The sequence below is a fragment of the Vitis vinifera genome, chromosome 16, assembly GCF_030704535.1.
Source record: "Vitis vinifera cultivar Pinot Noir 40024 chromosome 16, ASM3070453v1".
In the NCBI taxonomy this organism is placed as follows: Eukaryota; Viridiplantae; Streptophyta; class Magnoliopsida; order Vitales; family Vitaceae; genus Vitis; species Vitis vinifera.
In genome coordinates this window covers 23,555,656-23,677,551 of record NC_081820.1, presented here as the reverse complement: position 1 = coordinate 23,677,551, position 121,896 = coordinate 23,555,656, and the positions used below count along the sequence as shown (strand labels likewise).

Below are 121,896 nucleotides of genomic sequence, written 5' to 3'. Positions count from 1 at the left end.
CCATCATTCTTTGAAATTTTCTCATTTTGTGCCAACAGAATTGCTACTTCTTTGCATGATTCTAGCTTGAACTTCTTGAGAATATCAACAACATATTTTCTCTGTGAAATGAAGATACCCGAGCTGCATTGGTATATTTCTATTCCAAGGAAGTAGTTCATGATGCCAAGGTCAGACATCTCAAATACATCTTGCATTTCCATTTTGAACTCAGCTAGTAATCGTACATTGCTTCCAATCACTAGCATGTCATCAACATAAACTAACACTACCAATTGCAAACCATCCTCATTTTGTTTCAAATACAAAGTAGCTTCATTTTCACTCCTTCTAAATCCAAGTTGGATCAGGTGAGAGTCAATTCTGCTATACCAGGCCCTTGGTGCTTGCTTCAAACCATAGAGAGCCTTGTGTAGCTTGTACACTTTCTGTTCATGCCCAGTAACCTTAAAGCTTTTTGGTTGTTGAACATAAATTTCTTCAAGAAGTATACCGTTTAGAAAAGCTGACTTGACATCTAAATGGTACACCTTCCATCCCATTTGACCAGCAAGTGCAAGTAGCAGCCTTATAGTGTCATGTCTGGCTACTGGTGCAAATGTATCACCATAGTCCACTCCAGCAACTTGAGCAAAACCCTTCACAACCAATCTAGCCTTGTACTTGAAGATTGAACCATCTGAATTGAATTTGGTTATGAAAACCTATTTTACACCAATTTCCTTCTTAGCTTCAGGTAATTCTATCAACTTCCAAGTTCCATTTCTTTCAATAACATCAATTTCAGCTTTCATAGCCTCAATCCATTCTGGAAATCTTGCAGCTTCTGTGTAACATGTAGGCTCAGCATGTACAAGATTGCACCTCTCATACACATCAGATAATGGCCTTACCTTAAGCACTGGTGTGTTTGAAGTTGCTTCAACATCAAGTGGATCTTCAATACTTGTACTTTCTACTATTGGTTAAAGAATAGATGGAGTGGTTTGATCACATTTATGGACTTTCTTCAAGTCCCAATTCTAGTAGGAATTTTCATCAAAGTGCACATTTCTACTTATCACAATTTTTATTCTACTCTAGCTATAAATTATGTAACCTTTTGATACTGAACAAAAACACCTTTCTTAGCTCTTTCATCAAGCTTGCCTCTCTTGATAGATGGCACAGGAAGGTAACTCAATGAGCCAAACACTTTTAGGTTCTTGACAAATGGTTTTACACCAGACCATGCCTCTATTGGTGTTTTGCTCTAAACAGACTTAGTTGGTAGTCTATTAAGCAAATTTACTAAGGTGCTAACTGCTTCAACCCATAGAAGCTTTGGTAGTTTCTTCTCGAATAGCATGCGCCTTGCTATTTCCATTAGCGTTCTGTTCTTCCTCTCAAAGACTCCATTATGTTGTAGTGGTATTAGAGCTCTGTTCCTACGGGATGTGAGACGAAGTTTCTTTAAGTGTTTTGAGTACTAAACATAGTGAGGTTGAGTGATTTTTTTTTTTTCAGGCAGTTGTGGTGCAAACATGTCTACTTCCAACAACATTTCCTCTATAATTCCAGTGTTTAATGGTGAACACTATCACATTTGGTCTGTCAAGATGAGGCTTTACTTAAGTTCTCAAGGTTTGTGGAATGTTGTGATGTCTGAAGCTGATCCACCACCATTAAGAGAAAATCCTACAGTTGCTCAGATGAAAGCATATGAGGAGGAGAAACTTAAGAAAGACAAAAACCTAAAGATTTTGATAGTGGTATTAGAGCCTGCATTTGGCTGAAGTAAGGGAGAGAGCCATCTAGTCCATACCCTGAGAGATTTAGGGAGGTTACTCTTGGAGGGTCATTGCCTATACAGTTTAGCCACTGCCATATGGTGTCACTAGGGAGACATGGATCCCCACTCCACTTCTCAAGCTGCTCAAAGGTGCTTATCAAGACTGCCGGTCCATCCACTGTTTGAACAAACTGCAAACTCACATCATCAACATATATATTCTTAGCTACTATAAGATTTTATTGGCACTACTTCTACTAACTGAAAACAGAAAATTATGGAGCAAGAATCTGATATGAAACAATAACAAAGACTAAGTTTAACTAAGACTTTTTCAAAATTCAGAGGTAAACTCTCATGAGTTCTAACACTTACGACCTATAGGATCTTGAGAAATGCTATATATTTTTTTGTGAAGGACGATGCATAGTTGAGTGGGATTTATTGAAAGGGATCATTTAACTGAAAAATTATTAAAATAAAGAAAAGAAAAAGAAAAGAAGTGGGATTTATGAGAAACAATCATCTAGTGGAAAAATTATTAAAAAAAAAAAGAAAAAAGAAGTGGAGGATAACTTGATTTAAAAATAATTAAGAAAATTTTGAATTAGTAAATATTTTTGGAATTTTTTAATTATGAAATTTAACTATTTTTTACCTTTGAAAATATAACTAGAGAGGAATGTCACATCGAATTTGAGCTTAAGCTTCTACCAAATATTTAATTAATCGTTTTGTTATATACAACTAAGAACATAGCTACGCACTTAATATGCACAAATAAGAGGAGTGAATCAAGGGACTAGATGCATGTATTTAAAAACATTTGATTTAGGATCCACTTTGATACCATTTGAAAGAACTCCCTCCTTGGTGTGTAGTTATTGTCAACTTTATACTTAAAACTCATAGTACGGTATCAACTTTGATACTATCATCTATAACCTGTTATTTCATGTGTTGATATTATTTGCTTAAGACACATGACTTTAAAATACATTTATATAGTTAAGATGTATCCACTACATAAATGTTACAAATTTCTTTCCCTAATTGTTGTTAAAGTTTACAATCACCCTCCATATAGCTACTAACTTCTTACCATATCTCATGTGATTGCAGCATAGGCAAGCACATTTAGGTGCATATGCACTTACTTAGGGATTGACTTTAATATCATCTATAATAGTTCTCTTTGTTGTGTATAGATGATGTATAAAATGTGATACAATTAATAGGAGTACACTAAATATGAAGTGTGAAAAACTTCTCTCTCTAATCAATATCTATAATGATCTATTCCCTTGTGTGTTGTGATATCTCACATTGGATTGGATAAGAAAAGAAGTTTATAATATTATGTATGTAGTGAGTTACTGGATAAATATTTTTTATTATATAAATATATATATATATATATATATATATATATAAAAAGAAGTTTATAATATTATGTATGTAGTGAGTTACTGGATAAATATTTTTTATTATATAAATATATATATATATATTTCATTTGTAAATATTATTTATTTGGGGTTCACCTACTCTCTCTAGTCAACAATCATCCTTTCTACTTTTAAAAATATTTTTTTTCCGGGAAAATTGTTTCGTTATCATTATTTAATAGACTATACTGTGCATTTTCTTCTTTAAACGTGGAACTTACAGTGAGCTGTTGAAATTACAAAGACAATGGTGCCGTACTTGCACGGCACTGAATTTTCTTTGCATGAAATCATCTTATTAGGAGTCAAATATCTGAATTATGTTTTTTAAGTATATTTATTTTGTTAGGTGAATGTCAAGCTTGCAGAAAAATGCTGATTCCAATTTTTGTTTCGAATGTTGTAATCACGCTACTGGTGAGATTGTGAAAGTCACATTACAATAAATTCAAAGCCTTCGACTTTGTAGCAAGGATTTGTAATTTTTTTTAGGTACATAATCGCCAATAAAAATTTGGTCCTTATTACAACTTTAAAATTGATGAATATGCAGATTTAGATTTTCATTTTGTGTTTCTTTGATAGAAGTTATTAATATATTTAGTTACTATATATTTATTCATTTAGTTACCATATGTCTTATTTATTTAGTTATTATATTATAATTATTTTCACTTTTTTAGAAGTAAGGATAAATTAGTCTTTATTTCCTTTTATTAGATCAATTTAGATTCTAATAGTGTTGTACCTATTTTTAAGAGAATTCATAATAAGAAATCTTAGATTTTCTTTTCTCTTTTTCTCTTTCAATCTTTTTTGGATTTTAATATTGTATTAAAGCAAAATTGATCTTTAATGGGACTTTTGATTTGTGATATCATAGAAGAGAGTTTAATCTCATACACTACTTTTATATCTGTTTGATCGTGGGATATCGTAATAGGTAATTACATCGTTCTTTTCTTGTTTGATCCTAGTATTTGATTTTGTATTCGTTTTGCTCAATTTATATTTGCTTTATTTTGTTTGGTGGTTATTTGTTGTTTATTTGTCATGGTGGGTGAATGAGAAGATTTCTTTCGATCTATTAGTGTGAAATTGAATGGAAAAAATTATTTGTATTGGAGTTATGTGATGATTTTTTTTTCTCTAAAGGGCAAAACAATGTGGGCTTATATTATTGATACTCTACACAAACCTATGAATGAAAATGATGAAAAATATGCATAACTGTTAGATGTTTAGGAAGTAAGCAATTTGAAAATTATTGCTTTGATTAATAACTCCATTAATGATTTGATAGACATACAATTAGCGAAGTATGAGACTGCTAAAGAGTTATGAGAATAATTGGAAAGATTGTATATACAATCTAATTTTGCATTTCTTTTATTTGTTTATTGGATATGAATCTAAAAAGTTGCTTGTCTCTGTTTGTTGGATATGAATCCAAATTATGTGTGTCTTAATTTGTTTATTGGATATGATCCAAATTTTGTTTATCTCTGTCTATTGGATATGGATCCAAATTCTATATGTCTTTTCTTTTTCTATGGTTTTGTGTCTTCTCCTGTCCCTATTTCTTGATCTCCCATTCCTTGATAGTTTTACTTTTATGTCTTCTACTACTTCTTTGAGCATATGTCTTATTTTCTCGTCATGTTTTCTTTCTTGAGCATATACCTTTCTTTTCTATTCATATTGAATCTTATAATGTCTCTAAGTCTGAACTTGTTAGCGTTGGACATTTCTTTGATGATATAGATAGTTTTCATGCAGATATTGGTATTGTGGTTTTTGATTATCATGCTCTTCCCTCTTCTTCTACGATTACTCCAACACCTTCTAAATTTGTGGATTTTTCCCCCCACATTCTAATTCTCAACGTCTTTTCTAGGGTATGACTAAGGAACTTTCTACTTTGCATAAGATTGATACTTGGTATTTGGTACTTTAATTAAGTGATACAAAGCTTAATTGGTTGCTAAGAGATTTTCTCAATAGTATGATGTACTATGATAACAAGAGTGCTATTAAGATTACTCACAACTTCGTTTTTCATGAAAAGACCAAATATATTGAGATTGATTGTCACCTCACTGGTCATCACTTTTAGCATAAGAATCTCACTTTGCCTTTTGTTTTTGTTTTTTTTTTCTTTTTCAAATAGATTGCAGATTTATTTACAAAGTTACACCCACTTCCATGTTTTTGATTTTTGGTTGGCAAACTTTTGATGCTTCTTGCAATCACATCGTGAGTTTGTGAGGGGATGTTAGAAGTTATTAATATATTACTATATTAGAATTATATATTTAGTTACTATAGGCATGTTTCATAAGTGTTTTCGAAAACAATTCTGAAAAACTATTTTTGAGAACAGTTTTTGAAAATTGTTCTATAATATTTTGTAGAACAAAAGTCTGTTTGGAAATCTAAAATGGTTTTAACCTATTTTAAATATTTTTAAAAATAATTTTTATGTCTAGTATTTTATTTTTAATAATTCTATATGTTTGTATAATTATAGTTTGAAACAATCTTTATAAAAAAAGTGAAAATAATAGAAAAAAAATGGAAAAAACTTATTTTTTTATTGTTGGGACTTGAACCTAGGTCTTTCGGGTGAGAGCCGAATATCCTAACCAGCTAGTCTATAATGAAGATATCATTTGATTGTACAATTAATAATTTTATGGGTTTATTACACTTTACCCCCCCTTTCCCCAACCTATATTGCATTTTGCACATTGCCCCATTGAGTTCAAAATCGAGTAATATACCCTCCATGCTTTATAATTGCATGTAATGTGCATTTTCTGAATCATGATGTTACATTTTTTGACAGAATGACATATGCTTTCCACATGATTGAGGGCAAAACGATCATTTTTAATGAGGGCAAAATAGTCATTTCATTTTAAAACCCCAAAACCCTGACTTAACCCCCATTCTTCAACCTTCATTCATTTTCTTTCACCACATTTTCTTGACAACCAAACAAGCTTGACTAAACACATTTGCAGTGTTTTAAAAAATAGATAAATTTACAAAAAAAAACATAACTAAACTGTATATTGATCAATTCTAATACAACTTTAATCCAAAATCTCTTTTACCTAGAAGTTAAAACACCGAATCAAAACACCATCATGATCCAAAACAACCAAATTCAAATTGTCAAACAAAAAATGATCGGAAAACAATATAAAAATCTAAAAAGAAAATCAATTCAAAATTCAAATGAAAACTTTACCAAATCCAATGAAAATGATTCAGAAACAAAAATCCAAAAATGGAAACTTTTCTTAAGCATTTTTAATCATTTCTCTCATTTGAATTTCCACGATGATTTTTTTTTTTTTTTTTTTGGGATTTAAAGAAACTGGAAAATATAAGATTTTGCGAGTTTGAAGCAATTGGTAGCTTTATCATGGCAAGGTAGGTTTCATAATTGTGGGCAAAATTAGGATGGGATTTTCAAGCGTGGTTGAATATTTGGAGAGTGAGGTCAAGGTCAAGCTTTTTATGGCGGCTAATCATTGAAATGATATTGCATTTGGGGGAGATGTTGGGGCTAGGGTTTAATTGGGAGAGTGACAGTGTAGGATTTGAGGAGGGACTCCGTGACGGTAAGGTGGTGGTGTGATGGGTGGTCAGTGAAGGGATCCACAGCAGCACCAATGGTAGGGAAGACAAGATAGATGTCGAAGATTGAAGGAAAGAAGGAAGGAAGGAAGGAAGAGGGTGGGTTAAGGTTTTGGGGTTTTTAAAAAATGAAATAACCCTTTTACCCTCATTTAAATAGTTCACATGGAGAGCATTTGCACCTTCCGTCTAATTAAAGTAACATCGTCACTCAAAAAATATATATTGCATGCAATTATAAAGCATAAAGGGTACATTATTTGATTTTAAACTCAATGGGGCAATGTGCAAAATAAGCTATAGGTTAGGGGGGTAAAGTGTAATAAACCCTAATTTTATTGTGCAATCTTATCATACTTTGTCACTAGAGAGATTTTAATTATAGTTTGCTTAAAAAACTTTAAAAAACTTATGACATATTAGATAAGTGTTTTTGAAAACAGTTCTAAAAAACAATTTTTGATAATTGTTTTTTGAAATTTGTTCATTAATGTTAGGTAGAACAAAAAGTTTGTTTGGAAATCTAAAATGTTTTTAACTTGTTTTTTATATTTTAAATATATTTGAAAAATATTTTTGATGTCTAGTGTTTTATTTTTAATCATTCCACATGTTAGTATAATTATTTTTGAAAACAACTCTAAGAGAACAAGTGAAAGCAGTGGAAAACAGAAATAGGTTTTGGTACAATTTTCGAAAATAGTTGCCAAATAGGCCCTTATTTTTCCGTTGTCGGGACTTGAATCCGAGCCTTTTAGGTGAGAGCCGAATATCCTAACCAACTAGATTACAATAGAAATATTATTTGATTGCATAATTAATAATTTTATTATGTAATCCCATAAGACTTTGTCACTAGAGAGCCTTTAATTATTCTTTGCTTAAACTTTAAAAACCTTAGGGTCTGTTTGGTAAGTGTTTTCGAAAAGAGTTTTGAAAAACAATTTTTGAGAATGGTTTTTGAAAACTGTTTTATAATAAATTTTGTAGAATAAAAGTTTGTTTGAAAACCTAAAATGTTTTAAACCTGTTTTTAATATTTTAAAAATAATTTTTATGCCTTGTGTTTTATTTTTAATCATTCTATATGTTTTTATAATTATTTTTTAAAAAAGGTCTTAAAAAACAACTAAAAGATGTCATCTAAAAACACCCTATTTTCTGTTGCTAGGACTTGAACTTGGGCTTTCGATGAGAGCCGAATATCCTAACCAATTAGACTACAACAAAGATATTATTTGATTGCACAATTAATAATTTTATTGTGCAATCCTATCAGACTTTGTCACTAGAGAGCCTTTAATTATAGTTTGCTTAAACTTTAAAAAACTTGAGCTTGCTTGGTAAGCTTTTCAAAAATAGTTCTAAAAAATAATTTTTGAGAATGGTTTTTGATGTTTTGTAGAACAAAAGCTTGTTTGAAAACCTAAAATATTTTTAACATCTTTTTAATATTTTTTAAATATATTTTAAAATAATTTTTATGTCTAATGTTTTATTTTTAATCATTTTAGATGTTTATATAATTATTTTTTAAAATAGCCATTAGAAAAGAAGTGAAAACAACAAAAAACAAGTAAAAGATGTTATCTAAAAACACCATATTTTATATTTTTAAGAACAGAAAACAAAAATTTGGTTTTGGTTGCTAAACATGTTTTTTTGATTCTTTTGTTATGGAGAACAAAAAACTGTTCACTAAAATAGTTGCCAAACATGTACCATATCTTTTGTTTTTTTAGTTACTATATTAGAATTATTTTCTTTCATTTTAGAAGTAATGATAAATTAGTCTTTCTTTTCTTTTATAAGATCTATTTAAGTTTTAATGATGTTTTACCATTTTTTTAAGATAATTCATAATAAGAAATTATAGATTTTCGTTTCTCTCTCTTTCTTTTTGAATTTTTTTGGATTTCAACAACTCAAATTTCTTAGTTTTCTCCTTGTTTACTACAAATAATTTGTGCTTAAATAATAGAAACCAAAAAGAAAAATAGGACAACGATTTTTTACTCATGTTAGGATTAATCATTACCGAGAGATAGTTGATGTTTGAACAAACTTTTATATAAAAAGTTGTGGTTAAAAAGGATAATATTTGGTTTAGAATTTCTCCTCCTAAAGATGTAGTATTTCATGAGCACCCTCTAACGTACTAGTATACGGTTCTCTTGTGTCTCATGAAATATACACCCTTTAGGAGGGTTAGGTGATTAATTTTAATAAATTAGCAAACAGTAATTTATTCTTAAAAATGGAAAATATAATACTTTTAAAGAATATTTTTTAGTTATTTTTAATTATTTTTACTTTTTTTATGAGAGTTGTTTTTAAAAATATTTATACAAATATAGAGAAGGATCAATTAAAAATAAAACATTATAAAATTTATTTTTGTAACAAAATTAAAAATATAAAAATATTTCAAATTCCCAAACAATTTTTTTTCTCTCTATAAAACATAAGATAATAGTTTTAAAAAATATTATCAAAAACTATTTTTCAGAACTATATTTTTAAAATAGTTATCAAATAGCACTACTACAAAAATAATATATGATGTCACTATTTATGGTGTCGCATTTAAAATAATGACACCATTGAACTTAAAATTTATAAAGGTGACACATCATATAAAAAATCTTCAATTAGGATAGTTAGATGATGCTAATTTCAGATTTACGGTGTCATTTTTTGGAAGTGACACCATATGAAATAAAAAGTTTTAAATTTTATAACTTAATGGGCCCTTTTTAAAAATAGTGAGTAGGAACAATTTATGAAAAGTCCATTGTTTCCATATATACATTAACTAATATAAAAGATCTTATTGCTTAACCCTAACCATCGTTTTCTTCTCCTTCTTCTCACACCCATGGTCGGCACACCCATAATTGATATTCTTTGCTTCGTAAAATCTCGGGTAAGTCAAAATCTCTTATCTACCATCTTCATTTTTTTTATTAATGCAAAAAACTTTGTTAGTATAATTGTTTTATATCTCTTGATTTAGTATATCTATGATGTGGGTTTTGTAAATGGTGTTTTTTATCGAGTTCCAGGGAAGTAAAAACTAGGTTTAACATTCTAACATATTTTTTTGTTTCATTGCTAATAAGCCCCAAAACAAATGAAAACAAGAAAAATGAATTATTTTTAAAAATTTTGTCTAATTGAGAATGAGAGATACACTAGTTTGTAGTAATTTTTCGCATGAAATAGTATTTTATTGAAGACTTGACTATATTTGATACTTTTTTCCACCTTGCTAGGAGCTTTTTGGTGAAGTCTAACAATAGAGATTGACATCTACTACAAGATGATACTCAATTAATCCAGAAGCACTTAAGTTATTTAGGGTTTTCTTCGGTTAACCTAAGAAAACATTCCCACTTTCTTTGTATTGAGTCACCTAAATAGAATAGAATATTGGGTATCAGAGTCGTAAAGGGTATTATAAATATGACTTTTTTTTTTTTTAGAGTCACCTACATGGAATGAATTATTGGTAGGTGAACAAAATATTGGGGTGATTGTAATAGTTGAATTAGTAAATGGAAGATAAGTGTATGTTGCTTTGTTTATTCTATAAAAACAATAATTTTAGTAGTTGAAATTTACGTGCTTTGTTGTTTTATAAAAACAATAATTTAAGTATTTGAAATTTTAAAATGTGAATGAAATGCCTGAAAATATGTTTTGAAAAATAGGATTGTAATAAATGGAAAATAACTCATTTCCTAAAAATATTTTGATAAATTAAAATAATATGTGGTTAAAATATATTTTTGTGAAAGTATTTAAAAATGAATCAAAATATTAATAATTGTTATTTTGTTTGAAAATAATTTAGGAATATAAAATAATATTGGGGATAATTTTTGAGTTTAAATTGGGTTATAAATGGTTAATTTTTTTAGGATTGTCCTTTTTGAAAATAATCCAATGATAATTTTTTTAAATAAGAATGTTGAAAATAATTTTAAAAATAAAATTTTGTTGGCAATGATTTTTCTAAAAGTATTTTAGGCATAAATGGAAATTTCTTGTATGAAAATAAGAGAATTTATATATATATATATATATATATATAATAGACATAAAAATAGACTTCTTTGATATTTAATAAACAAGTGAATTTTTCTCTAAAAAAAGAATAAAATAAGAATTTCTCTATATAATAAAATAATTTATATATGAGATAGTTTTCAATAAGAAAGTTTTGAAAATAAATTTGGAATAAAATTTTTTTTAGTAAGTTTTGTTTAGATAATTCAAGAATAAAGTGGTTTATTAACTTTTCTTAAAAAATAACATTCTTCTTTCTTTTTTGAATTGATCAATTTTTTTAGAAATAAAATTGTTAGATTCTATTTTTTGTAAATGTTTAAGAAATTCTAAAAAATTCTTTAAAAATGAAATGACCTTTCTACCACATTCCTTGTAATAAATAATTGTTTTTTTTTATACATATTGTAAAGTAAAAAAAAAAAAGTCTTTGTTTAGTTAACCTAAGAAGACATTCCTACTTTTCTTTGTGTTGAGAGTCACCTAAATGGAATAAAATATTCAATATCATAGGAGAGTAAAAAGTATTGTAGAAATGATTTTGTTGAGAGAGTTATCTAAATGGAATGAGATATTGGTAGGTGAATAAAATATTATGGTGATTGTAATAGTTGACTTAGTGAGTGGAGGAGAAGTGTATGCTTCTTTGTTTATTCTATAAAAACAATAATTTTAGTAGTTGAAAACGTGTATGAAATGACTGAAAATATTTTTTGAAAAATAAGAAAATAATAAATGGATAATAGCTCATTTCCTAAAAATCTTTTGATAAATTAAAATAACTTGTAGTTAAAATATATTCTTATGAAAGTATTTAAAAATAAACCAATATATTAATAATTGTTATTTTGTTTAAAAATAATTTAATAGTAAAAAAATAATACTGAGTTCAAATATGACTACTTTGTTATGAGATTCATTAAAGAAATAATTGTTGATTTTACAGTTATTGCATCAAAGGTTTTACTCGTTTAATGAATTGTACATAATTTCATACTTTCAATTATTGTGATATTAATGTTATTCTCATTTGATTTCAGTTTGATGACAAATAAAACATATTCTCAAGTAGAATTTGATGAAATTAGAGAAAAACAGATTACTTTTGTGTTATAACTAATCATGAATCATATTGATGTATCGTGATCATTCATGGTAAGTCCCTTAGTTGTTATATGATTGAATTTTTCATTGATATTGTATAACATTACTTATTCTTTACGAACTATTTTTATACCAAAATGAGAAAAAGAAAAAAGAAAAAGAAAACATTAGTACTTAGATTTGTTTATTGTTTATAACATCACATTTTTATTTTCAATAAGAACTCTAAAACTCATTAAATTATGAAATGCAGGTATACACTCTTGGGAGGACAATATGAAGAATAAAAAGAAAGGAGAAAGAGGCAACAAGATTTAGGTTTTTAGATATGACTCTTATGTCATACATTATAGGACATAAATGTTACTTTATTTGGAATTGAGAATTTTGGGTTTTTGGATGCAACTCTTGTGTCATTTTATGGTTAGCCGGTTTTATGCATGTGAAATGCAAGTATACATGAATGTTGGGAAACTTAACATTTCTAAATCATGTTTTAATGTGTATTCACTTTTCTTTTTTAGTTTTGGTGGGTTTGATGTATTTGATGTACTATCATTTTGTGAACATTTGATATACAAATATTATTGGATGATGTAATATGTTACAAATTAATTCATAAGCATTATGAAAATATAAGTTAAATGTAATATGATTATTATATTTATGGACAATTTACACAGGTTAGTCTTATTTATTAATAAGCATTACAAAAATCTACAAACTAATCAACAAAAAACAACCATATCTTCCATAATCATTTACAATGATGTGACACCATAAATTAAAGGTGATATATTTAACGTGACACCATAACTCAAAGATGATGCATTTAATATGACACCTTATATATCTCATACAACTCTATATCAAATTAAGCATCACTAAAAATATATGGTGTCTCTTCTGAATGTGTCACCATTTATCTGCTTTGGTGTCGCTTCCAAATACGTCACCAATTGATACCCTCTATGGTGTCAGTGGATAAGGTGACGCTATGTTGTAGTGACACCCTATGTTTATAGTGACTTATTATAAATGTCACCATATATCTTTTTCCTTGTAGTGTAGGGCATTATTTTATACTAAAACCTTATTTTGGATTTATAGAAGTTGATATTAAGAACAATGCTCCATCATGTAAATACATTTGAGACATTTTGGTAGCTACCGAGGCTTTTTACCACAAGAAATGATTTGATTTTCATTTAAAAAATAGATAAAAATATAAACGAAACATGTTTAGTATTAACATAGCTTTAAAAAAAATGTTTTCATCTTTTTCAACATAAGTTATATATATATATCTTTAGAAAGTGTTAAGCTATATATACAATTGTGTTTTTGAACATGCAAAGTTCTGAATGATAGAAAAGAATTCAAATGATATCCATCCACATTATTTCTAGCTTTCAAGTACAAATAAATGAATAAAATCTCTAATACAAAGATGCAAAAAGAATTACATATACATACTGCACTAAGCATCTCTATTCCACTATTTCTGAATGTTACATAATAACGACAATAGAAAAAAAAAAAAAAAGAATAAGAACACATAGATTTACATAGAAAACCTTATATGTAGAGGAGAAATAAATTTATTATATCAAAAGAAGAAATTCATTATATCAAAAGATTTGTATGAGAGGGGAAAGACATGAAAAGGAGGGGGCGGGGGTTTGGGGTTTGAATAGGTGTTTTGACCAATTAAAAGAATATTCCCAACTCAAATTAGCAAACCTTGAAACTTTTTGAATATTTTTCTTCTCTTCACACATTTTCAAAAACTCAAATTATAAATCACATGCATATATAAATGCAACAACACTCCCTAACAATATTAAAATGCAATTCACATGCACATGATCCAACACTCCCAAACTCAAATCAACTTAAACTAAATTAAGATAAATACAAGATCAATATACCTCAAAATGTTAATGATCAACAATAAAAAACAACTTCAAAGATGATTCATAGTCATTTCTCTTCATCAATCAATCAAGTAGTAGACAATCAAAATTCTAATAAATTGCTGAAATTAAAAAACGGATGCTAAGAAGAGAAAGAGAGACAATGTGACACCACAAATTTACGTGGAAAATCTCTAAAGAGATCAAAACCACAGGCCTACCATTGATTGAAAAACTCCACTATGAAGAATAAAAACTGAGTACAAGGTTTTACCTAACTCAAGCCAACCAATTTTTCTTGGACCACTTGACTAGTACTTTCACTTTTAGTTTCTCACCTTCATTTTCTAGAGCACACTTGGAGTCTGCACCAAGCTCAATCTTGGCCTTTTCTTGAATTCTCACAAGAAGAAAATGAGTTTTTGCACAAATCCAAGAAAATGAAAGATGAATGTTTCAAAAATCAACCTATGTTCATTTTCAGAAAATTCATTTTAAGAAAAATTTCTTGGAAAACTAATGGGATTTTCTTAGGAGGCAAACACACTCAAAATGGAGAGGAAGGAAAAACTCTCACACGGTTGCAACTCTCTCTACTTCCAAAAATGGGAGAAAGTTTGATTTTAAATGAAAATGAAACTCTTAATTCAAGGGTTGGAAATTGATCTTAGAATCAGATTAGTTGGATCAATTTGCCCCTACACTTGAATCGATCCAGAAATAGGGGAATAAAAGCCTTGCACCAAAAACTGTTTCTCCTAACTTTCTTAACTCATTTAAAGATAAAAAATATGGTTGATTCACATTCAATCACCACATACTCGGCTACACACCTTGGCCCCTTAACAAAGTCTTAATCTTCAAAGTCAACTAAATTGAAGATGAATTGGTAAATAGAGTTAGGGGACACTTAGGAATTTTGTCTAGAACTGCCAACCTAGCTAAACACTCACAAGACATCATCATCTCTCTCTCTCTCTCTCTCAAATCGAGAGCTTCGGTCACCAAACTCTAAGCTAACTACACAAAACTCTAAACAGTATATTACACTTGAGAATCAGACATTGACGAGCTTTAATTGCAGTTCCAATCTTGGATCTCTTTCTTGACCAAATCAATGTTGATGTTGCAATTCATTTGTGGGGCTTTCTTCTTCTTGAACACCTCCATCAGATGCACCTTCCCACCAAACTCTAAAACAGTATATTACACTCGAGAATCAGACATTGACGAGCTTTAATTGCAGTTCCAATCTTGGATCTCTACACACACACACACAAACCGCGAGCTTCGGTCTCCAAACTCTAAGCTAACTACACAAAACTCTAAACAGTATATTACACTCGAGAATCAGACATTGACGAGCTTTAATTGCAGTTCCAATCTTGGATCTCTTTCTTGACCAAATCAATGTTGATGTTGCAATTCATTTGTGGGGCTTTCTTCTTCTTGAACACCTCCATCAGATGCACCTTCCCACCAAACTCTAAAACAGTATATTACACTCGAGAATCAGACATTGACGAGCTTTAATTGCAGTTCCAATCTTGGATCTCTTTCTTGACCAAATCAATGTTGATGTTGCAATTCATTTGTGGGGCTTTCTTCTTCTTGAACACCTCCATCAGATGCACCTTCCCTCCAAACTCTAAAACAGTATATTACACTTGAGAATCAGACATTGACGAGCTTTAATTGCAGTTCCAATCTTGGATCTCTTTCTTGACCAAATCAATGTTGATGTTGCAATTCATTTGTGGGGCTTTCTTCTTCTTGATCACCTCCATCAGATGCACCTTCCCACTCAGTTCTCCATGGCTGGTCAGGGTCAAAATCCCGGAATTTAAATCACTGGCCAAGTTTGAATTAATTGATGCGTTGCTTGAAGTCACATCCACAGTTACCTCAATCTCTTTGGTGGATCTTGCCCTTGCTCTACCTTTGGAAATCAAGGCCTCTCCAACCTTGGTGCCTCTATAGGCCAGTGTAATGGTGCTGTTTTCGTACTTGTAGTGACCAAAGTTTGTGTTCTTGACAGCTAGTTCTGCATCAAGTCTCATGCTGAAGGATGGAGGTGTGGTGGAGGGGCTCAAACTGAGATCCTCAACGTCAATGGAGTGGAGCCTAAACTTAGGATTCTTGATATTCATGACAGTTACTGCCAAGGCTAGTATAATGGCAGTCAGGAAAATGGCGAAAGCAGCTACATATGCTAAGCATTTCATGCCCTTCTTGCGGCGGCGGAGCTCTTCAGACTGCACACTGGCCGACCCTACATCGGTTTTAGGTTCAGCTGTGGTTGGCTCCATGGGGTGGACCTGTTGATCCTTCTCTGCGATTGTGGTTGGCTCTTCGGAAGTACAGAAAGAAGGGTTTTTGCTGTGGAGCTATTGTTGATGGCTTAGCGAGGAGATGATGGTGAGATGGGAGGGCTGCGATGGCTATTTGTGAGGTAGAAGCCAACTATGACTCATTTGACTCAAGTGATGCCGCACACCGTTGCTGAAAAAGTTCCAAACGCGTTAGTCGGCTTTTAGCATTTGACTCTAGCAATCTTTTGACTTTTCATATGGTGCAATTAATAGTTTGGGTAAAAGTATAAGAACACAGATTTTTATTGAAACAATTAGTGGGCACCATGCTCATGTCTTGTGGGAAGAAGCTGAAGTACAAAAATAAGGGTAAATTAATTTCATTCATCTTTTTTAAGGTTTGAGTTAAATTTACGTTGTTGTAATGAGTTTAAAATTTCGTTAAATATCCTTTTTATTCTAAATTAAAAAAGAGAGAAAAAAATAACAAATGAGAAAGAAGAAGATGTACTTAATGAAATTTTAAAATTAAGATGACTAGATATATTTAGTCCAAATCTAGATGGAACGTTTTCCTGTATGTTTCTTCTCCTTACAATGCTGGTTGTATGAAAATTATGGTTGTTTGTGGCTTTGATGGTTGTATTGACATTAGATTTAGTTGTTAGTAATATCAAAGGTATAATACCACACATAAAATGTCCAAAGGTTGAAAAGTAGTTTGAGTACGTAGCAGACAGGCGCAGTCCCAAGTCTGACTATGCATGGGGTTAATACAAGGCAAGCAGCTACTAAGAAATGTCATTGTAGGAGGGGTTTTATCATATGGTCCCGACTTATACATATATATGAAAATCCAGGGCCGCCCCCACCCACTCCCCCCACCCCCAAAAAAACAAAAAAGAAGAAAAATTACAAAAACCAAAATCCCCAAATTGGTTTTTGCAACAAGGTTGTCATCCAATTTCAGAATAATTGAATGAACGAAATGACTATAGATCTAAAAACAATTACATATGAACACGTTATTCAAGCATATATACAAGTATACATGGAACATTGCCTTTTAATTGCAGTGCCAATCTTGGATCACTTTATCCACCAAATTAATGTTGATGGTGCAATTCATTTCTGGAGATTTCTTGGTCTTGAAAATTTTCAGTAGATGCACCTTCCCATCCAACCTGACATGGCTGGTTAGTGTCAAAATCCCGGTGTTTATATCACTGGCCAAGGCTGAGTTACTTGATACATTGTTTGAACTCACACCCACAAGTACCTCAATCCGTTTGGTGGATCTAGCCCGAGCTTGAGCCTTGGCAATAATGGCCTCTCCAACGTTGGTGCCCTTATAGGCGAGTTTGATGGTGCTATTATCAAACTTGAATTGACCAAAATTTGTGTTCTTGACAGCTACTGCTGCATCAAATCTCATGCTGAATGATGGAGATGCTGTAGAGGAATTAAAGGTGATACCCTCAACCCCGATGGAGCTCAACCGGTGCTTAGGATCTCTGACTCGCATTATAGTTAGTGAAAATAGAATTATAATTACCGTCAGGAACACGGCAAAAGCAGCTACATATGCTAGACATTTCATGCTCTTCTTGGGACGAAGCTCTTCAGAATGCATTGTTGTAGACTCTACATCACTTTTCTGTTGAGCAATATTGCTGGGCTCCTTCTCTGCCATTTTTTGGCTCTTCAGAAGTTGAGAAAAGAGTGATTTGTTTCTGTAGAGATTTTGTTGATGATTACTGATTGCTGTCCGAGAATGTGAGGAGGTGATGGTGGGATTTGAGGAATTTAATGGGTCATAGGTATATATGGATGCAAAGTAGCACCTGATTGAGGACTGAGAGATATAGTCCACCATTGTTGAAGGGTTTGATGGCCTTAATTTTTTACTCACGGAATCTTTGGCTTTTGGTATGCTATAATAAGAATAAACTATAAACTACAGACTCCCACATGGAAAATGATGCCATTCCTCTGCCGCATAACCTAGAATATGGACTGCCCTAAAGTTTTTGGAAGAAGTCTTTGTCTTAAAGTAGTGTAGTCTCATCTCCTGCTACAATAGTTTTATTTCATTGCTGCATTATAAGATTTCTAGTTTCTTTAAGAGAGACAATGATGTCTTTCATATGCTAGTTTCTACCAAAATCTTTTTTGAATTATACACATAAACATTCACATGCTATGCCAGTTTCTCCGAAAAGACATTTAGAACTTTTTGAGGTAAAAGAACGATTTTATGAAAACCACAAATAAAAAAGGGACTGAATCCAAGTACTTAGAAAATATACAAAATGACAAAGGTTGATAAACAACAAAAATGAAACATATTAGTGCCACCCCACCCATAAATGTGACAATATTTTTCGCCTTTCCAAGCTCTTTTGTAAAGATTTGATTGAAGTTTATCCATTTCATTGTCTCTATGTAAGAACATAGGGTCCAATGAACTGTGATTCTCTCACACACACATTACTACGTGCTGATCACCAAAATTTAACCTAAATTCACTTCGTCATACTTCTCTGGCCCAATTTCTATAGGGTCTTCAAGTTAGAGTTAGGATCTCAAGGCCACCAGTGTTGACCTGTCTACATGGCAAGACGCCCATATATGGTCGAATGAGCTTTAGATTCTCACATTAATTTCCCAAAGCTTAGGTAACATTAGAACGAGATTTTGGACATCTTTTGAAGAGAAGCTTTTATTGATCTAGTCAAAATTAATCAACAACTTAAGTATCATGGAAATCCCTATAACTCAAGACTCTAATTTACAATGCCTCATTCCGAATTTTCTAGGTAAAGTTATGACAAATTTTTATAAATGGTTTTGCTTCATTCAAACCTTATGGAAATTCCTAGTTTACCACCATTTCTTACTTTCCTCAATTTCCTACGTGAAATTGAGAATGTCAATGGGTGCTTTCGAAACCTATGCTTGGAGGGTTTGTTCCAAGTGGAAACTGTAAAGTCTTTTAACTTGTCTTGATCAGGAGTTTTTTGGCTAGTTGAATAGAAGTTACCTTTAGTTTATTCAGAGTGATTTCTCAAAAACCTTGTATCTCTTTGGAGGATTCCATTGAGTGGTGATGAGTTTCAAGTTTTCATTGGGCTTAAAGGATGGTGATTTTTATATCCATAGGAAATACATCTAGTGACAAGGGAACTTGTGGCAACCTTCTCTCGGACAAGATGATATTCAAGCTCAATGTATTTTGATCCAGCATGAAACATGGGATTAAATGACATATGAAGTGCACTAACATTGTCACAAAATAACTGAGCTAGTTTTTGAAGTGGAATGCCATTTTCTCTCAATAAAAATGAAATCCAAGTCAACTCAATAGTTGTAGAGGCTATGGAGCGACACTCTGCCCCGGAGCTAGAGTGCGCATTTCTACACAACCTATTCCAACCATCATCATTCATATTTTAGTGTCTAGCACTCTCACCCTCAATGGGTTCAAATAAATCCTTACAATAAGGGATGTCTTCCATTTTTGGCTTCCAAATGAACCAATTGGTATTTGTAAGCTTAATCACTATGCTAGAAGATCCTTCCATCACAACCAACACAGGCTTTGATACTGCTTGTTGAGAATGACGAGAGATGGAGTAACATTTAGACGATAGCAAAGCAAGCTAGGACTTAGGTGATGCAATGACAGTGGTTGGATATACAACTGATGAGCTGGGAATGCTAAACCGTACTGGGGGATTGCAAACGACAGTGGGGGATAGTTCACTGATGGGCAGAATATAGCCTTTGTCACCTGTACAAATCAATTCGCTTTACAACTGCAACAGAACAGAAAGCAATTATAGCCTAAAAATATATCAACCAAGAGTCATCGCTGCAATGTGGAAAAACTCGCCAAAGGAGGTAAAATTAAAACCACAAGAAACCTTCTTCCATTTCAAATAAAATACGAACACAAAGTCCTCACTAGCTTCTTTGGCAATAAAGAAGAGTGGAAATGCACCAATGCTTGAGATGGAAAACCCTCATCTCATAAATACAGAGAAAGGGAAGATAATGAAGAGAAGATATCACAAAAGAGCTTCTATAATGGTTGAAGTTAAAGACCTTCACACTTGGATCAACCCCCCATGAGCCTTGAAAACAGCCCTTATTTTCTTCCGTTCTCTCTTTTTCATTTTCAACAATCTGCCCTCAAATCTGGTCTTCTCTACCTCCAAACGCAGCTTTAGATGCTGCCAAATCGGGCCCATAAACCAGTTACAAGAGCAGTCCAGAATATGAGCCTTTTCAAAAGACCACTCTCATGGGTTGGAACTCATATATGGGCTAGCCCAACATTTATTTGAATAATAAACAGGCATGTGAAATTTTGGACTATTGTCACTTTATATGGACCCATTTATAGATGGGAGCAGCTGATTTAACGACCACGTTAAAATTCAGTGATGTGGAAAACGTCCATGGAAATCTGTTAATCTAGAACAGCGAGTGGGCTTCCTTTGGGCTTCTCAAACGCGTCCAATGTCTTTGATTCTTGACTCTTCCACTCAGGAAAGAAGCGTCTATTGGTGGGTTGTGAGGCTTATGATCTTATTATATAGGATTATAGAATAGAAGACGCGAAAATTGTATCATAAAAAATTAACAAATGAAACCCAAGTCAAAGTTTCTAGATTGAGATATTTTAGAAATGAAATCGTTATGCTTAAGAATATAATGGGCCTCCCAGAAAGCAGTGGCCTGAAATTTCTATGTTTCCTACACTTGCAGTCAAAAAGCAGCATTTTGGCCTTCCTCTCTTTAGGGGACGAGCTTCAATACCACCCCTCTTATCACATAATCTTTATAGTGGAATGATGAAATAGGTGGTGCTACCAGTTTCATTATGAATAAGGGAATGAAAATGAATGTAAGGGTTCAATAAATGTAGAGACTGAACTCAGCATTTGGTACACAGTACCATTTCTAATGGAAAACTAACAAGGACTCCTAAGCTTTTAATTGCACTTCCATTCTTGGATCACTTTGTTCTCTAAATTAATTTTGATGGTGCAATTCATTTGGGGGGATTTCTTCTTCTTAAACACCTTCATCAGATGCACCTTCCCGTTCAATTTGCCTTGGCCGGTCAGAGTCAAAAACCCCGAATTTATATCACTGGCCAAGTTTGAATTACTTGATACATTGTTTGAAGTCACGTCCACAGTTACCTTAATTACTTTTGTGGATCTTGCCTTTGCTTCACCGTTAGAAATAAAAGCCTCACCAACCTTGGTGCCCCCATAAGACATTGGAATGGCAGTTTTGTCATACTTGAATGGGCCGAAATTCTGGTTCTTGACAGTGAGTTCTGCATCGAACCTCATGCTGAATGATGGAGTCGTGGTGGACGAGCGGAGGCTGAGATCCTCAATCTCAATGGAACGAAACCGGAACTTGGGATTCTTGATATGCATTACAGTTAGTGCAAAGGCTAGAATAATAGCAGTCAGCAACACGGTGAAAGCAGCTACACACCCTAGGCGTCTCATGCGCTTCTTATGGCGAAGCACTTCAGAATGAACCCTGGCAGACTCTTCATCAGTATTGACTTGAGCATTAGTTGGCTCCATAGGAAAAACCTGTTGATCCTTCTCTGCCATTCTTTTGGCTCTTGAAAAGAACACAAACAAGGGTTTTAATTGTTCAGTGTTGATTGCTCAGTGAGGAGATGATGCTGGGATTTGAAGATTGAGATGGGTATATATAAGGTAGAATATGATAGATGACTTAAGTGATATGGCACGCCTTTGTAGAAAAGTTCCTATCGCGTTCATTGGCTTTAGCTTTTGGCCCTTGGAATATGTGGATTTTGGTATGGTATAACTACCATTTTGAGGAAAGTATAAGCATACAAACTTCTACAAAAAAAAATAATTCCACGCACTGCACAAGTTTCCACTGATTTGCACCTAATAAAGTTGTGTGAACTTGGTATCTTCCATAGTCAAAATCTCTCTCCACAAAATCATCTCCGACCATAGCTAACAATATAATAATAATAATAATAATAATAATAATTTTGAAGCTTCCATCTTTAGATTATTCAGCATCTGTACAAGACAATGCAGTGTTAGATATTGTTACACGGTTTCCACATTGTTAGAAGTTTCTAAGCCCATTGATAAAAAATCCCGCGTTCTAGGTTTCTGTATACTCTTCATTTATACTTCTTTCCTGGGTAGAGGATGGAGTTGTGTTTAAAACCCGAAAAAATTGGACCTAAAAATATTTACTTATGGGGACTACTCAATAAATGTCCGTTTACATTGATTTTTAATTTGCCATAGCTAGTTGTGTCAAATTCCCCTTGAGTTTATGCTATTGGCCAAGATATACACATTTTTCTTGAAGTTGCATTAACCTTAGGACATGTTTATTATGAAGAAATTAATGATGAGTGGAAATGAACATCTCATTTCTTTTTTTAGTTATTTCTATATTTGAATAACTTAAAATTCAATGAGAATGGAATTAAAAACGATTTGAGTAAAAATCTCACCCATAAATAGGATTTCAATTGATTTCCAAGATGAAGTATTTTGATTTTCTTGATATAGAAAATTTATTAGAAGTATTATTTTACCATTATATTTCTATTAGGTTTTTATGACTTTTTGTGATTAATTTTTATTTATTAAGTAAATTCTATTTTTCTTAATCTTATTATTTAGCAAAACTACAAAATATGTGTAAGCATATTATTATTAATTTATTTTTTATATTCATATTCTCATTGTTATCAAATACTGAAATAAAAACAAATAAGCATTCCAGTCATATATTTTTAGACGTATTCAAATACAATAATTGAAATCATCAAATTTATTCATATTAAAAAAAAAAGTACAAAAACAAAATAGTCATTTTCATTTCCCATTCTCAAATATTAAAACCACTAAAACTTAATAATGTAATTGCATGTACCGTTGTCAAACTTTAAGTCATCTAAATTGCTTGTTCTTGAGGCCTACCTCAGTATGGAATGTCATGATGAGTGATGCTCTCAACCTCAGTAATATGACTCTGCTGCACATACTAAAATATGGACTGACCGGCCAAAAGGTTTCATAAGTATTGATTGGTTTTCAATTGCACAGCGGCACATTTTCTGAAATCAAGATTTTTCCCTCAGTTAGATCTTGTATCAAATTGCAGTGGTTTGAAGATTTCTCCTCTTCTTAAAGCTCTGCTGTAAAGAATTTGAAGTTAGTTTGGAAAAGGCTGCCTTTTCAGGTTTCTTTGCTGCCTAGCCTCCACATCAAAGTGAAGCATATGGGGGTTTTCTGTTTCTAGCCTCTTAGTAAAAATACAGTACACTTTTGGGATTTTTTCCTGGGTTTTTCTAGGATTTTTTCTTTTGCTGTTTCTGTTTCTAGCTTCTTGGTTTTTCCGGGATTTTTTTTCCACTTCATTTCTTCTTCTTCTTCTTAGTGAAAATGTCTATATCAAGGCCACATTTCACAAGTTGCTTAAATCCCAATGCATGGCTGCTTGCTGCTTCTTCTTGGGCTGCTTGCTGCTTCTTTTTCTTCTTAGTGAAAATGTCTATATCAAGGTCATATTTGACGAGTTCCTTAAATCCCAATGCATGGCTTTAAGATCAAAATTAACATGATGATTGCTATGATTATTTTCTTCTTCTTCTTCTTCTTCAATCCCAATGCATGGCTTTAAGATCTAAATTAACATGATGATTGCTATGATTCTTCTTCTTCAATCCCAATGTATGTCTTCTTCTTCTTCTTCTTCTTTTTCTTCTTCTTCAATACAATGCATAGTTTAAGATCCAAATTAACATGATGATTCCTATGATTATTTTTTTCTTTTCTTTAGTTATATCCAAATTAAAGGTTGAGAACACTCATAGAAGAGCTCAAAAGTTGCAAAAGACCAATTTAATCACAGCCGGATCCAATCCCAAGTTTGATGTAGAAGTTTTAAGGGCAACCAGATCAGTAGAGTAGAGATTGTACAAATCCCGAAAATGGAAGCCTTAATCCAGCATATCCGTTCTTGATGAACTTTATTGAATGTTTGATCAGAACTGCAATGAGAAGAAAACAGTAGTACTTTAATGTAGTCAAGCTGCTCGATTGTGCGTATAGGTTGTTGTGCTGGGGACTACATCCCACAGGACCTAATTAGCACTAAGTACTGGTTTTGTTCTAAGTCCTAGTCCTACAGGATTCAAATAAAATTAACAAAATATATGTAATACAATATAAAATAAACAATTCCTAAAAACAGAAAAATTAGAAAAAATAATAGCAACAAAAGAGAGATATATCATATTTATCAGTTTCGATAAGAATATCTTACCCATGTCATCAGGCAATGACAACCAATTCATTACCTTCAAATCAGACAATTACAAGAGTTGGAAGAATATCAAAGTTAGAGGTTCTTACTTGACAAAGAGCCTTCTCTGCACTAATGTTTGCTGAAGTTACTAACATGCATTGGTTTATAAGCCTACAAGCCTAGGCAACACTAACATATAATGGATGTGGGACAAAGAGTCAATAGAATCAAAAAATACTAAGTAACCCAAAACCCAACAAATCTCCACCTTAGTGAAACTAATTATCCACTACCAATTTCAAGAATTGAAGTATTATTTGATAAGTGAACTAACTATCACTTCCTCTAAATACACCTCAAATGCACACATACATGCACCTAAAGGTGTTCAAACTCGCATGATATTAATTGAGTCTAAAAAGTAAGAAAAAGGAATATCATCATTGACTGCCAAATGTGCATATGCCACCATATCAATCAATCGAGTAAGCATTCAAATCTCTCCTTTTAATCTACCAATTGCAATCAAAATTTGCTATTGTGAAAGTAGTTAAGTTGATGCATCTTCTTCACTTATGATACCTTCATTGGTCATTTGAAGACAAAATCTAATCCATATTTCTTCACAAAAAAATAAAAAAAATAAAATGCACTAGAGCAAAAAATGTGTTAGTAGTCACAATTGTTTGTAGGTTTGTAGACCATACTTCTATAAAATTTTTGCTCTCAATTGCAGTTGATATTATATGATTGATGAAATGGCATGCATAAGCAACTCCCTTGGCTCAAAGCTCCTCGCTCAAAATCCAACATTTAAAAACATACATCAAACCTTTTCCAAGAAAGTTCAATTCATATACTATGCTACTCAATTCTAATGTGGTGCACTTGTAACTATGAAGTCTCAAATAATATCCTCATTTTGACATATTTGGGAAATGGATTACTTTTGTATTCATCACCATTATCTAGTCTCAACTATTTGATTTTCTAGCTAGTTTGAGTTTTAACCATTTCATTCCAAAAACAATTCAATTAAAACTTCATCCTAATAAGTTTTCAAGACAAACACCCAAATTCTTTTGGAGAAGTGGTCAATGAAAAGTAACAAAATAGTACATACTTGTCAAGAAAGCTACATTGGTTTGTCCCAAACATTTCTATGGGTATATCCAAGATATCTTCAATATGATGGATTGGTAGTCTCAAATTTCATTCTTGTTTGTTTTCGGAAAATGCAATGCTACAAAATCCTAGTCTACAAGTTTTTTTCACTCTTTAATAACCTTTAATTGCTTCACCAAGCTTGATTGGTGAAGTCTTTTCACCTATATGTCCCCAACGCATATGTCATAACCTTGTACTTTCTAATCTTTCATCAACTTTAGAGTTTGTAACCACTCGTTCAATAATTATACTTCCTTAAAAGTAGTACAATTTTTTCTTACTTCTTTCATCACCACAAGTGCACATAACATAATTACTTTCATCTCATGGATTTTAATTAATACTTTTATTGAGATTTTTTTTTTTTTAAATTTGGTTGATATTGAACATCTATCAAGCTTTGATTGATCCGACATGTATGAGTTTTTAATTGGATTGTACATATTCTTGTTGTCTTATAAGCATTTATTACTAATAACTCCACCATATATATATATAACAACTCCACCATGTACTTCATCTAAGTTAGAAAACAACTCCTTGAAGAAACACATTTGATAAGTGGATTTAGTATAAAAAATCCATTCATCTAAGTTGCATACCAAAGATAAGCCAATCAAAGCAAAGCTTTACTTATCATCTCCATACTTGACTACATAAGCATCAAACACTATCTTGTCTTTATTCTTCTTTTGTAGTTTATGATAATCTTTCTTTCAATGCCTATTTTTAGGGCAAAAAGCACATTCCTCTTTCACAAGTTTTCCTTAGATGAAGAGTTCTCTTTTTCCAAGTTTATGACTTTGAGTTCAACTTCACATTGTTAATATTTCTTATGAAATTTTCCTATAAACCTTTTGGAGCTTCTTGTATTTAGAGTTTAGTAAAGTAATATGCATAACATGAAAAGTCACCTTATCTTTGCCATAAAATAAGGTGACGGTGAGATGTTCATATTCATTTAGAAAATAATTTAACAATGACAAACTTTACTCTCATCTTAAATATTTTCATCCACATTCAACAAATCTACTATTATTTGTCAAAAGTATGCATGTGATCATTCATACCAAATTTGGTTCGTATTGGTAGTGAAAAAGTTTCTTCTCCAAATCCACATTAATGTTGATTAAAGCCACTAAGATACCTTAGCAAAAGGATGCGGACTTATTTATAAGCCCTCATGCCTAGGCAAAACTAATATCTAGGTGAGGTAGGACAAAGAGAGAATAAAAAAATAATAATAATTAAGCCAAAAACCAATATATGTAAATATGGCGAGATAAATAGGATTGATGGTTCCTCCTAGATATCTAAAATCTATCCTAGAAAAAAATATAAAATATACTTCATCTAAAAATTATTACACATGGTTGAAACATCATTCAACATACATCTTCAATAGGAAAAATACATACACAGAGCAAAACTTTAATCCAATCCCTCTTATTAGTAGAATTCATTTTTATCTGCATTTTAAATCTTGGATGCGTCTACGTACTAAGTTAATGATGATAGTGCAATTCATTTCTGCATATCTCCTCCTCTTCATTACCTTCATCAAGTGCACCTTCCCACTCAACTTCCCTTGGCTGGTCAGTGTCAAAAACCCGGAATTTAGATCCCTGGCTAAGTTTGAGTGGCTCCATACATGGTCTGAATTAACATCAACTGTTACATTCATCTTTTTGGTGGATCTAGCCCGAGCTCGAGCCTTGGAAATCTTGGCATCCCCAACATGATCACCTCTGTAAGCTAGAGTAATGGTGCTGTTCTTGAATTTGAAGTGTCCAAAATTGGTGTTCTTGACAGCGACTTTGGCATTGAATCTAATGTTAAATGAGGGTGAAGTTGTGTCGGATGTATAGTTGAGATTCTCAATAGAAACAGCACGGAACCGAAACTTCGGACTCCTGATACGCATCAGGGTGACTACACAGACCATTATAACAATGGTCTCGAACAAAGCAAAAGCAGAAAGATATGCTATATATCTTGTGCATTTCATGCGGCGAAGCTCCTCAGACTCTACATCAGTTTTGGCTGGCCCACCAGTGGGTTCAATGGGATGGACCTGTTGCTTCTTCTGTGCCATTTTTTTTGCTTTGGCTCTTGAAAAGTTAAGAAAATGGGGATTATTGGAGAGAGAACTGGTTGGTTTGAGGAGACCAATTGTGAAGGAGATAATGGGAAGTAGGGGGGGCGGCAATGACCTAATGAGCTATATATATATATACCTGTGAGCAGCTGATATACTTAAAGAGGCTAAAGTAGGACTGCTGGTGGGCTTCCTAGACCCTTCTCAACCGTGTCCAATTCATGACTTTTCGGCTCAAGTTTGGACTTTTATACGTATAAGCACAGGAGCTTCTATTTGTTGGATTGTGTCACGTGCTTTGTATAAATGATAAGATGTGGAGTTGTCAGACTGAAAAAATGTATACCAAAATTTCTAGATGGAGGATGTAACAAGAAAACCTTATCGATAAAGTACAGGGCCAGGTGAGAAATCACATTTGTGATCTTCATTTATAGAGCTTTTTTCTTCTACCTTGTTATGGTTTCTCGGCAATCAACTGTTGGACTCTCTTCCTATCGCAGCCAGGGAGAGAAGGAAAATTGGAAAGAACTTAAAATCTTGCATTCTGTTTAGCATATGAAGTAAGAAAGTAAATCAAAATATAAAGAAAATTAAATGAAAATTTATACAATTTTAAATTATTCTTTTTTTTTTATATATAAGGGAAAAAAAAAAGGAGAACCATGTGAGTCTATCAATTTCAAACCCATATTTTATTATTTTTAAATTTTTTATTACTATTTTCTTTGTCCAATACTTTCCCATAAAACTTTTGAATATTTAAATAAAGCCTTAAAAGAAATGATGAGCAAGGAAAATGTCTACTTTGAGGCTTCTAGTAGTTTTGTATCTCTTTACAATTTGTGATCGACAACTTCAAAATTAAGGCATTATTTTATTTCTCGTTATTCCATATTATATGTTGATTTTTCTTACTTCTTCAAAAAAAACTGTAGTGTATGTTCATTTCTATTCCATATTGACTATTGACTATATTTGGTTATTGAAAATTTGAAGGAAAATATAAAAGAAATAAAATAGAGAGAGGAAAAAAAATTAAAAATTAAAAATAGATCCAAAATCAATGAATTGTTTATGTCATTAGGTAATTTCAACTTCAAATCAACTTATTTCTTATATTTTTGTACTTTTTATAGTAAAACTAAATATAATAAAATATTTTTTTTTAGTTCTTTAGTATTTTCCTATAACGAAACATAACCATAATGTTTTCTATAATAAGATTCAAATTGTGGATGATAGGATTTGGTGGAGATAACAAGTTAAAAATAATCCTTTTCTAGGTCTTAGAAGAATTTTTTTTGAGTTTGGGGCTTTTAATGTTTAGATTAAGGAAAAAGTTTCAATACTATGCTAAATGTAAATAATTATATTAGTAATTCTAGCATTGGTATTTTTGATTGGGAAAAACTAAAATAAATAATATCATAACAGAGAGAAGAAAATAAGAGAACAAAAACAAAAATAAAATTAATAAAGAAATCATGTACCTGTTGTGCTTGATCCTAAAACATATATTTATGGTTAGCATTCTTAAATCTCAAAGCCCTATTTTTTTTTTTCAGTCAAAATATTTTCTAATTGACTAATTATTAAAAATACCTATTCATATAAGAGAATGTTATGATAAAATATTTTTCTTATAATAATAAGAAAGTCCTTATAAGAATATGATAGAAAATTTTTTTTACTCAAATGAGATTTTAAAATAATTTCAAAAAATTTTCCACATAAAATCTATAATGAAAACTATGTTGAAATAGTACTAAACAACAATCCATGCAATTTCCATGAATGGAGCTAAAAGGCAGAATATATAAAGACTTCAACGTTTGTATCTTTATATACACCATATGTAAAGAGAAAAAAATAACATAATGTCTACCATAATATTCTCTATCTTTGTCTTATCTCATAATCTTAATTTGTTTTTTAAACTGTTTCTCTACCCCAACTTTTCAAAATTTGAAAGCATTTTAGTGCTTCAATTTTATGATAAAACAAATAAACATGTAATGATTATCAATAAAGGAGATGAAGAATTGCACACATGAGTGTGTAAGATCTCCAAAATGTCATAACTCCTAGCATCTTTTATTTGTCATGTTGGTTTACTTTACTTTAATGCTGCCTATGCAAGTACTAAAATTAGTCATTAAAGTCAAGAAGCTCAAGGGCTGATTCATTTACTAATCTATTTTTTTTATTTAATCCTTTTAGTGGAGTTACGACCAAATCTTCCATGCCACAAAAGAGACTAATTTCTTATTTATAACACTTGTTTAACACCAACATTATTACCATGCATAGTGATAAGGTTAATCAAAGGTGGAATTTAAATAAAATGTAAAAAGGGCATCATCCAAATTACCATCACCAACAACAGTCTTTCAACATATGTAAAGAGGTTCAAAGAAATTAAACTAAACCCCTGAGATGAATTTTAGAAATTGAGATAACTAGGTTTCTTGGGAAAAATGGAATATAAAATGTCTTATTACGGTCTAAATCAAACAACACCATATCTAAGAGCAAGTTTGTAGATTGCAAGAGCTTCAAAATGTGAATATATCCTATATTTAAAAAGATGAAATATTCACTTTCCCTTACTTCTAGTGTTTTATGAAGTTTTGTATGGTTTGCAATATGAATTATAAAACTAGAATCAATCCAACATATGTTGTAAGAAATATAACTCGTATTAGATTCATAACACACTTAGAGATTGGATTCCATATCTTCTCAAGAGAATTCTCATTTGGGGTAACCCTTCTTTTCAAGTCCTTTCTTCTTGTAGCAAAAGAACTTAATAGCACTCTTATCAACTTCAATAAAAGTCGATAGTATTCTTTTTATGAGCACTTTCCATCCTTTCTTAATCCAACCTCCCTTCCTCTTGCACACACATAACTAGCTAGTAGTCCATGGATACACTTTTTTTCTTATTTGTTGTTATAAGAAATTTTTAATGGTTCATATTTAAAATTGGAGTGAATTGAGGATGAAGTGAATATAAAAGGACTCAAATATCTTAATCTCTAATGGTTTGAGTTGCACTCTTATATTCCTTATTTCCACAATGTGTTAACACACTCCTTTGGTGCCAAATCTTCATGAATGACAATTTATTAATTAGGATGCAAGCTACTACCTTGTTAGAAGCCTGAATTTACTTCTCAGTGATGGATATTTTTGTACTTGATTAGATCTTTTACAGAACAATGGGATATGTAATTAAATTATTAGCAGATATGAGATTTTATTTTAAAATCTTAGGTCTTTTGGGTTTTAGCTTTTATAGCACCCCACTCAATAAGGAAAAGTAAAATTACATAGATTCCAGTAATAAAATTTTCGGTACTTGTAACCAAGAGAAAATGTCACAGGAGAAATTAACTGCACTTTTTTAAATTTAGTATTATTGGACATTTTTTTTTTTTTTTTTTGTATTTAATAAGCCAAAAAGTTTGAGGATTGCCCCAATTTTGCATTAATAAACCAAAAGATGAGAGTGTAAGAGAAGATGACTATATTTTAATTTTCTTCTCAATTATGGAGAAAGGAGAAGTCATAGAAAAATAACAGAAAAAAAGAAGAAGATATTATTAAAGTGGATTCTGTCTTGAGCTTTTGAAGTATTTAGTTGATTAAAGAGTAGTAGAAAAATTAGTATGGTCAATAACTTGATGGAAGATATACAGCACAAGGACACTAAAAGAGAATTACCAAAACACTGCTTCCAAGGCAGGGTTTAGTATACAATAAAAGCACAACCAAGCCGAGAAGTTCTACAAGGAAACAACTAAAAGAGAACTACCAAACCACTGCATCCAAGGCAGGGTTTATTATACAATAAAAGCACAACCAAGCCGAGAAGTTCTACAAGGAAACAACTAAAAGAGAACTACCCAACCACTGCATCCAAGGGAGGGTTTATTATACAATAAAAGCACAGCAAAGCCGAGAAATTCCAAAAGGAAACTAAAGTACCAAATGAATAATAGCGCAAACCAAACAAACAATTACATAGTAAAACATAACCAAAGAAACTTACAGCCACAATGATCATTAAATACACCTAGTGCTCCTAAGACGGATAAGAGGAAGGCAAGCTGGAGTCCTGCAACATAAAGGAAAAATTATATTCATCGATTTGAAATAGTTGGAAGGAAATTTTGAGCTATTGCTCTTGGTTTTCAGTAGTTAATAAAAGGGGGCTTGAGTAATAATGGAACGTACTTTCCTTTTTAGTGATTAGCCTTCCCTACATATGATTTTTTTTAGAAATCATGTAGATAAATAAAGAGACAAAGAAAGAAAGGAGACGGATGTTACCATTTAGTTTCGTGCAATCCTTAGTAGGTAATCTTTTGCTTTCGTCACAAATTCAAAATACGCAATTCTCCATGAGGTTTTGAGTATTAAAGTGCCACAGACTCCCCAAAATCCTATTATGAATCCAAGTACAATGCTAATACACAACCATAAGTCATTTGCCGCTTCTCGAATGTACCCTTCAATGGTGGGGGAATCTTTCCTTATTTCATCTCCAGGACACTTTTTCAGAAGGGGTAGACCACAAAGTTGAGGATTTCCCTCATATGTGGAAGAATTAAAACTCTGTAGTTGAGTGCCCAATGGAATTCTATCAAATAGGTTGTTGTTTGATAGATCTAAGACACTTAGGCGAGTTATTTCAGAAAGACCATCAGGAATTTTACCTAAAAGCTGATTTCGAGACAAGTCAAGAACATCCAATGCTTTCAATTGACCAATTGTAGGAGGGATTAATCCTATCAAATTATTTCGTGATAAATTCAATGAAACCAATTCTAAAAGATCGGTTACCTCCCTAGGAATCTCCCCTCCTAGTTTGTTACTTGAAAGATCGATACTCTTTACAAGTCCAAGAGTTCTCTTGTACTCAAGTTCTCTTCCTTTCCATTGAAGCAACTGCTCATCAATATAAGAGCTTCGACGTGACAACTCTTTGAAATAAGGGATTGTATAGTTGTATCCAATGACTAAATTCTCCTTCTGATCCATAGCAGTGAAATTGTTGAAGCATCTTGGTATCATTCCTGAGATATTATTGATAGAAAGGTCTAATATTTGAATTCTTTTGAGTTGACACAAATCCAAAGATATACTTCCAGTAAATCTATTGGATCTTAAATTAAGAATAATCAAATTTGATAGACTTCTTCCTATCCAAGAGGGTATTTCTCCTGACAGGCTGTTTTTTCCCAAATCAATAACCCTTAAATTTGTGCAATTCTTCAAAGACAAAGGCAATTCTCCTATTAAATTGTTATTGCGCAAATGCAATGTTTGAATTGCTTGTAAGGAGCCGATTGAATTTGGAATTTTCCCAGAAAAATTGTTACCTTCTAAATTAAGAACTACTATTCCTTTCCATCGTGCCCAACAGTCGGGTAGCTCTCCTGACAATAGGTTATTTGAGAGGTCGAGATAGGCCACAGCTCCACAACCAACTGCACACAATAAAGAAATTGACCCTGAAAACATGTTTTGGACAAGTCCAACCATCCAGCTCGAAAAAGAAACAGTGGTATTGAGCCCTCAAAACGGTTCGAACTCAAATCCATTTGAGCAAAATGAGCAAATCTTAATGACAAATTCGGCACAATTCCAGTGATCTCATTGTTGGAAATATTTAATCGATACAAGTGGGAGCTGAAATTCCAAAACCAATTGGGTATGACATCCGAAATTCCAGAACCTGAGATATCAAGCCAACCAACACCTTTCTGAGATCGAAGCCAACCTGGGAAACGTGGTCCCAGTTTGCAAGAGGCTAATAGTATTTCAGTGAGTTGAAATTGGGGAACCCAGTCTGAGCTGAAATTCAAAGTCAACAGGGAGTTGAAAGCTAAGTCAAAATGTTGCAATTTGGAGAGATTAAAGAGGTGGGCTTCAGAAACAGTGCCTTGCAATGAATTCCAAGGCATATTCAAAACTTGAAGCTGAGATAGCTGTGCTATACTTTCAGGTAAATTCCCATTTAATTGATTGTATCCAAGTTCCAACCTTGTCAACGATGAAAATCCAATAAAATCAGGGAATGATCCAATAAATCGGTTACGAGATAAATCCAAAATCTCCAATGTGTCATTTGCACAAGGCAACAAGTTTTTTGCAAGCACTCCATCAAGATTGTTTCGACACAACTCGAGTGTTTGTAACTTACATAAATTGTTGAAGGATTTTGGAATCTCACCTTCAAGTTGATTCGAACAGAGGCAAAGAGTTCTAAGAGAGGTCATGTTCCCAAAAGTGTCCGGAATTGAACCTTGTATCTGATTACCAGAAAGGTCAAGATAAACAAGGCTACTACTCAAAGATTTTGGAATCTTACCTTTAAGACGATTCCTAGAGAGACCAAGAGATGCCAGAGAGGTCATGTTCCCAAAAGTGCCCGGAATTGAACCTCGTATAAAATTATTAGAGAGCTCAAGATGAACGAGGCTGCCACTGAAATGTGTTGGAATCCTACCTCCCAGTCGATTCTTGGAGAGATCGAGATATGCAAGAGAGACCATGTTCCCAAAAGCACCCAGAAGAGAACCGCGTAGAAGATTATAAGAGAGGTCAAGATGAACAAGGCTGTTACTGAAGTTGAACAACCAGGGGTATATGGAAGCAGTATGGAGCTGATTAAAAGAGAGATCAAGGAGAACAAGGGATGCAGAAGAATTAACAAGGGAAAGAGATGGAGTGGCGAGGGAAGGAAGATCACAAGATTTTAGGTGTAGTTCAATGAGAGAAGGAAGTTTGGTAATTGCTTCTGGCCATTGGATGACTTTACTGAGGTTAGCGCCATTCAGGTTAAGGTGTGTTAAAGAAGAAAGGTGTGAAAGCCAGTCAAGATTTTCAGAACTCATATGGGAATTACCGCTGAGATCAAGAGAATTCAAGTTTGAAAGATTTCCAAGTTGACAGGGAAGAGTTCCAAAAAAGTGGGTGGAAGAAAGATTGAGATATCTCATTTTGGTGAAGGAACCAATGAATTCAGGCATAGACTCCCCTTCAAAATTGTTGCCGCTGAGGTCCAAATGACGCAAGTGTTGCAATCCAAGCAACGAATGACTAATCTTACCTCTTAAATACCGGCTCTCATTGTATCCATACGCGCCAAGATCAAGCATAACTACATGACCTGTTAGATTGCTACACTGGACTCCTTCCCATCTGCAACAGTCTGTTTTGTCCTCTTCATTCCCCCATGAAGAAAGAATCCCAAAATCATCGACAATGCCTTGTTTAAACTTCAGGAGAGCTTGTCTCTCCCTCCCTATACACCCAACTTCAGCATCACCCTCGCCAATACTGGATCCGAGGCCAGGTTTAACACACAGCAAGAGCAAAGTGAACCCTAGAAGTGGTTGAAAGGACCCTCCAACCATCTCCAACATGAAGAAAGAAAAACACTCACAAATAACTGAGAATTTGCAAGTACTTCTGGTTTTGAGTTCTCAATACAGCAAGCACTGACCTAAATAATATGATGTCCTCGGAGAAATTCCCAGAAAAGAGATAAAATTTAAAATAACAACAATAAAACAAAAAAGAACAGCGAGGTCGCAAGAAATTAAAGAAAAATGAAAGATAACCAACTTGAACGATACTTCACATTTTTTTGTTCAAACAAGTGAAGCACTCATAAGTTTGACTGGCAGGTGGGCATTAAAATATGCATACTTCCATGGGCAATTGAGGAGTAAAGTTCCATATGCCTTCAATTCAATAGCAATGCTAATATATATAAAACCATGAGTCAGTCAATTGCTCTTTTTTTTTTACTCTTGTCTTCACTGAGCGGCCTAGGAATCTTCAGTCAATTGCTTTTTCTTTTATTCTTTTTTTAAATCTTGTCTTCACTACGAGTGATCTAGAAGTCTTCACCATGAGTGACCTAGTCTTTTTTTTTTCATTCGATGAACATTATATATATATTTTTTTTCCATTTTTTTTCCCAAAGAGTTGGACCACAAAGTCGAGACTCTATGAGTAGCTTAGATTCTTCACCATGAGTGGCCTAGGATATAACGAAAGCATCCTCAAATCAAGAAAATCCCTCAAATCAAGCAACAAAAATGACTGTAGATTTTTAGCCTTCATTCAAGGATGTAACAACCCGATTTCCACTCCACCATCCCTAACCAATATTCCTCTCATTGCTCTCAACATCTCTGCTCAAATAAATGAAAAACTCACACCATCAACCTTCCCTCAATGGTGTGCCCAGTTTGAAGCCCTCTTAATTGCCTACAATCTACTTGATTATGTCATAGGTGACAATCCTCTTCCTCCTCCTCCGAGTGATTCCTCCACTACCAATCCACAGAAAACCCATTGGATAAGACAAGATAAACTTATCCTCAGTGCCATTTTGGCATCCACCACCTCCACAATCACCCATTCATTTCCGCTGCACAAACATCACAACAGGCATGGCAAAAATTGCATACCATGTATGCGAGCAAATCTCGTACTCGGGCCATGCAATTGAAGGAGGAACTCACAATGATTAAGAAAGGGAATCAGACAGTTCAAGAATACCTGCACACTGTCAAGGCTCTTGTTGACGAAATCTCCCTTATTGATCATCCCATTGTAGATGATGATCTCACCTTATACATTCTCAATGGACTGGGTAGTGATTTTCAAGAAATCGCGGCACCTATACGAGCAAAGGAAAAGCCACTCACATTTGAAGAATTGCATGATCTGCTCATAGGCCATGATGCCTACCTTTGACGCCTTGAAACCACCACACAACAACTGGTTGCATCGGCCAACTACTCTAATTGGCGTCCTGCTTCTTCATTCGGTGGCCAACACTCTAAAGGTAACTTCAAAAATGGGTATGGCCGAAATGAGGGTTCCTCACGCCAAGATTCCAATAAGGGCTCTTATCGCCCATCTGAAGGCCTAAATAATTCCAAGAAATCTAATGGGTAGTGCAAATACACTCCAAAGTGCCAAATCTGTGATGAACTGGGCCACATTGCAAAACATTGTCCACGTCTGCGCTTTGCTGAGTCCACTGCCAATTATGTTGCCACTTCACCTGCAACAAACCCAAAATGGCTTATTGATTCTAGAGCTTCACACAACATTACTGGTGATTTAGCCAATTTATCTATTCATTCTAAGTATGACGACATTGATGAAGTTGTCATAGGTGACGGTTCAGGTTTGCATGTCTCGCATGTTGGCTCATTGGTTCTCAAATCACCCACACGTACTTTCATTTAAATGATACTCTTTGTGTTCCTAATATTCACAAAAGTCTCATTTATGTCCATCACTTCACCTCACAAAACAATGTTTTTGTTGAATTTCATCCCTTGTTTTTCCTTGTGAAGGACAAGATCACGAGGACGGTTCTACTCAAAGGTGCGTGTGAAAATGACATTTACACTCTCCCGGAATTGCTGGTGCAAGCTTCTCCAAAAATGGTTGCCAATGTGCATGAACGTACCTCAATCAATGGGTGGCACAAGCATCTTGGATATCCCTCTCAAAAAATAGTTCATCACCTTGTTAAGAATTTTTCTCTTCCAATAATACAAGAAGAACATAGTTCTCATCTTTGTACCTCTTGTTCTATTAGTAAAGCGCACAAACAACCATTTCGGACCAATAGCCTTCAAAGCCATGCACCTCTTGATTTAATTTATACTGATGTTTGGAGTCCCTCAAATACAATTGGTATTGATGGATCACAGTATTATTTGATTTTGGTTGATCATTTTACAAAGTATATTTGGTTTTATCCAATGGAAACCAAATCTCAAGTAAGCATGATATTTCCTCAATTTAAACATCTCGTTGAAAATCGATTTCAATCAAAAATCAAAAGTATCTACTCAGATAATGGTGGTGAATTGGTTGCCTTAAAAAAAATATTTTTTTATACATGGCATAAGTCATTACACCACAGCTCCTCACACACCACAACAAAATGGTGTATTCGAGCGTCGTCATCGTCATTTGGTAGAAACGGGTCTTACCCTTTTACATGATGCTTCTTTACCTCTCTCATATTGGCCTCATGCCTTTTCAACGGCTACTTACCTCATCAACAGACAACCAACCCCTCTTCTTCATAACAAATCCCCTTTTGAAGCATTATTTCATCAACCCCCCAACTATCTTAAACTAAAAAAATTCGGGTGTCTATGTTTTCCTCTCACTAAGCCCTATAACACACATAAGTTGCAACCCAAGGCAACACCATGTTTGTTTATGGGCTATTCCCCAACCCAGAATGCGTATAAATGTCTTGATCCATAAGCCCATAAACTATATTTATCTAGGCACGTTCTGTTTGACGAAAGTCAAACCCATCCTCTCCTCCGTTAAGTCGAAACACAGGTACTAGCCATGTCCATTTTGCCTGTGCCGCTCACACTTTTGCCGCAACCACCGCCAGTTCCAATGAGAGGTAATGCCATTTTCGCCTCATCTCCAGGTAACTGCCTCGACTTCTCTTCTTCTCCTTTTTGAGATATGCAATCCTTAAATTCATGCCCTAATTCCTCTCAATCACATGAACACTTGCACTCTAACTCAAATTCACACACCAATCCACTCTTAGAACCCATGGTTGTCCATGATGACCATCACAGTGACCCTTCATTGCCTCATTTTCACCGCATCCACACCATGACCACTCGGTCAATGAATAACATTCATAAACCCAAATAGTTCAACTCCGTGACCAAACACCCACTCCCACCAACCATTGAACCAACATGCGTGGGCCAAGCACTTCGTGAACCTCACTAGAGACATGCTATGTCAAATGAACCTACTACTCTCATGCGTCATGGCTCTTGGGATCTTGTTTCCCCGCCTAAAAATTGTAATCCTGTTGGGTGCAAATGGGTATTTGTGTGAAACGAAACTTGGATGGTTCAGTTGACCGCTTCAAAGCGAGGCTTGTCGCTAAAGGATTTAATCAACGAGAAGGGTTAGATTACAAAGAAACCTTCAGCCCAGTTGTAAAACCTACAACCATTAGGACTGTCTTGACAATGGCTGTAATACAGGGTGGTCATTAAGACAGTTAGATGTTAACAAAGCTTTTTTGCATGGTGACTTGACTGAGACTATGTATATGACACAACCACTAGGATTCAAAGATGTTAACAAGTCAAATCATGTGTGCAGGTTATGTAAGGCTATCTATGGCCTTAAACAGGCCCTAAGAGCTTGGTATTCAGCTCTTAAACTGGCAATTATGGGTCTTGGTTTTCAAAATTCCAAAGTTGACTCATCTTTTTTTATCTATTGTCAGAACTTTATCATATGCTATTTATTAGTATATGTGGATGATTTGGTTATCACTGACAATAACTTGTGCTTTGTGTCTGAGATTGTTGCACAACTTGGTAATCGATTTTCCTTAAAGGACATGAGACAACTCAACTTTTTCTTGGGAATGGAGGTTATTTCTACGAAATCTGGGTTTTTTTTTTTTTTTTATCTCAATATAAATATATTCGAGACTTATTGTCCAAAACCAATATGATTGGTGCTAAAGATGTCTTAACCCCATTGTCCACCACCACGTCCCTCAAATTGGTTGATGGTACTTCATCTACCAACAGTATAGAGTTTTGAAGTGTCATTGGTGCTCTTCAATACCTGTCCCTCACTAGACCGGATATCTCATTCTTTGTAAATAAACTTTCTCAGTTTATGCATAAGCCTACGGTGACACATTGGACAGCTGCAAAGCGACTTCTTCGCTATTTAAAGCACACTATATTTCATGGACTTCACATAAAAAATAAAAAATAAAAATCCAGCTTTGAACTCATTACATATTTTGATGCAGATTGGGCGGGCAACTATGATGATAGGACCTCCACCTCCGCATATATCTCATTTCTTGGTGTCAATCCTATCTCCTGGAGTTCAAAGAAGCAAAGGACAGTGGCACGTTCATCCACTAAAGCAGAATATAGAGCCCTTGCCAATGCAGCCTCCGAGACATCATGGCTTCTCTCATTATTCAAGGAACTAGGTCTGCCTTTATCTAGACAACCCAAGCTGCTCTGTGATAATTTGGGTGCAACTCACCTCATTTTTAATCCAGTCCAGCACTCTCGAATGAAACACATTCAAATTGACCTTCATTTTGTCCGAGATATGGTTCAAAGTGGCGTTCTAAATGTTCATCATGTTAACACCCAGGACTAGTTGGCTGATCTTCTCACAAAAGGCCTCTCACGTCAAAGGACAGAAATTTTAAGGGACAAGATTGGCTTAGCCGATGGCAACTCCATCTTGCGGGGGCGTATAATGGAAGCATCCTCAAATCAAGAAAATCCCTCAAATCAAGCGACAAAAATGACTACAGATTTTTAGCCTTCATTCAAGGATGTAATAGCCCTTATTTTCCTTGTAACCGATAGCCTTAGGAAACTTACTTAGAATAGCCCTTGTTAACGTGTATTTATTTTTTCTCATACAATCTCTTGTGATTGTGCAATATTTTTCAAACAGAGCAGTAATACATTATTGAGAAATTCTCAAACTTTATCATAGGAGTTTTTTATTTATTTTTTTATTTCATTGGATGAACATTATATTTTTCTTTTCTTTCAATTTTTCTTTTTAAGAATTGGACCACAAAGTCGAGACTCATGCGTGGAAGAATTAAAGCTCTATGGTTGATTGTCAAATGAAACCTTAACAAATAAATTATTATTTTAACAGGACTTTGAAAAATATTTTGAATTTTTTTTATTATCTATTTTTAAGTTTTTATTTTTATTTTTTAATAATATTTTTATTTTTTTACTATTATTGTAAAAGAAATGTCCTATAGTTATTTTATATATATATATATATATATATATATATATATATATATATATATATATATAGAAACAAGTTTATCCCTATTCTTAGGAAATTAGAAAGAATATAGAATGAGATTTTAATTTGAACTGGTAAGCCATTTTTTTTTTTTTTGTAATTTGAGACTTAGAATTGAGATCAAATTTTATGATTGTAACATAACATCGAATTATGTTAAATCTTATATTTTTGTACAATTACTTTCATGTTCATTGCTCACTTGCTTTCACATAACAAGGTCTGGGACACTCAAATGATCTACTTGAGAAAGAATATTAGCTGGAATTTCACAAAAATATGGGCTCTCATGTATCCATACGCACCAAGATCAAGCATAACTACATGACCTGTTAGATTGCTACACCGGACCCCTTTCCATTTGCAACAATCTGTTTTGTCCTCTTCATTCCCCCATGAAGAAAGAAATCCAAAATCATCCATAATGCCTTGTTTAAAATTAAGGAGAGCTTGTGTCTCCCTCCCTATACACCCAACTTGGGCATTGCCCTCGCCAATACCGGATCTGAGGCCAAGTTTAATACACAGTAAAAGCAAAGTGAACCCCAAAGGTATTTGAAAGGACCCTCCAATCATCTCCAACATGAAGAAAAAACACTAACAAATAATTGAGAATTTGCAAGTACTTCTGGTTTTGAGTTCTCAATATATTAAGCACTGGCCTATAGAATATGATGTCCTCAGAGAAATTTCCCATGCTAGAAAAGAGAGAGAAAATTTAAAATAATAACAATAAAACAAAAAAGAAGAACGGTGAGGTCGCAAGAACTTAATTTAATGCCGTCCTATAAATTTTGTTATTTGAAAAGTTTTTAGGTTACTGAGAAAATAATTATGAAACTTGAAGCCAGCCTATGAACAATATTCTCTAATAGTCTGAAGTCTGCAGTAAAAAAAGAAAGATAACCAACTTGAACAATACTTTTTTGTGTTCATTGCTCAAACAAGTGAAGCAACCTCAAAAGTTTGACTGGAAGTGAGCATTCGAGCTCTATTTTTTAAGAAAAAGAAAGAGGGTTTGCCCAAAAGATAAAACAAAATTTTTTCTAGACTTAGAATGGACATTTTTGTAATTGATTAGATCTTTGATAGAACAATGGGATGTGTAATTGAAATATGGATAGAGAAAAGATTTTATTTTAGAATCTTGGGTTTTTTGGGTTCTCGCTTTTATAGTACCCTACTCAATAAGGAAAAGAAAATTAAATAGGTCCTATTTGGTAACAGTTTTTGTAAATCATTTTTTGATGTTTTGTAAAACAAAAATCTGTTTGAAAATTTGAAATGTTTTTAATTTATTTTTAATTTTTTAAAATATGTTTTAAAAATAATTTTTATATAATACTTTATTTTTAATCATTCTACTGTATAATTATTTTCAAATTAAAAACTCTCCCATCTTTAAATTATTCACCATGTTGTAAGACCATGCAGCTTTATATGTTTCATGGTGTCCAAATTGTCAAAAGCTTCTCAATCAATGTCTTGTTTTAGGTTTGTTTAAAACCCGTGTCTGCAACTAACCCGTTGAAACTTCTAAAATGAATACATAGATAAAAAGACAAGACTTATGGGGACTAGTAAAGACATTTCTACTCACAGTCTTTGAAAATCTAAGAAAACTCAAAATAATAAGTCCATTTATATGGTGTCAAGTTTCTGGTGTTGTGTGAACAGATATAGTGAGGCAATAGGACTGATAGTTACCAACGGATTTACTAGCTAGGAGACTTGGTGATATCTGAAATCCAATTTCCAGAAAATATATAAACAAAAAAAAAAAAAAAAAACTATATCTGGAATTAATTACACGTGATGGAAACATCACCGAGGACACAATTTCATAAGTAAACACCCAAATACGATGTCGTGCAAGAACATATAGACTTTGAAGACCAAAATATGAATCTTTTTATTGGTCTTAGATCAAGCTTTTGTTAATAAAATTTCATGTCTTCTCCATTAACACCAAAACACACATACAGAATATATTCAACAATCAGTCTTTGGATAGGAACCAACCTGAATCCATTTTTGACGCTTTTGATGAAGAGGTATCGATCTTCTAAGGCTGATGGAGGGCACCACCTTTCTATGGATTCTCTCAGGCAATGGGAGCGGGAGAGAGAGCGGTTCAGTTCTTTCAAAAGGATGTGATTATTACAAAAGACACAAGCCAAAGCCCTTTTATACCCTCCTGCCTTAGGGACCATACCCATTGGTTATTGGGCCTCACGGGCCTTAGGCCCATCATCTAAAGCCCGTGATGGCATTGGGCTCTACACATTAGGTGGCCCATACTCAAGATTAAATCATAAATTGCATGTGAAAAGATAGATTAATCCTGGACAATGTTTAATATATTGTCGGTCCACATTTATTCTATCAATCTCCCACTTGGACCACATATATATTACAAACAATGTTCATGATAATACTTTATTGAGCTCATCTTTGCTATCTTATTCAAAATATCCTTAAACAATCCGGTCTACTAATTATGCTAACATAGGATTAAAGAGGCCTTCGTTAATCATAATTATAACTTGACCTATCATCAATCACAACATTAACAAAATTAGCAAAATGGATCAAGTATGGATGTGTAGCATGGAAATTACATAGAATATGATCTTTAATATGTCTATTTCCAATTGGTCCTATTTTATGACTAAAAGATAGTCAAATAACACTTTCAACACTTGATGCTAAACTGCTTCTGAAAGTCATCATTTCAATTCAGAGTGTTCAAATACAATAGTCTTTAAAATCAAGGTCTGTACAGATAACACAACATAATATCACATCAAGAAAATAAACACAAAATCTAAATACAAACTCCCACTATTCTGACACATCATCAATGTGTACAACACCCATATGTGTGACGTGCTCATGATATACTTTGGGTGGCAAACCCTTAGTGAGTGGATCAGCAATCATGGAGTTTGTACTTATGTGTTCAATCGATACTTGAAGACTCTGAACTCTCTCTTTCACAACCAAGAACTTGATGTCAATGTGTTTGGACTTTGACGAACTTCGGTTGTTCTTAGAATATAATTCTGCGGCCTTATTATCACAGTTGATTCTCAATGGTTTCTCAATCCCATCAACTATTCGTAACTGAGTGACAAAATTCCGCAGCCATATCCCATGGTTTGATGCTTCGTAACAGGCTATGAATTCTGCCTCCATGGTGGAAGAAGCAACAAGTGTTTGTTTAACACTTTTCCATGAAACTGCTCCTCCAGCTAACATGAAAATGTAGCCTGAAGTGGATCTCCTACTATCAAGACATCCCGCGAAATCGGAATCCGAATATCCCACGATCTCTAAGTGACTTGATCTACGGTATGTGAGCATGTAATCTTTAGTTCTTTGTAAATACCGCATAACCCGTTTTGCCTTTTTCCAATGATCCATACCTGGGTTACTTAAATATCTGCCTAACATTCCAACAATGTACGCAATATCCGGACGCGTACAAACTTGTGCATACATGAGACTTCCTACTGCCGAGGCATAGGGAAATCTCTCCATATCTTTCTTCTCAAGTTCATTTTTCGGACATTGGTGCAAACTAAACTTATCGCCTTTTGCTACAGGCGTGTCTCCTGGTGCACAATTGCTCATGCCAAATCTACTCAACACCTTATCGATGTAGGCCTTTTGTGATAACCCAAGTATACCTCTTGAACGATCCCTATGGATCTGTATACCAAGCACAAAAGATGCATTACCAAGATCCTTCATGTCAAATTTACTAGACAGAAATCGCTTGGTTTCATGCAAAAGTCCCACATCACTGCTTGCAAGTAGAATATCATCAACATATAACACCAAGATAATGAATTTGCTCCCACTGAACTCAAGGTATATGCATTGATCAACAGTGTTCTCTTTAAAACCAAATGAAGTAATCACTTGATCAAACTTTCGGTACCATTGTCGGGATGCTTGCTTTAAACCATATATGGACCTTTTTAATCTGCATACAAGTTGCTTTGAATCATTAGACTCAAAGTTCTCCGGTTGCACCATGTATATTGTCTCATCAATGTTGCCATTAAGAAACGCAGTTTTAACGTCCATTTGATGTAGCTCTAAATCATAATGAGCTACAAGTGCCATGATGATTCTAAAGGAGTCCTTTGATGAAACTGGTGAAAATGTCTCCTTATAATCAATGCCTTCCTTTTGAGTGAAACCTTTTGCAACTAGGCGTGCCTTATACCTAACAATATTGCCTTTTGAATCCCGCTTGGTTTTAAAAATCCATTTACAACCAATCGGTTTTACACCTTTAGGCAACTCTACTAGGTCCCAAACACCATTGTCTTTCATTGATTTCATCTCATCCTTCATGGCTTCTATCCACTTTTCAGAATTAGAACTTTGTTTGACTTGACTTACTGAAATTGGATCGTCTTCCAGACCCATGTCAAACTCATGTTCTTGGAGATATACAACATAATCATCTGAAATTGTACTTCTCCTTTCTCTAGTGGATCTCCTTAGTGGCACTTGTACTTGAGGTTGTTGAGTTACCTCTTGATGAACTTGAATCGGTTCCATAACTTGAGCAGGAGGAATCTCAGGTGTGTCTTGAATCCCTGTTATCGACTGTACATTCTGAATAGTGTCATTAAACATAATATGACCATGTCCAGTCGTAATAATAGGAATATTAACAAATTCCTCTTCAAAGACCACCTTTCTTAATGGCTCTCTCCCACTTAACTCAACATCCTCAATGAACTTAGCATTGCCCGTTTCAAAGAAGGATCTAGTTGAGGGATCATAAAATTTGAAACCTCTTGACCTTTCAGAATACCCTACAAAGTAGCAGCTCACTGTTCTGGAGTCCAATTTCTTTTCATTTGGCTTGTAAGGCCTAGCTTCAGCTGGACAACCCCAGACATGCAAGTGCCTAATACTAGGTTTCTTGCTAGTCCATAACTCATATGGGGTTTTGGCTACTGCTTTGCTTGGTACTCTATTCAAAATATAAACTGCAGTTTTTATGGCTTCGCCCCAAAGTGATTCTGGTAAGGTGGAATGACTAATCATACTTCTTACCATATCCTTAAGAGTACGGTTTCGCCTCTCTGCTACACCATTTTGGCTCGGAGTCCCTGGCATGGTGTATTGAGGAACGATACCACACTCCATCAAATATTTGGCGAATGGCCCTGGACGTTGTTCTCCGGATCCGTCATATCTACCATAATATTCACTTCCACGGTCAGATCTGACGGCTTTTATTTTCTTGCTTAGTTGGTTCTCAACTTCAGCTTTGAAATTCTTGAAAACATCTAATGACTGAGACTTTTCATGAATCAAATAAAGATAGTCATAACGCGAGTAATCATCAATGAAAGTGATAAAATATTGTTGTCCATTCTAAGAAGGGGTAGGAAATGGACCACAAATGTCTGTATGTATCAATTCCAAGACGTCACTGCACCTATTGGCATTCTTTTTCTTCATATTTGTTTGTTTTCCTTTAATGCACTCTATACAGACTTGAAAGTCTGAGAAATCAAGTGGATCGAGAATTCCATCTGACACAAGTCTTTGTATTTGTTGATTTGAAATATGACCCAAACGCTTGTGTCATAACATTGATGAATTCTCATTCATTAATTTTCGCTTAATGCCATAATTACTTGAATGCAAGGTTTCATTTCCATTAGTGGCCTTTATGTTCAATTTATATAGTTTGTCTATTAGACTACCTGTACCAATAATATTTGAATTTAGATAAAGACTAACCATTCCATTTCCAAATGAACAACAATATCCAAATTTGTCCAAACATGAAACATAAATTAAATTCCGTCTAAACGACGGTACTACAAAAGTCTCTTCCAAATCCAATGTACATCCAGAGTCTAACTATAATCTGAAAAGACCAATAGCCTTGACTGCAGCCTTGTTGCCATTTCCCACATAGATGTATCTTTCACCATCAGTTGGCATTCGGCTCCTTAGGCAACCCTGCATAGTGACACTTATGTGAGTAGTTGCACCCGTATCTATCCACCAAGTGTCAGTAGGCACTACATCTAAATTAATTTCTGAACAAACAAAGTTGAGAAGTGTACCTTTCTTTTCACGCCAAGCAGCGTATTTGGTACATGTCTTCTTCATATGACCAGCCTTCTTGCAAAAGAAACAAGTGATCTCCTTATCTTGTTTCTTTTGCTCCTTTTGCTTTGATGTCCCAGAAACTGCAGTTTGTTTTCCTTTATTGTCCCTCTTTCTTTTCTTGTTGGTACCAAATCCCTGAGATGTGGAAGCCAAGTGAGCACTTTCTATCTTTTCTTGCTTCAATCTCTCTTCCTCTTGCACACATTGAGCAATAAGCTCATTCAAAGTCCATTTTTTCTTTTGTGTATTATAACTGATTTTGAATGGACTGAATTGTGTAGGCAGAGAGATCAAGACCAAGTGCACGAGTATGTCTTCCGACAACTCTAACTTTAGTGCCTTGAGTCTCGTCACAAGATTAGACATTTCCATAATGTACTCCCTGATATTCTCTTTCCCTTTATACCGCATAGAGACAAGCTTACTAAGAATAGTGCTTGTCTCAACCTTTTCGTTTGCAGCGAATCGGTTTGCTATTTGGTCCAAGAATGTCTTGGCTTGGGTTTCCTCAGGTATTGCACCCCTTATTGCTTCTGGAATTGAGTGCTTCATAATCATTAGACTCATGCGATTGGATCGCTCCCATTTTTCCATAGTAGACCTTTGCTCAGCAGTGCTGGCACTAGTAAGATCTGAAGGGCGATCCTCCCTTAATGCAAAGTCTAAATCCATGCACCCGAGCACAATTATAACGTGCTCTTTCCATTTCTTGAAGTTTGTGCCATTAAGCACAGGAATGTTATTAACATTTGCAGATATAGAAGATGCTGAATTCATAATAATAAAGCTCACAATTAGTCACATAAGCATCATACATACATGAATAAATATACATCATGCAAGATACCTAGCACAAACATTAATATTCAGTCTTTGGACAAAAATATTAACTTGTAATTGATATCCTTATACAAAATTAATTCATAAATATTGACAATAAAACCGAAAAACAATATGTTTGTCTTTGGACTAACATATCGAATGCAAGATAAACATTATATGTCATATATTTATGATTTCTTTATTTATTATCATATAAAAAATAATCTTCCTTTGGGCCAATTATTTTATACAATAATACCATGTTTCATACTTCAAAATGAATAAAATTGTGTAATATAAGTCACTTTGGCAACAAATATATAGATAATCTATTCAATTTGAAGCGTTAAACATAAACGCAACAAGAAATAATAAATTCTAGAAAAAGAATACAAAAATTCATCAAAACTATAGTTATATAATAGTACAATATTAAAAAACATAAAGAGTCCCATAGCCTAGTTGGTCAAGCACAAGGTTGAAAACCTTGTGGTTGTGGGTTCGAGACCCACTGGTGCCCTCTTTTTTTTTTTTTTTTTTTTTTTTTTTTTTTTTTTTTTTTTTTAACAAAAACGCCATTCATGGCGTTGGCCTCCAACAGCAGTGCGCCCTAAATGGCGCTGGAGACGATGCCGGAAGTGGCGCCTCAGAGCATGACCCCGGAATGGCGTTAGAGGCCATCCCTGCAGCGCGCATAGGCCACGCCTGAAGCACGCGGCCTGAAGTGCGCCGCCTGAAGTGCTTAAACGGCGCTGCAATGACGCCATAACGGCGCCTCCGTTGGTGCAATGACGCCATAACGGCGCCTCCGTTGGTGCCTTAACGGCGTCAGAAACGACGCCTAAAGCAGCGCCCTAAACCGCGCCAAGATAGGCGCCTGAAGAGGCTCTTTAAACGGTGCCTGCAATGGCGTCATCACGGCGCTTGGAGAGGCGCCTTGAAGAGCACTGCATAACAACGTCTTAATGGCGTATGAACGCCGCTGGGACGGTGTCTCCACTACCTCCAGAACGGCGCCTCCTGTGGCGCCTGGGATGGCGCATTCCAATCGCCCAAAGCGCACTGCAAATAGCGCCTGAAATGGTGCCTCAGCGGCACCAAAACGGCGCCGGAAGTGGCGCTTAAAGCGCGCCCTGAATGGGGTTGGTATGACGCCTGAATGGTGTCGCAGTGAACGCCACAAAATCGCACCTGAACGGCACCTCCAGAATTTTTTTTTTTTTAATTCCTAACCCGATTGCAAGTATCAATACCCATTTGTTCTCAAATGTATTTAGATCAATTCCCAACGAGAAAAGGAAGATCTAAAATGTGGGTTTTGGTGAAAATGGAACCATGGCTCTGATACCAATTGTTAATAAAATTTCATGTCTTCTCCATTAACACCAAAACACACATACAGAATATATTCAACAATCAGTCTTTGGATAGGAACCAACCTGAATCCATTTTTGACGCTTTTGATGAAGAGGTATCGATCTTCTAAGGCTGATGGAGGGCACCACCTTTCTCTGGATTCTCTCAGGCAATGGGAGCGGGAGAGAGAGCGGTTTAGTTCTTTCAAAAGGATGTGATTATTACAAAAGACACAAGCCAAAGCCCTTTTATACCCTCCTGCCTTAGGGACCATACCCATTGGTTATTGGGCCTCACGGGCCTTAGGCCCATCATCTAAAGCCCGTGATGGCATTGGGCTCTACACATTAGGTGGCCCATACTCAAGATTAAATCATAAATTGCATGTGAAAAGATAGATTAATCCTGGACAATGTTTAATATATTGTCGGTCCACATTTATTCTATCAGTTTTTTCTTATTTTAGTCTTTCCCTGTTGAGATTCTCAGAAAGACTCAATGGCATGTCCTATCTTGGATATTCTTGTTCACCAAATTAATATTAATGGTGCTATTTCATTTGTGGAGATTTCTTCTTCTTGAACACCTTCAGCAGATGCACCTCCCCGTGTTGTCTGCCATGGCTGGTCAGCGTCAAAATCCTGGTATTTATATCACTGGCCATGATTGTGTTACTCGAAACATTCCTTAAAGTCACATCCACAGCTAACTCAATCTCTTCGGTAGATCTTGTGTTTGCTCTACCTTCTGAAACCAAGGCCTCTCCAACCTTAGCGCCCCTATAGGCCAATGTAATGGTGTTGTCTTCATACTTGTAGTTACCAAAATTCATGTTCTTGATGGCAAGCCCTACATCAAATCTCATGCTGAATGATGGATATATGGAGGATGAGCTAAAGTTGATATTCTCAACCTCGATGGAGGCCAACCGGAACTTGGGAATTTTGACATGCATCACAGTAAGTGCGAAAGTTAATATAACAACAGTCATGAACACGGCAAAAGCAATCACAAATGCTAAGATTTTCTTGCGCTTCTTGAGGCGAAGTTCTTCAGATTGGACCCCGACAGACTCTACATCAGTATTTGTTGGAGAAATTACAAGTATGAAGCTGCAAGTATAATGAAGAAAAAAACTACAGATATGATAGAGAGAAGCTGATGAATTTTATTCCATTTGAGATGAGATATTTATACAAGAAAAATAACAAATTCTTCCTATCTTTCCTACATATTTATTTAGGCTGTTACACCTGTTTTGAAATTTAAAACAAACGAAGTCATAACAAACTTGAGCTAATCTTTAGCAAAGACTAAGTCTTCAAGGCTTGGAATCTGGAATGCCAACAACTGAACACTCCTCCTTGGCATCCGGATGACAAACACCTATCTTCTGCTTAAGAGCTTCAAACCTTTCCATTGGTAAAGTCTTTGTGAATATATCTGCGAGTTGATTTTCAGAGGAACAATGAACAAGTAACACTTCATTGGATTGTTGAACTTCTCTAATAAAATGGTACTTGATCTTAATATGCTTTGTTCGACCATGAAACACAGGATTTTTTGAAATTGATACTGCAGAAATGTTGTCACACATAATGTTGGTTGCTTCAACTTGCTCTTGCCCCAAGTCTTTCAGTATTTTTCTTAACCATAAATCTTGATTTACAACAGATGCGTCAACAATGTATTCTGCCTCTGCTGTGGATTGGGTTGTGGTTTCTTGTTTCTTTGAGCTCCAAGTGAAAAAACCTGAGCCTAGGGAGAATAAGTACCCTGAAGTACTTCTTGAATCATCAACACAACCTTTCCAATCGCTGTCAGAGTAACCTAGCAGCTTCAAACCACTTTCTGTAGATTTTGAAAATTGAACTCCAAGAGCAATAGCTCCCTTGATGTACCTTAATACTCTTTTAGTTGCCGAAAAATGTTTCTCACTTGGTGAGTGCATGAACCTGGAAAGCACACTAACAACAAACAGTATGTCAGGTCTACTAGCTGTTAGGTATAAAAGGCTACTAATTAAGCCTTCATCTATTTTCTCGGAGTCGTCATCCTTGCTTAACTTCTCGCTAGTTGTCATAGGAGTAGACACAGGCTTGCAATCTTGCATTTTAAAATTTTTCATCATATCCATAGCATACTTCAATTGGCATATGAAAATTATTGAACATGACTGCATCACTTCCATTCCCAAAAAACACTTCATGACTCCAAGATTGGTCATTTCAAAGACTTTATTCATCTCATCCTTGAAGCTTTGAATTAACCCGGGCTGATTTCCTGTTACAAGCATGTCGTCTACATAAAGAGAGACTATTAAAATCTGGACATCATCAGTTTTTACATATAAGGTTGCTTCACTCTGATTTCTAACAAAACCAAGTTTAGTCAGATGCTTGTCCATGGTTTCATACCAAGCCCTAGGGGCTTTTTTCAAGCCATACAATGCCTTCCTTAGAAAGTACACATAGTCCTCTTTGCCTGGAGCCACAACCCCATCTGGTTGCTCTACATATATCTCTTCATCAACAAATCCATTTAAGAAGGCAGATTTAACATCTAACTGATGAATATGCCAAGAATTTTGAGCAGCAAGTACAAAAAGTAGCTTGATAGTGTCATACCTTGCCATAGGAGCAAAGTCTCCTGATAATCAACACCATACTATTGAGCATATCCCTTCACCACTAGCCTAGCTTTGTGCTTGCATATCAAACCATCAGGATTGGGTTTTGTTTTGAAAACCCATTTCACTCTGATCACCTTGTGATTTTTGGGTCTCTCCACAAGTTGCCAGGTTTCATTCTTGTTAATCATCTTCATTTCTTCTTGCATTGCTCTTCTCCATGCTTCAGAATCTTTGGCTTCTACATAACTTGTTGGTTCAATTATTACTAAACTGCACCTTTGATAGATGTCCTCCAAGCTTCTTGTGACTCTCACTAGAAAATCATCTACAAATTTAGAAGTTTGAAAATCTTCATGATTATCGAAGCCAACATCAGATTGCGCATCTTTTTTATTTTGCCAATCGTTGTCATTTCATCAACTTTTACATTCTTGCTCAAGACAACTTTGTTGGTTTGCAAACAGAATATTCTATAGCCCTTAGTTGATGTCCCATAGCCAATGAGAATGCCCTTTTGAGCTCTATTGTCCAGTTTGCTTCTTTTAGGTTCTGGTACATGATAATAATATATGCTTCCAAATATTTTAAGATGATTAATAGAGGGCTTGACACCATACCATGCTTCATATGGTGTTTTGTTCTTCAAGGATTTTATAGGCAATTTGTTCAGCAAATATACTGAGGTGTTAACTGCCTCTGCCCAAAAATTACTTGGCATTTTTTTCTCAAATAAAAGACACATGGCCATCTCTATTACATTTTGATTCTTTCTCTTTGAGACACCATTTTGATGTGGAGTGTATGGAGTTGTTAGCTGATGTTTGATGCCTGTAGTGCTACAAAACTCAACAAATTGATCGGAGGTACATTCTGTACCATTGTCGGACCTTAAGATTTTAATGCTCAAGTTGCTTTGATTTTCTACAAGGGCTTTGAATTGTTTGAAAGCAGAGAAAACTTTATTCTTTAGTTTGATAAAATATACCCAACACATTCTGGCATAGTCATCTATAAAGAGAATGAAGTATTTGTTACCACTCAAAGAAGTTGTTTTCATGGGACCACAAACATCGGTGTGTATGAGTTGAAGCTTTTTGATGGCTCTCCATGCTTGATTATTTTTGAATGGCAACCTTGTTTGTTTGCTTTGTTGACAAATCTAACATATTTGAGCTTCATCAAATACGTTTGCATGTCTTCCACTAGCTCAAGTTTTTTTAGCTCTACTAAGCTCCTTTGGTTATAGTGTCCAAACTGTTTATGCCATAGGTCTGAAACACTTTGAGTAACTCCAACATATGCATATTCAGTAGTCTCCCAATTGATGGCAAAACTCTTGCTTTTCATCTTCATACAAAGCAATTTCTCTCCATAGGGATCAAAGATGATGCATTAGTTGTCTTTGAATTGCAGGGAATATTGCTTTTCAAGTATTTGACCTACACTCAATAGATTTTAACTAATATCAGGTATAAATAACACATCATAGATGAGCTTGATACCTAAATTTGTTTTGACAGCAATCGTGCCCCTTCTCTTGACATCCACGTATCCACCATTGCCAACTTTCACCGTAGAGTTGTAGGTTTTGTCAAGGTCCTTGAATATTGTAGCATTGTGACACATGTGGTGTGTGCATCCACTATCAATGAGCCAAGCATTATAAGAGTCTTGACTTGAGAAACATGATGCTACAAAGAGTTTCTCTTTCTGCGAATCTGCATCAGTAACTTATGCTTGCTGAGATTGAGGACCTTTATTTTTATATTTGTAGACTTTGGTAACATGCCCAAGCTATTTGCAGTTGCCACACATTGCATCTGGCCTCCACCAATAGTATTTCTCTAGATGCATAGTCTTCTTGCAATGTGAATAGGTTGGATATTTCTTCTGTTAGGGCCTTTCTTTGCTGCACTTCTCTCTACTTTTACTTTTACTTTTCTTCTTGCTGAACTAGTTTTTGTCTTTATTAGATTGTAGGGTTTGCATTTGAAAAGGACCTTATGTGACGTTCTCTTGCCTCAAAGCTCTTCTTTGCTCTTGTGCTTGGAATGAGTTCATTAGTTCAACAAGTGAAATTTGTGAAAGGTCACAGATTCTTCAAGAGATGAAATCTTGGACTCAAACCTCTCAGGAAGTGTCACAAGAACCTTCTCCATGATCCTTGTATCAGGAAATTCTTCACCAAGCGACCTGATTTTGTTAACAATCAAAGTAATTTTGTCAGACTACTTGGTGATAGTTTCATTTTCTTGCATGGTTAGAGACTCGAAGTCCATTTTCAAATTCAACGCTTGCATTTGTTTGGTTCTATCACTTCCTTGATACTCCAATTTAAGCTTGTCCCAGGCTTCTTTGGTTGTCCTACAATTCATAATTCTATGAAATATTGAGTCAGCAACTGAATTTTGGATTAAAGTCTTAGCTTTAAACTTTTTGGTCTTTTTGTCAGTATGAGCTTTGATTTGTGCTAAGGTAGGATTCGCCGAAAATGGAGCTATTGGTTTGTCTTTAGCTACAACTTCCCAAAGATCAAATGCTTCCAGGTACATTTGCATCTTTGCGGACCAAATTTGATAGTTTTCTCCCGCAAAGATTTGAGGAGCTAACAAAGTGATGTTGTTGGTTGCCATTTTCTAGTGTGGTTTCAAATGGGTTATGAAGTGAACTTTCTTGGTTTTCTCTCAAAACACAAGTTTTGTAAGACCAACTATGGCTCTGATACCACTTGTTGTAGAAATTACAAGCATGAAACTGCAAGTATAATGAAGAAAAAAACTACATATATGATAGAGAGAAGCTGATGAATTTTATTCCATTTGAGATGAGATATTTATATAAGAAAAATAACAAATTCTTCATATCTTTCCTGCATATTTATTTAGGCTATTACACCTGTTTTTGAAATTTAAAACAAATGAAGTCATAACAAACTTGAGCTAATCTTTAGCAAAGACTAAGTCTTCAAGGCTTGGAATCCGGAATGCTAGCAATTGAACAGTATTGGCTTTAACTGTGGTTGCCTCCATGGGATGAACCTGTTTGTCCTTCTCTGCCATTTTCCTTGGCCCTTCAAAAGATGGGTTTTCTAATTGTAAGGTTGTTGATGTATCGTTGATTGCTTTCAGAGGATGATGGTGTGATATTGGACATCTTTATTGAATATTAATATCTCTTGAAAGACATATTTCCCATATGCCTCTGGTGGCTCTGACTTCTTGTTTTTAAATCAATAAAAACATTGAAATGCCAGGTTGTCTAAATCTAGAGTTTTGAGTAAAAATAATTTATTTGACAAAAAAATTCCATGAAGTAGAACCTCCCAAAATAATCTCTAAACTAGTGTTTCTCATCCAAGTGGGTATCCACTTCACAAAATCGTAGGTAATCAAGTGTTTTGAATTTTTTTCTAAACCATAATTACCAATTAAGACTTTAAATTTAAGTTTAAAACATAGCTGACAACTACGATCTCAAAGATAAATTTAAAACTCTGGCATCATTTATGGTTTTATGTATTAAAAAAATTCATACTCGTGGTTAGCAGTTATAGTTTTGTGACCTAAAAAAATAAAAAATCTCAGGGCACATGATGCCTATGTAGTTGAGATGCACTAATTTAAGAATTATTTTGATAAAAAATCTATTTTGTAGATTTTTTTCTTCAAATATATTATTTTTGCTCAAGATTTCAAAATCTACTTAAGATTAGCTATGATCCCAAGTTTGGTTGTCGGGCATGTCTAGACACTTACCATTAAAAGAAACAAATACTGTCAATTTTTTACCAGTATATTAAACGTGAAATCAAACCCTATGAACTTTTTTAGAATGGTAGCATGTACAAATTAAAGCCTAAGATAATTTACAAATAGACTTATGTTAAGGGACAATTGTGCTTTACATCATGCAATAATATATAACCTAGACACATGTTAGATGACCGACATTAATTTTTTTTTTTCACATATAAAGATAATGAATAGTTTATTAAATATTTATTATTATTATTATTATTATTATTATTATTATTGTTATTATTATTGATAATTGATATAATAGTTTATTTATCAATATAACATTTGATTTAAGACTTTTGAATATGACTGAAGATATCTTATTGTAAGTATCCTCTCATCCTATTTTTGCTAACAGAATTTCATAATAAATAAATGAAAAACATTGTTTACACATTTACAAATATGTTACACTCATTTTTTTTTCTTATATTTTCACATTATATATGAGACATTTGTATTAAATATTGTTCTAGGCAATTGTACTAGTTGTACAAGGTATCTTATTATGAATGTCCTATCATTTTTCCCCCTTAAAAGTTGTTTGAATTTCTTGTTAGACTTTTGAAAAATACCATCTGCTCATTTGCAAACATGTTATATTCATTTTCTTTACATGTCCACATTATGTACAAGGTTATTGTACTAATGTTATAAGATCTATTCATGGCACCCTTTTGGGTTTTAACTTTTATAGCACTCCACTAAAAGTAAAACTAAATAGATTCCACCACAAAATATTTTAGTACCTTTTAATAAAAAATGTCACAAGAGATAATTAACTGCACTTTCTAAAATTTTGTTTTATTCATTATATCAACACTCTTTTTATACTCAATAAGCCAAAGAGCTTGAGGATTGTCCTAATTTTGCATTAATAACCCAAAAAAATAAGAGTTTAAGAGAAGATGATTATGTTTCAATTTTCATCTAGATTATAGAGAAATGAGAAGTCATAGAAATTTTGGTGAACTAAATACACCTAATGCCCCTAAGACAAATGAGAAGAAGGCAAGTTGGAGTCCTACAACACAAAGGTAAAATCATATTCATTAGTTTGAAAAAGTTGGAAGGAAATTTGGAACTATTGCTCTTGGTTTTTAGACAAGGTACTGTTTCATATATTACTTAATGCAGTACTTTAAATACATTTATGATATTTAAAAAGAACTAAAGTGAATTCAACCACACCAAGGGATAAAAGTACTAATTACAAAATGATTTAAAAATTCAACATTTTTGTTTGCTTTTTCACTTATTCTTCTTCTTCTCAATATTTTTGTTACTAATTACAGAATGACTAGAAAATCCAATATTTTTGTTCATCTTTCTTCTCTTCTTATATTTCTTATTCTTAACATTTTTATTACTAATTACAAAATAAACTCTTCTTCTTCTTCTTCTTCTTCTTCTTTTTTATTATTCTCAACATTTTTTTTACTAATTACAAAATAGGCTCTTCTTCTTCTTCTTCCTCTGACTCTTCTTTTTCTGTTTCTTCTTCTTGTTCTTTTCTTTTTTCTTATTCTCAACATTTATGTTACTAATTACAAAATAAACTTTTCTTGTTCTTGTTCTTTTTCTTCTTTCATTTACAAATCTTAGTTTACCACAAGACCGTGGATGCTAATTAGCAATTAATAAAAGGGGACTTGAGTACGTAATAATAGAACATGTGTACTTTTCTTTTTCAGTCATTAATTAGCCTCCCCTTAAAATGATTTTTCTTGAAAATTATGTAAATAAAGAGACATAGGGATGTTAATTAGCATTGATAAAAAGGGACTTCAATAATAATACAATCATTAACCTCCTTTAAAAATGATTTCTTCTTGAAAATTGTGTAGATAAAATAGACACTAAGAGAAAGGAGATAGATGTTACCATTCAGTTTCATGCACTCCTTAGTAGGTAATCTTTTGTTTTCTTCAAAAATCCAAAATAGGCATTTCTCCATGATTTTTTGAGTAGTAAACTACCACAGATTCCCTAAAATCCAATTATATATCCAAGAATAATGCTAGTATAAAATCATTAGTCATCTGTCACTTCTTGTATATCTCCTTTAATGGTGAGGGAATCTTCCCCTATTTGATCTTTTGAACACTTTTTCAAGAGTAGTCCGCAAAGTTGTGGATTTCCCTCTTATGTGGAAGAGTTGAAGCCTTGTAGATAAGTGCGCATGCCCAATGAAATTTTACAAGATAAATTGTTATTTGATAGGTCTAAGATACTTAAGTGAGGTATTTGAGAAAGGCCGGCAAGAATTTTACTAATAAGCTGATTTTGAGACAAATCAAGAACATCTCATACTTTCAATTGACCAATTGCAAGACGGATTAATTCTATCAAATTATTTCATGATAAATTCAATGAAATCAATTCTAAAAGATTACTTACTTCTTTAGGAATTTCCCCTCTTAGTTTAGTGTTTGAAAGATCAATACTTTTTATAAGAGCCTTAGCATTACAACTCTTTAAAATAAGGGATTGTATAATTATATCTAATGACTAAATTCTCATTCTTATCCATGACACTGAAATTGTTAAAACATCCTGATATCATTCTTGAGATATTATTGCTATGTGAATACTTTTGAGTTGACACAAATCCAAAAGTATACTTCTATTAAATCTATTATATCTTCAATTAAGAATAATCAAATTTGATAGACGTCTTCCTATCCAAGATGGTATTTTCTCTGTTGATCCATTTTTGCCAAATCAATAGCCCTTAATTTGTATAATTCTTCAAAGACAAGCAATTCTCCCAATAAATTTATATTATGCAAGGAGTTTGTCTGATATCAATTTTCCCGGAAAATTTGTTCTTTCAAATTAAGAACTACTCTGCGCGTGCTCAAGAATTAGGTAGCTCTCCAACAATAGGTTATTTTAGAGGTCGAGATAGGTCAAAGCTCCAGAACTAACTGCACACAATAAAGAAATTGACCCTGAAACATATTTTTAGACAAATCCAATCATGCAGCTCGAAAAAAGTAGTGGTATTAAGCCCTCAAACTCATATCCATTTGAGCGAAATGAGCAAATCCTAATGAGAAATTCAGCACAATTTCAATGATCTGATTATTGGAAATATTTAACCAATAAATGTTGGAACTGAAATTCCAAAACCAATTGGGAATGACATCTGAAATTCCACAATTTGAGATGTCAAGCCAACCAACACCCTTTTGAGTTCGAAACCGACCTGGAAACGTCGGGCCCAATTTGCAGGAGGCTAAGATTGTAAAAGTTGAAACTGGGGAACCCAGTACGAGCCCAATTTGCTCCCTCTCACGACATATGTGGCTTTGAGGATGAGAAAGGGGCTGGGCCTTACTTCGTTTGGATTGAGTAGTTCACCGTTATGGTCCGATGCTGAGTGTTTTTTTGTTGAAGACCCCAGATATTTCTTGGTTAAGACGCCCATTCGATTCTAGTTTTTGGTCCCTTTTATTTTGGGTTCTATTTAGTAATGTTTGATTGTGAGTTTTATTATTTGTGCATTTGATGTGTGATAATATATTTACATAGCATAAGTTTGTATTATTTTTTTACTATTTTATTTGCAATATTTTCTAGTTATGGTATTGTGATTTCATTTTTAATATTTGCATGAAATATTTTTGTTGATTTTTTGTAATTATTTATGGGAGCCTGCAGATATTTCCCTACAATATATGAAGCCATATGAATATGGAACAAAGGTTATGTACTCCACATGATCAGCAAGAATCCAACAATTATTTTAATAACAAATCCTTTTAGGATTCTTTTAAGCTTATAAAAAATAAGATCCAATTACAATACTAAAGTGTATATATATATTTTTTTATACGTATAAATGGCTCATATATATTAGGTGGTGCCATGCCCCATTGTTTATACATCGGTCTCATTTGTTTATACCTTTATACATTTTTTTTTTTGTTTGTATCCTTATTTACAATCTAAATTTTATCATATACATTCAATGGTTCACAAATTTGGAGTTTAAAAGGTACCACTTCGTAATCTTAGTATTTTCCTAAAATTTGTGGTGGAGAATCTTTTATAGCCATCTTAGCCTTCATTAAAGTAAAATAGAATAAAGCTAGCCTACATATTAGCTTGTGAATCAAATCTTTAATCAAGTTTTTGAGAATTGAACATTAACAGAAGGGTGGATGCTGAAAAAATAAGAATGGGAATATAGCTTCAAAAATTAGAATATGAAAGTTTTTTTGGCTAAGTTGAAGAGAGAGAGAGAGAGAGAGAGAGAGAGAGAGAGAGAGAGAGAGAGAGAATCATGTATGCCATCCGATGAGGGTCCAACTGAATTTTAATCATCTGGAGTTAGAAAAAGATCCTTCTTTAAGAGCCTAATGTACTTGTGAAATTATGGAGAAGTTAATATCACCTTTTCCTGGATTTGGGTGCAGAGAAAACATGGGAAATGCAGGTAGGAAAAACAAAGTTTGAGTCAAGTTGAACTCAGTCAAACCTAGTGTTCTATTAGAATTCAGAGCTCTGATTTCTTCTCTTTCTATGTTTTTCTAAATTATCGAAACAACCAAATGGATGAGATACGACCTCTATCAAATCCCATAGAGTTCCTCTTTGTTTCTCCTTATGAATTAATGATGCAAACAGCATTTCTCTGTTTCCTGTCTTCAGGTAGAGAGAAGAACATTACAACTTCTCAATTCATTTTCCAGCAGTCATAATGCATACAGAAGATGACTATATATGTGAAGAAATAAAAATAAAAAACAAATGAGGGATGGTTTCGAAGAATTCTATCATGAACAAAAATTCAACATTAGTTTCCATATTTTATGTTCATCACTTATTCATTTTGATCAATTCCATTCTCTGGGTATACCATAGAATGTATAAAGAAAGGGAACTTTGTTCTGCCTAGCTAGTGCATTAATATCCATAGAGAGAACAAGAGAGAGTTTGCAAGTGGATACAATGTTAAGTTACCTTCCATCTAGGCTAATTGTAATATTAGCATTACATGAGGAAATTGATACATCAACTGGATTGTTCTCCCGATCCTCAGCTGACATTTCATGAGAATAAAGAGTAGGCTTAGGAGGCATTTGCAAGAGCTCAACATCACCTTCTAGCATCTCTAGTGCTTTGCTCATGGAAGGACGGTCCATGGGCTTCATCTGCACACACCACAATGCAACTATGACCATCTTCAATATATATTTCATATCCTCTTCTTTGGCATCTCCAATTTCAATGGCTTTTCCCTGCTTGATTTTGTCATAAATCCATGATGGGAAGTAAATTTCATTTAGATTCTCTTCATGTACACTCACATGTCTCCGTTTTCCCACTATTTCCATCAATAACATTCCAAAACTATAAACATCAGCTTTATGCGACACACCTCCAATATTTTTATAAAACAACTCTGGAGCAATATATCCTAAGGTTCCTCGAGCTACAGTGAGAGACACAATACTTTCATATGTTGAATACAATTTAGCAAGGCCAAAATCTGAAACTTTTGGAGTAAAGTCTTCATCCAAAAGAATATTGTGAGGCTTGATATCAAAATGTAGAATTTGCATGTCACACCCTTCATGTAAGTATTCAATCCTGCGTCCTACTCCAATTGCAATCTTATATAATCTATCCTAACTCAAATGAATTCCCTTTTCTCTTTCAATGAAGATGAACTTATCAAGAGACCCATTTGGCATAAAGTCATATATAAGGGCCCATTTTGATCCTTCTACGCAAAACCCAACAAGTCTTACCACGTTAACATGGTGAATTCTTCCAATTGTAGCGACTTCACTAATGAAATCTTGTCCATTAGATTTTGACATGATTAACACTTTTACTGCTATAGCACGACCACTTTGAAGCTTTCCTTTATATACAGAACCAAAACCTCCTTGGCCTAATTTATTCTTGAAATTATTGGTCATATTCTTTAATTGTGAATACGAGTACTTGATAGGTTGGAAATTTCTCTGATTTTGTAGAAATTCTTCAATATTATTGTCTACTGACAAGTGCCTCTGTCGAAACATGTAGAATAAACAGCCAAACAGGCAAGATATCCCAAGCACAGTGCGCCCTCCAATGAATATTATGACTAATAGATCAACATAAAAAGGAAAAAAATATTTTAGGACAAGCTTTATAACTTGTGCTCAGTTATCAAATCCAACAAAGTACAATGGGAAAGAAAATAAGGTGCATTTGCTTGCACAAACTTTAATCCTTGGATTCCTTAATTCCAATTTATATTTCATCCTACCGGATGTAATTTATTTAAATGAAGTAGAACTGCAAGTTCAATTCAAATCCAATTTTGCACAACCAAACACAGAGTAATCCTCTATTCAGGCAAAAGAATTTGACAAACTACAATCCTGAACGCAAGAATTCTAAGGATTTCTACTAAAAACTTTATCTTGCTAATTCTACATGAGAAAATGAAAACTTGGGACGTGGAAATCTTACCAGCCTTTTGAAGAACCCAGACTGCCAAAAAGAGACAAACATGAATTGAATTAGAAATAGGACAGATAGAAGAGTGTTACTAATGAAAATTTCAATTTGTAAAAATATGGAAGATAATAAAGAACTAGTAGAGCCTTACCAATCACATAGTAAGCAGAAGTGACATCAATATATTTTTTAAGTCCTGCATCATTAAGAACAATTATATAATTGTTCGAGTAATAGGGTTAATAGAGAAACACAAACAATTACGAAGAAGATGAATATATAATCTCTCATTTATATTCAATATTGCATTATCGATCTCTTATATTCACATTTAATTTTGCATTCAAAGCCAAGTGCAAAATAATCCTTCATTTCAAATAAAAAGAATTCTAAACAAAACTTCTATCCTACTTTACAAGAAATCCATGGTGGGAACTAGGAAATATTACCTTGGATTGTAAAGGAAGTATGAAAAATTGTCTCGACTGTTGACAAGAGAAGATATAAAATTCAAATGAGAAAAATATTAGTGGAAATTCTTATGATTATTGTTATGAAGTAATTGCTATATTAATGTAAAATTTAGAAAAACTCAAAATGAAAGATGCTAAAAGATAGAACGTACTCCAAAAGTAGACCATATACACTAGGCCTTTCAACAACGCCAGAAACGCTGCATGATTAAATCAAACAACTGAAATTAGTCATAGAAGGTGAAGACGCTTATTTGACTGAACTGCATATTTCGGTTTCCAGCAATTTTTTTTGTTCTCTAAAACTGAACTCACTTAAGCCAACGCATCGTACAGTGTGGTCACTGATATTTGGAATGCACCGTAGATGTATATTGCATTTGCTGCAGAGGAATGAAAACTTAATCCCCATAAGCAGCATTTCTTGCAAATCTGACATTGAACTAATGGGGGACTCTGACCCTGCCTGGAATTTATCAGTAATAACAGTTATGCCGAAGGTGCATGAATAGGGAAGATCTCTCACCTGCTTGGAGTCTCCAACTAGAGCATAAGCATACGATTGTGAAGAAAAGGAAGAACCATTGGTGCTTGTGTTGCGAAGAGTAATAGGAATATAGTTGCGATCACTGATCACTGGCCTGGTGCAGTTCATCAAAACTATAGCATTGTGCCCATAAAAAAGTCTATATGGATTTACATCATATCCTGTCAAGGAATAGGGAGGAGTGGAGAAACAGTTGCCCTTCTCTAGCCCCGGAACTACTACTTTAATGGTGTAGTTATCGTAGTTGATCTCCGTGACATAGTATTTCCCATATAAGATAGTACGGTTGTTTTCACAAACCAGTTCATATGCAGGGTCAGGATCACCACATCGAGATGGATCACCTTTTAATCGAAAAGGGTTGCTGATGTTTCGGATATGCCCACAAGAAGAGGGCCTGCAGGGCTGGTTTTCACTAGCAACACAAATTGAAAGGAACAAAACATGGAGTAGTACCTGTTGGAAAATTTTTATATGGGCTAACATTAATTGAATAATTTGTATTTGTAAAAACGGGTTAATGGATAGTCTATTCTATAATGAGCCCAATTAACTAGTGATCACATTTTGGATTGGGTTTTGCATCTTTTAAGTAGAAGCTCAATTGAGTGGCAAGCATAGGCTATGGGTCTCATTGAAGCCCATTATGGGAGGGCCCAATGAGAATCCAATTTGAGTTATGCTAAGTCCCCTCTCTAATCTAGATTAAAAAGGGTTTTTATGTTTTCCCATAGAGCTGCCATAGCTATTATCAAGATCATAGAGAGGAAGACTTAGTTACAACAATCAATCACGTTTTTTTTATCATGGCTCAAACAGGTATGTTCTTTATAGTGATTTCCTATTGTTAGTATCCTTTAATCATGTATGATTAATCTATGTGATTATGTAAATATTTAACATGTGGTATCAGAGCTTGATTTACATGATTTAGGATCTACATTTGGAAATCAAAAATAAAATTTTTAGTTTCTTATTTTATTTTCTTTTCGAAGCCAAATCTGTGATCTATGAATGTGCATGTTTTTTTTTAGTTTCTTTTGATTGTGAAACTTTAGGCTTTTTGTTTCTCTTGTCACAAGCTTCAAATTGATATATCATATGTGCAATTTCGTTGTTTAAATTGGGAGTAATTAAATTTTTAAATTTTCGGAATTTTCTTGTTTAAAGATTCAAGAAAAATTTTATTTGTTCAAATTATTGTGTTTTACTCAAATTAAACTCTTAGATTTTGTTGTTTACATATATTATAGTTGATATGTAGCATCAATTTCAGTTTTTTGGCTCAATTTGGTGAAAATTGAAAATTCGAAAATATGGGTATGACCCCTAGAAAATTCGTTTTATTTTTTTTAAAAAAAAAATTGAGCAAGATTGAGAAGTTTTTTTTTTTGTTTAATTAATTGTTGTAAAGAGCCTTCTTATATTGTTAATGTAAAAATACATGTAAAATGAGGTCGAAATAGGTGTTAAAATAGAGTTTTTCAATCTTGGCTACGGAGGTATGAAAAACCGAATTTTGTTAATCAATTATGGAGATCTTTAAGTTGTTTTTTTTTTATGATTAAATGTCCTAGAATTGTTAGAAACAACCTAAAGTTTAAAACCCCTCAAGATCTCGATAAAAATAAAACCTTTTTTTCAATTGTTTGTAATCCGGGTTGCAACCGGGTCATTTGACCCGTATTGCAGATTTTTGGACCCAATGCTGGAGGTTGAAGATGACCTCCAGCACATGCCACACGTTCCCCACACATTCCCCACTCGCTGGTCAAATTTGTGAGGTGCGTGTAACCTCATCCGGTGTCCGTTTTGAGCCTCGTTTTTTCCTGTGCGTTCGTTTTTTTGTAATCTATTTTTCTAGATATATTATTTTATTTTTTGGGGGTCATAAATATTTATTAAATAATTATTACTTATTTATGTGATTTAATTAGCTTAAAATTATTTTTTGGTATAATTTTCTATTGAGAATTTACCAGAAATTATGCTAATATATATGGAATAGGAGTGTAGTACTCACTCTCTCTAGATTGAAACTTTTTCATGCATACTCTCCTACTTGGTCTAAATCACATAAACTAGTTAAATAATTAGTTTAAAGTGTAATAAAAAAAATTGTTGTTCAAATTCTTGCAACTATAATTGATCATATGCATATATATTGCTAATATGCACTATTGTTGTTGGGCAATTTTTTTTAATTTACCCAATTTTGGAACGTTGCATGTGAATTGTTGAGGTTATTTCACTAAAGTGATTTAACCATCAAAATTTGCAAGTTTATGAGTTCCTATTTTGTTGATGGGGAAAATTTTAGATTAATTTGTACAATTGCCTGCCCAAATGGGGTTATTGTGCAAATTAATTTAACAACATGAGGATATTGAATGAGATAAATAATTTGATAAATTTGTTTGTCCAAAGGAAATAAATTTTAATGAATTATTTGTTGATCTTCATGCTTAGAGAATAGTTGTTTATTGTGGACTCTGCCCAAAGGGGAGTTTATGATAGTACAATTGATTCTTGTATTGTATTGCTTATGATTATTTAAGTTTTTTTTTTCCTATTGCCCATAATTGATCTAGTTGCAAAATTTTGCCAATCAGTTTCTTTTGCTGTGAACAACAATAATGCTACAATTGAAATTCTAAGTGGGTCGAACTATAAGAGATGGAGATCAGACATAGAGTTTGTCTTAGGAATGATGGACTTGGACATGGCTCTACGTGAAGATGAACCTCCTAAGCCTACTAATGAAAGCACTGAATCTATGAGAGCTCATTATGCGAAATGGGAAAGATCGAACCGTTTGAGTCTCATTTCAATCAAGAGGTCCATTGCTGAGCATCTCCTTGGAGGAATACCAGAGAGCAACAATGCTAAGGAATTTCTCGTTGTTGTGGCAAATAGATACCAAACATCTGACAATGCTGAAGCTGGGCATTTTATGGATGAATTGATGAATATGAGGTATGATGATATGAAAGGGGTTCGTGAGTATATCCTAAAAATGGTGCATCTTTAGACTAGATTGAAAGCACTAGACATTCCCATTCCCGATAAGTTTATTGTTCATCAAGCCCTCAATACTCTGCCATCTTCTTTTAGCCAAATCAAGACTACATACAACACCCTGAATCAGTCTTGGGCTGTGAATGACCTGATCACTAAGTGTGTGGCTGAGGAAGAAAAGCTGAAAAGAGAAAATAATGAATCTGCTCATCTCGTTGCTCTTGGAAAACCGAATAATCAAAAGAGAGTTGAAAATGCTAGAAAGCCCAACTTCCATAGTCATAAGAAAAATAAGAATTTCAAGAAGAGTGGGAGTGAAAAGCAGAAGAATGGAAATGCCAAGAACATAGACCTTAAGTGCTATCACTGCAACAAAAAGGGTCATAAGAGGGTTGATTGCTTTAAGTTTAAGAATTGGCTAGAGAAGAAAAAGAAGGAACAGGATATGTTATCTGTCTATGTCTGTTTTGAATCTAATTTAGTTAATGTTCCTTTAGATTCATGGTGGCTTGATAGTGGTGCTACTGTTCATATTGCAACTTCTTTACAGGGGATAAGAAATCTGAGGAAGCCAAGTGAAAAAGAGTCAAAGCTTAAAGTTGGCAGTGACATCGGGATTAATGTTGAGCATATTGGGGTTGCTGTTTTAGAATTAGATTATGGTTTTCAACTTGTTTTGGACAATGTTTTCTATGTACCTTCGTTTAGAAGGAATTTAATTTCCCTTTCAGTACTTGATAAAGCTGGATATAGTTTCACTTTTGCAAATAAAAGAGTTGATGTGATTTATGACTCTAAAGTGATTGGCAATTGTGTTTTATCTGACGGGCTTTATAGATTGTCATTGTTATCTACTTGTTCTTACAATGTTGAAAATAATGTTGCTAAAAGACCTTTGACTAAGGAAAGATCTTCATTGTTATGGCATAAGCGTTTGGGGCACATTTCTAAAGAACGAGTAGAACGCTTAATTAGTTCTGGGATTCTTCCCCGCCTTGATTCTGATGACTTAGAAATTTGTGTTGATTGTGTGAAAGGAAAATTGACAAAGAATAAGAAAAAGGGTGCAACTCATAGTCAAAATTTGTTGGAGATTGTTCATACAGACATTAGTGGACCTTATTCCACTACCTTGTGTGGCAACAAGTACTTCATTACATTCATTGATGATTTTTCCCGTTATGGCTATGTATTTTTTATCAAAGAAAAGGCAGATGCTCTTGAAATGTTCAAAGTCTTCCGAACTGAAGTTGAGAAACAACTGGAGAAAGTCATCAAAATTGTGAGATCTAATCGAGGTGGTGAGTATTATGGGAAGCATGGTGATGCTGGACAACAAAAGGGACCTTTTGCAAGGTACTTACAAGATAATTGACAACCCGACTCTTGCTTTTGAGGATTCAATCTCCTCTGTGGCTGACGAGTTGGCTTAGCTCCCTCCTCCATATAAATATGGTGCGTGCAAATCAATGGGCTTATCCCCTTCAAATCAGAAATTTGCCATCCGATGGCCTTCTTGTGCTTTCTAAGGATTCTCAGAAGATTGTCCTCTTGTGAAATGGTTAAAGAAGAAGAAATTACCACCGGGGCTTTATTGCCTTCCTCTAAGTAAGCATACTTCAACTCGGCAGGAAGGGTCTTCAATTCAAGCTTAAGGATTGCATCCTTAGCTTCTTTCATCTCTTCCTCATCCTTGAACAAAGGGAGGATCACTGGCTTTTGTCTCCAGTTTGACATAACGACATTCATTCCCATGGGTTCAGCTAACCCATCATCAAGATCTTCATGACTTTCATCTGGATTCTCTTCAAACTGATCAAGGATACTCTGATTACAATGCTCATCCACCAGGGTATCTATCATACACACTTCTTCTGGGCCCTCATCTTCTTCAGGATGGATGTGCTTTTGACATAGATGGAAGATGTTGAGTTCTAATGTCATATTCCCAAAAGTGAGTTGCATGACCCCATTCCTACAATTGATGATTGCATTGGATGTTGCAAGGAATGGTCTTCCAAGGATGATTGGAACATAGTTGATCCCTTTGACAATGGGATCCGTATCAAGCACCACAAAATCTACTGGATAGTAGAATTTGTCAACTTGAACCAATACATCCTCTATTACCCCCCTGGGGATTTTCACTGATCGGTCAGCTAAGGATAGAGTGATCGATGTTGGCTTGAGTTCTCCCAACCCCAGCTCTTTGTATACAGAGTATGGAAGCAAGTTAACACTTGCCCCCAAATCAAGCAATGCCTTCTCCACTTGGGTTCCTCCAATATTGACTGAGATTATAGGACACCCCGGATCTTTGTATTTGATTGGAGACTTGCATTGGATTATAGCACTCACTTGCTCGGTTAGGAAGGCTTGCTTTGTAACATTGAGTCCTCTTTTCATAGTGCACAAGTCCTTCAAAACTTTGCATATGTGGGTACTTGCTTGATCATATCAAGTAAAGGAATATTCACCTTCACTTGTCTTAGCACATCAAGAATCTCAGAAGCATTCTTGATCGGTTTCTTCCCACGCAAGGCTTGAGGAAATGGAGGAGGCATGTGCTTCTTCATCATGCCTTCCTTTAAAAGAATTTGAGGTTCCTCATCCATGCTAGGAATGATGCTTTCTTTCATCTGAACTTCCTTTCCCTTTTGTTCTTTCTTCTTTTCTTCTTTTCTATCAGCCTTGTCTTCTTTGGCTTTCCTCTGATCATGCTTCGGCTGATGCACTTCCTTACCACTTCTGAAAGTGATAATAGCTTGCACGTTCCTCACCTTTGAAGAATCCTCGTCTTTGGATTCCACTTCATGTATCCCCTTAGGATTTTGGTGAGGCTGAGAGGGAAACTTCCCTTTCTCATTGACAGTGTTCAAATTTGTGAGCCTTGAGATGGAATATTGGATGTTGTCAATTTTCTGAGACAACTCATTATGCATCCCATCTATCTTCTTGTTCAATGTACTCTCTACATTGTCAATTTTCTGATTTAGTTGAGAGTTGATGGATTTTTGCTCACTCACAAAGTCACCCATAACCTTGCTAAGGCTTATGAGTGCTTGCTCAAATGAGGATTGACCTTGACTCTGTTGGCTTGATTGGGCTGGTGACTGATATGGGTTTGGCCTTGGCTTCCATGCAAAGTTTGGGTGGTTCCTCCAGCTAGAGTTGTACGTGTTGCCATAGGGAGCATTTGAATTTGGCTTCCATTGGCCAATCAGGTTAGCTTGTTCCCCGAACATTTCTCTTGCTGCTGGAATGGTGGGACATTCTTTCACCATATGTTCAAATGACTGACATATGGAGCAAGGATTGGCTTGTTGTTGAGGTTCTGAAATAGCTTGGACTTCGTGAACTTTTCTCAACTCCATTTCCTCTATTTTTCTAGCCATGGCAGCTACCTTGGCTTTCATCTCTATGTCTTCACTCAGACTGTACATCCCCCCTCTTGACATTTGCTGAACTGGCCTCTTCCCCATTTCTCTGTTGTTGGGCTCATCCCATCCACGGGAAACCTCTGAGACATAACTTAGGAAATCCATAGCCTCCTCAGGGTTCTTGCTCATGAAATCGCCCCCACACATAAAAATAGCTCTCCAAAAGCCATGTATCAAAGCCGTGGTGAGGACATGCATTGATGGCCTCCAGATACCTCTCCCAGCATTCATAAAATTTTTCATTCTCACGTGCTGAGAAGTTGGAGATTTGTCTCTTCAATCCATTTGTTCTGTGAGTAGGGAAAAACTTCTTCAAAAAATCAGCTTGAAGTTCTGTCCATGTTCTTATGCTTCTCGGCCTCAAGGAATTGAGCCATATCTTGGCTTTGTCCTTTAATGTGAATGGAAAGAGCTTCAACCTCATAAGCTCAATAGTTGTTCCCCCTTCTTGAAAAGTATTGCACACATCTTCGAACTCCTTTATGTGCGCATATGGATTTTCACTTTCCATCCCATGGAAAGTAGGAAGCAGAGGCACGATGTGTGGCCTGATAATCAATTGCTCTGTAGGAGGAATGATGCAAGATGGTGCACTCATCCTCTGAGGGTACATCCTGTCCCTCATGGACCTATACAAGTTCGGATCATTCCCCTGCCCGTGTTGTGAATGTTGATCCTCTGGCTGATTCTCCATGACTTCTAAAATAATCTCTAATTCAATAGCTCGTGGAGTCTCTATCCGCACTAACCTTCTCTCTTGGTCTCTAATCCAATAGGGCATGCACGGATTTAGCTGGAACAAAGCAAACAAACAAAACAAAGAAAAAGAAAAAAAAACAGAGCATGCGAAAGGAAAAACAGAGTATGAAAAATAAACTAAAAATGAAAGTTAAAAGCTAAAAAAAACTTATCTAAACTAAGTTAAAAATGTTCTAAAACTAAAATAAAAAGTTAGTAAATGAAAAATGAGATAGAATTCACCTTACTCATGAGAAGTCTCACAAGTTACCTCCGGCTGATGTATTCACAGTGAAGTAGCACCTTCCCCGGCAACGGCGCCATTTGACAACCCGACTCTTGGTAGCTTGGCATGTAAGGGTATCAACAAAATTTATACCTAAGGTCCTTACACTAAAGTAGCAAAGCTACTATAGTATAGTGGCTCTAGGATCGAACACTGGGAAGGGTTTTTACTTTAACTGGTGAAGTTCGGAGGATGGAGTGAACTTTTCTTAATAAAAATTAGGTTAAGATGAAAACATAAAAAGATGAAGGTGTTGTAAACTAAACTAACATGAAAATAGGTTAAAAGATGGAAAAAGAAGTTTCTCAAAGCTTTGGATAGCCATGCTTAACTCACTGTGTAAAAATGGAGATTTTGGAACTTTTCACCTCGAGTTGGGGAAGCAACTAAGGTGATGCTTACTTCCCGAACAGGTATGAGTTTAACAACTGAGTTTTAGTCCTTGAAAACTTACAAAAAGGGTAGCTGAACCTCATAAATGCTCTTTTAATGATATAGGTCATCTCCTCGACTTGCAATACAATGGCTCGTAGGAGATAACTAATGAACGTCAGTGGATCTAACAATAAGAATCCACTGAGACCAAAAGGTTATCAAGTATTAGCCATTCAAAGCAAGTCAGAGGGATTAAAAGCTTTACTTTGAATGAAAACATTTATGACGCTCAGCTACTAACATTTATGGCTTGGAAATCTCCATCCTGACACGGGAGCTTCACATGGCATCCATTACTTCAAGAAACTAAAAGGTTTTAGCCTCTCATCCTTGGGGATTTCATCCTCCAAGGATGTTTGGCTACTAAGAAAATGAGAAAGAAAAGAGAAAAGAAACGTATGAACAAAAGTGCTCTTATAACTTATAAAGTTACAGGTTACAAGATTAGATGATGCGTGTCTGAGGCTCTTCACCTCTATTTAAAGACAATAACAAGCTAAATTACAAGAGCTATTACAAAAGCAACCTATTCATTGGTTGATTATAAGGGTAAAATAGGTATTTACAAAGCTAAAAGCCAAGCAAAATATCTTGGAGAACCGGCAGTGGAATAACATCAACAACGTCTCAAAACAGGGGATTCAAAGGAATTTCGCAATGTGCCTAAATCCACCTTGCGAAATTTTCGCAAGGTATTTCTTCATGGTGCGAAATGGCCAAATTTCGCACCATGAGGAAAATCTCCTTGCGAAATTTTCGCAAGCTTGCGAAATTGGTCATTTGACATGATGCAGTTGTCTTTTGAAGGCCATATCTTCCTCATTTCAGCTCCAAATCATACACGATTTGAAGCGTTGGATTCTTGACTTCCTAAGCTTTCAAATGGTATATAGCATGAAAAAAATGGACTTCGGGAAGTGCTTCAAAAGTGCGAAAGAAGACTGCAGCTGTTTTCTTCACTCTGTTTTCTTCACTCTGTTTTCCTCTTCTCCATTGCTTGTGCTCGTGTTTCCACTTGAAATTCAAGCCTGTAATCGTCCAAAATCCTTGCTTAACTCACCCAAATAGCTCCTCCATCAATTGGCATGCTTGAATTGGTTCATAAGCTGATGAAAAACATGTAAACTTGCCAATAAAAATGGTTAGAACTAATTACTAAGGAGCTTAATGAATCAATTAGGTTAAATGAATATGATTACTACTCAAAGGTGCTTAAAATCCTTATAATTAGGTCTACAAAATAGCACTTTTTGGTAGTAATCAATAATGGTATTGTTGCTCAGTATACTATGCCTGGTAGTCCTGAACAGAATGGCGTAGCAGAAAGGCGCAACCGTACTCTTATGGAAATGAAGAGGAGCATGATGGGTAGATCAAATTTGCCAGAATACTTATGGGGTGAAGCCATTAAAACAACAACCTACATTCTGAACCATGTTCCTAGTAAGTCTGTGCCTAAAACACCGTTTGAACTATGGACAAACAGAAAACCCAGTTTGAATCATTTTAAAGTATGGGGATGTCCAGCTGAGGTGAAAATCTATGATCTTTCTTTAAAAAAGACGGATTCGAGAACTACAAGGTGCTACTTTATTGGGTATCCTAGTCACTCAAAAGGATACAAGTTTTATTGTTCGACTCATGGCACTAGAATTGTTGAGTCTCAAGTGGCAAAGTTTTTAGAGTTGGATGTTGCTGATAGTATACCCTCTCAATCCGATGAAAGAGTGGAACCCATGGATGTTATTTCTTTACGTTTGCCAGTTTCAGATGTAAACCTTGATGTTGGAGCTTTTGATTCTGGGATTCAACAAGGAGTTACTGCTGTCAATTTCCCTATTGTCGAAATAAACCCTATTGTGGATGAGATTCCTCCTGTGGAAATGAGGAGATCACAAAGAACTAGGAGACCTGCCTTATCTAACGATTATTATGTTTACCTTGGAGAGGGAGAGTATGACATTGGAGAAGAAGTGGACCCTACTACTTATTGTGAAGCTCTCAGTGGTGATAAGGCAAATGAATGGTTGATTGCCATGAGAGATGAGATGCAGTCTATGTCAGACAATGATGTTTGGGAACTTGTTGATCTTCCCAAAGGATATAAACCCATTGGATGCAAATGGGTATTCAAGACCAAAAGAGACAACAAAGGAAATGTTGAAAGATACAAGGCTCGGTTGGTTGCTAAAGGGTATACACAGCGAGAGGGCATTGATTTCACAGACTTTCTCACCAGTCTCTACCAAAGATTCCTTTAGGCTAGTTATGGCGTTGGTAGCTCATTTTGACTTAGAGCTTCATTAGATGGATGTCAAGACAGCTTTTCTCAATGGTGATTTGAGTGAGGAGGTCTACATGTCACAACCTGAAGGATTTAAGGAAAATGGAAAAGAGAACATGGTATGCAACTTGAAAAGGTCAATTTATGGTCTCAAGCAAGCTTCTCGCCAATGGTACTTGAAATTTGACAAAATTGTGACATCTTTTGGTTTTATAGAGAACAAGTTTGATCAGTGCGTTTACATGAAGGTTAATGGGAGCAAATACATTTTCATGGTTCTCTGTATCGATGACATTCTACTTACTAGTAGCGATGTGAATCTCTTGAATGATACCAAGCGTATTTTGTCTGCTAATTTTAACATGAAGGATCTTGGAGAAGCATCTTTTGTGTTGGGTATTGAGATTTACCGTGATAGATCTCGAAACCTCCTTGGGCTATCTCAGAAAGCCTATATCAATCGTGTGCTTAAAAGATTCAATATGCAGACGTCAAAGCTGGTAATGTACCTGTTGTGAAGGGAGATAAACTCAGTAATGAACAGTGTCCAAAGAATGATTTGGAAAAGGATGCCATGAAGACTATTCCTTATGCTAGTGTCATTGGTAGCCTGATGTATGCACAAGTATGTACAAGACCTGATATCGCCTTCATTGTTAACGTTCTTGGTAGATATTTATCGAACCCTGGACGTGATCATTGGGTTGATGCAAAGAAAGTCATGAGATATCTACAAAGAACGAAGGATTTTATGCTTGTGTATAGGAGGGTGGATAATCTCGAGGTAGTTGGATACTCAGATTCTGATTTTGGTGGTTGTTCTGATGATCGTAAATCTACTTCAGGATACATTTATGTTAGTTGGTGGAGCCATTTCATGGAAAAGTGTCAAACAGAGCCTAATTGCATCCTCGACCATGTATGCTGAGTTTGTAGCTTGTTATGGTGCATCATCTCAAGCTATTTGGCTAAGAAATTTGATTTCAAAGTTGCAAGTTGTTGATTCCATCTTTCAACCCATTGTGATTTATTGTGACAATAATGCAGCTGTGTTCTACTCTAAGAACAATAAGATTAGTACGAGTTCTAAGCATATGGAAATCAAGTACCTTATAGTCAAGGACTTAGTGAAGAAATGAGATATTGTGATTGAGCACATAAGAACTGAGTCCATGCTAGCTGATCCTCTAACCAAAGGTTTAAAGCCCATAACATTCAAGGAACATGTTGTGAATATGGGTGTCATTAAGTCTTTTGATTCTTTGGTTTAGTGGGAGCTTTTGTGATTTCCCTTATTTCAATTATTGTTTTATGTAAACATTGATCATTATTGTTCTGCGACTTGCAAAATTAAAATCTTTTTATTATGATCATCATAATTAAGTATTATATTATAGCATGTCGTAATTGAATTACATACAACATGGTATCTTGAGATATTGAACCTTAAGAATTACATATTGGATGTCACAAATACCACTATTTTGAGATTTTGTGGTGCATTGTTGGTGACATATGACTTGTTAAAGTCAAGCAATTTCATATTGTTTAGAAATTGCAGCAATTTCATTTTGTTGAGAAATTGCAATTACAATTTCATTTTGTTGGTAAATTGTAATGAGGACTGATAAGAAACAATGCATATAGATGATGATCACATGTTGGCATTGATTTCTTACTACACTACTGGGTTTACGATCCATGTCAATATGGTTATAAATATTCGTGACTATAAGGGGCATTATGTTTGTTGAGATTAACATATAGACCATTATAGTCCAATATTAAGACCATGTTGGACTGGATAAGTTTAACAAGATGTTACTTATAGACTATCATTTCTTTCAAAAAAAAAAAAAAAAGTGTGGCCACACAAAATAAACTTTTCTATATTTAACCTGAGAGTCTTATTTTCAAAATGAATTTAATGAATCCTCAAAAACAATTAATGTAGCCCAAGTGGGAGAATGTTGGAAAATTTTTATATGGGCTAACATTAATTGAATAATTTGTATTTGTAAAAACGGTTTAATGGATAGTCTATTCTATAATGAGCCCAATTAACTAGTGATCACATTTTGGATTGGGTTTTGCATCTTTTAAGTAGAAGCTCAATTGAGTGGCAAGTGTAGGCTATGGGTCTCATTGAAGCCCATTATGGGAGGGCTCAATGAGAATCCAATTTAAGTTATGCTAAGTCCTCTCTCTAATCTAGATAAAAAAGGGTTTTTACGTTTTCCTATAGAGCCACCATAGCTATTATCAAGATCATAGAGAGGAAGATTTGGTTACAACAATCAATCACGTTTTTTTTATCATGGCTCAAACAGGTATGTTCTTTATAGTGATTTCGTATTGTTAGTATCCTTTAATCATGTATAATTAATCTATGTGATTATGTAAATATTTAACAGTACCGTTATGAGGAGTACTCCCACAAGTTTTGCTTTTCTCACCATTGCAAGAGCTGCTTTGGTTTTGGGAATCGAAAGTTTCAGAAAAAAGATATGAAATTACAATCGAATGCGCTATACCAACTCAGAATTAAACTCTCTTGCCAGTTGATTTTTCTATACATTGGAGTCATAATCAAGTTTTCTGATTTTTTTTTCCTAGACAGTGATCATTATCAGCCTCCAACTACGACCACGCCAAATAATTAGCGAATAACGCCAATGTACAAGACAAATAAATAAATGGATTTACAAAGAAATATCAAGGAACTTGTGTGAATACAACCCAATAAACTTGTCATGACATGGGAGTCAAGTCCACATCCAAGTAGGCTAACCGTGTGAATACAAGTCAAGCTAGTAGCACAGAACCATTTCTCCTTTTCTACTCGTTATCTTTGAAAAATCAAAGACGTAATCGATACAAAAGGCCAGAGGACCAGCGTAAAAAACTTCAGAGATAAAAACAGTTTCTTAGAAATGGTCCTTCTTTTATTTTCTTGCTCATGAGATTATTTGCAGACGTTGGAGCTAACCAGGATGAATACAAGGAATCAAATCGCAGTCATCAGGTTCCCGTTCATGAACTGGAGATGGAATATTTAATTGAAAAACTTGAGTCCCATTTGATGTAGAAGTGAAGATATATGATATGTTTAGCTATTTAAAGGCCTAATAACTTAAACTTTTGGAAATAAAAATTTATAAGGTTGGATACCATGTTACGTTTTCCTAGTAGGTTAAACCAATCACAGATTGAGTCAAGGCCTTACAGATGACCACATGATTCATTGAACTTGAAACCAAATCCAATTAAAGGAGTAGTGACTCACTAGCGTGGCTGATGGGTATTGCCTCCACATCCGTCCAAACCCCATTTTTAGTACGTGTTCAATTTTCCTTCAATGGTCCCCCAACTCAACTAGCAGTCGCTCATTCTAGACTGATCTTGTCGACTTGTCTTTCTCTGCGCCATATAAAAATCACTTTTCCTTTAGCTGTTCCCCAACCCAACCGCCAGTCAATCTTTACTAGTATAACCTTATCTATACGTGTGGCCAACCTAAAAAATCACTGCCTGAAATATGATTTTTATCAAGACTCATTAGTTCGGATGCATAATAGAAATATCTTACTAAACTAATATTTTATTTCATTTTATTTTCTACGTTAACAAAATAACAAAATTATTTTTATAATAATTTAATCATAAGTGTACTATAACTCTAATTAATAATTAAATTAGGACTCATAAGATACCTAAATAAACAACAGTTTCTAGTATTTCTCAAATTTCTAAAATTCTTCTAATTTCCTTTAAGTTGAATTACTAATTTCAATGGCTTCTCCTTAGCTAACATTTGAAGTCAATTACACCAAGCATCATCTTCAACTTCTTGAACACATCACCCTTTAGTGGCTTTGTAAAAATGTCAATAACTTGATTTTCTAATCTACAAAATTGGAGCTCAATCTTACCATTTTTCATGAGTTCTATAATACAATAAACTTGATACTTATATGTTTGGTTTTACCATGAAACATTAGATTCTTTGTCAATGCAATAGCATACTTAGTATCACACAAATCTTTACAGGATCTTGTTGTTCTTACTTCAACTTATTAAGCATCCTTAGAAGCCAAACAGTTTGGCATGCTGTGAAAGTCATAACAATGTATGCAGCCTCTATAGTCAATAATGCTAGAACATAAGGTTTTTTTTTTTAATAATTTAATGACCATGAGAATTCTCCTTTTCAAGTATAAAAGAAACATAGTCGACAATACTCTTTTAATTTATATATCACCTCCCTAGTTACCATCGGTATAACTCACCAACTAAAGTTGCTTGAGTAGAAGTAGAAAGTTTCATGATCATGAATACCATTTCTATACCTCAAAATTCACTTTTTGCTTGCAAGTGTTACTAATATGGTTTTTCCATAAATCAAATGATAATTCCCACTTCATAAACAATATGTAGCCTACTAGAACTCAAATAAATAAAACTTCCTACAATGCCCTTAATAAAATATGTGGGGTTTACTAACTCCTAGATACCTTCCTTGAATTGTTTTAGAATTTCTATGATATATTTATTTTGAGAGATGAAGATATTATCATCCGTTTGTGGAACGTGAAATCCAAGAAAATAGGACATTAATCTCAAATTATTAATCTCAAATTGTTATGTCAATTGTCTCTCTAAAATCTTAAAACATATATCAACAATTTCTTGTAAAAATTAGATCATCCACATAGAGGCATACAACAATTGCATCATAATTAGAATTTGACTTAATGCACTATCAGCTCAGAATGAAACTTTTGAAAATTGTGTTGTGATAAATTAGTGTCAATTTGCATGTACCAAACATATCATGCTTACTTTAACTCATACAATACCTTTTTGAGTTTATATAGTGCAACCAAGGTATGAGTCTAAGGTGAATATCAACTCCTAGTACATAAAGCCTTTTGGCTTAGGATCCATTGACTTTGCTACCTACTACATTGATTAAAAGGCATAGAACAATGTAATACACTTTCCACCAAATTAAGAATGGTAGTTTGCAAGGTGAACTCAACTTTTGCCTAAATTGATAAAACTTAAATTTAGAATGTTGAAACTTTGAGCTAAAAGGCCAAGATACTTACCCTTATTGTCTATGCAATTTAACATGAAAAGAAAATCTAGAAAGTTTGTTAATGAGACTAATAATAGTGGTTTTGGGAAGACTTTGGAAAATAGGTTTTCAATTTTCATGAGTGATTGAACTTAAGGTAGATAATATGACCTTGTTTGATCAATCCTACCCTAATAGTTAACATACACATAAGACCATTCAAATGGTTACATAGGGTAAGAGGTTTTCAGTTGTGATTATATGGATATGCATAATGTATCTTAGCTTTGTTTATTTTTATATTTGTCAACATTCCTAAGGACTAGCAATGGACTAGTTCTAGGTTGTGATTGATGTCATATATTGTATGGTAATGAAGGCATTTAAAATCACATCTTAGGCTCCATGTTAGATCTAAATGCACTTCTCAACTAGTTAATTGTATGCTACCTTGTATATGCTTAGTTTTCTCATATTTTCTATTTAGTCAATGTTTTCATGAATAATGATGGTCTTGGGATCCTCTTAGAACATCCTAAGGATAGCAATGGAGTATGAGAAGAGCTAAAGGGTCAAAGTTGCATGAAAATTAATGATGTAGTCTTATTTCAATCAATCAAAAGTTTTAGGTTGGTTGAAAGCATAAGAGATATCCAAATAAGATCAAGTAAAAAATTTTAACATTTGGACTCTTTAAAGATCTAAGTTGCCACCAGTATTGTCGACTATTATAACTAATCATTACAAGTAAAACTCCAAACTATAATTCAAAACTTTCCATGTACACTAATGATCATTGCTCCCATTAATAGTATCTCTAGCAGAGATCAAGGGCTTGAGGTAGAGAAAGAGGTTGTGCCTAATGTGTTGAGAGATGTTTGGTTAATGGACCTAACGGTTGATTGGTTAAGAAGCACATTAGATTGTAGTCAGAGGTTGTTGGGCTTGAGGATTTTCCTTTTTTATTTTATTTAATGTGTTCTAGGTTTTATTATTTGTGTATTTTACATGTGATTTATTCACATAAGTTTATCTCTATTATTTTATTTGTAATAACTTTTTATGTGCATTATTGTGGTTACATTTTATTAATTTTTTGCTATTATTCATTGGAGTCCATAGATATTTCCTTAGAAGCTACGAAACCCTATGATTATAGTTGCAAAGGATATAATTGGCCAAACCAAAGGTTATGTGCTCCACATCAAATCTAGCAAGGATTTGACAATTGCTTTAATAATAATCCCTATTAGCATTTGATCGTTTCCAAAGGTATATGCCAAAATACAATAACCCTAAGTATAAAGAGTCGGTTGTAGTTTTAATATCCATGTGAGTTGGGTGTTCAATCACATGGCAGTGTCTTAAGTATACATGGGAATTAGAAAGATTGGAGGATGAGTGGAATTTTTTAAAAGTAATCACTTTCACTTAATCGTTTGATAAAAAAAAGTTAGTGAATTTTGTTAAAACAAAGGAAAATTGACTAAAATTGAGTTGAATTTTATTTTTAAAAAGACTTGCAAAATTGTTGAGGATTGCGGAGGATCCTTGGCTCCTTTATTTCCATGAAATAACCTTCAATGAAATTGATGCCATAGAGATTACCGATAGGTATTTTTAGTTGGAGGATTTTTAATACAAGCATCTTTTAAGTGAACCTAATATCTCATACTTGTGAATTGAAATGGCCATTTGTTTGCCAAATCATAGTATTAAGACTCAATAATAATTATCTTAAGTCAAAACAACTCTCAACCACTTATGATACCCTCAAAGGGGCCCCTAAACTCTTATTTTCAAGCATCAGGGCATAGTATTTTAATTAAAAAACAAAAGGTCTAACTCACAAACTAAAGGTCATTTCACATAACACAAGGGAGGTAGAATGATCACTCCTAAAATACGTATGCCAAAGAGTAGTTCCCCAAGTATAAGGAGTTGGGTGTAGTTTTAAAATCCCAATGAGTCGAGTCTTGAACAACAAAGAGAGGATCTTAGGTGCACAAGAAAGTGGAAAGGTTTAGAAGATAAATAAATTTTTTTTAGGCAAACTCTTACACTCAATTGTTTGAAAAAAAAAAAAAAAGATTGATGAATGTTGTGAAAAACAAATTGAACTAAAATTGAGCTTTAACTTAACAATATTTGCAAAAGCGCTAAGGATAGAGGTCTTTTAGGCTCCCTTCTTTTCATGTAAAGACCCTTAATTATTAAGCTAACACAATCAAGATTACCTATAGATGTTCTCAATAGGAGCATTTTCAACACAATCAAATTTTAATTAAACCTAATGCTTCAAACTTGTGAGTTAGACAACCATGGTAAAAATTATCCAATTACTTAGAAAATTTGAAAATTATTTTGCTTCAAACTATATTGAAATGCCAAGTTTGAGTTGTGAACATGTTGACATCGACTATGTCCTAAATAAGCAATTCAAGCAGCCACCCCAGAAACTTTTTACTTGCTAAAACATAGAATTAAGGGCTTAATAATGGTCATTTCAAAACAAAATAACTCTTAATCATTAAGAAATTCAGATACTACTAAAAAAACCCTTAAACTCTAATTTTCAAGTATTAAGGCATGGTGTTCTAATTAAAAATAAAATAGTTATAATATTCTTGAAGTCTCCACTACCTATTTACTTGCTAAATCATAGAATTAAGGGCTCAATAATGATTTTCTCAAGTTAAAATGTATCTAACCTTTAAGTTCTTGACATACCCTCAAAGTGGCACCTAAACTTCAATTGCCAAGAATCAAGACATGGTTTTCTAATTAAAAGTAGAGAGATCTAACTTACACGCTAAATAAATAATTAATTACCTAATAGTAGAGGATCATTTCATGGGACAACAGAGGTCTTAAGGGCCCAATTCTCTTTCGCCTAAGCTACTTCTCAAAAGACATGAAAATGAAGAATAAAAACATATAGCATAAAGAAATTATCATTAAAACCCAAGATTCAATTTCAATATTATGTTAAACTAAAGCTTAAAAGTAAGTGCATCTAAGTCTGGTCAAAGGAAATAAGTTGAGAGATTAAAAACAACTAAAAGGGGCAAAACATTACAAATATTGAAGAGGTAACAAGAAGCCCCAAGGTTAGAGGTTAAAGAAGAGCTCCCCACGAAGAGGTCTCCTCCAACTGCAAAATCCCTTTAAATAGGTGTTCTAATGTTGCCCGAAGTAGTATACCACATGGAGTCATAAAAAAAGAGGTAAAAGATCCATTGGCGGTTGGAGAAAAGTCTAAGAATGTGGGTCCCACACTTTCTTGGTGTTCTAGAACAAAATAGTGGTACTTCTAGAGAAAATGCAATCAAGTTATGAGGTTGCGTATCTTGGCGCCATTTTTTCAAATAAGTGGACTTCTTCACCTCAAAATGGAAGCATCACGAGGAAAAATAGCATCAGGCTATAGGGTGGTGCCATCTTGATGCCATTTTTCCTAGAATGCCCCTAAGCTCTATCAACATTTTGTCTATTTTTCACTAATTTTTCCTAATTTGTCCACATAGATATACAACTTCCAAATCTTCGAAATAATAATGATATTGATATTAGAAAAGTCTACAATTTAACAAAATTTAATTAAACTCTTTTGGACATTTTTAAACCCCTCAACTGTCCTCAAACTTTTGATGGGTTAAAATAGGACTACACCATTGATTTTTGTCACTTTGGTCCTTCAACTCCACTCATATCCCACTCTTGCATTTTGGATGTCCCAAGAGGTTTTCAAGATCATAACTATTTTATGAAAATAGTTGGAAACATCAATAACTAATGAAAATGTGAGAAAACCAAGCATACACAAGGTAGCATACAATTGACTAGTTTGGGGTTGCATTTAATGCATAAATGAACCTTGAGATATGATTTTTATCCTCATTACCATGCAATTTATGGTATCAATAATATAAGGACCCTTTTCTCCTTAGGAAAAAACCACTCAAAAAATTAAAACTAAAAAACAAAAATAGAACAAGAAACAATAATTATTGAAATTTAAGATTAAGCTTCAAAGTTGTATAAAATTAGAGAGTAAACGTGGCTAAATGCAAACACAATCAAGAAAATGTTGTTTAATACATTAAAAAAAAAAAACTCTTTAAAGCTGGAAAATATTTTTATGATTGAAGTTGTAGCAGCAATCCCAAAGTTGGAAGTTGAAGAAGAGCTTCCTATCATGGGCCCTCTCAAGTGCCCCTTTCATCAATGGGAAAATTCCTTTACATAGGTTCTCTTATGTTCCTCTGAGTGGTATGCCACATGAAGGTATCAAAAATAAGGTAGGAAATCCAATAGTGAGCTAAGTAAAGGAAAGAAAAGAAAAAGTCTCACACATTTTCGAAGTTCCAACAAAAAATGAAGGTAGTGATGGAGAAAATGGTGCTATCATGGCATGTTTTTCTAGAAAACTCCTCACCTCCTTCAACACATTTCCTATTTTCACCAATATTTTCTAATTTTTTTTTATATTTTGCATAAGTAAATGGTGTCCAAATCTTCTAAAAAATGATGAGATTGATATTTAAAGAATCTAGAATTTAAATATATATTCATCATAGCTTCAACTAGCCTAATCACTTTTGATTGACTCAAATAAGATCATGTCATTGATCTCTAAGGAAATTTGATCCTTCGGCTCTACTCATACTTCATTCTTGCCTCCCGAAAGTTCCAAAAAGTTTCCAAGATCATTATTATTTATAAGAATAACTATAAACATCAATGAATAAATAGAAAATATGTGAAAACTAAGCATATTCAAGGTACATACAATTAAAGTGTGGAGAAGCTAGTATGTTTAGTGCTAAAATGAAACCTAAAATGTGATTACCCTTATTACCATGCAATATATGACATAAATCAAGATTCTTCTCTAATTTTGAAATTTATCATGCAGAATCTTTTCTAACCATCTTTCTTTAATGTAGTGGGACTTTAGTAGAGTGAAGTACCTTTAACATTTGTTGTATCTAAAAACATGATCTCCTAGTTGCTACAATGAAAAAAAATAAAATTTGATTAGAAGTAAAATGAGATACCTTTATATCTTATTATAACTGAAATAGTTGATCTTACAACCAAACTTTATTAGTTTACAATTTTAAATGATGTCTCATACACCAACCAACCCCTACTGTACAACAGGTTGAAGCAATGAAGTAAATGAAAACCATATTTAAAACAAGTTTTAGAGTGAACATTAAACGGAGGGATGGTGCCTCAAAAAGTAAGAACAGGAAGATGAGTAGTGGGATTATAGCAACCTCAAAAAATTAGGATATAAAAAGTTTAGCTACAAGTAAAGTGTGGATATATATTAAAACCATGTATGAGATTCCGTGAGGGTCCAACTACTATACTTTAATCATGTTAAGGGGATAACTTGAAAAAGCCTCATCTTTAAGATGTTAATCTGCTTTTAAAATTATGGAGAAATATTACATTTTCCTCGATTTGGATGAAGAAAGAACATGGGAAATGCTGGTGGGAAAAATAAAGTTTGAGTCAAGTTCAATTCAATCAAGCCAAGTGTTCTATTAGGTAGGCTCTGTGGAGAGAGGTCTGGGGATCTTATTAATGGAAGTTTAGAATTCAATGTTCTGATTTCTTTTCTTTTTTCTAAGTCATCTAAACAACCAAATGGATAGGATCTGAGTTCTCTCAATCCCATGAAGAATTCCTCTTTGGTTCTCCTTACGAATGATGCAAACAGTATTTCTCTGCCTTTAGCTCCACCACCAAGCCTCTGTTTCCTGCCTCCACATACTAAAGACTGAACATTACAACTTCGCAATTCCTTTTGCAATCGTCGTAATGCACACAAGAGATGACTATATATGTATAATAAATAAATAATAAGGAATTACAATGAATTCTATCATAAGAAAAAATTCAATGTTAGTTTCCATATTTTATTCAGACTTTGGGTATATACCTTAGGATCCGAAAAGAAAGGGAACAAGGCTCCATACTGCCTAGCTTATACATATATAGAGAGAGGGGGGGAGGGAGAGAGAGAGAGTCTACAAGTAGATACTGTGTAAGTTACCTTCCATCTAGGCTAATTGTAATATTAGCATTGCATGAGGAAAATGGTACACCAATTGGACTGTTCTCCCGGTCTTCAGCTGACATTTCATGAGAATAAAGAGTAGGCTTAGGAGGCATTTGCAAGAGTTCAACCTCACCTTCCAGCATCTCCAGTGCTTTGCTCATGGAAGGCCGGTCTGTGGGCTTCATTTGCACACACCATAATGCAACGATGACCATCTTTTTCATATATTTCATATCATCTTCTTTGGCATCACCAATTTCAATATCTTCTCCCTGTTTGATTTTGTCATGAATCCATGATGGGAAGAATATTTCACTGAGATTCTCCTCATGAACACTCACGTGCCTCCGCTTTCCTACTATTTCCATCAATAACATTCCAAAACTATAAACATCAGCTTTATATGATACTCCTCCAATGTTTTTATAAAACAACTCCGGAGCAATATATCCTAATGTTCCTCGGGCTGCAGTGAGGGATACAACACTTTCATCTGTTGAATATAATTTAGCAAGTCCAAAATCTGAAACTTTTGGAGTAAAGTTTTCATCCAAAAGAATATTGTGGGGCTTGATGTCAAAATGTAGAATTTGCATGTCACACCCTTGATGTAAATATTCAATTCCACGTCCTACTCCAAGTGCAATCTTATATAATCTATCCCAACTCAAAGGAGCACTCTTTTCTCCATCAAAAAAGATGAATTTATCAAGAGACCCGTTTGGCATGAAATCATATATAAGAGCCCATTTTGATCTTTCTACACAAAATCCAACAAGTCGTACCACATTAACATGGTGAATCATTCCGATTGTAGCAACTTCATTGATGAAATCTTGTTCCTTAGCTTTTGACATAGTTAACATTTTTACTGCTACAATATGACCACTTCGAAGTTTTCCTTTGTATACGGAGGCAAAACCTCCTTGGCCTAACTTGTTCTTAAAATTGTTGGTCATCTTCTTTAAATGTGAATATGAGTACCTGATGGGCTGGAGATTTTGATGAGTTCGCAGAAATTCTTCAATATTATCATCTGCAGATAAGTGTCTTCTTCGAAACTTGTAGATCAAATAACCAAGCAGGCAAGATATCCCAATCATAGTGCGCCCTCCAATGATTATTATGACTAATAGATCAACATGAAAAACACAAAATATTTTAGGAAAAGATTTATGATCATCCATGCACTGAGTTATCAAATCCTACAAATACAATTTGCTTGAATGAGAAAAAATTATGTCCATTTGGTTGCACAAAATTTAACCCATAGGGTTAGATGCCTTAGTTCAAATTTCACTGTTTTGGCTTCTTCATATCTCATCCTACTGGATTTAATTATTTTCAATGGAAAACATCCAAATTCACAAAAAACAGAGCCATGGCAAAAGTAAAATTCTGAATTTCAAAGAACTGCAATTTCAATTCAAATCCAGCATGGCACAACCAAACATAGCGTACAATCCAGAATTCGAGAATTCTAAGTATTTTAAACAAAAACCTCATCATGTTAATTCTACAAGAAAATGAAAATTGGAACTTGGAAATCTTACCAGTCTTTTGAAGAAACCAGGCTCCTGATAAGAGAAACATGAATTCAATTAGAAATAAGACATAGACATAAAAGGGGGTGTTATTAACAAAAAGTTTGATTGTAAAACATGGAAGGTAATAGAAGGAACTAGCACAGCCTTACCAATTACAACAGTCCTGGAGTCATATGAACCAAGATTTTGGTCAAGATAATTTTTAAGACCTGCATCAAAATTTGCTTATCCTTAGTATATACTGCGTAATTTTTTAGTTCACATTTAATTTTGCACAGAATGCCAATTGTAAAACAATCTTTCACTTGAAATAAAAGCTCTAAACAAAACTTGTATCATATTTACAACAAAATCAATTGTTGGAACTAGTAAGTGCTACCTTGGATCGTAAAGGGGCTTCGAAAAAATGCACGGGCTGTTGACAAGAGAAGATAGAAAATTCGAAGTGAGAAATACATAATCAGAAAAATACGAGTGGATTAAATCTTATGATTATTATTAAGAAGTAATGGAAATGAAAGTCAAATTTAGAAAAAGTAAAAATGAAAGATGATTAAGGTACTCCAAAAGCCTTACTGAAGAAGGAGACCACTGGAACCAGTACGTCGTCTTTCAAAAACTTAAGCCCTGCGTGATCAGATCAAACAACTGAATTAGACATATTAGTTGAAGATATTTTTTTCGATAGAACTGCATAATTGGATTTCCAATGACTTTTGTTTTCTCTAAAAACTGAACTCACAATATTTTCTGGTATGCCATGTGAAGCATTGTATAGTGTTGTTACTAATATTTGCATAGCAGAGTAGGCCTTTCGCGCATTCGCTGCAGCGGAATCTCAAAAACGAAAGCTCAACCCCCATAAGAAGGCTTTGTTGCACATCTGACATTGATCTAATGGGGGGCTCTGAAACTGCCTGCAATTTACCAGTAATAACAGTAGTGCCAAAGGTGCACGAGTAGGGAAGATCTCCCACCTGCTTGGAGTTTCCAACTAGAGCATAAGCGTATGATGGTGAAGAAGGGGAAGAACCGTTGGTACTTGTATTGCAAGGAGTAATAGGAATGTAGTTTTGATCACTGATTTGCCTGGTGCAGTTCATCAAAACTATGGTATTGTGTCCAACACCAGATCGAAATCTATAATTATATGGTGCCAAGGAATAGAGAGGAGTAGAGAAACAGTTTCCCTTCTCTATCCCAGGAACTACTACTCTAATGGTGTAGTTATTGTAGTTGATCTCCTTGACATTGTATTTCCCATCTAATATTAAACGGTTGTTTTTACAAGCCAATTCATACTCGGGATCACCGCAGCCAGTTGAATCACCTTCTAATCGAAAAGGATCGCTGATTTGGATATCCCCGCAAGAAGACCTGCAGGCCTTGGTTTCAGTAGCAACACAAATTGAAAGGAACCAGACATGGAGGAGTATTATGAGGCCTACTCCCACAACCTTTGATTCTTTCTCCATCATTAGTTCAGATACAGAGAGAGAGCAGGTCTGGTTTTGGGCATTCTAAGTTGAAGAAGAAGAAGATACAAAATTACAACCCAATTAGCTAAGCCAGCTCATAGTTCAACTTTCTTGCCACTTGATTTTTCTATTCATTGTTGACTTAATCAACTACCCATATTAAATGTCTGATTTTTCTATTAACTCGCAATCATGTTTTCTGATTTATTTTTCCCCAGTCAAATTTGATTAGCTGGATCACCATCATAAGCCTCCAACTACGACCAAGTCAAATAAGCAAATAATTGGAGGTATGAGGAAATATCAAGGAAGCTTACTGTGTGAAAATAAGTCAAGCTAGTAGCACAGTATCATTTCTCCTTTTCATCTCTTATATTTGAAGTCACAGAGCTAATTGATACAAAAAGGCCAGATAAGCAGTGCAAAAATTTTAGAGATGATCATAAACAGTTGCTTGAAAATGGTCCTTCCTTTATTTTTCTTATTCCTGAGATTATCTGCAGAGATTGGAGCTAACCAAGATGAGTGCAAGGTACCAAGTTGCAGTCCCCACGGTCCAGCCATTAAGTTCCCGTTCCGGCGAAAAGATCAGCCATACCACTGTGGATATCTCGGGTTTGAGATATCTTGCACAGAAAAGAAGCAGACCATACTGGAGCTGCCATATTCAGTTAAGCTCTCAGTGGATAAAATAAATTACAAATCTCGGGAGATTGTCGTCCATGACCCGGATTTTTGCCTTCAAAGACAGCTTCAAAACCTTACTTTATCTGCCTCTCCCTTCCAGTTCAAAGTTGACTCTTCCAACTTCGAAAGCTGGACAGACGACTACACTTTCTTCAGTTGTTCCTCAGATACAAGAGAGTATGAATTTCCATTTACGTTAATCCCTTGCAGATCTAGATTTCTCCACGAAAACCCAGTTTATGCTGTTCGTTCATTCATGCAACTCGATTGGTTGGATCTATCCTCTTGCCACAAGCTTTACAACCTTTCACTCCCTGATGGTATAGTTGATGGGAAAAAATTTTCTTTAACTTGGTCTGAATCGATATGCGGAAATTGTGAAAAAGCGGGTCAGAAATGCAGACTAAAGAGCAATAGCAAGGGACCTGAAACTGAATGCATTCCTAAACAAGTAAAAGGTACTGTTCTAAACTCTAATCTTCTTTTCCTTCGTGCTTTACTCTGAAATAGTACTTATTTTAGGAGTTATGTTCCTATTGATCATTGTGTTACACATATGTAAATTCTGATAGAAGTCATTAAGAAAATGATAGAAGGGAGAAAGAAAATATAGCGTTTTAGGATCCGTTTGCATACACTTGTTTTCATTTTTAAAAACCGAAAATGGTTTTAAGTTTTATATAAAATGCAGAAACTCTTTGAGTCCATTTAATGGTTGCATACTGCCTAAGCATAATTGAGGAAATAGAGAAGCTAAAATTGAGACTCAAACTTATATTTTTATTCTTATTTTCTTGACCTAGGATTTGAGGAATACATTATTTTTCTAACTATAAATAACAAGCCCAAGGGGATATTCCATGGCATATTGTAATAGATCATGACTTTATTAATTTAATTAAGAAGTTTAACAAGCTAATGACTTTATTAATTTTTTTCACAGGTGTAAAAGAAAAAATACTGATTGCGGGTGATTTTCTACTCATCTATACTTTGCTTTCAATTAAGAACTTAGAAGAGAAAAAATACTCTTAATTTGATTCTTCCTACATGTACTTAAAAATATTTTCGTTTTTCACATACACAGGTGTAATCCTTGGTTTCTTTGTTCTCGTGTTTGTAATCATCATACTTCATCGCGTGTATAGATCAAATGAATCTAAAAGAGAAAATATTGTGAGAATCGAAAAGTTTTTGGAAGATTACAAAGCTCTCAAACCTTCAAGATACTCATACAATGATATTAAGAAGCTTACAAATCACTTCAAGGATAAATTGGGTCAAGGAGGTTATGGAACCGTGTACAAAGGAAAGCTTTCTAATGAAGTTCTTGTCGCAATAAAGATCCTTAATGATTCCAAAGGAAATGGAGAAGAGTTCATTAATGAAGTGGGAACGATAGGTAGAATTCATCATGTCAATGTAGTTCGTTTGGTTGGATTTTGTGCTGATGGAGTTAAGCGAGCTTTAATTTATGAGTTCTTACCAAATGAGTCTTTGGAGAAGTTCATCTTTTCAACATCTGTTGAGACCTATTCACTTGGTTGGGAGAAACTTCAAGACATTGCTATAGGCATAGCCAAAGGAATTGAGTATCTTCATCAAGGTTGTGATCAAAGGATTCTCCATTTTGATATCAAACCTCATAATATTTTGCTTGACGAAAACTTTAATCCTAAGATATCCGACTTTGGTTTGGCGAAATTGTGTTCCAAGGATCAAAGTGCAGTTTCAATGACTGTAGCAAGAGGGACCATGGGGTACATTGCACCAGAAGTATTATCTAGAAACTTTGGGAATGCGTCTTATAAGTCAGATGTTTATAGTTTTGGAATGTTATTACTTGAAATGGTAGGAGGAAGGAAGAATATTGATGTTACGATGGAGACTAACCAAGTATACTTTCCTGAATGGGTTTATAATCAGTTAGATCAAGGGGAAGATGTGCATATTCGAATTGAGGAAGAAGGAGACATTAAAATAGCAAAGAAACTAACAATTGTGGGACTTTGGTGCATACAATGGTATCCAATTGATCGTCCTTCCATGAAAGTTGTGGTTCAAATGTTGGAAAGAGAAGGAGACAATTTAACAATACCTCCCAATCCTTTTGCCTCTATAGGTTCAACAGGAGGAAACATCAGAAGGCGCAAAAAATCTCTTCAACAAGAGTTGACAATTATCTCAGAATAGGATGAAAAGTTATTCTTTTTACTATTGTGCTTGTATGATCTAGATAGTGATCATAATGTAATTGTTCATCAATGTAACATCTTCTATTTGTTCACTATTGTTATCAGATGAATGTTTGTACAATAGTTTATATTCAATTCAAATTACATTAGTTTTGAAAAGATATGGATCTCTAGTGATCGATATTTTTTCCTTGCATCACCTTAGCTCTTGTAGTAAAGAACCTTTTGAACTCTGAGGAAAAGCTATTAAAGGCACATGTTCTTGATTATTTTACTTGCTACAAAACCAGACGTTCAAAGAAAAATATACAATTACATACTCAGACATGATCTGTCATAAAGAGCATATTAAAAAAGCCCCTATGACCCGGATGATGCATGCTTTCATCAATTACTACTAATTGGCCCACAGGAACCAGTATGTGCTTCATTTTTTGTTCAATTTCATGAATATTGAAGATCAACTTTAGCATTCACATACTGGAAATCAACCACTTCAAACTCTTTATAGATAGGTTTGTGTGCTTATAGGTCTTGGACTTCTGTATACACCAAATTTTTTTCCTGCCCTCATGTGTCAAGAGTAACACACTAACATAAAACTAAGGACCATCTTCATCTTCTTCAATTTATCTTTGCTAGCTGCTGCTAGGTGTGTAGGGATCTCTCTTGTTCCATCTCCTAAATAAGTTTTTATAAGGGAATTGAAGGTTTATTGCTTAATGTAATTTAACCTGTCATGTTGTTGTTTGATACGTCCAACAAGCTCCTAGGACAGACTAGAATTTAACCGAAAGGGTGGTTTGTAACCAAATAAACAATATAAGTTATCAATTATTTCTGGATAAATTATTTCAAAAGGTTAAATTGCTCCAAATTGGTTAAATTGTGAAATTGGTTATATTTTGTTGTTACTAATTGATTGAACCAATGGGGATCGGAGGTGGAATTTCACTTCAAGCCACTACAAAAGTCCTTCTCAAGAAACCTGACACGACTAAATTTGATCTCAAGAGTGAACACAAAGATGAATTAAGATCAAGTCTGAAATTTCAAGAGTAAAAAAATGATAATGAAAAAAAGAAGCTTATATAGGCATTAGTATATAATATAACTAATTTTTATGAATTTTTGAACCTCCAAGTTAATTTAACAGGATCTATCTTATCTAGACAACTTTTTCCATGAAATATTAGGTATCAATCAATGAATTTCTTAGTCATTGGGGTATGAATCTTATCGTCTCTTTTCGATAGTGATGATTGCCACTCAACCTCTCAAACTTGACTAGTTTAGCCTATTGGTCCCTATTGGGCTAATGAGAAAAGCAATTGATGCATGTATCATTTTTTAGGTAAGTCCCAGTAAGGGACTGCAACTTGGAGCTATGAGAGACCATTTTTTTATTTGTAATTGTATATATTTCTCTATGTTTTTGCGGAATTTGCTTTTACATTTCTAGTGTAACCTAACTTAGCATCTCTTGCATTTTCCAATATGGAAAAGGATGTCTTTAGTTAACTAATATAAGGCTATCCAAAAACTAATTTAGATTGTTAGCTTTGGGTTTAGATTTTGCCTTAAGTATTGCCTTAACAGGTCAAAGGTTTCAGTGAAGGATCATAGGCTCATTATTTAATATAACTTCATCTAGGTTGATCTTAAGTAGAATATAAGATGACCATAAAATCATGACAAAATTTATTTTTTCAAAAAATATTTCTAGTAATTTCAATCCTCACCTTAATCAACTTGTGGGGCCTAAACTTTTTATAGGGTAACAAGTTTCTCTGCAGGATGTGGAAATTCTATTTCATATTTTAATTAAATCATAACTTGTTCATGACTTCATAGAATATTGCTTGTTGGTCATATCCTCTTCAGATTTGTGAAAGAGAAAAAGAAGACGAAAAGAAATTATTCCATTACTTTAAAATTCAATGTTATTAAATGATTCCCCATTACCCTTCTGAACTTCCTTCACGGTTCCCTCTTCTACATTGCTATCATTGAGTTCGACTTTTCAACAAGGACGCCATACAAGGAAGCTGAGGAAATAACCCATGCATTTCCTAAGAACCCATCACATTAAATGGGATCCTTTTACACGGCATTTCATTCTTTGATTACATTAGTGTTGGATTGACTTGAGACTTTTCAACAAGGATTCATTAAGTTAATTTCCATGAAATTTCATGAATCTCATAGCATTTTATTAGATTAAAGTATGAGCTGTCTCCAACAAATCAGAAAATTTAGGCTTCTTTAATCATCCTGGAAAATTTCTTCACTCTTTTAAGAAAACAGTTTCACTGTTGACTGACCTCTTAATTGGTGTTATATTCATTGCTTTTTTCAAGGAAGAACAGACGCTTGTTTCATTGTGTGCTCTTACTGATTCCACTTTGGATTCTAGTGGATGAACTAGATAATGTATATGAGGCAGAGAAGAGGCAGCATGTCTTCTCATCCTGCTGTATTTAGCTGACTAAGATATGATGTGATAGGATATTATTATATGTAATAGAAAAATGATATTTTTATACTTACTGGAATATATATATTAATATTTGATTTATTGAAGGAGTAAATATTAGTTTATTTTTCAATAGCATTGACTGTCATTGCCAGTATGAAATACGAGCGGGATGATTGGGAACATTAACTTACCCACAATGTCTGATTTTTTTTAAATGTAATAATGTTTTGTTGTGAAAGGAGGTCCTTGCTAGCTGGTACCCTATTAAATAAGCTAAGTATTGGGATTGACAACCAGGTGAAAACAGCAGGGGCATTAAGAATTAACTAACATGTGGTGATGAGATTTATGGAGGAATACAATTTTATCAATTTTTGCTTTTGATTTAAGAGACACTACCAAAATGTAAACCTTATAAATAATGGATATTTTTCTGCCAATCATCTCCTACAAGTACCCTAAATATCTCGAATGGGTATTTTTCTACTTAATTTGATTTTTTCCGTCACAATCCTTTCTTTCCCACTTCTCTTTATTCATGATGCCTTCATTCCCCCTCATAAATAATAGTTTCAATGAAAGCTTATAGCTTATCCACAATAAATATTATTTCACCTACCTCTAACATTTTGAGCAATTTTTCATGTTGACAAGTAGGGGTGGCAAAGTTTGCTACCTTTTGTCATCACAACACAAAACCAACATGCTTTTTGTGGGTATGGGTTGAATATAAACAAATTTAAATTAAATTCGTATCAACTTGCATAACTTGTTTAATAAAAAAGTAATTTTATATCAACTTGCATAATACAAATCTAATCCAAATTGACTCATCTAATAATATCGTTATTAATTTAATTATATTTTTAAACTATTTAACTAATATTTGACTCAATTTAAATTTGGTTTTAAATAAATAGATCAATTGAATCATAAACATATTTGATTGAGATATTAATCATATAGACATATATAAGACCTAACTCAACTTAATTATTAAATAGAAAAATCTAATTATTAAATGGGTTAAATGAGTTATAAAACGTGTTAACTGTTTAATGATTAGGCAATATTAGATTTTATGTTTTTGACGCGGTTATTATTTGTATCGAGTTTGGATTGAGCTATGTAGTAGAATACTTAGATTTTGATACGACATGAACATGACCCACTTTTGATACCGAGTCAACTGAGGTTGGATTCTTCCCTTGGTTGTGACAGCAAAAGCTCCAGCTCAGCTACTAGAGATTGGGCTTTCTTCTTTCTTGCACAAAGATGTCTGAACAGGTTTTCTAGGCACACTCTCCGAAGCCTAAGTTAGATATTGAAATGGGTGTTAACCCTTTGAGAGAGAGAATAGAGGAGTGATCATTCAATCTTGCATACCTGAGTTCTCATTTCAGGGGGTTTTATAGTGCCTAAGAAGGAGTTATTGTTATGCTAAGTTGGCATCTTGACTTTTGCAGTCATGATGGCAATACTGTGGACGGTAGGGTAATCATCACAATTTAGGCGGCTGGCAAGGGTTGCCAGATGGTGAGTCATGATGGTTGACCCATCATCTCGACTTGCTAGAGGTATGGGGTAGTGTGCAGTAGTCTTTTAACACAGGCGTATGAATCAGGGAGAGTCTCATCTGATGTTCCTTGTGTCAGAAACTCATAATTACATGTAGTAGGAAGACAGAAAAACTATCCGAAGCATACAACCGATTTGAGGGGGCTTAATACCGCTGGTTGCAGGTCTGTATGGTCAGGACAGGGACCTTTCTGATACTATGATGGTCGCCTAAATATCATTGATAGGAGTGCCATGTGGCCCAGTAGTGGTATGACACATGGAGGAAGGCCCCTACAATGCCCCCTTTAACGTGTGCACTTTGTTAGGATAGAAGTGGTAGGTTAAAGTTCATTTTCAAATTCTCCTAATAATCCTGGGACACGTGTCGCTTGGGGGTATTAATGCGTCCCTTTCGTCGAGGTTGTTGTCAGGCGGCGTGCTACTTAGAGGGGTTCCCAGGCGTCTTGCCTTTTAGGATCCCTAGGGCTTTTGTCCCTATAAATAGGACTCTATAGACTTATGGGGGCACCTTGTTAGACATTTCTGCTCCTGACCCTTTTCTTTCTCCTTTCCAATTCTGTATTCTTCTTACTGCAACTGCACTGGTTGTCGTTCCCCTACCACATCACTATTCGTTCTTGTCGACGGCTTCTATCTCCTATAGTTTTTGCGTAGGTGAGCTTTGTCGTTCGTTGGTGGACATCTTTTTGGTAAGCCCGTTTTCCTTCCTTTTGCCCCCATTTACCCCTTTTTGTTTCTTTGATCGGTTCATTTGCTGTTGTTGTTGAGAGTAGTTTTGGGTGTTTGGTACTTTCTTGGATGTGAAATGTATGATGTTTTGGCCTTTTTTTGGGGAAGTAGTCCTCGTCAACGACAGGGCTGGTAAAGTTAGGGTTTTTCCATGTTTTTTGTATGTTGGGACTTTGAAGGGTATATTTTGGGCCCTTTGACCTTTGGTTATTATGGTGTCGTGGTGGGAAAGTTCGTAATCGAGACTTCTTAGCAAGTGAGATCTGGGTGCCTTGCCTTTGTGCGGGTTCTAAATCTGCCATACCCACTTGCTGCATTTTTGGGGCATTGCCTTTTGGCGGTAGGGTCGGATAGCTGTTTTCTAACATTCGGCGTTGTGCTATGCAGGTCCTATTCGGCCCATTGTTCCATCATGTTAGCGAAAGGAAATATCACCTCTACCAGTGCGGCCGACAAAGGTAAAAAATGTGGTCGGATAGGTACAGGCACTGACCGCACCAACTCGAAAAAACCTACTGAGCTTCTTACTGAATGGGAGTTTCGGGAGCATTTCCATATTCTGAACGGTATCTCCATCCACTTGGTGGACGGTGATCCCACATCTGCTGAAAAAGAATTTCCAAGCACCATATTTTTTTAGTAAGGAGCAATGCAACGCAGGGTTCTGTTTCCCTCTTCCTTCACTTTTCAAATAGTTTCTCCACTACACCAAAATTCCTCCCACCCTTATTCATCCAAATGTCGTTAGGGTGCTGATGGGATGCAACATTCTAGACATGCTTTTTCACCTGGATCCCTCCCTACTAGAGGTTCTTTTTGTTTATACCATTAAGATGAGCAGGAAAGGTATCTTTAAATTGTTCACTCATATCCTCTCTCTTCAATTGGTGACTGGGCTTTTGGACTCTAATAAGGGCAATGCTAAGGGACACGTCCTTGTTTGAGGCTTATGGGCTGGTTTGGTTGAGGATCCAGATCGAGATTTTTGCCCTCACTTCTCTCTGAAAATTTCGGGTAGGATCGGCTCTATATGTTTCTTTACTCTCTCTTTGTGGCTGTATGATGTAATCCTGGTGCTAATACTTCTTGTTTGGTATGATGTAGGCAAGGAAAGAAGGGGTCGACTAGTTGAGTAGGTAGAGAAGGCCTTATTTGATCGCCTCAACAAGTTGTTCATAATTACTTCAGACAAACGGAACCACCAGACACTCTTGTCCGATCGGAATTTGCTAGCAGTTGTCCGAGAGCCACAACTATACATTCTCCTAATCATTCCTTGACCGCTTCCCAAGGCTTTGGTGCCCGGGGAGCATTACGTGCTAAAGGATCTTCCCTTCTATGAAAAAATATGTGAGGTGAACGCTAAGGCGTGCCAGGATTGCCTAGAGCAGAGGGAGAAGAAAAGACAAGAGGGGAAGAAACCACCCGGCCGCTACTTTCATCGCTCGTCCCCCGGCTAAAAAGAAGTCTTCCACTAAAGCTGCTAAGAAGGCACCCACTCCAATACCCTCATCTCCGTCTGCCTCAGTTTCTTCTGCATCGGTGACCAACACTGTTCCGGATTCGGAGGCTGACTTGGACCATCCGAGAGTCGAGTTGGATATAAAGCTTCAACCTATGGTGCCTCGCATTATCCATGAGCCAGATGGAGAGGAAGATATGGCGACTAACTTGAAAACAGGTTTTAAGGAGAGGCAACGCAAACGCCTCTCTGAATCTATCGCAGTTGCCACTCCTTCTGCTAAGAAACCCTGTATGGAGGCTCCTTAAGATGCGCCTACCCAGGATACTCGTGATTCGTCCCTAGCAGCGGCAGTGGCAACGACACCATTTGATTAGGGGTCGATCCCCGGCAACGGCGCCATTTGATTCGTGCCCAATTGGTGTCTCAGCTGATTCGTGTCCAGCTAGTGCTCCTTGATTGAGGGAGTAATCAACAAAATTTATAACCTATTACACCATATACTAGGGTAGCAAAGACAAAGCTACTATAGCATAGTGGCTCTAGGATCGTTCACTGGGATGGGTTTTCACTTCACAAATGATATCAATTCAAAGCTGAATTGGTGCCTTTTCATTTCAAGGTTAGCTTTAAAAGAAAACATAAAGATGTTTGAATGAAAAAGGTTGGTTTTAAGCTAACCAAAAATAGTAACTGATTTTAACTACAAAGAAAAGTGTTTCTTGGAGTTTCAGATCACTAGGCTTAGATTCCTCATACAAAAAGGGAGTTCCGGTCACTTGTTTCTTTTCCTCGCATTAGAGAATTAACATATAGTTCCTTCTCCAACCGGTGTTATACAGATGCTTCCCATTAATGGGTTCAAACACTAAATCCCTCTCACTAATGCAACTTGCAATGGCTCATACATCTCACCTAGCACTTGCCATTCAAGGTGATCTTTAACCTTGGATTTCCCTTCTCAAGCTCGCAAGAGATAACTAATGGATGTCTCCTTAGAGTCCAAAAGCTTACCAAGTGTTGGCAATTCTAGAAAATCCTACATTCAAGTCACCTCCCAGAGGCTCGCAAGGGGTAAACTAGTGCATCTCCATGGACGGAGATCACTTGCCTTACCAAGTGTTGGCCCAGGTGATTTAAAGGCGTTTTAAGTTAACTAAAAAGATAAAAACCATTAACGGGTTACACTTTCTCTTCATTAAAAACTAAAACAACAAAACTTCCAAATTATACATGTGAAAACTTACCCGGCTTTCCTCACTCCAAGAGACAAAAAGCTTAGCCTCTCATCCTCTGTGGAAAAATCCTCAGAGTTTGGTTGGCTAGAAAAATGAAAATGAAAGAGAAGACAAGAATATATATGAAAAACAGAGCAAGTGCTCTGTTCGTTGATTCTATATATGATATATCTATATATTGATCGATTACATTACATCTCTCCGAGAGTCTTCCTTTTAAGTTTACAAGAGAGTTTATATAGGAAGGTAATTTACCCTTCCTTGGATACTTCCTAGCTAAGGAATTACATGAGTGGCTGAATACAAGGAGAAAATGGATATTATACAAAAATATCTGAAGAAAAATATCCCAAAGTGTCGGTCGCAAATATCGGGAAGCACTAAGGACCATTTCGCAAGAGAAAATGGTGTCTGCGAGATTTCACAGACATCCAAAAAGGGCTGCGAAATCACTTCGCAGCAAAAGGTTATTCTCGTAGGGCTGCGAAGTTGGCTTTCATCTTGTGGTTTTTGGCTTCCATCGCGGCGTGAAACTTCAAGGGAAATCCAAAGCACTGTGCAAAAAGGTTGCGAAATCATTCTGCAACAAAAGAGTGATTTCGCAACACTTTGCTGAATCCTTCCTTCAGCTTGGAGCAGTCATCTTCCAAAGGCTGTAACTTCCTCATTTCAGCTCCAAATCATACACAGTTTGAAGTGTTGGATTCTTGACTTCCTGAGCTTTGAAATGGTATATAGCATGTAGAAAATGGACTTCGGGAAGTGCTCCAAAAGTGCAAAAGAAGACTGCAGCTACTGTCCTCTGTTTTCTTCACTCTGTTTTCCTCTCTCCTTGCTTCTCTCCTTGCATACTTTGAACGACTTTGGCAAAGGGCTATGGAGCTCCAAAGCTTGGTTCTTCATGAATTTGATCTTTCCAAAAGCTTTGCCATAACTTGTCCAAGTAGCTCCTCCATCATTTGGCATGCTTGAATTGATTCATAAGCTGATAAAAACATGTAAACTTGCCACAAAATGGTTAAAACCAATTACTAAGGACCTTAATGAATTAATTGGGTTAAATGAATATGATTACTACTCAAAGGTGCTTAAAACCATTATAATTAAGTATACAAAATAGCACTTTTTGGTAGTAATCAACTCGCTTGGTTCCAATGCCCCTGACTGATGCTGCAGAGTCTAGTAATGCGTCGGCTGCGAAGTCTTCTCCCAGGAAGAATACCGACCCGATTCAAGATGGGACCTTCACTGATCTGGCCCCCATCGACGATGACTTGGACGAAAAGGTAACTCTGGCTTCTCGCGCTCCCGGCTAGGAGGAGATGGTAGAAATGCTGAAGCAGATTCCCTGTTTTATTGAGGCCGAGCTCCCTTTAACCAAAATGTCAGACTTCTTTCCACTTTCAAAGTGGATTTCAGTGAATTTGGAGGGGGATCCCCCTGTTTCTGTCTTAGCCTGGCTTCCATTTAGCATCCCAGAATCTATCGTCTCTTATATCCAACTGATGCAAGGTTACACTGCTCAACAAACGGCTGAAATGGTAAATCTTGCTCTCTCTTTGGCCTGGGTTTCCTTAGTTGCTTACCTTAACACTTATCTCAATCATGTTTCAAGGAGTAGTTGTTATTCGCAATGCAGTAACATGCTGTTCTTTTTAAACGATTAAAAGTCACTGAAACGATGAGGACGTTCATTACCCAGCACATGGGCGGTAGCAAAGAGTTCCGTACCAAGTTGGAACGGGTGGAAAGTGACCTAGTTGACACCTAAAAAGCTACCGCGGATGGAGTTGAATCGCTGAGGAAGTCCGAGTAGGAAAAGGAGACGACTCAAGCTAAAGTCGGTTGGCTGAGATGAGAGATGGAGGTTACTGCAGCCAAGGGCAAGGAGGCTGATAAGGAGATTGAACATTTGAAGAAGAAAATGGAGGAACTTCGAGCAGGGTTCGCCACTTAGAAGAATGAGTTGGAGGTTAAATATCAAAAGTAAGTGGATGAGATGTTCTTCTTCGACTATCGATGTTACATGAAGAAGCACAGTATCACCCAAGGCATCCCCAACTGTCTTTATGATGATGAGGATGATGAGGATGATGCGGCTGACACTTCTATTATGGGAAATGGAGTTCCTCCTATTGCTAATCCTGTTGCCAATTTTGTTGTAGGGCGGTGATGCATGTGTCTTTTCTTTGGTCATTTTGAGTCAAGCATGGATTTTATAACTAAACAATTGATTTGCTGAATGAGCACTTATTGTTTTTCTTGCTTGATTTTGGCGCATGTTTTTCTTTACTTAAAATAGCTTACTGATAGTATTGATTTAAGTTAGATACATTCCATGGGTGGAGTAGGGGTACTTCGTCTAGCGTTTGCAAGTGATACGCCCCTAAGTCCCTAGCCTTAGTTACCACATAAGGCCCTTCCTAATTTGCTTGGAGCTTCCTAGCTCATCTTTCCACTACGTTTTCAAAGACCCTTCTGAGGACCAGGGTCCCAACTCTGAATATGCGTGATCGAGCCTTTTTGTTGTAATGAGCAATGGCTCTTTGTTGGTACAATGTCATCCGGATGGCTGTATTTCCTCTTACCTCGTCCACCTAATCCAAATGTCTTTCAAGTTCTTGTTTTTCATCTCTCTGGCCCTGGACGACCATCCAAGTTGTGGGTATGCCAATCTCCGTTAGGATAACTGCATCCATCTCATAGGCAAGAGCAAAGGGAGTAGTCCCTATTGGTCATTTGGGTGTCGCTCAATAAGCCAATAGGACTCCAAGTAGTTCATCCACTCACTTTCCTTTGGCTTTTTCGAGCCTTTTCTTCAGCATAAAGAGTAGGGTTTTTTTCGTTGCCTCTGCTTGTCCATTGCTTTGAGGGTAACGAGGAGTGGAGTACAAGTTTTTTATTTTTAGCTCTGAACAAAAGATTCTAAAGGCAATGCTATCAAATTGTGGTATGTTATTAGCTACAATCGCTTGCGGGATTCTGAACCAACAAATAATGTTCTTCCAAACAAACATGGAAACGTCTTTGTCTTTGATGTTGGCATAAGCTTCTGCCTCTACCCATTTGCTGAAGTAGTCGGTGACTACAAACAAGAACTTTTTATGAGCGGCAGCGACGGGCAAAGGGCTAACTATGCCCATTCCCCGTTACGTGAATGGCCAAGGGCTTGTGACCGGATTGAAGGCTTTAGAGGGCATGCGAGGAATGGGAGCATACCTTTGGCATTGATCACATCTTTTGACATAATTCTTGGCGTCTTGTCTCATGGTAGGCCAATAATATCCTTGTGAGTGAGCACAATGCGCCAAAGTGCGTCCGCCTATGCGCCTATGGGAGCATACCTTTGGCATCGATCACATCTTTCCATACTCTCGCGCCAATTAAAGTAGTCTTCACTACCCATGGCCGACGATCGACTTCTGGAAAGTGTTGACATCTTTGTTGAGTTCCCACACACAACACTAATGTTGATACCGAGTCAACTGAGGTTGGATTCTTCCCTTGGTTGTGACAACAAAAGCTCCATCCCAGTTGCTAGAGATTAGGTTTTCTTCTTTCCTGCACAAAGATGTCCGGACAGGTTATCCGGGCACACTCTCCGAAGCCCAAGTTAGATAATGAAAGGGATAATTGTCTTTTGGACCCAGTTAGGCCCAAAAATTAAGATTTGGCTCATAAAAGTTGCATAATTGATGAGAAAGATATAAAATATGAAGAGACCAATATACCCTTCAAAACTATTTTCTATCATAATGTTTGAGAAACTTTTTTATCTTAATTTTTTTAATAATTATTTTGAAAATTTATTATTTTTAGAAAACTAATTTTTTTTAAAAATATATTATAAAAATATATCATTTAAAAAAATAAATTTGACATAATTTCAGTTATTTTTTATATAAATAATTTTAAAAATATATATTTTCCAAAATGTTTGATTTTTAAATAATAATAATTTATTTTTATTTTTTTGGAAAATGGTGTATTTTTTTTCCAAATCACTAAATTATATTAAATTTTATTGAGGTTTGCAAAATGAATAAAATTTAAATTAATGTTTTTCTACTCTCTTTTTTTCATAGTCAATAAATGTTATTTTTGGAAAGATAAAAACTTTATATCATTCTTCTCAATTTTCAAACTTTATAACAAATTGTGATGTTTTAGGATATTCAGATTATTTCTTTTTTAATTTGTTAGTTTCTAAGTTAGATTAAAAAAATGTATTAATTAATTTTATTTATTTTTAATGTATAAAAGTAAATAGTTTTAACACTTACCAAAATTATATATGAATAAAAACAAGCAACTTAGCACTCAACAATATTGAAATACTAATAAATAAATAAAATATCTTGAACATTTAATAAAAATCAAATACTCAAATATGGATAAATTTACTCACCCAAGGTTTGGGCACCATTTGAAATAATAACTTGATTGATATGGTAATAATATATCTGTATTTTTTATTTAAAATTAATTACTAGTAGAATCTTATCACTTCCTTAGAGAAACAATGAATGCAATTTTATCGGCGCATATAATTTGATATGAATGGTGGTTAAATTCGTTCAATAAATTCTCAATAATGAAATTCTTCATTGGCTACAAATAAACAAACTTCTTTTTCATTGTATTCAAAGGTGCATGAACCTATTCCCATTTCACGAGTCCTTTCGTGGTCCCCCAACTCAACTACCGGTCACTCATTCTAGTTTGATCTTATCTCTCTCTCTCTCTCTCTCTCTCTCTCTCCTCCATATAAAATTCACTATTCCTTTAGTAGTCCCGCAACTCAACCAGCAGTCAGTCTTTACTAGTATGAATGTATAATCTCATCTACTTGTTTCCCTCTCTCCTCCATATGAAAAGAGAAACCTCGGCTGATTCTGATTAGCATCATGGGAATTCATGGTGCTGCAAGTATTGAAAGCCAACTTAGATTGTACAATGTCTTTAAAAATTTGTTACGTAAATGAAAGCTTTGATGCAAACATCATTAATCAAGAACAGAAAGATAAAATAAATACAAATGATACACGATGTTTTAATATGATTCGACTAACCATGTCTATGTCCACGAATGAGATATAATTATTCCACTAAATAATAGAAAACATTATAGAACATGTAACCAAGTACAATAATTGGGTTTTCGAAATATTTCATATTTTCTCACTCTTCATACTCATACCCTATCACGAGTCGTCTCTCTCCACCGAGTACCTCTCATTCTTCCTCACATCTCTATCCAGCTCATATAATATTTACAGCTTCATCTCCATATCATAACTTTTTCCTTCATGATTTAGAATATTTATAAAATATTTCTAACAACTTTCCTTATTCTATAAGGAAATCTAATATTACAATAATATATTAACTTATGAAATATTTTATACAATATTTTTTACAAAAATGAATATTTACTAATTAGGAATTTGGGACAATTCCCAACAAAATTTATGATTGGGCAAAAAATTTCGGTTCTTGACTTGGCTTGTGGATAGGAGACGTCTTTGATATATTGTTCACAAAGGTACCTTAATACAAGTATGGAATTTGAAGAGAATAAAGCAACCTAGCTAATTGAGCATTTCTAAGGATAAAAGTGTGTTGGCAAAAGATGAATAACCAAAAATATTTCCATGTATGCATATCTCCATGAACCCTTGAGCAGTAAATGCAACAAAGTCCCCTAAATCTTATATGAATCCAAGAGTAGTGCTAATATAAAACCATGGGATTGGTATCTTGTAGGATATCATTTTCATTTCTGCCAATGATGGGGTATCTCTCGAGGTTTCATCTCCTGAACAATTTTTTTATGAGTGATGGCCCACAAAGTTAAGAAGTTCCCATGTATAACGAGGTATTAAAGCTATATAATTAAGTGCATAGGATTTTGCCTGACAATTAAGTTCCTATTTGACAGATCTAATTTAGTACTCAAAATATATGAAGATGAAATCAAAATGAAGAACAAAAACAGAACAAAATAAAATCATTAGTAAAACTGAAGATTCAATTTCTATATTATATTAAACCATTACAAGTAAATCCTAGAGACATTTTTTCTAGCAGAGAAAACATTTCTACTCAAAATGGCGGTACAACGGGAAAATGGCACTAGGCTATAAGGTGGTGCCATTTTTTCCGGAACACCCCTTAATTTCTTCAATATTTTCATATTTTCACCAATTTTTCTTTATTTTTTCGTATAGGTAAATTATGTCCTTTATTATTGTCTTTGAAAATGGATAAGGTCGATATTCAAAGACTTACAAAAAAAAAAAAAAAATTGAAGTTATTTGACCTCATTGGGATATCTCTAATTTCCTCAACCAACCATAAACTTTTTATTAGTCTAATAGGACTGAATAGGACTACATCATTAATCTTCATACATCTTTAACCATCTACCTCCACTCTTGCCTTTGAGATGTGTCATGAGGATCCCAAGGCCATCATTATTCATAAATGTAGTTGTAAAAATCAACAATTAAATGGAAAATGTGAGAAAACAAAGTATATAAAAGGTAGCATACAATTAACTAAACGGGGAATGCATTTAATACTGAATGGTACCTAAGATGTGATTTTTGCCATCTTTACCATGTAATATATGACATCAATCATTAGTTCTTCCCCAAAATCTTGACTCTTACTCATCCTATGGAGCTTTTCTTATTGGTTTATTAGCAGTCGAAAGTAAAAATCTTTGCCCTTGAAACTTCGTACTTCACATTTTAAACCAAAGGAGATTATTGTTGATTAGAAAGCCAGATTTATCCTAAAAGGTTTCATGATCACCATCCATCTTTAATTTTCCCAGTGAGTTGTTTAGTACACAATGACATGGGCATTAAGGTTGGCAACACCCAAGTGTTAGGCTTAGAGAACTATTGTATAAGAGCCTCTTTAGACCCATGCTCGGGCTTCTAAGCCAAGATTGTCTCACCAACCATATTTCCATTACCTTAGGTCCTATGTTTTTTTCCGAGAACCTCAACTCTTGCCTTAGAAGAGATGATGTTATTCAACACAAGTCTTCAGTTTAGGTTTTTCTTTTTAATTTTTAATTTTTTGGATTAAAACTAGAATGAAATATCTAGAAATTTTTAGGTAATAAACCATTAGCCTAAATTGATTTCACCCTTGAATTCTTCATAGCAAGGAGCTAAGTTATTGGGCCTTCTCTCAACATCTAAGTGCTATGTTTTATGTGTGCCTTAGGCATAAAGTAGAATAGTTCCTAGGCTAAGTGATTTTTGGACTTTGAGTTATGCTTGGGCCTCCAATGTGTTAGAGCCTTTCACCTTCGGCCTTAATAGAACTTGGGCTCAATTCATTGCCCTTGGAGGCACCTTCACAAAGATTGTGCTAGTCCTAAAGCTTATTCATTCTTAATGTCCTCCATTGTAAAGAAATAAAGCACAAATTCAAAATAAAAGAGGGGTTAAAATAATTATACTTGGGGGATGAAAAAGAAAGAGATGAGAAATGAGAGAATAGAGAAGAGAACTGATGTAGAAAGAAGATAAAGAAAACAAGGAAAAGCAAGCCATTAACTCAAACCAAACTAAAATGAATAAAGCATAGTTAAAGAAAGCAAACCATAACCTAAAACTGAAATAAACTATAAACTAAAGAAGTATATGCCATCCCAAAGAAAGCAAATAAGATTAGAGATGTTATTCCAAGGCACCAACTAAAAGTAAATAAAAGTAATTTTTATTATTAAATAAATATCAAACATTGAAAAATAATGTATATTTTATTTTATTTTTTATTTACTTTACAATCTATATATAAACATAATATAACATATCCAATTTTTATAAACTATATTAAGATTTCATATCAATTAAATACATTGAAAATAATATCCATATTATCTAATAGGATATGATATCTTAAAACATACATATTGTATTTTATCTTGTTTTGCCAACTAAACATAATATGAAGGACCATTTTATTGCATGAAAAAAAAAAAAAAAAAACTTTTTGGTACCACCCGACCTTTCTAGCTAGTCAATAACAAATTGTCACATGTATAATTATAAATATTAAAAAATTTCATGCCCCAAAAGTCCACATTTGTTTTCATTCAACCTGGGACCATTACTTCGTGGAGGTAGGGAAATGTTACATAGAATTAAACTTCTTTTTGAGAAGTTACAAATAATCTCCTCTGTAATAAATTGCATTCATTCCAAAAATTGAATTCATTTGCTTCTTTCTGTGGCTCTAAATTTACTCATTCTTTTTTCAAGAAAAGGTTTCATTCCAAATACAGGTATTAAAGTGCTGGATATGGAAAAATATATCTCATATGGGAATTTGATCAGTCATGGAAATTTTTTAAACACAGTTGATTTAATTCTTCATTTGGTATAAAATCAAGACAAGAAATACAAGGAGAGAAGAGGGTGTTTTCTTCTTCTTCTTCTTCTTCTTCTTCTTCTTTTCTTTTTCCTTCAACACGAGAGAGATGGAGATGAAGAACTTGTTCATGGCTTCACGTCCGGTTCTGGCCATGTTACTATTACAGGCCTTGGGTACAGCAATGCAACTACTTCTGAAAGTTGCATTGAACAAAGGTGCCTTTGTTTACGCTTTCGTGGTCTATCGTCATGCTATTGCTACTGTTTGTGTTGCACCCCTTGCTTTCTTCTTTGAAAGGTACATCCTCCTTCATCCTAATGTGTTCTCTAACACTAAACCTTAATTTTTTTGACATGAATATTACCACCACCTCCTGCGGAGACTTGCATCTTCTTTTCCTTTTTTGTTCAAGGATAAAGAGACAGGCGATTCCATTCCCAGAGCAGCCATGGCTGCCAGTTCTATTCCGTGTGGGGCGGCCTTTTTAGGGTAGAAAATTCTTAGTGGAGGAGAAGATGACGAAGCCATGGCTGTCCTGCAGCTCTTTTAGATTCTCAAGTTCTTCTCTTTAGATTCTCAAATTATTTGCTTTTCTTTTTCTTTTATATTTTATTTATTTTTTCCCGAAGAGAGGTCATGATCCAGATAAAACTTTAAGGCTATGTTTGATTTTTAAGAAGTATTAAGAAAATGGGAAATCTTTTTTTTTTTTTAATAATATGGAAACAAGAGTTAGGAAAAAGGTAGAAAAGAAATATGGAAGGAAAAAAGGAGAAATATTGAAGGAAAATTTTGCCTACAGTGCAATCCCAATAAATAAATTTTCTTTTTCTCTGTTTTATTATTATTATTTTTTCCTTGAATTTTTCTACTGTTTTTCCTCCTCCCCTGCAAAAAAAAAATAATAATAATAATAATAAAAAATAATTATAATAATAATGGAAATATAGCCTAAGACCAAAAAGAAGAAAAATGAAACAGATATGATAGACAAATATGAAGAACTTGACCTAGGGTTAGGCTTACTTTTAGATTTTTCTTTTAGGAAATTTGATTAAAGAGTAATAGCCGAAAGTCATTTTTTATCAGATGGTGTTACTAATCACTGAAAATGACATAGGATTAGAATTTTTTTTTTCCTTTTTTTTTTGGGGGGGACCGTATATTTTCACCAATTTTCCCTTTCTTTTAATAGACTCATATTCAGACTTTTGTTGGGTTGTTGGTTTGAGCACTGGTGTTGTGCATGGTTGCAGGAACAAAGAAAAGAAGCTGACTTTTGAAGTTTGGTTTTGGCTCTTCATGAATGCAATAACCGGGTAAGGCATACAAATGTAGATCAGTACATATTTCTTGGCTCAAGGGAAAAAACCTGTATACAGAATAGAAAATAATCAAAATGTCAATACTATTCTGTTGATATCTCAAACCCTTTTCTACATGAAATGCAGAGTAACAATGGCAGTGGGGCTATTTTACTATGGTGTACGAGATACCACTGCGACATTTGCTTCCAATATGGTCAATTTAGTTCCCGTTATCACCTTTGCTTTCTCCACTGTTTTTGGGTAACTTCATTGCCTGATTCTGATTCGTTTCATGTTAATATTATTGATTTCTAGATGTTTAAGTTGTTACTAAGCAGTGATTGATTATAGGATTGAGAAACTGCTATTGAAAACCAAGGCTGGTAAGATGAAAATTGCAGGGACAATCATTTGCTTAGTCGGAGCATTAATTACTATTTTGTATAAGGGAAAATCATTCCATATTGGACATGTTCACATGTTGGAGAATAGCATCATAAAAAAAAGGACACATTGGGCTCGTGGGACGGTGATGCTTCTGTCTAGTTGCTTGTCACTTGCAATTTGGTATATAGTACAGGTATATATTAATCCAAGTAATGTAGTTGTCTCTCAAGTCCGATTTTTCTCATGTATGTATCTTTATTCAAACAGGTTGAGTTACTCAAAGTATTTCCATTAAAATATTGGGGAACGATGTTAACATTTATTATAGCTGCAGCACAATCAACTGTGATGGGCTTATGCTTAAATAGAAGCAAGGCTGCTTGGCAGCTAGAATGGAATCTGCAACTAGCCACAATAATCTATTCAGTAAGTTGTTGATTTCCTATATTAATTTATGTCATTGTTTTTCCTTTTTGATTGAAAATCTAGAAAACATTTGCCTCATTTAAAGAGTTCTTAGTGATTATTCTGATGATTATTTGAACAGGGAGCAGTGGTGACACCTGCAATTTTCCTCTTGGTTTCTTGGACAGTTAAAAAGCGAGGCCCCACTTTCCCCTCTGTGTTCAACCCCCTCGCACTAATTGCTGTGGCATTTTTAGAAGCTCTCATTTTTGGTGAAGAGATCAGCCTCGGGAGGTCGGATTTGTTTCGTTAAAATAGTAAAGTAGATATAATTTTCTAGCTTATTTCTTATATAGTTGTTGGGTATTAATAAAAACAATGCTGCTTTCTACTAATAGCTCAAGTTGTAATCCATGCAGCTTGCTGGGCATGTCTATAGTTATAGCTGGTTTGTATTCCTTTCTGTGGGGAAGGAGACAGGAGCCAGTAGTCTTGCCTCGACCAAGTGGGGCTGCAAGAGAAGTATCACGAGTTCCTGAATCTGCAGGGCTGTAATTGAGAACCACAGTGCCATCTGATTGAACGGGATGTAGAACGATTCCCAATTGAAGCCTGTTCTCAAAGTTGTCAGCTCAAAGTTCACAATACCAAAGGAAGGAAGGAAAAAGTAATAATGAACGAATAAAGCATATTTATGCCTTCAGAATGTATGTATATCTGTATTTTGATACTGAGCTTTTTCCTTACTAAGTTGTCCACATTCTAGTTTTCCTGCAGACTAATCCTCCTTTTGCATCTCATTGAAGATGTCCTGTGTACTTTTTCTTCATTAACAACATTCATGATGCTTCTAGAACGGAAGTCAAAACTATTAAATGTTTCCCAACCAATATTTTCTGTATTAATGATAAATATAGTTCCTTAGTTTACAACTGAAACCAACCCTTGGAGGCCCTAAGGTTTGCAAAACATCTTTGTGTCAGAAAATTTTGCAAAACAAGGCAGTAAGAGCAGGTGTTTACTTTTAGCATGCCTTAAATTGTTGAATACCACAGAATATTTGGTCATGCTTGAAAGAAAAGAAATACTGATAAGAGAAGGAGAATCAAGCACTTGCCTAAAAAATTTTAAGCTTGATGAATAGTGGTACATGTATATGATAAGGCTAGTACCATGGATTCTCTGTTTCAATTAATTTCTGGAAAGGTAGTATGGAGCATATTCTAGGAGAGTGATCATGCTAGTTTTTTATGAAGCTATCTGCTTATGTGTAGAATTTACTGGTAGATTATTTTGATCGGAAGTTGCCAGCCATTATGCCCTGGCACATGTTCAAATTAGCAGACAATACTATGAGTGCTACTGTGCTAGCATAATTTGGATTCCAATTTCATTAAAAGGAAATGAATGGATTTAGATTTTATCTGTAGAATTTATTTACCATTACTTCAAACTAGCCCAGCCTTTAATCTTAATCACATTGCAAATCAACATACATTGCTTTGGCAGCCAAATGAATTTTGATGGCACCATTAATTTGTGTGGATTTCCTTCTTCATCACCTTTATCACGTGCAACTTGCAAATCAATTTTCCTTAGCCAATCAGCATCAAAATCTCTGAACTCATCAAAATACATTGTCCCAAGTCACGCCTAATGTTATAGGGATCTTTCTTGCAGATATAGCCAGAACTCATCAAATAATTTGTGGGCTTCTTTTATTGTTAATATCGGATTAATATTAACAGTACTGTTGCACAAATGCTTGTATTTTCATCCTCACCTTTCATTCTGAATTTTTTTTGGCATAGCTTCATGTGCACTCGCCTTTCAAGTTCTAAAGCTTGTTCTCCCCTTTTGACTTTTTTATAATTACATATTTGATTCTGCTTAGCGACATAGTTTTGGGGTACTTCAGTATGTTTGTGAGCACTAGACGGACTCTCTTAAATTAGGCAGTTTTGGTTGGTTCATTGACTGGTTGATGAAACCAGTAAGTAGTGAAAGGGTTTAGCTAAGTTGCGTCAACAACATTATGATGCCTATCATGCAAATCAAAAGCAGATGGTGTAAGGTTTAGAAACCCTTTCTAATATTACTGAGGTTGGAAAACCATTCTACAAATGGAGGCAGGGCTTAGTTAAAGCTTATAGAAGGAATTATATATTCTTTGCCAAGATTAGGGCATAAAATATATAAGTTTATGCATGCACTGACAGACCCAAGCTCAATTGGCCTGTACAAATTCCTTGTTGCTCAATTTGACCAGTTGAATTTAAGGTTATGGCTTTAAATTCCAAGGGAACCCTAATTCTTTGAAGATGGCAGGTGTTTAAATTCTGTAGGCATTAAGTTCAAAGTTTACAATGGAATCAGCCCTCAAAAGCCCCATAGTCTGAAGAAAATTAACCGTGAATTGATATTAGATTTTGCGTGTCATCTGACCAGGATCCAAGCTCCATTAATACATAGCTGAAAAGCATGGCATTAAGGAATAGCTTTTCTTTGTTCTATATATATATATATATGAGACCATACCTGAATTTTCCTCAAGAACTGTGGACTTAACTAAGGCCACTGAGTAGAAGTTTTACCAAAATCAAAGATCTTATGATTGGTATATATTGTCAGAACAGTAGTGTGAATAATACATTGATTTAGGCAGACCCGTGGAGCATCACCTTGAAAATTTGTGGCAGTAATTTGAACCATGAAGGACGATGTTTATGTAGAGCATTTCATAGAAATATATTTTCAGGTATGTTTTAATGGTGTGCTACTGGATGGAAGCAAAAGCACATGGACACATAATATGATCCGAATTCCAATTCAAAGAACTAAATATAGAAATGAATGGATTAACAGTACAAAGATTTACATCTGCAGTAGACAATTAATATTGACAATACATGTTCACACTAATCAAAAGGAAGTCCAATCAACACCTTAACTCTAAACCCTGCACCCAAGAATTGAATTTTTAATTGCATTGCAAATCTCGGATTGCTTTGGCAGGCAAATCAATGATGATGGTTCAGTTCATTTGTGCTGATTTTTTTCTTCTGAATCACCTTCATCAGATGCACTTTCCCCCTCAATTTTCCATTGCTGGGTGAGCCTCAAAATCCCTGAACTCATATCACTGCCAAGGTTTGAGTTGCTCGGTACATTGTCTGAACTCCCTGCCACCCTTACATTGATCTTTCTGGTGGATCTTGCTTGCACTCAAGCCTTAGAATAAAGGCCTCCCCTACCATAGTGGCCCCATAAGCAAATGTAATGGTGCTGCTTTTGAACTTGTAGTGCCCGAAATTTAAGTTCTTGACAGTGACTTGGGCATTGAATCTGATGTTAAATGAGGAAGTTGTGTTGGAGGTATGGCTGAGATCCTCTATTGCCACAGAACGCAGCCGAAACTTAGGACCCTCACATTTCTGTTAGTGCAAAGACCAACATAATTATGGTCTGGAACACATCAAAAGCAGAAAAATATGCTACATATTTTATGCATTTGCTCTGGCGGAGCACTTCAGACTGCCGAGAAGGAGATTCTACATCATTTTTGGCTTGTCCATGGGTTGGTGCCATGGGATAGAGTTCTTGATTATTATCATCCATTCCTTTCGGACTTCTTTTATAGAAATGTGAAATAATTAGGAGATGATGTGGAAAGCGAAGACTTGTAATGACTATATATATATATATATATATATAATGATATGAAATACCTTGTTTGGCCATATGTCAAGCAAAAACTTGATTACAAAAGATGCCTATTCTAGATTATACAGTGGCTTAGATTTTTTACTTTGGGCATGCATATTCACATCTTGATTAATTAACTTTGATTTGAAGTCTCCATGAGCAGTATATAAAGTACGTACAAATTGTCTTTTTTTAATTATATATCAATCTTCCCTCCGGAGGACACTCTTCGATTTCTTCATTAAACATGTGTATGCTTCAGTGTGGTACGAGGGCTTGATCCAATGAACTCAAAATATTAAATTAAAGAGTAATTACGTATGAAGGATACTAAACACTTGGCATATTCTTTCAGGCTCATATACAGAGCAAAACATTAAGGCACCCAAAACCAGATATCAGTACTGATCAAGCATATAGATATAAAGTAAGAAATCTAGTTGCACTTCAAATCTTGGATCATTCCCCCCGCCAAATTAACTGCCATGCTGCAGTTCATTTGTGCTGATTTCCTCGTCTTCATCAACTTCATCAAATGCTTCCACTTAATCTGCCATGGCTGGTCAGGCTCAACATCCCGGAATTTATATCACCGCCCAAGTTTGGGTTGCTCGATACATGTCTGAACTCATGTGTACTGTTATATTTACCTTTCTGGTTGATCTAACCCAAACGCGAGCCTTAGCAATGAAAGCCTCTCCCACGGTAATGTTCCCATAAGCAAACGTGACAGTGCTATTCTCGAAATAGAAGTGCCCGAAATTGGTGTTCTTCACAGTGACTTCAGCATTGACTCTCATGTTAAATGAGGGAGAATTTGTGTTGGGGGTATAGCTTAGATTCTCTATTACAGCCGTGCGCAATTGGAACTTAGGATTCTTGATACGCATCGCTGTTAATGCAAAGGCCGTTATAACTAAGGTCTGGAATACCACGAAAGCAGCAAAGTATGCTATATACTTGATGCGTTTCTTGCGGCGGAGCTCTGCAGACTGCGCCACTGGGTCGACATGTTCATAGTTGCTTGACATATTTTGGTTGCAAAGAGGGGAATGAAGGAGATGATGATTATGATGGAAAGTGGATGAAGCCAATGGTCTTATATAAGTATAAGGTGGTTAATAACAGTGATACCCAATACCTTTCTTAAGAGCTATACACCATGTATCACACGGATGAAAATTTCGCTAAAATTTCGGAAATATATGGTCAACACAAGCTATAGGACAATACAGTGAAAGTCCTATAGTGTAGCTACACTGAAAGCTTAAAATTGCCTTTTAACTTTTGTTGTCATTGAAGGGACTCGAACCAAACAAAAAACTTACATAAAGCTTGGTCTACCACTGGAGAAAGTATTCCCTTATTGAATATATTGCACCAAACATATCTATATTCAAAGTCATCATATAAACAAAATATTTATAAAAAAAAAATTAGAGAACAAATTAATTATAATTATTTTATAATTAAATAAAAAAATTCATTTAATTGATTACCAAAAATATAAAAATTATCATGATAATTTTCTTCATGGTGTTTTTAGCATCATTAATAAATTAATTAAATATTAAAAAAAGTATACATATATCACAATTTATTTTATATCATTTAGTCCAATTGAATTAAATGAATCATAATCTTACGATTAAATATATTTTAAAATTAGACATATTATAATCAAATATCACAATATTATTATAAAATAATATTTGACGTAATTTAATAATAAATGTATACTTATAAAATTCATATTGTTTATCAATGCATACGATATTATTATCAAATATGATAAATCATATTATACATATATCAAATTCTTTAACAAAACAACTTTAAAATATCTATTATACTTCTAATTACATTTTTATAAGGTTTTTCTTACATTTCTATGAATTTTGATCAATTTTTTGTCTACCGTTATTTTTTTCTTTCAAAATATCCTCTAATATATCTCCGATATATTCGATATATCTATAAAATCGAAATACCGATATTTCCATAATTACCGATATTTTCATCATTGTGTCTCACTATCTATTTTCAGTTGAGAACCATATTTTTTTGGAGGGTTCTTCTAGTTTAGGCTTCTTTGCATTGGGTTCTAGTGCTAATTAACTGGATCTTGCCATCTAGGTCTGCAATTATAGTTGAAGTTTGTTAATGGGTGATGTGGGTTTTTGGTGCAAATATAGAATGTTCTTCATATCAAAGATTTGGAGGGTTTGATTATAATCATAATATTAAGTAAACTTCTAATTTTAAGATGGTTTGGTCATTTTCTAGAAAAAGACTACCATGGGTTCTTCCTATTGTTATTGAGGCTTTTCACAAGTTATGAAAAAAAAGAAGTAAGAAAATGGAAAAAAAAAAAATCAAAGTTAATATTGTATTAAGATTACATATATACCATTGTTGATTTTTGTGCAATAATTCCTAGTGAAAATTAGAGAAAAACGAAAAGAAAACACACCGATTTAACGTGATTCAGCAGATTGTCTACGTCCACGGGAAAAGAAAAGAAGACATTCACTATATCTCAATTAGGGTTGCATAAAATGGTATTTATACTAATTCTCAAGTATTGAAATTCTAAAAATACCCCTAAACCATACCACAGGAGGCACCTATCGTTCACCCTTAACAATAAAAATACAAGATTGAATGACAAATGTCATCGTTCCACTCCAACATTTACTCTTTTTTTTTTCTCCATATGTCTTTCACTTAATATGAACTACATACTACAACAACCATGTATATTGTACGTACATAGCATATTGAAAACATATGAGCACACACATGGTATTATAAAAACTACATTTTACTTACACTTCAAATCTTGGATTACTTTCTTCGCTAAATTTACTTTCATGGTGCAGTTCATTTTAGCAGATTTCTTCTTCATTACCTTCATCAAATGCACCTTCCTACTCAATCTACCATGGTTGGTGAGTGTCAAAATTCTGGAATCCATATCACTGCTCAAGTTTGAGTTGCTCAGTACTACATTGTCTCACCAATTGACATTAGTGTTGCGGTTATGGTACTGGTGGACTCTTTTTCTTTCTCTTTCGCTTTCTCTACCTCATTAGAACAATATTATTTAGAAATTTCCTCAAACTCATTCTTATCAAGATTCATCCTAAATATATAATATTTAAACAAATTGATTCGCAAAGTGTGGGAAACCAAGACATAAAGCGATGGCTGTTAGTTTTACACCCAAGATGTGAAATGTCACAAGGTGTTGATACTAATATGCCCCCTTAGAATTTAGGACTTGAGGGGCATTTAGTAAACGGACTTAGTAACTTAATTTTGATTAATAATTTAACTTGAGTTATTAAACATATAAATTATAAAATAAATGTGTAAAAATACTACTTAAAGTCAAAATTAATTTAAAGCAATAAGTTATAGATATTAATTTCTATTTTTAAATGATGGATATACTATATTCCTCCACAAGGAAATTAGCGGCACATATGTGTATGTACATGTAGTGTAATGCCCCAAACCCAATTTAAGGGTAAAATAATAATTTAGAAATTATTAATTGATTAAAGTAATTTAATAAGGGTAAAAAGGTCTTTTCGTATTTAAAACCCTTAGATATAAATTAGATTTTTTTATCTTCTCTATTCAGAAAACCTTTTTACAAAAAGATCAGAAAGATCAGAGAACATGAGGCTGAAAATTTGGAGGTTTATGGTTTGAAGATCAAATTTTCAAGTAAGATTTTTAATCTTTAAATTAATATTTTATATTTTTAAATTAGTTTTAAACACTTTAGATATTCTTTGGAATATCTTAATTTTGATTAGAGTTCATTTAATTAATTTATAGATCAAAAAGATTAAAAATTTATGAATATAGTTTGATTTATTAATGAAGATCGACAGATTTTGATTACTCAAATGAATAGATCTAGAAAAAAAATAATAAATAAATAAAATGAGAGTCTCATGATTTTCTGGAACGGTGAATAAAATAATAAAAATAATAATGTAGATGTGTGTCGTGTAGTAGAGGGTTAAAAAAAAAAAACAAGGATGAGTGCGAACGTCCAAGGAAGAAAAAAGCAAAAGAAAAAGACAAAAAAGTGTTGTTATTATAATAATAATAATAATGGGTGTAGTTGGTGACTTGGAGTAATGGTGTTGCAAGGTTTTTGAAAGTAATAATAATATATAATGGGCTGTAGGGCTGGAATTGTGGTTAAGTGACAGTTGGATTATGGGAATAATAATAATAGTTTCTTATATAGGTTTTAATTTAATTTAAGTATATAAAGAAATAAATAATGATGGTAAGATTAGGAAAGAAAATGAATTTTACAATAATTTGGAAACTCAGTAAATTAATTTATTTTTGTTTAGTAAGTTGAAAATAATATTGGGTAGTAATAATATTAGTATGAGAAATTAATTAGGATCCCCAATACTAAATAAAATATTTTTAGAATTGTCAAATTTATATATTTAAATAAATAATCAATAATCAATATTGTGTATGATATTATGTTAGGTGAGGAGGAAATTCTTCAAAGTTAAATACTTCAAGATTTTGAATACTTCTTTAAGGTAAGGGACATTAATGTCGATTTTTATAAAAAAAAATAATTTTCTTTTTATATTGAAATTCGAAATATGTAAAAATATTATTTTTATCTTTATGCATGAATCAAATATGTGTTTTGTATGGAAAGTATATTTGAGAATTTCTTTATTTATGAAAAATGAAAAATTAAGGAGATATGATATTTTGTTTTGTAAGTTTGAATTAATGAAATAAAATGTTTGACTCTAGATTATATGGCCCTAGTCAACGGATTATAATTGTTAACATTTTTTGCCCAAGTCAATGGATTATAATAGTTGATATTATATGGCCCTAATCGACGGGTTATAATAGTTAACCTTAAGACCCTAGTCAACGAGTTATAATAGTTGACCTCATGGCCCTAGTCAACGGGTTATAATTGTTGACTTTTGGTTTTGTTTACCTTAAATGGAACAAATTTGAAACTAGCCACTCATATGTGAAGTCTCACCTAATTGGGCACCATTTGTTATTTGATAACCAGAGTAAAGATATTTTGAATGTATTTGATTTGGTTCTGATGAGAAATTGTTTTGAAATGGATATGAGAAAGTTTTGTTGAAAAGTTTGAATGTATTAGTATTTTGAACTCAAAAGTTTTTATAAAAATAAGTATATGTTACATCTCCTATTTGCAAGCATGATTGAAAATGTTTGATCCATGAAATTGTATTAATGTTCCTTATTAGGCTTTGAGCTTACCCCCCTTTGTTAATAATCTTTCAAGTAACCTCAGTTCGAGCGAAGAGTGACTGTTATGAGGGAAATTTGGTTTTATTAGGACATTTGTTTAAACTCTCTTTATTTTGGATATTGTTTAGATGTTAAAACTTAATTCTCATTTGAATTATTTTGAGTTTGGAGTTATTTGGACAATAATACTTTAGTTGATGTATTAGTTTTTTTTAAAGTTGATACTTGAAGATTTTAGAATTTTGTCATACTACTCTGAATAAGAATTTGGTAATTGGTAAATTTTCCAGTCACAATACGAATGTTTGTATTGTTTCCATTTTGAGTCGTTGGGCTTGAAGTGTGAAATGACCGTCATGCCCTTGGAGTAGGTTTTGGGCCATGACAAAGTGGTATCAGAGTACTAGGTTATGATCTTGTTGGGAACTTGTTTTAGTTTACTTTGGAGATAGATGAGTGATGCATTAGTTTAAGTTTCAGTTTCATCTTCTATAAATTCATATTATTCCTTATGAATCTAATTTGTCTAATTGGTTTTCTAGTGAATAATTTAGTTATACCTAATGCCTCATAGGACAACATGCCACCAAGAAGACCAGTATCTTCCCAAAACAGTCAGGCTAATAATGATGTACCTCTTGCACTTGAGGGTTTGCCTTCCATGAATGTAGAAGGGCTTTATAGGTATCTTAAGACTTAAGATGCTGGTTTGGTTGAGTGTCAGGCTGGAGCTATTGAGACTCAAGCTCTTGGACAACCCTAATTTTCTAAGGGTTGCTCATTTGATGACTTTAAGAAGTTAAGTCCTCCTTACTTTTCTGGTACTTGAGACCCAAATGAAACAGAAGCTTGGATTCTTAAGATAGAGAAATTCTTTGATGTTATAGATTGCCCTGAGGAGCAAAAAGCCTCTTATGCAGTATTTATGTTAGATAAAGAAGCAGATCATTGGTGGCGTATGACCAAAAGGCTTTTCGAGGATCAGGAACCTATAGTTTGGAGACAGTTTAAGGAGACATTTTACAAAAAGTGCTTCCCTGACAATGTTAGATGACAAAAAGTAGGAGAGTTTGTTCGTTTGGAACAGGAGGATATGACGGTGGCCTAGTATGAGACTAAATTTACAGAGTTGTCATATTTTACTCCACAATTGATTACTAAAGAGGAAGAAAAGGCATTAAAGTTTTAGGATGGATTGAAGCCCTATTTGAAGAACAAAATATCTATTTTGAAGCTTAGTATCTATTCAGAGGTTATAAATAGAGCCCTTATAATGGAAAAGGATAATAAAGAGCTTCAGTAGTACACAGAGTAACAAAGGAAGAGGAGCAAGAGTGATAGTGCCCATGATAACCAAGCACCAAAAAGGTTTGTTTCAACTAAGAGTCAGATTAAAGGGGAAGTAGTGCAAAATTTAGATGTGACTTGTTCTATTTGTGGTAAGAAACATTGGAGTTAACCTTGCTATAAAGAGTCAAGAGCTTGATTTGGTTGTGGGAAGCATGGACATATGATTCGGGATTGTCCAGAGAATAAGAAGTTTATAATTGGGAAACCTAAGGAGGATAAACAGAAACCTAGAGTCCAAGGGTGGATGTTTGCTATGAATCATTAAGATGCTTAAGCCACTTTTAATGCGGCGATAGGTACTATTCGAATTTACACTTTATTGCTAGAGTCTTGATTGACCTAAACTCAACACACTTTTTGTTTCGATATCTTTTGTTGGTTTGTTGGGTATGCTTGTTGGTAGCCTAAACTTTGATTTGATTTTTGTTATTCGCATGAAACATTCTATTGTGGATAATATAATGTTTGGAGGTTGTCTTATGATGACTAGTTATATGGAGATGTTAGTTGACTTAGTACTTCTTGACCTTTAGAATTTTGATGTGATTTTGGAGATGGATTGGTTAGTTTCCTTTTATGTCCCTATTAATTATTTTGATAAAAGGGTGATTTCCATATTCTTGGCCAATATAAGTTTAGTTTTAAGGGAAAGCATGTGGTTAGACCGTTGTGTATGATCTTGGCCTTATGAGCTAGTTCATTGGTTAGGAAAGGTTGTTAAGGGTTTTATGCCTATGTGGTGCAAGATGGAAAAGATATTATGTTCTATTATTGTCCGGTTGCTAAAGGTCTAGTGAAGTTGTGATGTCCCACATCGGATAGGGGAGGAAGTTCCTAGCGCTATATATGTAGAGGCTTCTCTTAACCAAGTAGACGTGTTTTAAAGCCGTGAAGGCCCCTTTGGGTCCAAAGCGTACAATATCTACACGGTTGGGAGTGAGTCGTTACAAATGGTATCAGAGCCAATCCCCGACCCCGGTGTGGGGGTTTGTTTGGCCTTATAAGGGGTGTTTGTCTGTTTAGCCCCGCAATCCCATGGGACACAACGAGAACATTGTGTTTGCATGAAGGGGTATTTGTAATGTCCTACATCGGATAGGGGAGGAAGTTCTTAGCGCTATATATGTAGAGGCTCCTCTTAACCAAGTAGATGCGTTTTAAAGCCGTGAGGGCCCCTTTGGATCCAAAGCAGACAATATCTACACGGTTGGGAGTGGGTCGTTACAGAAGCAATCTTAGTATTTGAGATGTCACTTAGGAAGTATATGAAGATATAAGAGAAAAACATTTTCATTTATTTCAAGACTCGTGTATGTCAAGTTTAGAGGACTAAACTTCTGTTAAGGAGGGGAAGATGTAATGCCCCAAACCCAATCGTAATTTAGAAATTATTAATTAATTAAAGTAATTTAATAAGGGTAAAAAGGTATTTTCGTATTTAAAACCCCTATATATAAATTAGATTTTTCCTATCTTTTATATTCAGAAAAACCTTTTACACGTATATCAGAAAGATCAAAGAGTATAGGGCTGAAGATTTGAAGGTTTAGGGTTTGAAGATCAATTTTTCAAGTAAGATTTTTAATCTTTATATTAATATTTTATATTCGTTAATTATTTTTAAACACTTTAGATATTCTTTGGAATATCTCAATTTTGATTAGAATTCATTTAATAAATTTATAGGTCAAAAAGATTAAAAATTTATGAACATAGTTTGATTTATTAATGAGGATCGACATATTTTGATTACTTAAATGGATAGATCTAGAAAAAATAAATAAATAAATAAAATAAGAATCACGTGATTTTTTAGAACGATGAAGAAAAAATAATAATAATAATGTAGATGTGTGTCGTGTAGCAGAGGGTTTAAAATAAGAAAACAAAAACAACAAGGATGCATGTGGACGTCCAACGAAGGAAGAAACAAAAGAAGAAGAAAAAAAAATGTGTTATTATTATAATAATAATAATGGGTGTAGTTGGTGGCTTGGAGCTGTTGCAGGTCTTTGAAAGTAATAATAATAATATATAATGGGGTGTGGAGGTGGAATTGTGGTTAAGCAATAGTTGGATTATGGGAATAATAATAATAATAATAATAGTTTCTTGTATAGGTTTTAATTTAATTTAAGTATATAAAGAAATAAATAGTGATGATAAGATTAGGAAAGAAAATGAATTTTACAATAATTTGGAAACTCACTAAATTAATTTATTTTTGTTTAGTAAGTTGAAAATAATATTGGGTAGTAATAATATTAGTATGAGAAATTAATTAGAATCCCTAATACTAAATAAAATATTTTTAGGATTGTCAATTTTATATATTTAGATAAATAATCAATAATCAATAATCAATATTGTGTATGATATTATGTTAGGTGGAGAGGAAATTCTTCAAAGTGAAATACTTCAAGATTTTGAGTACTTCTTCAAGGTAAGGGAAATTAATGTCGATTTTTATAAAAGAAAATAATTTTATTTTTATATTGTAATTTGAAATATGTAAAAATATTATATTTATCTTTATACATGGATCAAATATGGGTTTTGTGTGGAAAGTATATTTGAGAATTTCTTTATTTATGAAAAATGAAAAATTAAGGAGATATGATATTTTGTTTTGTAAATTTAAATTAATGAAATAAAATGTTTGACTTTGGATTATATGGCCCTAGTCAATGGGTTATAATTGTTAAAATTTTCGGCTCTAGTTAACGGGTTATAATAGTTGATATTATATGACCCTAGTCAACGGGTTATAATAGTTGACCTTAAGGCCCTAGTTAACGGGTTATAATTGTTGACTTTTGGTTTTGTTCACCTTAAATGGAACAAATTTGAAACTAGTCACTCATATGTGCAGTCTCACCTAATTGGGCACCATTTGTTATTTGATAACCAGAGTAAAGATATTTTGAATATATTTGATTTGATTTTGATGAGAAATTGTTTTGAAATGGATATGAGAAAGTTTTGTTGAAAAGTTTGAATGTATTAGTATTTTGAACTCAAAAGTTTTTATGAAAATAAATATATGTTACATCTCCTATTTGCAAGCATGATTGAAATTGTTTGATCTATGAAACTGTATTAATGTTCCTTATTGAACTTTGAGTTCATCCCCCTTTGTTAATAATCTTTCAGGTAACCTCAGTTCGGGCGAGGAGTGACTGTTATGAGGGAAATTTGGTTTTATTAGGACATTTGTTTAAACTCTCTTCATTTTGGACTTTGT

General features: G+C 34.3%; 9 protein-coding genes and 1 long non-coding RNA gene across 11 annotated transcripts; 2 read left to right on the top strand and 8 right to left on the bottom strand.

Annotated features, from left to right (window-relative positions):
* Window positions 1-9,412: 9,412 nt before the first annotated feature.
* On the top strand, window positions 9,413-12,447 carry LOC132252676 (uncharacterized). The gene is made up of 2 exons (XR_009464421.1): window positions 9,413-9,793; window positions 12,296-12,447. It is a non-coding gene; the product is annotated as an uncharacterized LOC132252676 (long non-coding RNA).
* Window positions 12,448-15,649: 3,202 nt separating this feature from the next.
* Window positions 15,650-16,267, bottom strand: LOC104882182 (uncharacterized). The gene has a single exon (XM_019225887.2). The coding sequence runs from the start codon at window positions 16,265-16,267 to the stop codon at window positions 15,650-15,652; it is 618 nt and encodes a 205-aa protein (XP_019081432.1).
* Window positions 16,268-17,336: 1,069 nt separating this feature from the next.
* Window positions 17,337-17,963, bottom strand: LOC104882207 (late embryogenesis abundant protein At1g64065-like). The gene has a single exon (XM_010664481.1). The coding sequence runs from the start codon at window positions 17,961-17,963 to the stop codon at window positions 17,337-17,339; it is 627 nt and encodes a 208-aa protein (XP_010662783.1).
* A 5,760-nt stretch (window positions 17,964-23,723) lies between these two features.
* LOC104882183 (late embryogenesis abundant protein At1g64065-like) lies at window positions 23,724-27,878 on the bottom strand. Its single transcript, XM_010664358.2, has 2 exons — window positions 27,339-27,878; window positions 23,724-23,888 (listed from the first exon to the last, which is right to left on the bottom strand). The coding sequence occupies exons 1-2, from the start codon at window positions 27,876-27,878 to the stop codon at window positions 23,724-23,726; spliced, it is 705 nt and encodes a 234-aa protein (XP_010662660.2).
* Window positions 27,879-33,289: 5,411 nt separating this feature from the next.
* Window positions 33,290-35,311, bottom strand: LOC100249217 (receptor-like protein EIX1). Its single transcript, XM_010664359.3, has one exon. It carries the CDS (start codon window positions 35,309-35,311, stop codon window positions 33,290-33,292), a length of 2,022 nt encoding a protein of 673 aa, XP_010662661.2.
* Window positions 35,312-46,691: 11,380 nt separating this feature from the next.
* On the bottom strand, window positions 46,692-47,841 carry LOC132252675 (uncharacterized). Its single transcript, XM_059733591.1, has 2 exons — window positions 46,913-47,841; window positions 46,692-46,805 (listed from the first exon to the last, which is right to left on the bottom strand). The coding sequence occupies exons 1-2, from the start codon at window positions 47,733-47,735 to the stop codon at window positions 46,777-46,779; spliced, it is 852 nt and encodes a 283-aa protein (XP_059589574.1). The 5' UTR covers window positions 47,736-47,841; the 3' UTR covers window positions 46,692-46,776.
* Window positions 47,842-60,369: 12,528 nt separating this feature from the next.
* LOC100242322 (rust resistance kinase Lr10) lies at window positions 60,370-76,338 on the bottom strand. The gene is made up of 7 exons (XM_019226142.2): window positions 75,669-76,338; window positions 62,819-63,506; window positions 62,656-62,703; window positions 62,480-62,515; window positions 62,182-62,226; window positions 62,043-62,063; window positions 60,370-61,671 (listed from the first exon to the last, which is right to left on the bottom strand). Exons 1-7 carry the CDS (start codon window positions 75,708-75,710, stop codon window positions 61,205-61,207), a joined length of 1,347 nt encoding a protein of 448 aa, XP_019081687.1. The 5' UTR covers window positions 75,711-76,338; the 3' UTR covers window positions 60,370-61,204.
* On the bottom strand, window positions 60,533-61,138 carry LOC109121550 (rust resistance kinase Lr10). Its single transcript, XM_019225985.1, has one exon. The coding sequence runs from the start codon at window positions 61,136-61,138 to the stop codon at window positions 60,533-60,535; it is 606 nt and encodes a 201-aa protein (XP_019081530.1).
* Window positions 76,339-84,227: 7,889 nt separating the features above from the next.
* Window positions 84,228-87,577, bottom strand: LOC100252566 (LEAF RUST 10 DISEASE-RESISTANCE LOCUS RECEPTOR-LIKE PROTEIN KINASE-like 2.3). The gene is made up of 6 exons (XM_010664361.3): window positions 86,697-87,577; window positions 86,531-86,581; window positions 86,334-86,369; window positions 86,104-86,163; window positions 85,961-85,984; window positions 84,228-85,536 (listed from the first exon to the last, which is right to left on the bottom strand). Exons 1-6 carry the CDS (start codon window positions 87,430-87,432, stop codon window positions 84,398-84,400), a joined length of 2,046 nt encoding a protein of 681 aa, XP_010662663.1. The 5' UTR covers window positions 87,433-87,577; the 3' UTR covers window positions 84,228-84,397.
* Window positions 87,578-87,768: 191 nt separating this feature from the next.
* On the top strand, window positions 87,769-90,406 carry LOC100257702 (rust resistance kinase Lr10). 2 transcript variants are annotated; one of them, XM_010664360.3, is made up of 3 exons: window positions 87,769-88,577; window positions 89,063-89,089; window positions 89,207-90,406. In XM_010664360.3, the coding sequence occupies exons 1-3, from the start codon at window positions 87,869-87,871 to the stop codon at window positions 90,310-90,312; spliced, it is 1,842 nt and encodes a 613-aa protein (XP_010662662.1). In that variant the 5' UTR covers window positions 87,769-87,868; the 3' UTR covers window positions 90,313-90,406. The 2 variants fall into 2 exon arrangements, with proteins under 2 accessions (XP_010662662.1, XP_002275176.2); XM_002275140.4 differs by lacking the exon at window positions 89,063-89,089.
* The last annotated feature ends 31,490 nt before the right edge of the window (window positions 90,407-121,896 follow it).

What these genes read in the sequence shown, in the direction of transcription:
- LOC104882183 (XM_010664358.2), bottom strand. Translation starts at nt 27,878, where the DNA reads ATGGCACAGAAGAAGCAACAGGTCCATCCCATTGAACCCACTGGTGGG. An exon ending in GGAAGGTGCACTTGATGAAG is followed by an intron (nt 23,889 to 27,338) that starts GTAATGAAGAGG and finishes TTGGGATTTAAG; the next exon opens with GAACTCGTCAAATATGACCT.
- LOC104882207 (XM_010664481.1), bottom strand. Translation starts at nt 17,963, where the DNA reads ATGGCAGAGAAGGAGCCCAGCAATATTGCTCAACAGAAAAGTGATGTA.
- LOC100249217 (XM_010664359.3), bottom strand. Translation starts at nt 35,311, where the DNA reads ATGGTTGGAGGGTCCTTTCAACCACTTCTAGGGTTCACTTTGCTCTTG.
- LOC100242322 (XM_019226142.2), bottom strand. Translation starts at nt 75,710, where the DNA reads ATGGTGAGAAAAGCAAAACTTGTGGGAGTACTCCTCATAACG. An exon ending in TGGGAGTACTCCTCATAACG is followed by an intron (nt 63,507 to 75,668) that starts GTACTGTTAAAT and finishes ATTTTCCAACAG; the next exon opens with GTACTACTCCATGTTTTGTT. An exon ending in GTATATGGTCTACTTTTGGA is followed by an intron (nt 62,516 to 62,655) that starts GTACGTTCTATC and finishes TCTTGTCAACAG; the next exon opens with TCGAGACAATTTTTCATACT.
- LOC100257702 (XM_010664360.3), top strand. Translation starts at nt 87,869, where the DNA reads ATGATCATAAACAGTTGCTTGAAAATGGTCCTTCCTTTATTTTTCTTA. An exon ending in CATTCCTAAACAAGTAAAAG is followed by an intron (nt 88,578 to 89,062) that starts GTACTGTTCTAA and finishes TTTTTTTCACAG; the next exon opens with GTGTAAAAGAAAAAATACTG. An exon ending in AGAAAAAATACTGATTGCGG is followed by an intron (nt 89,090 to 89,206) that starts GTGATTTTCTAC and finishes TCACATACACAG; the next exon opens with GTGTAATCCTTGGTTTCTTT.
- LOC100252566 (XM_010664361.3), bottom strand. Translation starts at nt 87,432, where the DNA reads ATGATGGAGAAAGAATCAAAGGTTGTGGGAGTAGGCCTCATAATACTC. An exon ending in ATGGCATACCAGAAAATATT is followed by an intron (nt 86,582 to 86,696) that starts GTGAGTTCAGTT and finishes CTGATCACGCAG; the next exon opens with GGCTTAAGTTTTTGAAAGAC. An exon ending in CTGGTTTCTTCAAAAGACTG is followed by an intron (nt 85,537 to 85,960) that starts GTAAGATTTCCA and finishes TTGATCTATTAG; the next exon opens with TCATAATAATCATTGGAGGG.
- LOC104882182 (XM_019225887.2), bottom strand. Translation starts at nt 16,267, where the DNA reads ATGGAGCCAACCACAGCTGAACCTAAAACCGATGTAGGGTCGGCCAGT.
- LOC132252675 (XM_059733591.1), bottom strand. Translation starts at nt 47,735, where the DNA reads ATGAATTCAGCATCTTCTATATCTGCAAATGTTAATAACATTCCTGTG. An exon ending in TGCTTGGCGTGAAAAGAAAG is followed by an intron (nt 46,806 to 46,912) that starts GTACACTTCTCA and finishes GTCACTATGCAG; the next exon opens with GGTTGCCTAAGGAGCCGAAT.
- LOC109121550 (XM_019225985.1), bottom strand. Translation starts at nt 61,138, where the DNA reads ATGCAAATTCTACATTTTGATATCAAGCCTCACAATATTCTTTTGGAT.